We start from the raw sequence: 144,179 nt of genomic DNA, 5'->3' as shown, positions 1-144,179 counted from the left end.
CAGTATGTATGCGTATGCGTGCTTTTTAGGAAGGGAAAGGAACATAATATTATGTACTCATGAGTAGTGTGTTTTAAGTTACTCATTTGGGCTAGTTAAAACTTTAGCCCCCCCCCCCCTCCTCAATTGAAAACTGAAATTACGCCAATATTAACAAGGTAGTTCAGGACATGAAATATTCATGCTAAGGACATTCAATGGTACCTAAGACATGATGTGCAAAAGATAGGAAACAACATTGAATACCTTTTTTTAATTTGGAAGTACTGTGTGGAGGTCCCATAAAACTGATAAAAATTCAACAATTAAGTGCACCAAGGAATAATAAATATCTTTCAGAGGTGTTGTAAGATGAAACTCGGATGCATGGGCACAATTAGGGAATTTTTTCAAGGGGGTTAAAATTGTATTAGCAGCACAGATCCTGATAATTGATATTTTAAACTGAAATATTATCAATCCTTCCCCCCCTCCTAATAACGCATAGGCAGGGATATGACACATTTTAAAAAGATCAGAACTTTAAATGCTTAAAGGTACTTAAGTATAAAAGTGTAAAAACATTTATAATTTATGTTGAGAACCTGATATTTTTAAATTAATAAGTAAGATTGATGAATAATTAAACTTAAATATAGTGTTAAAACAGGGTTTACTTTTGATCTAAGTGTTTGGGTAGGCATCTAGGTTCTACGATACAATGTTTTACCATTAGAAACCATTAACTTTTAACACTTTTCTAAAATATATTTTAAAAATGAAAGTAATTTTAATTTGCCAAAAAAAAAAAAAATGATGATCGTAATTTTACTTTCACTACAACACAATTGAAGATAAACTCTACCTAAATCGTATTCTACAATTAATTTTGACTTACATTGGATGGTGGTATAACTTATTTACATGTATTGAAAGCTTAACATTCATTTAAATAATTGTAAATATATATGTTATGCTAAATATATTTGTACAATAAGCTAAAGTGGTTAATAAGATTAATAAGATAACAAATAGTCACTTTTGTTGTCTCCATCTTACAAGAGAGTAACATAGCCAATTTACATAAAGCAGTTGATATTTAGTTTCAAACATTTTAATAGTAGAATGAATTTAACCTTTATCAAACTTAAAGGTAGGTCATCATATTTTCTGAAGTTTATAAAAAAAATGTTTTCAATATTTTTATTTTAAAATTATATCAAGGAGTATGAAAAATATTACCACTTAAAGAAACATTTTTTCTCAAGTCTAACTTGAAAATTTAAATATTAATAAAAGTCTGAGTGATGCACTGGTCTAGATAATAATCTTACCTTTGAATATAAAGTCAATTCACTCTAATATTAAAACTAGCAAGACAAAATTGATTCTGCTGAACCAATTAGCTATAATGTAAGTGTGTTAGACAGAGAAGAGAAAACACATTCGAGTTTGGTGTCCTTTCAAGTGCCTGGAGTTTATTTGAATGTGCATTGTCTTGGGAACAAAGTAGTCGAGTAGCAAAACCATCAGAGTATTATGTATTAATGAAAATAATAATTAAAGCCACAATAATATTACCTAGACGACAACGAGACAGCAGAATTGTTATCTTTGAACAGGATTTACATAAGACGAATGCCGGTGAAATTGTAGTAGGTATACAAATCTATACAAGTTATGATAAAAGAAATTTGACTGACGTTAATTGACCATTGTTCTCTGCAGTTCAGTTTAAGTAACTGTAGACGAGTAGCAATTATGGTAAGTTAAAATAATAGGCTATTAACCTATAAACTAAAAGTTAAAACTGAAATACTGAACTGAATGCTGAGACAGCAATGCATCACAGACTAAAGAAATATTGATCATTATTCATTGTGCGCATGCTATATTGCTATGTGTGGCTAACAAATTGGCGCGAAATCACAATAATAACAATAAATAATGATAATATTATAATATAGAACAGATACTAGATAGACACAGTAAAACACCACCTTGGCACTTACCATATTTTAGACATGGCACGTCTTACGCAGTTACACTCACGGACTAAGATATATAATAATATATATCTTGGTCCGTCGTTACACTACAGTAACTGTTTACTCTTTTTAGTGTTTTCTGATTTCTAGTCTGGACGTCTGGTACTCATTTCGATTTCATGTTATAATAATGTTGGTAGCTTGACATTTTATCTATATATATATAGGATAGTAAATGATAGTAGGAACTACTACAGCAGTCATGCCCAACCCGCGGCCCGCGGGCCACATGTGGCCCGCCAAGGTATTCCATGTGGCCCGTTACAAATTATTAAAATAAAACAAAATATTCCAAAAAAAGTAAAATTATTACAAAATACGATTTTAATTAATTTATAAATAAAAAATACAAAAATAAAAATAAAAAGTATATAAAAATGTTTTTATATTGCAACCTACAACTATGTGTACCTAACTAAATTGATTGAGATTATGAGTACTTTTATATTTGGTGACCCGCTCGATTACAAATGTTTACCAAAGTGGCCCGCCGAGGAAAAAAGGTTGGGCATCACTGTACTACAGTATATTATAGGATAATATATACTATATAGATATAATATTATACTACTACTACTATAGTATAGGATTCATACTATACCTATTTCCTAATGGTTTTATACCTCGAAGCAGTGGAAGCCGATCGCTGAAGTGGGTTTTTAAGTTCATACAGTTTGAAGGTAATTTTATTTGTACCAAATGAAAATATACTGTGGCGTGCAAAAATTAAGTTAGATATTTGAAATGTTGAATGTGTAAACGATTATTTTATGTTTGTGCAAGTGTTCGGTAGTAGCTAGGTTGGGGTTTTGTACTTTGTACAGATAAAACTGAACGTGGAAACCCGCCTTAATTCAGCAATAATTGCTATATATATAATTTCCAGTTTGCACCGATCAATTATAATTTTTAATTTCCAGCCACAATAGTATTTTCTTTAATATCTATACATTCTATACTTCGGTACAGCACACTTCCACAATATATACAATTTAGCGCTGTCACTGTTCGTTCATATTTTACCAGTCATCACAGACAAATACAATAAATAATAATCTTATAGGTAGTTACAATAGTATAATATCTATGTTTAGTAAAAATAGTGCTGTTAACTGTCATTAACTGAGTTGGATTAGAATATTCTCATTATTCATTATTATCATTCAGTAGTTTGAGGTAGCACGGTTTAGCAAAAAAAAAAAATACCGTGCAAGTTGATATTTTGATAACGAAGTTTCGATGAGTCTTGTATCATCCGACAGCCTGCACAGCACAGGATACCATACAGTCCAGTATAATACCACTCACCAACATGGAATAGGAAATACGTACTATACGGTACTATAACAGATGGTACCAGCAGCAGCTGTTGTCGGGTACTCGAGTTTCTCTTTTAGCCTCGACTATCGGACAATAACATTACCATGAATTTCAAATAATATAGTATATTAGTATATAATATAGCAAAATATAGCAATAACATAACAAATAACAATACCAACGGATTAACTCTACGCACGCACACACCCACCCATCACCAGGACTGTAAAGTACACAAAGCACAATCACTTTGACTTTACAATCTTCATTATAATAATGTATAGTGACAAGTCATGGTTAATGCTTTGATGGTGGTGGTCCCGCACTACCGTTAAACAGCTGTCCTACGCCGTTGTTCCCGACGTTCCCGTTGTGTGTCGTGTGTGCACTGTGCGCCACAGCTCAAGTCTAGTAGTCTCTATTCTCTGTCGAACGTCGATGCTACTGCCGTGTTCGCTGGAAGTGTAATAATTTTAAACTTTAATAATAATAATAGTTTAGTCGCAGCAGTGGTCCGCGTTCGTCGTTGAGTGTAGACTACGATTCGCAGCACGTCACACTGTTCCATATCGTTAGTCGCACGAGTGACATAAACGTCCCAGTTTTGTCCGTCGGGCGTTGATCGCTACGTCGCCCGTGGCCGATTTTGTGCCCGCGAGTAAACTTTCGTCCAGCGACACGGGCCCCGTCGCTAGCGTTACCAGACATAGTGATATCCGTCATGTCTGATTGATACAGCTAGTGGTTTTTTCGTTTTATCGACGCCACTTTTATCGTCTCGTTGCAACATGGACGACAAAAACGGCATTGTAGCCGATTTTCAGGTAATGTATTCCCCGAACGTAGAGAACAAAGACACCCACCGACCTCCTGCTAATGTTGTTGTCTTGTTGTACTACAGGCCATCACTGGTATCGACAATGCAGCCGAAGCTTTGATGCACTTGTCGAATTTTAATTGGGACTTACTGGTAATTACTCGAGTTTTCCACTGAAACATGGTATTTGTAATGGCTTTGCCAAATCCACTCTATCTGTTATTTTTTAAGGCCGCTGTCCAGCATGTCACGCCACAACACACTCAACACTTGCCTTCTGAAGGACGCCGTATACGTCTAGGCGCACCATCTGTAATGATTGCAGACGATTTCAGTGGTATGACTGCGTCAACGTCAAATGAAACTCACCGTTTAATTACCATAGAGATTGAACAAAATGGCCATATTATTGCCACATTAAAAGTCAACGATGCTTCAACAATTGGTAATTACTAATCCTAATTTATTTTCAGTTTTAACTATTTATTTAATCTTATAAAATCAATTCATTCATAAATATTTTATTTGTATAGATATACTATTTTCATAAACAATAGGTATTCAAAAAAAGTTGTACTTCTACAATTGTTGCTAAAGTTCAAATGATTTATATCTAATTCAAATGTTTTAAATTTAGTGACTTCTATTTATACACACTACATACATAACCCAATTCCCCGATTCTTTGTTAAAGGACATAATTAACGAGACTACTTTCATTTAAAAATTGTAGGTAATCAGTTAACAGTTTTAATACTTTTATTAGTTCCCTTCTATAGAAAAATATAATACCTAATTCCCATGTTTTCTTAATTTTTCTTAGTATTTTTATTAATCAAGCTCTTTAATTTGTATAACTTATAATTTGTTAGTGTAATTACCTATGCAATGTTTTAAATATTATATATTAAACAATTTGATTGCTTACATCTAATTAATATCATATTTTTTTTTAGATGATTTAAAAACATTGGTCTACGCTGAAAGTAAGATTCCATGTTGCCTACAAAACTTTAATGGATGGCCAAATAATCAACTTCCTTCCAATAAAGATACACTTTCCAAATTGAACCTTCCAGATAGATTTAAGCTAAATCTTGTTAGTGGTGAAGATTTAAATCAAGAGCTTAATGGAAGGTATAATATTTATATCTATTAATTTCATATTTTGATTATATTATCTAGTTAATTTAATATTTCTTTTACTACTGTTTTAAGAGCTAACTTGCGAATGTTCACTCTAAACATAACAATGGAGGCTACAACTTCAAGTGAATATCAAGTTTATAAATTGTCATTCTCTTCTGATCAGACAGTTGCACAAGTGAAAGTAGTTGTTGCAAACTTGACTAAATTACCTATTAGTAATCAACAATGGTTAGGTTGGCCACATTTTGTTACTCCAGCTACAACTTTGGAAGAATCTCATATTAATTACCCAGTACATGATTTTAAATTGAAGCCTTCAAATTCAATACTTAAACATACCAGAAGAAGATACAACACTAGATTAAATGTAAGTATTTTTCGTATTATTATGACTATTATGTAACCTACAAACAATTATGGTACTTGTTAGTTGTCTATGATTGCCCTGCTAAAACCAATGAAAAATGTATCAATATAATATTATTTTATGTTGAATATTTATTCATTTTAAAATGTTGATTAACATGACTACCACACAACTGACAAAATAAATAACTTCTCTCAACAAAAAAACATCTGTTACAATGACTACTGACTCGGTTATATACAAATTGCTAGGTTAATTTATTTGAATTGTTTGATAAAAATTGCTTTCTGCCAAAATTGGCAATTGATTTTTGGTATCCTAAAAATTGTGCATTCTTAGATGTGTGAAAACATGCTGCGAAAGTTGTCATAAAATAACTTGGCTAACTATTTAAAACAATAGTTCTATTCTTTAGTGTTTATTGATTGGCTTAACACCGCCATTATACCAAGTTATTGAATGACTACTGTAATACTTTAATCATTAATTTTGACACTTACCCTTATACATTTTTTTTTATTCAAGCAGTCTGTTGTTGATATGGAAACAAGTGATTCTCCAATGCCTTCATCATCTACTTCATCTTCATCCACATCATCATCATCGTCTGAAGAAGATCCATTTGAAGATTCTGCAGAGTCATTAAGTGGTATTGATGATGATGATGTAGAAGCTATGTTCATGGACACAGAGGCACCTACTCGGATCAGACCATTAAGTAAGTTTGATTTAAAGGACCATAAAAGCTATGTATATTTTATATTATTATAATATTTATTACAAAGGAAAATTGAAAGAACCACAAAGTTTCCTACTGTATAATATATTTTAATATTTGATCTTTAGTAGTTAATTGGTTTATACATTATTTAGTTGCTGAAGATACTGAAGATGAACTTGCTGGTGTCATTCAATTCATTGATGAATTTCAAAATCGTTATGGTGATATGAGACCTCAGTTTTTTTTGGGAACACTTGATCAAGCTATCAAAATTGCATGTTTTAAACCTGCTAAAGATGTAGGTATCATTTTTAATTTGATATAGTCTTGCAATTTAGTACCTAACAAATTATATTATACTATATTGTAATTTCTTTATTACCATTAACTAATATATATATTTGTATTGTTCTTTATAATATTTAAAATACTTATGGATTCAACTTTAAATGATGCCTTTTATTGAAACTTGTCTTAAGTAGCTACAGAATATCTAATACCAATCATTTTAAATGTATTTATTTTAGAAACGTTTATTAGCTGTTTACTTACATCATGATCGCAGCGTGTTGTCAAATTTATTTTGTACACAACTTTTATGTTTTGAATCAGTCGTTCAGTATCTCAATACAAATTTTTTAGTATGGGTATGGGATATGACACACCCTTCTAACAGAAATAGGTAACTAGTTGTAAATTTAAAATTATTATGTAAATACAATTGTTGTTTATTTTTTTAGAATATTGCAATCTGCCTCGTTGTCACTGGGTACAATGGCTGAAATAACTTTAGGAGCTATTGACAGTAACAGACTACCAGCTTTAGTGTTATTTACACGTAATCGGTCAAATACAGAAATATTGTCAGTTATAAATGGTAATATTTCATCATCTAATATTTTTTCTATAATTTTTAATTTATTTACCAAAACACGTATTTTCAATTTTTCAGGAGATTGTAATATAAGTGAATTACTATCGAGCCTTATAAATGCCCAAGAAATGTTTGCTATACAACAGCAAGTTGAAATTAAAGAAGAAGGGGAACGTAATATGCGAGAAATGATTAAAGTGGAACAAGATGAAGCCTATCAACAATCATTGGCAATTGATCGGTAAACTGCCTAATTTTTTTTTTAATTGTCATTGTAACTTTTAATTTGGTTATTTATTGTTATATAACTTGATTTTAACTTTGAAGTGTGTAGATTTTTAGTCCTTTTTTAAAAGTTTTAAAATATCAGTTGATATAAAACCTGATTTAACAAACAAATTGATACAATTCTAGAGTTAAAGAAGAAACAAAAATATTGCAAGAAATGGAAGAAAAAGCAATTCGATCTCAAATAGAAAGTCAAGAAAGACAATTTGCTGCAGAAAAAGAGGTATTACACTAACATAAGATTTGTAAATTAATATTTTAATATTAATTGATTGTGTCTAGGCTATTCGACAACGTATTGTTGCATCCCTTCCAGATGAACCAGAACCTGGTGATCAAGTTGTAAAAATCAGATTCAGACTTCCTCTTGGAAAGTTTTTAGAACGGCGGTTTCTGGCATCAGATATTTTACAAGTAAACTATTCATCTTGAACTTTACTCATAATATTATTTTGAATTTTAAACATAGTTTATTTTGACCCTGGCATTAAAATTGAAATAGACTAAATAAGATTTAATTCAATTAAATATTTGTTATTAATAAAAATCAAACTATTTGTTACATCATTAGTTAAGGTGAATTCTTTCTCACCTGTACAATGTGAGCATCTCTAGATTAAAAGGATTCAACACCAACAAAAAAATTTACCCTTAAGTAGGATATAACTGTACAACTTAGATTTTATTTCTGAAAATAATTTAATAATTGTAAATGTGTTATTTAAATTTAATGTTTACTTATTAATCCATGAGAAAAATTCTTTGTAAGACTGTGATGGCTCAATTTAATTTGTGTTAGTATTAAATACATTGTATACTGACTGTGGGTCCTAATCCACACTGTGCATTTGTTATTCACTAAATTTTCTGTACAAGAAGTTCGAAAACTTTTAATAATCACTAATCATTCACTATGGTCTAACAATGTCGTGACGACACGTCACTGGTGCACTTGTTGTAATTGTCATGGATATGAATAATGATCAATGATAAGAATAAATTTGACCATCATGAATCAACTTGGTTTCACCGAAAACACTGTATCATATTTATTTAAATTTATACATATTACAATCTTAATCTTTTTTCTCTTTTTCATGTTTGGTACTGCTTTGTTATAACCCCGCCATCCATATAACAATAAATACATCATATAAATATAAAATAATGAGTTTATTTATTGATATTAATCCAATAATTCGATGGCAGGTATATTGATATAATATTTAAAAATTTAAATTTAAAAATGGAATAATACTATTAAAACAATGATAAAGTTAAAATGTTTAAAATGTTAAAAATTATTGTTTCTGTGATTCCCAAAATTCTGCTATATCTTTTAAGATAGTGTCAAACGGATCACTGTTGTTTAGTTTTGATTGCCATTTAAATTCCACCATGTAAAAGTAAACAATTTCTGTTAGTTCCTATAAAATTCATTTTAACGATACACAATATACAAATAATACATACTGTGATGTTTGATCAATATCAGGTTATTAGAGGTATAATTGATTATAAGGTAAGTACCTAAAAGTAATAGTACATATTTTCTTTCGAATTATAAACATAATATCATTATTTTAAATTTCTACGATGTATTTATTGTTATATGAATGGCGGGGCCATAACAAACCAGTATCATATATTCAAAAGTAGTCTAATATTTTAAATATGTAGTATATTTTATATTTTAAAAATATATAAATTTTCTAATACTTAATGTGATCCACCAAAAATATAATTGCAACCCAAAGTTTGGGAAGCTCTGCTGTATACATTTCCTTTGATTGTTTTTAATTTTAAAATCAGGCCCTGATAGACCTAAATAAGCTCAGGAAAACTACAGGCTTACTAAAACACTGAAATTTAACAGTCCCAATTTTAATATTTTAGGTGTTATTTGACTATTTATATATAAGTGGATTTAGCCAAAAAGAGTTCAAAGTAATTTCCAGTTGGCCTAGAAGAGATGTGAGTAAAAATAACTATATTTTGTTTTATTTAACACTGTTATTTAACAACTAATTTAATTGTTTTTATAGTTAACAACACTAGGTGTAACTCAAACTATGAAAGAACTAAATTTGTATCCACAAGAAACATTAACTTTGGAAGAACGATAAGTCTCTTAATGTAAATGCATGAATGTATAAATTTATTTATCACTAAGATTTTTTTTTTATCAAAAATAAATAGGATATTGTTTTTATTATTATTAAAAATTATGATTGTATGCTACCCAGCTTTTCATTTAATATTAAAAATTATCAAGTGTTCTATTTTATTTAAATTTGGTAACAGTAAAAAAAAAACCAAATGTTGATGTAATTCTTGTTTATTACAGAACTATAAATTAATATTTAAATCTTCATTTTCTTTCAATTATTATTTCAAAATTATATAAGTTTTTCTTCAAAACTAGTTTATACTACTGTCTCCAAGATGTTATGTTGCCATTGTCCTTTAATACTTGTTTCAATGTTAATTGTCCTTTAGATAGCTTTTTTTTTTTCTTATGAGCAAGGTTAATAGTTGAACTTGGTCTTTTTCTTAAATTATAATCTTCAAAATTATTCAAACGTAATTTTTTCTCTAAAACTTTAGCCACCAAAAATTCATTTTGTTGTTGAGTCCACAAATCATTCAACGCTGCTATTTGATCAATGCAAAATGTACAAGGACCATTTGTGGTTAAGTTATCTTGTAAACGTCCACAAGTACAAGTATCCAAATTTTCATCTTCATCTTCAAATATTTCAGATGAATCTATAGTTGAAGAACTTGTGCACGGGTCTGAAGGAAAACCTAAAATGAATTTATTAAATTAAAAAATTGAATTTCAATTTTTAAAATATTCTTACTTAACAATGATTTATTAGGAGATTGAATTTCACATTGTGTACTGGATGAAGATATAGTGCTAGATAAACTACAGTTTTGTGTATTATTCAATTGCACTTCGGAATTATTTTCAGTCGACTTAGCTAATCATACATAAATATATAATATTATAATTTATTAACATTACGCAGCCATTTAAAAACTTACAAAACATTTTATCGAGAGGTCCTTTTGTAATTTGTTTTTTCTGGAAAAGAAGTTATAAATATACTTATAGTCATTTTATTTTTTATATTATACATCTAAGATTTAACTCACTTCAGAAACTGATTTTCTCGTACAAAATGTTGTTTCAGTCGACATCTTGAACATAAAATCATTTGTTTTTTCAGAAAAAAAATATTATTTTAAAATTTATTTCCTCACCTGGTTTTGTAATTTCGTCGCCAAATCTAAATCTGATTGGATTAAAATTATTTCTTCTTGGTGAAGTTCTTTTCTCATCTATGAAAAATATTAATTTATAATATAAAATATAAGGTAAACAAAACAAAATGTGAATCCTCACGTTTTCTTGAATAGATGTTGCTATTATAGAATCTTCCCGTGTTATTTCTTCAATTAAAGCTGTTTGAGTTTGAATCTTAGCAACTTCTTCTTCCTTATAGAAGCAATAAAAATGCACTTAAGACGTGACAAGTATTAAAAGCAATGAATTCAATTAAATGTTTAATTTACTTGTAATTTTTTAGCAAGTTCCAAACTGCGCAACTCTCTTTGTTTCTCTTCTTCATTAATTTTCATTCGCATTTCATCAAATTCTTTTTTGATTTCTCCTTTTTTGATTTCAAATCTATTTGGTGGTTTGATAGTACCTAAACACAAATAAATGTGTCCAATGATGCAATATTGGTCGATTTTGAATACCTGACTTTCTTCCACATAAGTAACTCAGTATTTCAAAGTTAAAGAGAATTGAAAAAAAATTGAATTCCGAGTTTTAGCTGTTTATGTTGCGAGGCTCGAAGTATTTTATTTTATTTTATTAATACATACTAATGAATTTATGATGTATAATATTTAATGCTTTGTAAATACATATTACACGGAAAAAAGCAAAATAACAACTGTACATTGTCACATTATTGTGTATTTTATAGGTGTATATTAAATTAATATTAATAATAGTTACATTGTGCGAGTCCATGGTCTTCACCATTTAACTGTTTCTGTACTTCTACTGGATATTGCTGTTGTATAGCTTCCCAAAGATTCACATTAACCATGGCATTCCAATCATTTTTGAATTTACGAAGCCAATTACTTAATCGTCTACGGCACAAGTGACATTGGTATGACGTTAAATCAATCAACTTTTTAAAACATGATAGACAGAGTGTATGGCCACATGGCATTGTCACGGGTTGTATATAAATGAATCCGCAAATTGTACAAATAACTTCATCATGATCTAACTTTTTTTGAATTTTTTTCTGAAAAATGACAAAATAATATAATCTAACTTATTTTATTTTCTAATTGTATGTTTTCACAGAAAAAAAAATCATCTAGGTCAGCGATTCTCTACCTTTTTTTTTTGTACTCCTAAGTTTAATATTTGGCTAGATTGTACATAACATTATCTCAACTACTATTAATAACTATCTATTAAACATTTTAAAACAATGAAAATAGCGAGTTTTATAGTACAAATAAGAATCATTCGCACACTTGTTTATTAGTAAGTCTAAATACACGCTTAAAGGTCCCCACACACTGCAGCGGCGGCGAAGGTGTTAAAATGAGTACAGGCACAATTTACCGGCACCACCAAGACAAAAGAATATTACCACCGCCGCTGCAGTGTGTGGACCTAAAAACTGGACAAAGTTCAATACAGACCATCACCACAACCTACCACATTATTAAATTATTAAATACATATAGTACTCTATAATCATCTACATTTTATAAGATTAGTTGATGATAAGTTTTCATTTTTAATAACATACATTGCCTATTTCCGAAACAAATCGTCTTCAACAAAACAAATTCACTAATTTCGCGTACCCCAAGTAGGAAACCGCTGATCTAGGTAATTAAAAATATACTTTATTACTTACGGAATTCATTGTTTGATATTCTGTTTTCTTTTTATAATAAATTCAAAACTATTTATTAAGTGTTAGATTGTTAAGGTAACTTCTCAAAAAGAACGATGAAATTATCACAACGCAATAGTAAGTTAAAGGTTTTGGCTCACACCTAATATAATAATATATTAAATATATTACATTTTTCGTCATGGATTATGAGTATTCATGACGAATCATACAAAATAAAACTTGTCATATAACACACCAATACGTCAAGATAATTATAAATTTATAACTATCGTATTTTATAAAGCCGTTATTGTACTATTGCACACAAATACTATGGTTAATTGTTGATATCAAAGGCGATAAGTTCGTCCAGCAGTTGGAGTAAAGTTTGGCATAAGTAACAAATAGGCGAATGGAGGCCACACAAGCACTAGTCAACTACCTACTATACTGACTAGCCCACCCACTGCATCGGTACGCCACTAACAGTTAACACAGTCCGCAGGGCACAGGCACGCCGAATATAACCGCCAAAATTTAAGATAGTGTATTGTTGTAGTTTCGTATCGTAAATCGCACATGCGCCTTGAAGACGTGGTTGCCTAAGGAATGAAAAACAGTGTTGCCAAAATAAACACATGAAAAATAGTATATCTATGACTATGGACTTTTTTTTTTATTAATACATAAGAAGGTTTTTTTACAATCTGTATTTATAGTAGTAATACAATAAACAAATGAGATATAATGTAAACAAAAATAAATCCAAGGAAAGGAGCGGACAGGCTGAAGACGTCCATTGGCGGCACCCAGTATCGGCGTATCCAAACTCCAAAGAGTCCAAAGACCATGCGTGTAGAATACAGGATAGCTCAACGCTGCAAATCACGATTGACACGATTTAAAATAGTAGTACTGACACTCAACACTGTAGTAGTTGTAGTTGTACTATCCCAAGGTGGATATCCTCCTTATGGCTTTTACTATCTTAAATCGTGTTGCAGATAGTGCAAATCGAATTTATGCATCAATAATAAGACCACTATTTTAACTTACGCATGCCCTTGTATGGCTGTATGGGCTGCTGTAGAGAGCCTAGGTATTCTAATCTATCTAGGCTCTCTAGGTAGCCGTATCTCGAACAAAAATGAAAAAACTTCAGATAATACAGAAACACGGTTTTTTTTTTTGGCGGGCTGATAATGCGTTTACACAGAGTTGGATTAACCAATGGTCTTCCATAGGTTTAGCATATCGATGTCGAGGTTTTAATTTTAGGTTTTGGTTCCTACAAATTTGTATTAACAGGAACATTCATAAACCATATTATACTAGGTATATAGAAATCATTTTTTTATTTTCTTAAAATAATAACCTTTATAATTATGTGTATTACAACATATGTTATATACTTTTATATTCAAATGTTAAGAGGTTAAGTTCACTTGGTGGGTGATGGCTGATGAATACGGATAAAATAATTTGAAAATCATCGAATTTTTAATCTCAATGACGTCGACTATACTGATACAGCTATGCTACACACGGGTTACATTATACTTCTTACCATCGATTATTTACACTAGTATACATAATCAATATAATGATTATACATATCATACGCACGTAGGTACATCTACATTCTACGATTTATACGACTACTTTTATAACATTTGTGTAAAATAATTATTATTCTCCTTATTTCAAACCGAGAAACTTTTGACATCAACGGTGTCGATGATCACACGATAGTCGTTTATGTTCAATGGTGTACCTTCAACATAATGTACCTACTTACTTATCTACCTAATACATATATATTTGTATTATAAATGATTGAGTTGTGTGGATAATGTGTGACCATGGCCCTTGAAAAATAAACAATTGTTATTCGTCGTATTCATGTCGAAAGCAATATTTTACAGTTAAAAGTCATCGTTTTGATATATTCATATCATTGCGTTGAGCGAGTGCCGAGTAGGTGGGTACGGATTACGTTTCCTGCGAATTCGATATTGTTATTGCCAGTTCCAGAAATTCGACGACAATGGTCGTGACATTGCAGCCATCTCGTGCAAATGATTTCGTACAAGAATAAACATTAAAAGTCGAAGAATTTTATTAGGAGATGTCGCGTTACGTTCACGGCCAACTATGCTCTGTACAGGGCAACTGTTGATACTTGGTGTAGTAGCGATTAGCGAGTATAGTTGACATTATGTCGTCATGGACATCAGGACATGCAAGTGTAGGGCGTAGGCCCGTTTCACAGTCACTCACACGCACTCCCGCAGTCACGCGTATCATACCGCGAGGCCGTGAGGATAGTGCGTGTAACATATGGTGAATATACGATATTAATATATTAGATAATATAACACCACCAAGGTATCTCCACAATTTGTATCACTCTCCGACCTTAAAGCTCTCTCCTCTGATGTCTTCAAATCACAGTCTTTAATTGTATAGTCAAGATTAAATACCTCTTATATTCTTTAACAAAAATAGGCTTTTACGTTATATTTATATAGCCATAGGCCATAAACCTGCAGCCATACAAGAATAGCTAGTTAGCTAGTAACGAGCCAGTTCCACTGCATATCTCGGATGTCCTGATACCCGCTATAGTTTTAAAATCCCGGGGTCAGACTTCAGTCCTCTAATCGCAGGATTTGTGTAACGAAATTGTGGTTAAACCATTGAGAAACGCTATTGTACCTCATTTAACAACTGGAACTTTGAACTTCTCTAAAAATAGAACTATTTTCTCCAACATTCAACCCCGTGTATCAAAACATTGGTATCACAACTTTAATTTCCCTTAGAAATGCATAACCTCCAGGGCTCGAAAACGTTTACATAACGTTATACTAGTAAAAAAACGATTGAAATAGATAACAGAAAACAAAACGGAAATCGGTATTATTAAATTATCATTAAACAAAACTTAGCAATAAACGACCATTTTAGTAAAACAAAAAACAAAACAAAACGATAAACCAATAACTTAAAAAATCTTAAAACGAAACATAACAGAAAACACAAAAAATCGTAAATTGATAAACAATCATTAAACGTTATATTTTATTTTCATAATTTTTACGTATTACGTTTATAATATTAATTAATTAATATTTAATAATATTATATTATTATAATGAACATTGACGTTATGGGAAATGTCAATAAGATTGAATTCGACGAATAGCTTATGGCATTCTATGGTTTTTAATTTATTTTTAAATTTGTGCCCGGTTATATTGTGTAAATAATAAATATGCAGGTAAAATGTAATATGTTAATTTATTTTGTACTCGGAAATCAGTGGAATCGAAAGTCGCTAATTTAAAAATATAATGGAAAATAAATGTTAAAAATAACAGAAATAGTTACTTCACATTTCAGGAACCAATCGGAATAATAGATAGAATCATAATTCATAGCTATAAAAGTATTAACTATAAACAACTAAGTTTATGAGTAAGATATACCCATGCTATTCTACGTGGAGCAACATTATTTTTTTTTATTGATTATATTTTTTATATGATATCTAGCTTTTTTTATACATAGTTATTGATTAACATACAGTTTACAGGATTTTCAGTTTTCCTTTTTTTTTTAAAAAAAACGGTACTTAGACTATAATTACTTTGATACACAGTATTTTACCAAAACTGTATCAATTTTATCAAAGTTACACAGCTTAAGTTTTGTGTCATTTTTCCTGTTTGATATCAAAATAACTTTTAAGCCTAATGACTAAGTGATTTCTTATGTTATAATTTAAAACATAAAAATATGGGCATTTCTTTGTCAGTTTGTCTAAATAGAAAATTGAATAATTTTTGTCTTCCTTTTTTAGTTAAGTGCCCTACATGGCTATATCGCACATATATTGTTTCTGAAAATTACATAGTTAACAGAATTACACGCAGTACTTAAAAATGTGAATTTAGTGGATCAAACGGCTGTAATTTTTAGAGTTTGGTATATACTTCTGGTTTTATGTTTAAATTAAATTAATATTAAACATCTACAATAGACGTAATATTGAAAATTTATATTTATAATTATAAATTATCGTTTATAATATTATTTTAATTGTGAAAATGTAATAGGCACAGCATCGTGTTTTAATTTTTAATGGTGTTAAAAATTTGAATATAAAAATGAAAACGTTTAAATTTCCAATAACGATAAACGTAAAAATATAATAACGTTTATACTGCCAATAACAATAAACATAAAAAATGTATAACGTTTTAATTTTAAGTAACGTTTAACACAAAAATAGTTTAACGGTTTGATACTAAATAACGTAACACGAAATTTTTTCCAAATTCGAGCCCTGATAACCTCTTCCTTCAGTTCTCCAGTCTCCGATTTGGCTACACAAGTTACTTACTTACTTTTCCTACCCATACCTTTAAGCAGTGGCGTATCCAGGAATCATTTTACGGGGATGTTTTAAAATGTATTAGACTTATAGAAAGTGGGGGGGGATCCGGAATTCAAATATTATTAATGTTGTAATTTGTGTGTCTCGTATTAAACTAAAACATACATATATAAGAACTTAGTTGTGATTTGCATTATGCACCTTCCGACAATTTTTAGTGTAACAATATAAAAATATTTTTTTTTTTTTTTTAATTGATCCTGAGCCCGGCAACTGTGGCCATTAGCTATTAGTAGGTACTGTAGGTTTTTGTATTGATGGTTTGTATGTTTTTGGTACGGTAGGGGGGAACACGTGTGTGTTTGTTTTGGCAGAATTTCGAATGGGGCACCCGTAGGTTTCTGCCATGCCCCAGGGGTGGGGGATGGCAGCACTTGCTCTCCGGTCACCGCGACTTGTCCGGAGAAAAAATATAAAAATATGTTGTGCTAAAGTTCAGTATATTATTGTTGCTTTGTAGGGTGATAAAATTAAAATATATTGTGGAGAAGGAAGGCTGAAGCCCTAATATAATTTCCCAATAAATATTTATAAATGTCCTCTAGTCCCCCTCTTCTCACCAATCACCGATGCCATCCTGGTCTATAGGAACCACTGATTATATGATATACATTCAGTGTTTGGATAGTTCTTTTAAAAAAATGAATTAGTTCACGTTCACGTTAATTTTGCTAAAAAGAAACTAAATCGTTTCTCGTTTTTGGCTTGAAGAAAGAACTACTTCCTTACCTCGTACCTTGGTACTTAAATAAAAAACATTTTCCATTTCTACATAACTTTTAAATTGTATTAGTAACTAATATGATATTTGTAGTAGGTAATAATAGTTTAATTAGGCAGTTGTTTTGTTCTTAAAATGTTTAATTTGTTTATTTCACATAAGTTAAGACCGATGAGACCGTCGTGACTGTAGCCTCGAAATTCGTGTTAACATTGTCAGTATAATCATATACTGTTATATACTAAAGTCATTATAATACTGACTACATTTCTAAAAAAATAAAAATTATAAAAACTTTTGCCATACAGTTAATTCAAGTTCCCTATATTTATCTCAATTTAATTAACTTCACTTGAAAAATAAACTACGTTCCTGTTAAATTCCTGAAAATTGAACGAAATCATTGGAACAAATTCCTTTCTAAACACTGTTTATATTTATAGGTAAATTTATAAGTGTATTGTGTATCAGTCATTATATATATAGTATGCACAGTAAATCTCAGTAATTAGATACTTATAAAATATATTATTTGTGATAAATGTAATAAGACGCCGATGTGAGTGTTAGAAGAATTATTTTATTATAAAATATAAATTCAACATTGCATATATTGCATAATATATTATGTAGATTATAAGCTTATGTAATAATAATAACAATTAACAACGTAGTAATAACCTATATTTGTTATCCAGAGGTCGAGGTCAGCAGTACCTTACGTGAAATCGATCATTTATATTTAGTTACTACCAATTTAACATCTTAAACAGTTAAACTTAAAAGGTAAATATTCTTAGTACTAATATATTTATTTATTTCCCATTTTATATGCAAAAAACGATACTATTTTTTTTATACACCTTTTATTTCCTGTATACTTCAACTACATAATAGGACATACATAATATAATTAAAGGAAACATTCTACAGTTTTTATTCGTTTGTTATCGATAAAAAAATTTCTTAAAATCATAAAAAGCAGGTAAGTGGTTAACAGAGGCTATACATTAGGTGTCTGACTAGTGTAGCCACTGTAATTGATGTGTTAAATTTGATTTCAATGGTTTAAAATCATTGCATGCAAAATATAATTCTGATCGGTATGATCTATCAGCCTATTTATTACTATTATTACTAAGTATATTTTATAAAATTATTGTGATTAAAGTAATTTATTTTACTATAAGGGATGACCTAGTAGTTAGTACTACAGCAAGTAAGTTAATTTTTGCCGAGAAAATTGCAGCTGAAAATTGAAATGTGTGTGTAATAAATAATAATAAGCCTATGAATCTTTAATATTTCAAAACTGCTATTAGAAATACTTAACATGAATCTTGTTTTAAATTATCATGTAGTAGATGTATACCTAAATAGAAAATTGTTTATGAATTTCCAACTCAAAATAATTATGCATATATATTTTGTGATATTGATGAACTTTGTCAAAATTCTATCTTCCGAACCTCTTACAAAATTATTGTGAATTATACTCGACTAAAAAAACTTTTTATTGACAATAATTTTTGAAAAAACTAATAAAATCGATATTTTCTTATGACTTTAAAGTATAAATAGCTCAAAAGGAATGAAAATATTTTGAAAATTTAATAGTGCATGGAAAATTCTAATATTAACATTTAGTGAAAATTGCATTGTTAAAGCAAACAATTCTAAGTACTTTTCAAAATAGCTGTTAAAAATCAAAAAAATTACCATTTGCTAAAAGTACACATGATAAAATATTAAAGATACATTGGCACGATTTTTTCTCAACATTGAAATTACAAAATTCGTCAAAGTTACGAACATTTTCAAGTTTTTTCGTAGTTAGAAATGCTTAAATGTTCAATTTTTAAATCTAAGAATTGAACAATTGAATATTGATACCTATCAACGTTTACCATAAGTCATAAGTAATATTCATACTAAAAATAAAAATCAACAATAAAATCAATATTTGTATTTCAATTTTTTTTGATTTTAGTTATTTTGTTGTACCTAATTTAAAAATATTTTTCAAGGGGATTTGAAACTTTAAGGTAGGTCCCTTATTAAATTTTATATTAAACATAATGACGTTTTTAAAACATTTCGATTAATTTTTAGATAATGCCTCATTATTCCACAAGTACACAAATCACCATATTCTTTCTCTTGACTCAAAAGTTACCTAATAAATAAAAACAATAACATGTGATATAATATATACATATATTATATACTATTTTAATAATTAAATAAATGTATAAAATATATAATAAATATATAAATAAATACATATCATAGAGTAATATTTTCGGCAAAAATCAATTCAACTTACAGTATTACTATGATATAGTAAACATATTATTCAATATTAGTTAAGTTTTATACGTTTTTATACATTTTTTGTTTGTTATGAATTTATGAACAATTTTTTATCATTAAATTCGAATTTAACTCATAAATTACACTGAATAAAGGCGGGTGTAAACTAACACGTTTCTTTGCTGTGATTGGTTAGTTAGGTTAGATTACCACATGCTTAACTACTTTACAATGTTGTTGGGAATAGCTAAACATTTCTCTCGTGAACACAGAACAACAGAACACCTGAAACGGAAAGACTGAAACTCGCCTTTACTCAATGATGAGGCACACTTGACATTCGACACCTATAATACCGTACAGCCACAGAACAATACAGCAGAGAGATTTTTTTACTTTCCTCCTTTTTAAAAAATAATTTTCACCTTGTCATGTTTTCTTTTATCGGTAATAAGTTGAATTCAGTATTATTTTTATTAATATTAGTTTAAATTGTTAATAATTGTCATAATATAATTTAATTTTAAACACGGCATAAAAGAAATTGACCAACTCGTATAATCATTACGTTATTAAACCATTATATATTATACATAATGGTGCCATAATTATGTGGGTATGTAGCAAATGTAAAATATAGGTTACTCAAATTAAAAACTATACAATTAATTTCAACATTTCTTTGCTGAATTATTCTGTCTAGTCCATTGACATTATAGACTATAGACTAGTTCATATTTACTCTGTCGTCATTCAGAATAATATAAGGACAAAATAATTTCATTAGTTATTTAGCTATTAGCTTTTAGTCATTAGCTATTTTAATTCCAAATCGTTTATCAAACTCCAATAATAACATAGCAACTTATGTAATTTTGTAAATATTATAACTCCGAATAATTCCATGTCAGCTAAGATTTGAAAATGTAATAGAATGTTTCTCAAAAGTTGATCTTTACAGAAACCTAAAATATTAAAAATACAAATGAGCAGTTTATTTTTTGTAGGTATTTCAGTTCAAATTTCAGTGCAAATAGATGTTTAAATGAAAAATAATTATTTTAATTATAATTGTTTTAATTTTTTTTTTTTGTTATTCCAAAAATATTATTCTTAAAGGAACCAAAAGTATAATTTGTATTTTGTAGTTTTTTATATATTTTTCATAGTATAATTAATAATGTGCAATACCAACATACGATTACTATATTACTATATGAACATAGAGTTAATCATTATTTATCAGTAATATTTTAATTGTCAAGCTATTTTTTAGGTGAAATTGTTATTTGTGTAACTAAAGATAAAAAAGAGTATTTTTATTTTAGGGCCAAAATAGTAATTTCATGAAAATGTAATAAAAATAAATTATTTTTTTTATATAATTACATATACTAAAATATAGCACAAAAACAATTTATAATCATTTTATTACCATTCATTATATGGTTTATTTTAAAAGTTTTAGTTAAGTTAGTATTTTAGTTAATTACTTATGTTAGTGATGTTACTTTATACAGACGTCAGACATACAGTTAAACTTATGCGGTTATACAACTTATATATAAATATACACATAGTTACTACAGTAAGCAAGATAACGTATAAGTATAACCACTAATATAATAAGACATAAGTGGCAATACTCAAGTACATACTCATAATGACAACGTTAATGAATAGTATTGTTAAACTTTCTTTTGTCTGTCATCATCACATTTTAGAGCAGAAAATTATGAATGGTGAAAAATGTATATTATAGTTGTCTTCAAAAACAAAGGAAAACCCCGAATTTTTTGGCAAAACCCGTTTTTGACAATATTGATTTTGTTAATTGGTGTAATTTAAAATCCAATAACCATAGATATGTTCACCAAATGTTTTTTGTAACCATTTTCAATACATGAAAAATGTTCAAATATGTCGCCTCTTTTTAATCTATTTATAGGCATGAGAAATGTTCAATTTTTTTAAAGTTTTTTTTAAAACTATTGTCGATTAATCATCTTTTGCTAAGTCAAAAAATTAAAAATTTAATAAAAGATTCTACATAGATTTTTTCCATCCCGTATCAAAAAAAGAGTTTACCGGAAAGACACTTTAATTTTTGGTAATCGTTTACCGTTTGAAGTTCAAATTCTTACAACATTGGATATTTACCTACCCAATTCTTCACCGAACGTTGTATTATCTTATTTTGTTGTAATTGAAAAACGAAAAACCGTAGTTACTTGGAATTTTCACTATATATGTTGATTTTGTCATTAGAGAATGAATATATACATGATATAATTATTTTTTGGTTAAAATTATCAATTTTTATAATTAAGGAATGAACATTTTAAACAAGGTTTCTCAGATAATTATAGAAGTGATTCATATACTGTAACCAAAAAATCTAAATATGATTAAATTAAATTTATGTAATATAGATATTTGAGGTTCAAATTTGGACAAAATGAGATATTTAAACGAAAAATTACAATTTTAGTTATTTCGTTGTGATTTTAAAAATATAATTCATGGGTACTAGAAACTTTTAAAGTACCTACCTACCTATAGTATTCAATTTTATACACATTACACATAATGACATTTTCAAATGCAATTTTTTCGACAAAAATTAATTCAATCTACTCTATTTCTATAATGTTTTTGCTTCGTCAGAAAAAAATATTACCACATTTAATTCTAGTTTTTTCTCAATAAAGTGACTTATGCCACTGATAACTCGAGCTTCATTAAAAAAATTTCAAATTTTTATGTGTAGACTTTGAGTATTATATAATAGTGGCATACTGCCGGCATATTGAACCATCACACTTGGCATACCAATATATTAATAAGCAGAAGACTTTTTATAGTCTGGCCGAATATTTTTAAGATTTTTGTCCAAACAATTATTAAAAGAAAGGCAAATTCAAAGGATTTTATTTTATTGGTAATTGATTTTGCTTTGTGTGTAAATACCTTCTTATTTCCTTTGATTGGAATTTGGAATCAGTTGATAAATACTCTAAAAGTACTAAAGAACTCCAACCTATCTTATCTTAATTCTTAATTTTTTTGAATACTGAATTTTATGGTGTCCAACTTGTTGAACTTACCTTTTTTTGAAGTATACCTGGCGTTGGAGATTTTACTCAACTCTTTTGTCATGACTAATATTACTAATATGACTCATGAAATATTTAAGATAGATATAAAATATATTTTTTGAACAAAAATATTATGTTTGTATTTAATTTGGTTCCTATTAGTGAACTTTCGCCTCCTTAGCATATAACTCTGATAGGTACGAAAGTCTATAAGACACATTGATATTAGACATAATATGTACTTATACAGTTATCCCTTCCTATCATCTATATACAAAATGCAACGAAAAATTTAATCGAAATACAAGACTATAATGTTGTATAATTGCAAAATTATTAGTTACCTATTTTATATTTACCTATATAAATGGTAGGTCACGGCGTATACGAGAAATAAAAATTGATACTTTAGAAGCAATAGAGACTATTGCGAGCCAAAAATGACAAAGTTAATGAAACCAATAAGACTAAAAATAAATTACAGTACATGTGCCACTTATAATTGGCATTCAAAATGTAATTGTGTGGGCCTCGAAAAACAATACTTTAATAAGAGCCTTGAAGTACTGCAAATTCGCTGGGACCGGGGGCGGCTCCAGAGACATGGTCTGGGGAGGGGGGGGAGTCAGAATTTACAAAAAACTTTCGATATTATAATATGTTTTTTTTGTAATTTTGTTATTAATAATAAACAATTTTTTAGAAATACAGACTTGGGAGAGGCGGCCTCTAAAGTACTCCTATTGGAGCCGCCCATGGCTGGGACATTTGACAAACCCTGCATGTTGGTTTTATAGCTTGAGAATATTATATACAACCTTTATAAATAATTTAGAATATGAATATATGATATACCTAATATTAGTAATATTGTAGTGGTGTGTTAAATTATGTTGTATTTTATAGTTGTATTTCAGTATTTGTATAAACTATAAGTCTGTTTCACAAAATGAGCAATTTTTGAAAATTCAATAATCAGCTAAAATCAAAACAAAAATCAAAATTTATATTCAGTAATCAAAATAGTGAATAGTGAATACGTCATCGAGATTTAATGATGACAAATTATATTCAAGATACTATGTCCTCTTATATGGATCCTACAAACTATACAAGTAGTAGCTCATCATTCGATATTTTAAATCTACGATTATTCTATATCACAAACGTCTCTGTTGAATTGGTTCCTGAGAAAAATTCCGCATGCATGCAGACAATTGGTTCCCCTGTAAGGCTGTAACTTTATACCTACACGGACATTTATTGGTTTTTGTCCAATTTTTTTATTTTAACATTATAATTTTGGTATCCCAATTTAATTTTTCTATATGTAGCTAGTTTTGAAACACTCCATTATATTATTACCAACACGCACAAGTGACAGGACGGATATACTGCAATGAGAACTATTCGGCATCTACAGTATACAGTGAAAATAAACTAACAGGTTGAATAGCCGGAGTAATTAAGATAAGACATTATATTTATCAAGGAAAATATTGATTGAGATAATAAGATATGAATAATGAAGTGTAGTCATTATAGATTACTGTCGAATCTAACTCACTAAAGAATGTATATCATCTAGTCTAAGTTATAACAGATCAAAGTTGAACCTCAACTGCTTCAACATTGTTAGTGAAGTTAAGTGATGTTTTAATTTGAATTTTTTGAGTATATTATGCTACAAAAAAATCACATTTTCTAGAAGTTTATTTAAAAAACAGGCTTTTGGTGTATGTTCTCAAAATATAGGTCACAATAATTTACGACAATGATTGGTGTAGCAAAAAATGCAGAACTGATTTTTGTATCATTTGGTAGGAAAAGGGTTTCTATGCTTGTTATTGGGGGGAGGGAACTACATACAAATCCAAAAATTTTGATAAGGGGAGGGGGCTACAGTGTTTAAAAAAAAGATATATTCAAAAATATAAAAATAGTTTTAAATTATAAATTATAATGTACATTGTATATAATTTGAGTGAATATAATTTTATATAACTAAAATTTACTGCTGTAAATTTGCATATATTTGGCGGCTGCGGCTGCCCGAAAAAAGTTCAGCTGCAGCATAATGTGCTGCCTCCATGGTGGTGTGGTCAGGTTGGTGGGTAATCTGTTATGAATTTATGATGTTAATATTTTTTGGTTTTAATTACCAATTACCATGACTTAAAAAGTAAAAACCTATTCCCTCTAAACAACTACCAGTAGCATCTGGTAATTGGTCGTAAGTAGGTCGTAGGTATGTTACATTGATTTTGAACTAATATTAGGTTACCTACATAATTAATAGTATATCAACAATTTGTATAAAATTAAATTATGTAAAGTATAGGTAGTAGGCATGGGCGCCCATAGGTAACATTTTAGGGGGGGGGGGTCAAAATAAAAAATTTCGGTAATAAGGTAATATTGTGGTAATATTTATTGAGCTACAAGTTCATAATATTTTTTTCCAGGGGGAGGGGGGGTAAGTGCCCATGGTAGTAGGTTTCTAGACACCCAGGTATAGGAATAAACAGGAATATTTTAATTTTATGATTTTATTTATAAAGATATATAACATGAGCAGTTTGAAAATGTTGTATACTTGTATGAACAATATTGTAATGCTGCTATAGTTGATCCTGCACGGTGTTTCCCGAAATTCCAATGGATTCATCCCTTCTTAAACTCTTTACAGATTTTTAACATATATGTTATTTGGGTTGTTTTAATAAAATATAAAATACAGTTATAAAATGATATCCAATCATAATCTGTGTATGTATAAAAGAAGATGTCCTGACTGACTAATTCATAATCAACGCACAGCCTAAACCATGATCTAAACTCTAGAAGCTATAATGTTCAGGGTATGTTTGTATAGTCTAGACGTGCAATATGAATGGGCTATGAATAATTTTGTTTTTAGGGGACGCAACAGAAAAAAAAATAAGAATCCTAATCTCAGATGATTTAATTTATAATATTATTTTTTAAGTAAATTATGATCATTTTAAAATATACAGTTTCATAAAGGTCATAACTTGCTTGTATAATATAAAAAATACCAATAAAAGCCTTCGAGATTGGGATAATAATTATTATTTTTTAGAATTTACTAAGTAAAATGTATTGACAGTGTATTGTGACAACATTAGATACTGTACACAGTTTGTTTCATGTTTTTCATTAGGTATAATATATTACTAGCTTCCGAATAAAAGTAAAAAATAATATTAAATTGTTTATAATTAATAGTGCATCTTTATTGCACTATTTTATATACTGATAAATATACTTACAAGTTACTTTCATTGCTTTATTGTATATTTTATACTACAACAATAAGCCAAATGGGGATATAAATGTACGCCACCAACTAACTCCCTTGTGAACATGACCTTGAAGCCAACAACTTACCAACATATGTATAAAATAAAATAAAATTTCAAATATAAATATTATATTTACTATTTCAGTATTTCACTATAAATAGATCTAGATCACACGATAGAATAACTCCGCGTAAGATAATATAGAGATACTGAGATATTTCAATCTTTTAATAGTTATGGTTTTTGAATATTGGGTTTTGAAATATTCAATAGATAGCCATGTATGTGTATTTTAAATGTATTTGGTTGTGCTACAAAAGAATGTGTCATGTTTGGACCCTCCCCTTAGACAAATCCAGGTTGAACCACTGATGTGTATATGTGATGGGTATAGTAATAATCAGTATAATATGTACCTATGTGGCTATGTGGCTATGTATATTTTGTATTATTAACTATATTATAATCGTATTACCGAGTTGTATACCACTAAGCGGACGAGCGCACTACATCACGTCAAATCGTTTAAAAATCGTCAATCGTTATAATATCATATACATATAATTTTATACCGTGCACGTGGTTCCCCTGCGGATGCCCTAAGGGTTTAGCCGGACGCCCGAGCTATCGGGGCTCGCCGCTCGGCGCGTAGTACGGACGGTCGCCGCCACCGACGACAGCGACGATCTTTCGGTGGGGTACGTGCGGCAGGCAGCCGGTAGGCGGGCGTTCGCATAGTGCTACGATGATCGCCGTGGTAGTATGCCTTTGTTATCATCCGAACCTATTCGCGCCAGGTGTCTAGTAAAATCCAATTTGGTCTCGACCCGCTCGAACGTCGCCAACAACAGAATGCCAAACATCAAGGTGTTCAGCGGCACGTCGCACCCGGATTTGGCGCAGCGGATCGTCGACCGGTTGGGCATCGACGTTGGCAAAGTGGTCACCAAGAAGTTTAGCAATCTCGAAACATGGTAATTGAAAGCGCTCCGCTGACCGGTCTAACGGCTACCCCCCCGATGTGACGGTGTCTAATCCAATATTTCATTATTATCCTTCTTTGGCTTGTCATATTATAATAAGAAATAGCAGTTTGAATTTCCAGCCGAAAAACGACAACCACCGCCCACGCGTCGATAAGCAATACAATTTAGTAAATAGGTACCACGGAAACTGGTTTTATTTACATATTTGTCGATTTTTCCCGTCTGTAGCTTTTACGCCACCGAGAGCACTGCTCAGGCCGCACCGGCATCTATTGTCTAGGTCGTGTAGCTTACACAGGTCAGTTTTTGTGGATATATTTTGGCGCTACGACACTCCTCGCAGAAGTAGGGCTGTAGGAAGATGGAAATTCGCCATCAATTCCGTTTTCCGGATAGGTTTTTATAGGTTAGGAAAATGATGTTGTCCGTCGGAAACACGTGTTTGCTCCCGCGTTTCTCGATTCAAATGTTATCCATGCGTGAGCATCTCGGTTACGCGCTCAACTCCTGACAGGTATCAGATCGCTTCCGGTACACGTGAAAGAGATCCACCAACATAATTCGAGTCCACGTCTATTCCACCGACAAAGACGTGTCTTTTATAGGTACTATCTGTTACCGAGGCGAACTATTCTAGGATGTTTTTTAGCCTAACAATCAAATTCTGTGAACATAAATGAATAACGAAACTTTTCAATTTTAACTACCTGTTGATCATCTATTTGAGTGTGCTAACAATAATAATTAATGATCTTTCCTAATCACTACCTATTAAGAAATAGAACAGGTACCATTAAAGTCAATAATGTTATATAACCTATTGTTAGGTACTGTATTATGTTCTTTTGACTTTTAACTATTGCCATAAATTGCTATTATTGTTTTATCAATATTTCCTATGCTCTATTACCCTAGCAACAACATAATACATAATGTCACATAAACTTAATACTATGCTTTCATTAATTTAGAAAAAATATTGTTTCTTTTTGAATTAAGTACCTGCAGGGGTAGGGTTCTAAGGGTTCTGCCCCCCCGACATTTCTTCCTTCCACAAAAAAATCTCATTTTCTATCATAATCAATGGACAGAGTAGATGAATATTGTTAGTCTTTTGTATTAGGTAGATATAAAATAAATTGTATAATGGTAATAATATCGAAAATCATGGTTTCATTTTTTTTTTTTTCTGGTTAAGAACAGTTCTAAACGCCTGTAATTTTATCATCAATTATTACCTTGACTATTACGGCCTGAAGTGGCTCTATAGATGACCAAGTTAAATGCTCTAAATGTATACTTATGATTTAGACTAACCTTTATAATTTGTTTTAGCCAATTATATAAAAACTGTTAAGAAGAAAAATGTAAATGTGATAAATCCTCACTCGTCTGTGATTAATCATAGGTAAGACCCTAACTGAGCTCAAATTCTGTGTATGCTATTCAGTTCCTGGGCGCATTGGTTGATGTAAATATTTTTCAACTGAAAAGTCAATTGTATATGTACACGGTTTTTCAAACAAAATTCCACTTTTTCATTCTAAAATGATAAAATCTACAAAAAAAGTATGCAATCATTTGTCAACTTAAGTAATTAAAATAAAGACTGAAAAATGTACCCATTCCTTAAGTTTTCATTTTCATATATTTGATTCAAATACTTAGGTAAATTATAAATTTATAATGAAACTTATTTTTCATGCTTCTTATTTTAATAATTTCCTCGTATCAGTTCATAGTTCTTAATATTTTTTTAATAAATATTTTAGTGTTGAAATTGGAGAATCAGTCAGAGGAGAAGATGTCTATATCATACAAAGTGGTAGTGGCGAAGTTAATGATAACTTGATGGAGCTATTGATAATGATAAATGCTTGTAAAATAGCATCTGCTTCACGTGTAACTGCTGTCATACCATGTTTTCCATATGCTAGGCAAGATAAAAAGGATAAGGTAAGCTTTTAAATTAAATTAGTTCTAAACCATTACCATTTATCAATTGGAATATTGTAGTAACTATTACATTTTCATTTTACATTAGTACATATTTACTAAAAAAAAAATAACTATCCAAACCATGCAAATCTACATACATTTATTTTCTTTCTTTAAATTATTTTTATCTTAACTAACAAATATCACTTATATTTGGTAAAATGTAAAATGTAAAACATAAAATTATTATTTTTGTGTAAAGTAATTAAATAATAGATAATAATGATATGGTGAAATATGTAATCATGTTGAAAAAAGAATATACAATATTATAAATGGAAAAAATTATTCTCAGTAATTAAAGGCTTGAAATTGTGTGTGAAAGAAAATGTACATGCCATTTTTTTTTACAATGATAGGGTTATTTGAATTTCTCATAGATATTAGATAAAATGCTTCTAGTACTAAAGGTTTTACTTTTACTTTTATATTTTGTTTGACATTAAATTATACCTGCATCCTTATTAAAACAATATAATATTCCTTATAAACTAGGAAAAGTACCTTTTAGTTTTAAATTTGTTGTTTCTTTTCATAAGTACTTATAAAACAAATTGTTCAAAGTATTTAGGTAGTTCATTATTTGATTTTAAAATAAATTTGATTTTTATCTTATGTGCAGATATTAAAAAAAAAATATTTTTCAAAATGTTCACATGCCAATTAATTTGTTTTCCTTTTATTACTTGCATGATGGATATTACTCTAATCCGTACCTTACTTATTAATCATTTTTCGCTGTTCATGCTGTAAACAAAAGAATGGCGACATCCCCGAGAATGACAATAATAGATCAAGGGCAACCGTCAAGTGCAATGAATGGAAGTTTCGGGTATAGTTTTATTCAATGAAACATTATTAAATATACTTACCTGGGCATTTTAACTAAATTCATACATTATTTTATGGGATTTACAAAAATATGCGTCTTGTTGGGTATTGTGTGTTTTGAAATGTCAGTTTTCAATGTGTCTATCATTGATTCTTTATATCACTGAATTACTATTGTAGTTGTGCCATTAAAAGCCCCTATTCTGTTATGTTAAATATCACTTATTAATTTCACGCAGTTATAATTTGTTGTATGATTACAATGAAAAGTATTGGATGTCACGTAGTGTTGCAATTAATTTAATACAGGCTTATTATTTATATATAGGTAAGAAATATTAGGATAGTTGCCAAAAGTAACCATTATGTTGTTACTATTAATGCTTCACACTGAAATACTTTTTTTGATTTTAAACTTAAATAGGTTCCTACTATAAAGCTTATTGTTTCATATTATGCATAAATTATAAATAATACCTACATTTATGGGTATATCTTTTAAAGAAAAGTTAGTGATATTTGTAAAAGCTTATTTGCATGTGTGTATAATATAATATTTACATATTACTACCTACTAAATTTCCTTTTGAAATTATCGTAAAAAAGCTTTATTTTTAGTTAAGATAAACAGTACTTTATTTTCTTGGCATGAGTCCTTAGCACATATATTTTTTTATTTTAAGGTTTTATTTTGAATATGTTATTCAATTAATTACCTGTTTTTGTATCTTAACTTATATATTTTTACTACATTGCAGATACAAGTACTTATTGGTAATAACAATAATTGTACAAATTATATGTTAAGCATTTAACATAATATTTTACTTGGTAAAATAATTATTGTTAAATTTTCATTTAAAATAAGTGGTAGTGTAATTTGTACTATGTATTTTATAATGTCATTGAATTAAAATCTACGATGAATTAATTCGATTGCATGTAGTATAATTAATAATATCTTTTAAATACTTCAATTATTTAAACTATATTTTGATAACACATAAGCATATATAATAAATATATAAAAAAGCACTTAATAAAGTAATCAGCTTTACGAGTGTAAATGTAGAAAATGATTAAATAATATTTATAAAATAAATTGATATTTGTGTTAGTAATAAGTAATAACTGTTATGTGTTTCATTTATATTTTAAACCAATTATAAAATAATATTAGAGACCCTGTTGGACACATGATATTAAAGTCTAAATAACTAATTATCATATTGATAGAAAAGGTAGCTTAATTAACACAATTTATATGTTACCTATTTTAATTGCTATAATTTAACATTACAGTTGTTTGGTTTCAAGAAATGAATTAGCCATCCAATTCATATTTTTGTTTGCTTTATTTTTACAGGAATTATTTCGAGATTTTGTGATCGGCAATCAGGTGCTAAAAAAATGTTTTTTAGGAGTTATATTGAAACAAAAGTTTCTGTAACATTTCTTTTGTTTTGCATGTTTATTGTTTGAATGTCATTAATTATTTTTTACTTTAACATATATTTGTAATTTCATATTTTTTTATTGATGTATCTTGATTAAAATTGTTTTTATTTAATACTAGAATATCTTATACTTTTATTATGTTAGTGTGGTATCAATATCATCATTTCTAACTTATCTAGTAAATTGTTTCAAACTTAAATTGTAGAAAACAATGCATATAATATAATATATTGTGTTTATTTATGGTTGTAAAGAATTAAATGATAGAATCAATAATAGGTACATTATTGTTTTAATAGGTAGTTGCATTTAAAAGTTTATCCATGTACAATTTGATATTTAATTGTATGTCATTTTTGTTATTCTTCATAACCAATACAAATTATTGATACTAAAGACCAACATTTTATTTTCAAGTCTATTCTTAACACTTCCAATGAACAGGGAAACTTTGATGTTTTCTATTTTATTACTATTATTCAACTGTTACCATCCATTAAATATATTCATAAATAGAAAAAATAATGTTTAGAATTGTTAATACAAATTAATTACTGGTGCATGACTCTATTTAATCAATAATTATCAAGCTAGTAGCTATCTCAATTTTACATAGTGGTTGGTTTATCAGTGGAAAATATTATATTTTTATAATAAATATTGTTAAGGATTAAGTCGATAATATTATATTAATATGTAATAAATGACCTGAAACTTCCATAAATTCACTGATTTACCAAGCTACTAAACACTTAACATATGACTTGCTTATCGGTGAATGGGTGGCTTTTGGTATAGGCAAAAACAACATATATACCCATATAATACAATAATACTTTTAATCACTTAAATATTCATATAATATATTTATTGTACTATATTATGATTGTACTAATAGTAATTTTTTATGTGACATTATAGAGTAGAGCACCAATATCAGCTAAATTAGTGGCCAACATGCTGTCAGTAGCTGGTGCTGATCATATAATAACTATGGACCTCCATGCTTCTCAAATACAAGGTTTCTTCGACATCCCTGTTGATAATTTATTTGCTGAACCAGCGGTACTAAAATGGATAAAAGAAAACATACCCGAGTGGAGAAACAGCATTATAGTGTCACCAGATGCTGGTGGTGCTAAAAGGTACAGTAATAATTCAAATTGGTAAATAACTATTTAACACTTATAATATTTGTTTAGGGTCACATCAATTGCCGATCGTCTAAATGTTGAGTTTGCTCTTATTCATAAAGAGAGAAAGAAAGCTAATGAGGTGGCATCAATGGTTCTAGTAGGAGATGTTAAAGAACGCATTGCCATTCTGGTTGATGATATGGCAGACACTTGCGGCACAATATGTCATGCTGCAGAAAAGTAAAAACTTTTAATTTAATATAATTATCTATTTTACAAGTTGCTAATCCTTTTTTTTTAGGTTAACTGAAGCAGGTGCTACTAAAGTGTATGCAATTTTAACTCATGGTATATTCTCTGGACCTGCTATATCCCGTATTAATAATGCATGCTTTGAAGCTGTTGTAGTTACCAATACCATTCCACAAGATGGCCATATGAAAGAATGTCCTAAAATTCGTGTAAGCATATTTTAACTTGTTTGGATTTTAGTGCTTTATTTATAACAATGCAACATAAAATATTTTTGGACATAAATATTATAGTGAAAGTTACACTGACACAGTACCACGTGTAGAGTGTTTACAGATAAGGCTGTTTCTGGGGGAGATTATTTGGTGCTCGCACTTGTATAAATAATATTTTCTATAGGCTCAGCCAATTAATGTTCTTCTCAGGAAACAGAAATTATTGGGATGCCCCTGTACGCAGATTTTTATTTTTTTCATGCCCAATTACTTTTTAGTTTTATTTTACAATGATACAGTTTTTTACTTTATGACATCATAACTTATTTTTTCCTATTCTGATTGTTTTAATCTTAACTACAAGCTTATAAATTAATAGAATTTAGAATTTAAACCTTGACTAAAGACTGACTTTTAATATAATTTATGTTTATTTTATAGTGTATAGACGTATCAATGATGTTTGCTGAGGCTGTTCGGCGGACACACAATGGGGAATCAGTTTCTTATTTGTTCTCAAATGTGCCTTATTGAAATGTGTAATCATGTTTTTATCATCTTTGCTATGTACCTTCATGTTTATTTATATATTCATACATTCATACAATAATCTAATATGCTCAATAAAATATTGTAAAATTATACAGTTTATGACATATTAATGTTACATTTTGAAATAGGTAATATCTGTTATAAATGTAGTACTTAAACATTTTTTTTTTTATGTCAAGCATTTTAAACAAATCACAATTTTAAATCCGTCAGTTATATACAACTCCACATATAACTCTTTATGTACATAATATTATATACATTTTCATATTTGGTTAATTTGTTTGTTCTCAACAATGTTTATTGTGAGCATTCTGAATTTAACCAATGTTAAAGTTTATTTAAAATTAAGAAAATTTATAATTTGGTATAATCAGTATTAATTTATTATTATAATTAACTTGATGGTACCATTTATCGTAGAATGATCAGCAGTAATTACATAATTTGAAAATTATCTGATCTGAATCATAGTTGTTTATGAATAAAACATAAAACTGTTGACAGTTATTTTATTTGTGTCTAGTTTACTGTTGAAAATTGGTGATAAACTGAATAATCATAGATAAACTCATAGTTGTTGTAGTGGTCTTTCAAAAATAACGTTACATTTGATCAAAGTAGAAAATGCAAATGCACCAATTTCAAATTCTACGATGAAAACTTATAGTTTCATATTATGTTTCATTCGTTATCATCAAACTTATTTGTTTTCCTATTTAATCGACAGCAGAGGAGGTTTTGTTTGAACAAAATTATCATTAAACTTCCCAGCATTTGTTCACTTAAATTGAATTAATGGATATAAAATAAAGACTGAAATTGTTGGGGTTTTAATGACTAAGTGGGTGACGTCTATGATTTACAAATATATTTAATTGTATACTGTAGATATGTTTAACAATTGATTTGTACCTGGGTATAATTTTAAATTTGAACCTCTTTTTGTATCATTATCTAGAATTCATTACACTCAGTAGTTCTGTGTATGACTAATAGAATTTATTTTGTTACATTGTGACCATAACTATTTTATATGAAGTATAAGTTTATGCTATGTGTGTAGTTATTTCATTTTTTACTTGACTTCAGTGAAGCAATTTCCTAGACTTATTGTATAATATGGATTAGCCAAAAATCTTAACATGAGTAATGAGTTTACACTACACGGAAATGTTAAGAACATTGAAACTAACAAAGGTATAAAATTATCCGTGAATAAATTAATTTAGATAAAATAATAGGTAGGTAGTAGATATCAATAATATAATAGTTATTTTATGATTTGTGACTTAACGCATTGTATACATACTACAAATAATAAATAAATTAGTATATTAGCTATAAAGTCGATTGTAAATTGAAAGTAGGTATTAAAGAAAATGATTTTTTACTGTCTATTTACTTGTAACTTGTCTTAGTTCATTGAGTGTATAATATATGATTTAGGATTCTTTAGACCAAAGCAGCACATCATAATTATGTTAATATTATACTATAGGTATTAGGTAGGTATATACCTACCCCAAGGGATATTGTGTGATACTGTGATGAGAAAATAACAATGTATCTACCTAAAGTCGATGCAAAGCATAATGAGTTCATACGACTTGTGTACGATGACCTTGAGATGAGATAATCTCGTGTATCAATATTAATTTAATATTATTAACTATTTAAATAGAATAATATTTAGGCAGTTTTCTCGAGGAACTACTAGTTAACAATTGACTGAATTAACAAATATTATCTACATGAACCTAAAGGCGGGGAGAAGAAGAGTTCTTTTTTAAAATGAAATTAGTTGATTATTCATATAATGCTGCAGTACCTAAATACGACAATTCCAAGAAATATATCATATTATTATTTTTTATTTAATTTGTATAAGGTACCCACACACTAGTACCTAGTGGATAGTTTATATGAAGGAATCGCAAGTATTAACCGCCTATTAAGTAAGTAATATTTTTTATACCTACCTATTGAATTTGTCTAGTACCCGTGGGGCCGGCAGGTAGGTAGGTACTTGAATATTGTAGCATTTCCGTATTTATTATTATTTACATGATGTCATTCGGCATATTATATGTACTGTGGACGACGGCGGTTGAATATATTATTATATTTATATTTTATGTGCATAATATATGAATACAAGTAGGTAGGTACCTAGGTAATACCTACTTGCATCTTAATAATACATGTATGGCCATAGTACAAATATATACATAATAACCTACCTATCTGGACAGTCGGGATTAAATTTAGATGAGTTATAGTTTCATGTGTTTAGTAGGTTAGGTATATCTTTTATATCACAATACTCAAATCGTTTCATCTATTAATTACAAGACCAGTAATTCCATGGTGATTGGCACTAATTTTTCAGCCGAAAAACACTCAAAAGTTCAAAAACTTGACGTTGTAGAATACATTTTTTGACATAGTTTAGTACCTACCTACATTTTTCACTATTTTCTATTGTTATAGTAATTATTAGGTACCTACTTAAATCTTATATCTTTTGAAAGACAACCTGTACTTTTAGTTTCATATTCCGAAGAAAAATATTATTTGGAGTATTTAAACGTATCTAAACAAATGTAATTTTGAACGACGGTAGTTAGTTGGTATGATGAGCGAAATAGTTGGAGCAATCATCAACATTTTTAGGGGTGCTATACTGCATTTCGCTCTTATAAACTTTAATACCTATCAAGGTACTTATAATTTATAAGCTACTCGTTCAAAATTCAATTTGTATGCATCTAGATAGGAGTAAGCCTCCTCCCCCCGAAACATTATTTCTCCAATTTTTTTACAACCTTAGATCCTAATATTATTGGATATTACTTTAGATTTTGTTATTTTTGTTATTTACATGATCTATGATTAATTTATCAAATTACGATTATTGTATTATACTAATATTGGGAAAACAAAAATAATTAAGAATAAAGTGTATATAGGGTACCTATATTGCAATATTTTTTGTGTTGTAGAAAAATTGTTCCCCCCATCCCCTCCTCCAAAGATTTGAATATTGCTCCGTATCCGTGCCTGAGTTTTTGAAATAATAAGTGTTTTTTGATAAAAGAACCACAGATAGGTACAAAAGAAATGTTTCCACTGACTATCGTAAACTTATGTAATGAATCGTCGTAGGTAAAAAAAAAAAAATGGTCACTAAAACTATAGTAGATTAGTAGCGCAATATAAAAAAACGCTGTCTATTATCATAACATACGTAGATATATTAAATTGTACGTAGGTAGGTATTCATAATATATAATATGTGTAATGTATATTATGTACTATTTCACATATTATAATTATAATAATAATATTACATACGTACAAACTACAAATGATAGGTATAATATATGTAAGTACCTAGATGTTTTCGTATAATTAATGTTTTTTTTTGTTTTGTTAAATATATTTTATATTTTAGTTAACTTTCAATTGTGTTTTTCAATTGGTTTCGGGGCATGTAAAACGCGCTAACTGCGTGTTTTATATTATAATGTATCATTATTTCCAAGGTTGAAATAGAATAAAATTATGGTTCATGATTTTAATATTTAAGTTAACAAATTGTACACAGACGCGTTTACCTATACCAATACGTGCAACGTACTATTATTTGTTTTATGTTAGTGTAGGTACCTATGTAGATACCTACTGCAGAGCTGTGTGTACTCTGTATTTACCTAAACGTACACCTACATATTTATTTTATATTATATAAAATTGAAAATGACCGTGCTCATATTATTATCCATATTAACATTAATATACTGTTTGTAAAATTGTTACGCAATGGGAATTTAATACAGGCAAGTATATGTCTCCATCCTAATGCTGTACATGATACATCTGCATATTGTACACCTATTAACGATTTATATGTATATATTAATATGGTACCTAATATGCCTACATTATTTCATTCACGAGTAGGTATTATTATTATTATTATTACTATTAGTTATGTATTAAATTAAAAATGTACCTAACATTCGTACAGTTTGAGTAGTATTTTGTTCGTGTTGGACCTCTTGAATTTGAACTAAAAACCAGTTTATAAATATTATAAAGTATGAATATGGATAGGAGTAAATCCAAGTATTTGGATTTAAACACACTTAGGCGTAAGTTTCATAGATCCGTCATCGTGCAGTATAGATTATATTATAATACCTACCTAAAGCAATATAGATATACTAATGTAGGAGAAAGACCGACCATCGGCTGTATAGACGAATGCAAAACGCATGCCGGCTGTCGATAATAATGGTATACGGATAGTCGTTATTGCAATAATATTACATTCCGACTTGGGTTAAGTCTCTTATACTTCTGAATTCGTATACCTCGAGTGCGGTAGCGTCCCCCTTGGTTTGTGCAGATGACCTTTTTGTTCGGTATAAGAAATCGTACTATACTTGTTATGGGTATACCATGTTTGTGTCTTATAAATGTGTAAAATAATAATAGTCGTAGGCTCGTTGCTCGTTTAGCATTTAAAAGAATCGCAGATCCGCACCTTTATAAACATGTGCGCGTGTGTGATGACGGGGGACATCGTTATTCGGTAATATATTACGTAGGTACAACTATTATTATAAAACTGCTGTACGAGGAGTGTTAGGTACCAGGGCTTGTTTTAAGGATTTGTATTTATAGTGAGCGGCGAATGATCGATTTGATGCACTCCTCGCCCTCGCGGCTATACTCCACCAAGCGAGGAAATCGGCATCTACCCACCCCACGTTTTTCATTTAGCTCGAGGCAAAATATGTCCAAATAGGCACGTTAAAATATGCCCTGCTAGGACTGCTGTACCTGCGTAGCAAGCCGTAAGAGTTATTCATAGCTTACAAGCTATATAACGCCCTATGCATAATATATAGGTAGGTACCTCTACATTGCGTTCGTATGTATACCTAGGTACATACTAAGGGAGGTAAAGTAATGTGGCAGTGGCTCAGGCAGAATTTTGATTTGGAAGATGGCAAGATAAAGAGGCTGCCAATATGTCGTGTAAGGGATGAGAATCTCTCACACGTTTGGTAGGTATATGATGATTATGTAGATATGATGCTATGCCAATAATAACGTCTTATAGACTTTCGCTGCGACCTTCACACAATTCACACAATACACATTTTTAATCACACGTCTTTCTCTTTTCACTGAATGCGTTTTTAAATTTTCTCAAGACTTCAGGGATGGCTGTGCATAGGCTGCAGTGCACTGCTGTCAAATGGACATCTTTGGACATTATATTACGGTGCCTAGGCTTAGGTACTAATTATTCTGTTAAAGATATTATTGTGAGCATAAAGCTCAATTGAATAAATATTACGATCGGATAGACGATAGCACGAACATGACAACACCAATACAACATACCATTATTATTAAGTCCATTGTTTTTTAAAAATAAACCGATCATCGGTGCCTATATCTAGGTAGGTACTCGCAATTTAAAATTGAAATAAACAGGTACACGAGTTTCAGCAGCCCGACGAGCACAATTATTTATCATTGCAATTCTCATTATCAAATATTGAAATCATGGACAAAAGTATTATCATTACAGTTTAGTCCTTGATAGACAACGATCGGAATGAAATGTGCAGAGACGATAACTTTAATAACGAATTGATCAATCCCCATAAACTACGGTATTATTATATTATAATATTATGTACGTTTACGCTTTACAGTACCTATGTACCTATTTATATCTAATATTTAATGTGCTGTTGTTAAGCTATTTATTTTGGAGGTCACGTTGACAATTTCATAATAATATTACAGTATTCATAGCGTTAGTTTATTCATAATGATATTAATTTACATTACAATAAACATTTTGTTTAAACAAGCTCGGGATTAAAAGTAACATATAGGCAGATTAAATAATATTTTATCTACAAGACTACAAAGTATACATAATATATTATGTATAATATTAATGTGTTAAAGATTAATATTATGTATTTTACCTAAAGTAATATTTATAAGATAACACTTAGCTTTTGGCCGTAGCCTCAGGTTAATTATTTATATTAGTAACATTTAAAATTAATATTATTAAATAACAATAAATAAAATATAGTAGATACGTTTCGAAAATTTAGTCAGAAATCAGAATACCTATATAATATACAGCTAAAAGACGTGGGTACCTGTTTTGTAGATATATTTGATTTATTTTCCTAATAAATAATGATTATTATTGGATAAGTCATTTGAAAAACGAATTAGATAACTTTACAATAAATGTATCGTGTAGAAATATTATATAATATGAATTAATTGTATAATATATTATATTAGTAGTTATAATTGCGATCCAAAGTTGAATTTATTAATGTCAAATTAATTCAAAAGGCATATTCGGATATTCCAATGTATAATATAATGTCTATGCATTAAGTCAGATTTTGAACTATTTTGATGTATTAAACAAAATTAAATCAAGAATACAAAATGTAAAATATTTGTGAAAGAAATAACAGCTATACAAACGTTTAATTTTAGTCAAATTAATTATTATCAAGGGTGAATACTGAACGTAATAGTGTCATACACATTTATATAAAATTTATATGATTAGAATGGCATAGAAACGTATTAAACCTTATGTTATATTTGTATGTTCTTTGCCGTTCTATTTATATAACATATAAATCAATGTCTAATTTTATCATTATTATTAACTTAATATTTTAATAATAATTTGTGTGGTATCAACAACATTTTTTATCTGTTTATTATTATATTAATGCTGAAAGTATTTGTTTAAAATTACTGTAACACGGTTAATATCAAAAATTGTTTTATACACATTACATAATATTATATGATAATAATTAATGGAGGTCTATTATTTTAATTTGTCTATGTAATAAAAATATTTGTTTTAAAAATGGTATATTATGTATATTAATTAGATAATATTTTTTTTACACTATTTTTTTTGTTTGATGCCAAGACATAATAAAATAATAAAATAGTTTCTATAAATAAATAATGAGAATAACACATCGAGTATGTAATGTAGCAAGGTTTATTTTTTTAAAAAATATACAACAAAAGAAAAAGTATTACCTTTTTTCTATTAATAATATACACATCGGATTATTACAATATTATTTATTTGTGTAGTCTAAAACAAGTACAATTTTTTAAGTCCATATATAATATTATAATAATAATAATAATAATAATAATATTTTAATGAATACAATTATAAACAATACATAATTAATCAAAATGTATAATATGAGAGTTATGCATACAACAAGCTTATGCTAACAAAAGTGTGTGTAAATAAATTAATCTAAAACTAAAAAAAAAAAAAATAATAATAATAATAATAATAAGGAAATAAGAACATGAAATACATTTTACTGGCCTAGTCCGTTGAGAATGTTTGTCTTTCAATAAATGATTTACAATAGATATTTACGTGCTAGGAACAGGTAACCAATACAATCTTGCCTTAAAAGTATGTATTAAATTGTTTTTTTTCGATACTCCAAAAACTACTCTTACATAATATTAATAATTATCATGGCAACCGCACGTCATATTTTACAAGCATTACTGTTTATGAGTTTTTTTTAAATATTTTTTTTAATTTTTTTTTTTACAACCTACTGTTAATTAATAATAACACATTTTATTGTCCGTCAGACATAGTATTGACACATATCAAACAATATATACACACTTATTAGTTATTATATATATAATATACATTATACGTAATTTATTTTATACATTGGCGCTCATTGCCCACGTATAATGTCATAAGTAATAGTATACGAATAAATATTATATTATATTATATAATATAATATATAAATATGTAATAAAAAAACTACTTGTTGATTCAAGTGATACGCAATTAATGGCTTATAGTCATAGTTATTTTGACTATTATATTTTTTTAAATCATTTAAAAAAACGTATATTACAATAATATAATATTATCTTCAATAAATATTTGTGAATTTTGTTTTCAAACCGCTGACATTTCAAAATAAAATATATATATATATTATACTTTTTTATTGTATATACAGAAATCGAATGACGTAATTGCGAATATTTTAACGATTACATAGTGCGATATTTAAAATAATAAATATAATATCTATTAAAAATAAATGCTAGGACTGCCAATCGATAGTATAAGTCTATGCTTTAAATTTACAATAGTTTTTTTTTTTGTTTTATTTAAAATTTTTTTGTTTAGTTTTGTTGTTTTTTAATCAACGACCAACTCACATGCCCACAAAGTCTTTAATACGCCGGTATTATTGGATTTGTTCACTATAGTTTATCTCAGTCTGTGTGTAGGTGTATTTTTATTCGGTCCGTTGCTCGATGACTAACGGCAACGGCTGCTGATCGATGGTGTTGCCCATTGACGAACCTCCGGTACAATGGCTGTTCTTCACGAGCTCATCAATGTCTTCGACGAACACGTTGTCTTGATTGGAGTGGTCGATGGATCGCTTGTAACCGCTTAGGCTCACCTGTTTGCGAAAAACAAAAATAAACGTGACGCATTATTTATTTATTGCATAATTAACTACGTCTAACGGCGGTTACAACTCGTGGTATAAGGAAATATAATAAAGTTAAAACTCAAGAAAACAGATGTAAAATAATAGATGCCTATGAGGACACATAATAATATAATACAAAGATAAATACTGAAATAAGATTGTTCAGGCCGTTCAGCAATTCAGGGAGTGTATAGGGTTTCGAGGAGGCGGTGAAGGGGGTGGTTACGGTCTTACGAAGTGGCGTGACTTGCGACCGAGGAAGGAAGCTGAATGCGGGTAGAATAAGAGAGAATTCTAAATTATTATTATTATTATTATTATTATTATTATTATTATTATCATCATCATCATCACTACTATGACGCCAAAATACACCTCCCGGAAACTCCGTACTGGTATAACATAATAATAATTGTTATTGTTATTATTATTGTTATTGTTGTTGTTGGTATTGTTGTTCTTACCTCGACGTTGTTGTTGGAAACTAACGGTGAATCGGGTGGAGACGAATTGGGTGACATGTCAGCCGGACTGGGTAGGTGCGAAGAGGCGAGTAGGGCGAACGCGTCGACACCCGACGAAGGAGAGATGTTATGTCCGGCGGCGGCCATCATTTGCTGCCGTATACCCTGCGCAACGGCGGCCACGGCGGCCGCGGCAGAGTTTGGCGACACGGGACCATCAACCGACTGAACCGCGTTGTTACCATAGTGACCACCAGACATTGGGTCGGATAAACACTATATAAACATAAAATATCGGTATTGTTATTATAAGTTTCACGAGGGAAAATATAAATCTTTTATAAAATATTATTTTAAATTAAAAACGTTTTTGTTTTTATTTATTTTTTAATTTGCATAAATTTAAATTAATTTACTCCAGCCATATATTTTTAAAAGACAAATTGGATTGTATAATAAATCATTATTGGCCTTACTATTATTAAGACATTACTTTAATGGAAAATAAGTATAATAATTAATAAGTAATAATAATACTAACAAAAAAATGTATTAATCTCGGTCTAAATTTTAAATGTTAAATAGGCGAGTTTAAATTAATACAGGTATTTACGTAAAAATTCAGCTGTCTATTAACTATTTTTTTTGTTTCATTTTTTATAAAATTCTTTGTTAAAAGAGTTTTATTTGTCAGCAGTCAGCTTAAATTTGTTGTTTTATTTTTTTTAATCTAAACATAATTATTAAATACTATCATGTCTAATACAGTTCCTACCTAATAAGTTACCGTGATAGCTAATGTCCAATGCGTTTAATACTTTAATGTCATTAAACAATCATTTATATTCCAGTTTTGTTGTCAGACATTACCCATTAATCGGTAATTATGAAACCCATAAAACAGTAAACTAGAACAACATTTCACTGCAATAGGCATTAAGAATAGATGAAATTTAAAAAAAATGTACAGACGGTATTTAGAACAACTGTATTATTTCAGTAAAACAAAATTATTAAAAAATAAAACATATTACCCAATTGAGTAACTGTTATATTAGGTAAGCGAAAATGTTATTTTTGTGTACATCGTTAAAATCACAATATTATAAATAATCATTATTTGGAGTACCTACTGTAGGTAAATTATTTTTTATTTTTCAAGTTGAATATTATTTAGAATTTTATATTGTTTCTTGTAATAGAAATTGATTATTAGGAAAATAAAGAAGAAGTCATTTTGGGATTTAGTAAATGAAAATGTTAATTTATAACTTTTAAGTTATACGACTTAAATAGTTGATTCTAGTTATAAAATACATACCTACCTACACATTATAACTACTGTTAAAAATAATATAAAACATTTGTTGGAGATAAGCTACTCTTATAACTTTTAACTCTGATAACATAATTTACGAGTGATGACTTAATACTTATTATTTTATAATGTGACGACGTCTAATCTTTCGTGATGTTGAAACGTTTCATTTGTTAAAAAAAAAATAAATATATACAGTATACTCATAAGCGTGCGTTGACATTCGCGGTAGAATGCCTACAACACCGAATAGTATCAACCCCCACCCCTTTACCATCACCCCCCTAAGCAACTACAACCTTGCACATATTAAAAAAATACTTGTGTTACTATGTTTATATCTGTAAGTGTAGGTATCTATTGTTGTGGAATCAAATTAATAATCATTCCGATAATTATCATTGTAGATTTAAAAGGAAACAACACGATATAGTTTGTTATTTTGACGTCCTGATCAAGTTGATATAATATATATATATTTATATATTATATACAGTATACACATGTACTTACTTGATATAGGTAATAAATAACAATATAGAGTTCGGATGGTTGCACTGACTACTCGTCGTTACTGCACGTTCGTTGAGAACTGTTTTGCTAGTAACCATCAAAATTCGAATGCATTATTAATTTGAAAAAGTTTTTCCACAAACCACAGGAGGGACCACGGCCCACTAAACGACTTTCCCCCCTCTTGGACTCACATATTGTGTAACTATTTGTACATAATTTATTTAATTCCGTATATTTTTAATTATATTTAAATTAGGCTTTACTCCATACATATATATATATATAAATATTATACAATTATACAAAATAAAATACATAAATATAAAAAACCGACTCAATGGAATACTATTTCAAACACGCAACTGATGAAATTTACTTTTGATTACAAATAATGGCAAAATAAATAAGTAATATAACAATTATGTTTTTCACTGTTTTTTTTTTGTGACGTATTGTGCAGTACATTTATTATATGCCATTATCGTTGAATCATAAATTATAAGCTTTGCGAAACGTCCTTGATTAAAATTTAATAATGGTAATTTGTCAATATTTATTAAATTAAAGAATACGCACAAATTGTACACATAATTTATATTTTATCATGCTTAAAAATATTTAAATTTGAAGAATATTATAATTATGTGTGAATATTTATTTTAATTCTAAGAAGTAAAATTATTTGTTTTGAATAGTTGACTTATGAATGTATATTATATAGTACAGCAGAAAGATATTTTTTCTCGTTTAAATAACCCCCTTTAGAGGTACCTGACAACTATGATTAAATATTACGGTTTTAATTAAATTAAAGAAATATATACATTTTTATTTTCTTACCGGTATTCTTGGGTAAAGGTGTAATGCTTCTTCTTTGATGTTTTGTGCGTCTCTGAACACAACAGTCCTGATTACATTTTGAATGTGATCTTCTGGCCAAAATCCTAACAATATCCTTTGAGGACGTCCTCTGCCTTTAGGCCTTAAGTCTGTAAACAAAAAAATATATATAAGAATTTTTACCTATAATCTACTTCTGATAAATATTTATATTTATAAAAATATAGAAATTATTAATTAGGACATATTATTTAGGTAAACTTATAAGTAAGTTATGTTCTGTGTTCAATACCTGTAATTATTGAAAATATTTTAGGTTAGCTTTATGATTTATTAATCAAGAATGGTTCGTTGAATAAATGAATAGTTAATAACCATATGTATGTAACTAGTTATTAATTTGTATTCTATCGAATAATTAAGTTCTAAGTTTTATAATTATTATTTATAAAATTATAGAATTAAAAATAAATAATAATAATTTAAATTTATCTCAAGGAAAAATATTTTGAAGTATTTATTCGTAGGTAGCACAAAGTAAAATGACTATAGTTTTTCAAAAAAAACATAATTATTAATTTTTTTTGACTGTTTATTTTTGAACTAAGTCATGCAGTATCCATATTGACAACAGTGAATTTTGCAAAAATGCAAATAGCATTCTGCTATATTTAACATAAGTAGATACTTAAAGCTAGGTGATGTAATTTATAAATTTGTTCAATAGTTTCTTTAAGCGCAAAGGAGAATTAATGACATGACTGTCGACAAAATGTGAAACAATCAGGATTGCTTTAAAATGTAATATCACAACACACCACTATCCTGCTCCGATGTAAGCAGCGAAGCGAGTCGAGTGCCCAACACCCGGTGTCTGTATCCTATCCGGCCTTTTCATATTATACATATAAAAAAATAATGTATAGTAATATAATGATTAGGTAATGAATTCTAATTGCAATAAATTATAATTGTTATGTGAATTGGTGTTGTACATTGAAATATAATAAAAACACATATCTAGACAATATTTAATTACAACTTATTGGAAAAGTTTTTCAAACTATCCTTAAAAATTGCATACCGATATATTTCATAGATAAATTAATATATTAAAATATATCAAAATAACAAATAAAACATACACCTATTTAAAATTATTTTTTCACTTTGAACATTTTTGTTCTTGATTTTAGACATATTCTTAGAAGGTTTTTGATTTTTTTTATTTCCTTTGAATATAATTGTTATACTAAGTCATTTTTATATACAAATTATCATTTAGTATGCATGTTTAGTAAGTAGTAATTTTAATTGGAAGTATAAATGTTTTTTTCTGTGTAAAAAGATAAAATATAATTTAAGGATAATGACATTTAATTTTTTTCGATTTGTGTAAACCACAGGTATAATTTTATTTTAAAATAAAATCAATTAGGTTCTTCACTTTATTCAAGTGTATATTTTTTCTGTACGTCTAATTATTTATTTAAAATAGGTATTAATCAATTATTAAAGTTATATTTGTTATACCAACACAGATTGGCGGCTTTTCGAATTTTGATGAATTTCCGGGGAACCGAACAGCCAAGAAAAACATTAGTTGTTAGGGAAAACTTTTAATTAGAACATTTTGTGTTTTTAATTTTCTTTGCGAACACGGTCGGTAAAAAATGAATAAATCTTAAAATGTTTAAAATGAAAAAAAAAATTATAACGGCGGTGAAGTGTGACAATATTTGGGGTTTATTTTGTGTCAACAACCGAGAACCACGGCTTTGGGCGATAGTCTGGTGGAGATTATATTTTGAATTTTTGTCCCTTGTATAGTTTCGAAACAAGTTGTGTGCAGCCGAAAAGAATGTCACAAAAAATAAAAATATGGGCAGAATATTTCTGATATATTTTAGATAAAAATGTTATATATTTTAAAACTAATCTTATGTTAATTCAAAACTCCAAATGTTGAAAGTTAAAAATCCAAAAATAAATATTTTATCAAATGAAATACAGTTATAACTTATAAGCCTTGCAGGATATTACGTAGTATATAATATTGTACACAGGGTGTCAGACACTTGTCTCACTCCGGAGCTCATCTATGCGTAGGACAGTAGTTTGTTGTGATATTCAATTTATAAGTTAACAATTTGTAAGTCTTATGAAGTAACAAAAACAATAATATGTATGCTTGTAAGTAGAAAGTCTAAAAAATAATAAATTCTAATACTGTAATAAGTCTAAGGGCTAAGAGCGTATACCTAACATATATTTAAGGTTTAGGTACAAGTAAATTAATAATCGAGGAAAAATCCAGTTTTTATTATTATAATTTTAAGAGTAACTATAAAACCCAACCAAAAAATATAAAGTTATGTATGTGAAACTTTTAGCACACCCCTTCGCGAAAAAAATACTAAAAGGGAACAAAACCCAGTCAAAATATAAAAAAAAATCTCCAAGGTAGGTACTAAAACGGGAAAGTAATATTAACGCACCAGCTATGTATAAAAACAGTCGACACGGAATACGAAAATCGCGGTATAGGTAGGTAGTTATTCTTTTTTATAATATATCAACATACACAATATATAGTAGACAGAGCAGATGCACTCGTACATGCACAGCAAGTTCATATATATACAAAAAATAATAATATAATAATACTCGGCCAAACTGCCACGACCACAGCAACGGGGACGCCGTGGGGTTAGAGTGGGACGGCGGCAAAACCACGAGGCGAGCTAATATGGTTAAAAATCGTACCGCCCCTATTTTCTATATATCATAACACACGCGACGGTGCCGGAGGGGATTGGGAATGATCGGCGGAGGGTGCAGTAACTATACTCATTACACGTGTTCGTATTATACGTGTATGACGACCGACGACGACGACAACGACAACGATCCAGAGCATAATATATAATATTCTGCACCCCTCGCACATCATAATAGTGTATATAAATACACATAGGTAATATATATATATATATATATACATATAAATTATATGTGTGTAAGGGGGTATCGAGTACGAGTATAGGACGCGTGCGCACTGCTCGCATATATATATATTTATGTATACCGCTATACGCCCTGGGGATTTTCGTAATACATATATGTATATTGTGTATATATAATATATATGTTATAATATATATGTTATAATATATAATGTGGTGACGTGGAAAAGTCTGGAAACTCGGGTCGTACCTACATACCATGTACACAACTATACACGTCCTTATTATTTGTCGAATCGAAGGGTATCGAAGATAAAAAAAATTCGATAAGCTGTCCGCAGTATTTGGGTAAGTATTTATTATGACGTTACCAAAATTTGTTATATAGCAATAAAATATTAAATTATATATTATATATATATGTGTGTGAGAGATCGTCCCGTTCTTAATAACAGCGTCTCGCTGACCCCCCCTCTCATGCTTCCATACTCATCGACGAAGACGCATTATTTATATGAAATTCTATGATGCTCTTTGGAGTTTTACTCACAATAAACGACGACGATAATAATACATATAAGTACTTAATAATAATAATAAAAAAGGATGAGTTAACGATCTGAAGAGACGGAAAATATTAGTGTGGTTGAAGATGTCTGTAAAGTCTAAACGAATTAAATTAGATAATATAATATAATGGTTATGACGACCACGACGTTGTGAAGCTAATATTTTAATATCTAATGGATAAAAATGAATAATAGGTACCTACCTAGCCTATCTGCCTACATCATTCTGGCCCGAACAAAAAAACAAAAACGTACAAATCGTTAGGAAGATTCAAAAATATAATTATAATTATATTATCACCGTTATTATATAAGGTGAATGAGAGTTCAACAAACATGTTTACCCTCATTATTTCCTTTAATAATAATGGATTTTTTCAAACTTTTTGATTTTTGCAATATTTAAGTATATTTAGGTATTTTTAATTTTTAAATTTTTATTCTATTTAAGAAGTGTCTTGAAGCAATTTAAAAAAAAATAAATAAAAACCAACCTTTTTGCTGTAAATTACTTAACAGATGATTTTTGCAAAATGCAAAATATTGATGTATCTTAATTAAAACGAGTAGTTTCTGAATTATTACAATCTATATTATACTAGGGACAATAGTCCTGAAATGTGGTTTTACTATATGAAAATATAAAATAGATTTCATATTGCATTTAGTATTTGTTAGTTATAACTTATAAGTACTCTAACAATTTTTAAAAGTTATAAAATATTGATGTATTGCTATATTAATATAAATAACTATAATTTTTGAATTGAAAAAAAAGGGAGAAAGTAGGTACCGTTCCAGTGTACCTCGTCATTGGGTAGGTAATTGATATAGATGTTTTAAATTTGAATTCAATGATAAATCGTAGCAAACGAAAAATGATTCTGGACAGAGACGGTCAATCAGCCTATTATCATATAAATATATTGCTATTAATTATAATTTATTACAGTAATTTATTTTACTATTTATAGTAATACAGTATAAACTATAAATAGGCAATTGCATACAATGAATCTAAATGTTTTCAAAACGTAATTGTATAAATAAAATATAATAATATTCGTTTAAGTATCAAATCCCCACTTAAAATATGATTAAATTACGATGAAATAACTAAAAGCGTTATTTTTCGATTAAATATCAAATTTTAACTTAAATGTCTGTTAAACAATTGATTATATATATTTTTTTGGTATGAACTTCTTATGTGGGACTAATATTATACATTTTTAAGCCTTAGTTTTAAAAATTATTGTGATTTGGCGAAATTTGTCAACATTTGAACTTCAAATGCTTATAAAAAAAAATCTTGACTATTTATCTTTAATATTAATAATTCAAAAAGAGTCCAAAAATTTTTGAAATTGTATCATGTAAAGAAAATAATAAAATAAGCAATTGGTGAATATTTAAAGTATCTACGGTTATTCGTTTTTGAATTAAAACAAAATATCAAAAATCAATTGAGGAAATATAGTTTGTTTGTTATAACTTCATTACATAAATATTATACTTGTGGTTTAATATTGGTCTAGAATTATTCTTTTAAATAATACACTTATAAATACATCTGTTAAGTATTAAATCACAACAAAACAATACTATAAAACATTATTTTATACATAGAATTTAAGCTTTACGGATTGGTTAGTTTTCTAACAATTCGTTTAATTTGTTATTATTTTTTTTAATGTAGCAGAAATAATTATTTCTTTTAATTCAGCTAGAAGTTATTTTGTAAAAAAAATATTAAAATATAGTATTCAAAATAATTTAAATACAATCGAATTATTAATTAAGCAACTCAAGGAAAAAAATGTATAAATAACATGACTAGAATTATATAACTTTAAAGATCTTTGTTTGGAAATTCAACAAGAACATTTTTACTATATTTTATTATTATTTTGATTATAAGAAAATACGTTGACATTTACATATTATAAAAAATATATATTTTTTTAATAACTGTCAGCGTACATAATATTAGTGTTACGTACACATTGCACAATATAAATTATTTATATTAAATCTTTCGAGTACAGAGTTCAAACGATATACTCGGAATTTTTTGTATATTTTTTTGTGAATATTATAATAATAATATATTGTTATTGGTATTCATTTAAATAATAAAAAGAAATACGAATAATAGGCCGATAGACGATAAGCAATGTCGTCATAAAATTAATAACATAAAAAAATTACATTAAACAAATTATATAGAGTTCAGCGGTTATTATAAATAATATAATATAAATATACAGAGTGTCTTATCGTGTATGTCTTCGTCAATTTGTTTTCAATATATTTATATATTTTTAAAATATAATTTGGGAAATTAATGCTGTGTACCTAACCACCAATACTTGAAATTAATAAATGTACAATTTCTTGTTCGAGTTCTTGGGCAATTCGAAATGGCCTAATATATACCGCTAATTTAGGCAGATATTTTAAAAAGTCAAATTATTTATACTTCCGTCGGGTAGGTCTTCGAATGTATAAGTTATTGGCAGGAGAGTACCTAACTAAATAAAATAATATATTATATTTAATGGCGTATAGGCCAGTATGTACAGTGATTTATACAATTTATACGGTTATACACTATGTAATACACATTATACGAGGACACACACCCTGTATACATTCTATTTAAATATACATGTGTCATGTTTATAATATATGCAATAATGATGTACAATATAACAAATTATATTATTGTGCAATTCGATCTGGAAACGTTTAATTGTTCACATTATAATAATACGGTGTATATATAATATAAACGTTATGAAATCGAAATATTATATTATATTATAATATACGAATCGCCGATATAATGATATACACTGCGCGGCGGCACTTTGATTGCGAGAAGAGAAATTATAATATACAATAATAAATAGTAATATTTTATATGTACATGTACATATATATATTTAACGTGGCACGCATAATATACTCACACGTATATCGCATAAACACGTACACAATAATATATACAATTATAATAATTATTATCGTGTGGCCCGTGTAGATAGGTATAGGTATATAATATTATAATATTATAATGCCCGGTCTATTACACGAGGCTAGTATTTCAAGCTAGGATATAGTACGGTAGTACCTATTTCCGGTGACTCTTTTGGCTTGGCACTGGCTAGAGTGGCTTACAATGTTCACACTATTCACCTGATACTATAGAAATTTCAAACCAGTTCGGTGGTGGGTACGGTGCTACTAACTTGGAAAATTGAACCCCGCCCTATTAAACTACCTAGGTATATCCTGACGACCCGGCTTGAGACGCTTGCTTAAAAAACGAAGCCAGTTCTGTTCAGCACTAACTTGCTACTAGTATATTATCCTAATCCCTAGCTTGAAATTCTAACCTCGTGTAGACCGAGGATAATGGATGATGGTATTATTATTAATAGTATGTGAAAAGCGTCTGCAGCGCTGTTTATTACCTGCGCCACCGTCTGCGGAGGGACCGAGCAAGTTGTGCACCCGGTTAGCGTACAGCACGAACGTCGGATACGGTATGTCGTACTTGCGGGCAGCCTGTGATAACGACAGACCCTCCTTGAGCACGGACAGTATGGCCTCAGCCATCGTTTCTGGTCTCCACGACTTGAGCGGACCGCGCTCTCTGAACCGCAGGTTGTGCACGAGGCTCTGGTTGGTGTTCCAGCACTTTTGCCACATGGACTGCAGCTGGTACTGGTAACTGTCAGCTGTAAAAACAACGGTAATACATACCGGTTAGTAATGCGCATAGGTATATAGATATTGTTCAAATCGAGAGGGTATAGGCATTATATTATATTAAATCATGACTTATATAACATATAATACCATGTACGATGTAATATGCTAAATGAAAATGAATCATACGAATGATACATAAGATGAATGTTATTTAACGTATACAAATAGGATGAGAGTAAAAAAGAATTAATCGACAGCTGCAATCTACGTCATGCGTCGTACGCACTGGCGGTAATATTGCGGGAAAGTGGGAAATGTGGATTTTCGAGATTCCGACACAGAGCCTAAATGTAGGAAAATTATCTTACCAATCATTCATAGAAATTCAAATGATTAACATAGACAAATTACTATTTGAAAAATTATTGGTCTTATAATACATTTTAAAGTGTAATTTGACTAGAATTTAGAAAACGATGAAGTATACTGTAGATAAAAATGTAATATAGGTTTTACGAGAAATGTGTTGTTAACAAATTCTCAATCGTATACATATTTTTTAAATTCTTAACCAACATATAATTATATCCGGACGAAACAATAATATCTATATCAACATGTGAATTTAAAAACTAATGCTCCAACAGACTTTCGAGAAGGAGCTGTATGGGGTGGGAACGGAGTCCTACAATATAAACGCGTTTAGGTACGATAATAACGCACATATAACAATATTGTGTGCACAAGCCACGGTGGCGGCACTACCCAAATAATATCATTAAAATGCCTATACATACGCAATTTATATCTAAGCCCGGCTGTTGCGTACCTATACGTGTGTGCGAGTGTAATATAATATACGGAGATTTAAATTTTTTTTTCTCCAATATAAATATAATATAATGTACGCGTCGATGACGTGCGAGTTTTGCGCACGTGCATGGCGGACGAGACTTTTTAAAATATATAATATAATCGAGACGGCCTAACCCCGACCAAATTTAAAACGTTGTACACTACTACACTATATACTAACGTAAGCAAATAAACGGCAAAAAACAAATATATATATACCATATTATCATCTATAAACATTATTTCGACTGTGGCGTGTTAATTTTAACAATGCAAGCTGCTCGTTTATTGTCTATGTATATATACGTGACTGTGAGACTACGCACACACACACACACACACACATACACACACACGTCACACACACACATTTATGTTTATATTAACGGTGGTGGTGGATGAATGGGGGAGGTGTGGAGGTAACAGGAGGCGGTTGTAGAATATTGTCAATATACCGGTGCACCACCACCGGGTTACACTATATAGGCTTTTATAATAAAATATATTATGCATAATAAAATGTATAGTAGTATAATACATGGGTTCTAATACATATAAGTGTATAAAAATATGTATAGGTACTCTAACTATTATTTACAAGCATCGAGTAAACCCATAACTATACTATGCTACGATTCGAACACCGCGCATGTATATAGGTTCATTGCACAGTGTATACACACACACTTTGAGACGACAACCGGCAACATAATTTGACTTTCGCCTACCTGCAAACGCGGCGATTGTTGTTCGTGAAAAAAAAAAACGTACGTAAAAATCGAAAAAACATATATAATTTAAATTTATTACAAATTATTAATATATACAGTGTGGCAAATAAGGGGTGCAAAAAAACTAAAAAAAAAAAATAATAAAAAACGGGATACAATATAATATACATATTATAATACATACGAGCATCTATAACATACATATAGATATTATGCATTATATGTACACACGCAATTTTTTTCCATCGAATATACCGATATTATTTATAGCGCAACGAAGGGAAAAAAAAGGGTCAGGATGGCTGTATTAAAAAATAATTGGTAATAAATATCTTATTAGAAATTTTGTGTCAATCCATATAACCAAGCTGCAGTTTATTGACACTGGAAAATAAAAAAAGGGGTGAGTTTTGTAGAATTTACATACAAATAAAGTCTAATGTTGTATGGAATGTAAACAATGTGAACCGACCGAACCAAGTAGTAGTAATCAATATTTATTTTTTATTGCCTATTATTATCAAGCAAACACTCGAATGTATAGAATTTCTAGGAGAGCTCGGATGGCATTTACTGAAAAGCTCAAGACAATAAAGTAAAAAAATAATACACTAATACATTTTCCACGGAAATCGATGATATAAAAATGTATTATAATTTATTATGTTTTTATTTTTTGTGGAAACGATATCAACGAATTGTGTAACATGAATAATAATAATAATAAAAAATAATCGACATCAGAAATAATAATAATCAAAATAATGTACGTAAAGACCGGGGTGGTTTTGCAGCTTGAAATGTATATTTTGTTTTTACGGATATCGAGTATAGCCCAGTATATAGGTAGATAAATAATAATATGTGCAGGTATAATAGATATAATGGCAGATGGATAGCTGATATATTATACTTAATATCATATTATATTGTATGAACGTAGGTATAGGTGCCTACGAATAAACGGCGTACCTATAGCAATATGTATATTTTATGCAATTGGAAAATAAATCGATCGAGTTTATATTATACATACCTACTACATGTATAGGTGCCCATATAATACGCGCATGAGAGTGGGGGTGGGGGGTGGGGGGGTGCTCGGAATACTAAATTTTGATAATTTATTTACGACTCACGGTGAACGATTATACGTATATAAATATATTATATATTATATCTCATGTACGTACAAGAATATTTTATTTTATGCGTACGCATATTATTATATGTAGGTACCTGCGATGTATGTATCAATATTTTTCTTTGAACGTCGTAGTATAATAATAACGATTTCGTCGGGAAATAATATATTTCAACGTATAAAGAAGAAAAAAAAATGGGAAATAATAATAACAACGGCAATAATATAATGCAAGCAACAGTATAATATATATAAAATATAATATGTTACCGGCGTCTGCGCGCGTGTGTCGTAATGGCCGTGTCCATTCATTAGCATTTCGTATAATAAAACAGGGCATTTAACTATTGTACAGTAAAATTATGTACTATGTAAATTGTTTTATGTAAATCCATCACAAGTCGCCGCACTATAATATTATAATATATATATATATGTAGCGCGTTCGCTATTATAATATATATATATATGATTGCTGGTCTACGCCGAGCGACAAACACATTGTGTACGTATAATATGCCTTGTATATTTATTGGACGCACAATATACATACCGCCGATTTCTCCCGTCCGTTTACTATAGGTAGGTACTACACCACTTCACTTCGCCACAGCATGAATGTATAATATATTATTATAAGGTATATATAACACCCCACACCGCGACCACCACCATCACCGCCACCACCGCGACCGCGGTATAAGGCAAATAATAATAATATTGTCTCCCGACACACACTGCACGTACTTATTATTATAATAATATTCGGTTTCCTTTTCCTATATATCGTTACACGCGTTATAATATCGTATCTTTATAATGGGTACATGTTTGTAGGTACGTAGTTAAGTATAATATTGTATAGGTACGCGTTCCTATGTATAATAATATTAAATATACAATAATATTATATATTATGTGTGCATAAACTCATTAACCTTTCGACCTCGTTGCAGCGCTGCAATGATAATGGGTGTATACGGACGAGGAACAAAAAAAAAAAAAAAATATAGGAGAAGAGGGCGAGAGAGAAAAAAGATGAGAGGGGACGGTATATAACACTGCGGCGGGATGGGGCTAAGCCCGTTTGTTGTGTATCCCCTGGGCCCTGGGTGGTGAATAATGTACGATAGTATAGGTACCACCACTATATTACGCGCGTTTGACCGCTCTACTCTATATTATATATTATATAGTTACATTTTTAATAAGTTCCCGTGTTATACGGAATTACAATTTATTCCCATTATCATCCGGCGGGGTATATATAGGTGCCGCCTACAATATTATATTATACATGCAACAATACCATACGATAATAACATTATAAACGATGATCATATTATATTATACCACGTGCAGTGGAGTAGCCAGGATTTCGCTTTAGGAGGGGCTGATAATTTGTTACACGGGGAAGGCTTAACTAGAATCCCTCAAAAATTTGATATTTTAAATACCGATTCCTTGGGTTTATAACATTTTAGAATTTTGTATACCTTCATACAAATTACAAATTTAATATATGGTCACGTCACTCAAGTCTTACGTAATACGGTCACCAGACATTGAAAGCGTTTTAAAATTTTTATGAAATTTCGAGGAGGGCTGCAGCACTATCAGCCAATCCTGGCTACGCATCTGATAACGTGCATGCAGTATCTCTCATACGATTTAATATTGTAAAAATAAAAACTGAATAAATTGGCTGTTTCCCACAACCTACAAAAATCTACTCGTCGGATCTGCGTAAATTCCTCAAGACCGCCATGCGGCAGATAATATGCACACGGTGCACACGGTGTATTATTATTATGTAGGTAAAATCATCATATTGTCGTTAACGTGCGAGTCGCTCAGATTACAACCGTCGAGCTGTCGTGGTAGCCGCGGTAGGTAGGTAGGTATTAATATTACTGTAATATTAGTATTATAATAATATCAATCGTTAAATCAGCCATCGTCACGCGTGATGTGATACTGATATATTATTATATTATTATATAGGCGTGCGACACCGTCATCGGTCTTTTAATTTAAGGCCTAATCGATTAATTTTCCATAATGTGTATGATTACGTTTTAATAATTTCTCAACGGTGAACGGGATGTCGGTATATACCTAATATGATGTTGTATCGTAACGATATAGGTAGGGAATGAAATGCTTCAGGTATCTGCAGGTATATACGAAATACTGCACATACGAGTAAGTCATCATCGGGCAGCGGAGTTGGGCGCAGCAGGTTGCGGTGCGAAATTGCAAAATATAATAACAATATAATAATATATATTTTATGTAGATATTTTATAGATGGCTCGTGTGGCATTTGCTTTGAACTAGACCGCCGCCAGCTGTAATACACCACAACTTTATCTGTATAAATAAAATATCGGGGGAGGGGAAGAGCGGTGTTGCGACTGCAGGATTTTGTTCATAAAACCATTGATCGACGAAATAGATTTCATTACCAAAGTTGGAAAATAATTTGTTCGCTATTATAATATTATGTGGGTGATATGTCCTATTATATAAAGGTGTAGATATATAGGCACCTGTAAATTAAGCCAAAAAAAGAGAAATACAGATATGGCACGTATTTTTTTTTTAAAGGCACGAAAACGATCTAAAAAAATATTTTAATATTATACAAATAAAATAGATAAAAACATTTTAAAACATTTTAAAAGTACGTGACAATTAAAAAGTACAAAAGATCGAATTACGATAGGAATATTTAGGATTAATGTTACATATTACGTACGTCGCACTATGAGAAGTTATCGCTCTCATAAATTCATTATAATGGCAACTCAGTATATAGGTACATACAATTATCTATAGGTACATGTATTTCTTCATTAGGATTAATTACTCGATGTATACAAACGATATATAATGTACATAATACATATACTAATATACTATGTACATTGTGTTCATCATGTATTCATTGTAGATGTTTATATAATAAAATATTTGCAATATAAGCGAGTATATTATTATTATTTATTCGATATCACGATGTTATTGATCGGACGGAGCTCTTCCTCGGATATGGAATTAATTATTTTCAATTACTACAAACTTAAAAGGGTAGGTGCGCATATGAAAACAAGACGACTCTATTATAGAACTTCTCTCCGTTCCTATTATATAATAATAACATTATTGTAACAATATTATTCAAAAACACTAAAACAATTATCATCTAAGTTGGCAGTTTCGAGTTGAGTTGCTAAATGTAATTATTATATGCGTCCCATAATAATTTCACGATCACCGCTATATAATACAGAATCCATCTTTTCCCTCACTGCAGCAGGGTGCGAAATGTACGGAGGGACAACCTGCCGGCGGAGTCTTTTTTTCTTGGTGAAAAGTTTCGGGCGAATAAGAAAATAACCAGGATGTAGGTGAAGAAAAAAACAGTAAACTGAGCGGCGTGTAAGATCGAAGGGCAGAAAGAACGACACCCGATTCGCCTTCTCAGACGGGTGCACTACGGATACCACGCGAAACGCATTTCCGACGACACGTCCACGTGGGTTTTTTCCCCCCTCCCACCCACTACCGAACGGTTGTTTACAGTCACTAATCACACTACCGTTGACCGGCGGCGCGGCGCCGCTTGCACGTGGTGAGCGGTGCCGTCAACAGATACGACGGCGGTGGCGGCGGTGGTAACTGTAAAGTGTAAACGGTGGCGGCGGCGGCGGCGGCGGCGGCAGCAAACGGTTGTTTTTGTTGTTGTATCTGTGGTGGTGGTCTATGCGGACGGCGGCGGCTGTGTAGCGATTATCTTCCGCCGCCGCCGCCGCCGCTGTAGCAGAACGAGAACACCACTGCGTCGCCACAAGCAACGGGCGTCGAATGCACTTTTCTCGTATTGCACACAATCAATTATACCATCGTGTCATGTGTCACGACCCGCTGACATAGACAAGGAAAACAGATTGTCCTTTAAAATAGACATATTACATATTTTTAATTTTTTTTTACTCCGCCAGTTGTAATGAACACGAGCCCAATTCAACCCTTGTAAAAAATGTATATGTTATGAGTGTAGTTGATTCAATTTGATACCATAATATTACATAAGTAGTAAATACACTCTAAATATTGTATTGTTCTTTATTTTCTTTTACATAACCAGGTAGCTGCACTTAGACTTAAAAAACCTCAGAAGCAGCGTATGGACATAATTTGCTACCCATTATGCACTGCACGTCTATTGTATACTACATTCATAGTTTAAAAAAATATTTGACGTAATGCAAAATTAAATATTCTTTGAATTAAATGTGAGTTAAGTCTTACATAATTATAAATAGAACAAGTAAAATTGTTTTACGTTAGATAATCAAATAATTCTAGGAATAAACAGTATTATAACAACGATCTATTTTCCAATGTGTGACACATAATAGAAAAAGTTTGAATTCGCGTAAAAAAAGAGTTTAGTCTTATGAAATATATTAAATATCTATATAGCAGAGTAGAGTAGAAATACCTAAGATTTGGTTTTTTATAAACTATATTATCATATAATCATATTAATCAGGCACATCGAATTAAATATATTGATATATTAATATGAAATATGAGAATTATTCATTAATAGGTATAAACTTAATACAATTGTTGAATTATGTATGGGTACTGGGTAGTATATAGAATATAGATACTTAGTCAATCGAGATATTTTGAATAAATGTATGTATATACAATACAAAAAGAACAATGAATATTGTTGAATATTGGGTAAAACACGACTCTACATCGAATATATTTTTTTACAATATATAAGCATGCCTTATAAATAAATAATGTTATTGAAGCCAAAATTGCAATAACAACAAAACGGCTTCCAAGATTAATACAATATATTGTATAAGTAATGTATGTAATAGGTTTTTTTTTAAAGTAGGTAAATTGTATAGTCATTATTCATTATACTATTATGAACCTATATGATAAAAATATTAAACTTACATGTCATTGGCGAGGACGTGGATGCGAGCCAGGCCTGAGAACTTTCAAACATTTTGGCCTAGAATCACAAAATAAAAATTTAATTATAAAAATGTGTATACATTTATTGTATAACATTAACACATTCGTTATAATATTATATTTTGTAATACAAAGAGTAAGACATAGGTTTGTCTAAATTATTAACTAACTGCATTTTAAATAGCTTATATTATAGATTTATAGATATCCAACCGTTTTTTTCACCCTGACAGCTTCCTACTTACTCTATATGGACTTATACTAAAATTTTTAAAAGGGTTAGTTAAAAACAAAAAGTTCATGGTAAACCTCCTAACATATCAAAAATAGCTAACAATCTTTGGGGAACTGTGGCACTATCTCCCCAAGGGGAGTGGCTGAAAACCTCATAAGACATTTTTCACTCACCCTGTAAGTATAATACTGGTGAGCACGAGTCAGGAACTCTATTTTGTGTTAACTTAGCTCTTGTATCAGATCCTATTTACCGTGTTTTAAAAAAAATAAGCAAACATAGAATGTATAGAACCAATTTATGTCTTATACCGCACCATTATAGGCATCGCATTATACTTTAATATTTCATGTAGTCCTAGGAATATGTCTATTAAACAAAATAGGTATGGAAATTAAATTTTTTATTATCCCGAAGTTTTGAGTTGGTACTGACTGTTGACGGGTGTAAAGTCCCACATTTACAATTGTAAATACGTATAAACTAGTATTCGAGAACAATAAAGATATTTACATTAAGTATAACATATTACACAATTTTTTTATAAATTCAACTATCACAGATTATATTATATTTATCTCGGCCCAGAATCTGGAATGATGTATATGGCCACAGCCAATGACCCGGAGTTGTGTAAGTATATATTCATCAACTGTCGGTCTATGAACTTTTAAATTATTCTGAATATATTTTTACGAATTTGTTAACAATTCATAATAATATTCGAAACATGGGTACAACTACTACACTTGGAAATATTAATGCAGCGGAATATTCATATAATCGATATTTATAATATATTATATAATATATATGAAAAGGTCATTTGTATACAATAAGGGTAAATGTCAAATGACCTCTTTATATAATGTCATACCTAACCTTCGAATACGAGTAACGGCAATACAATGGTTTATTGAAACAATTATTTGTTTAGTAAAAATCCGTTTGAATTGCAGTGACAAATACTGGTGAAAAATTGTGATACTTATATTAACACGAAAACAACAGTTTTCAGTGTGTGAACAGCGAGTTACACCGAATAATACCAAAGGGATATCCGATTAGGACTAGAAAACAATTTATGGAAAAGGGTAGGTTAAGTTTGTATCAAGCTTACGAGGGTCAATGACGTGGTTGGGATGCACAGGTCGGAACTTTACGCGACAAAGGGTGTTTCATCGTGAACATACTTTTATTTTTATTTTTTCCGTATGTCTGGAGGCGTCGCCCGTCTCGACGTCGTTCAATTTTTCAACAAAACCATGAGGATGAAAATTGACGCGAGACACACGTCAATAAATATTTAAGTGCATTATTTCGAACGCGACAAATAGTAGCTGGATGAAGTCATGATGGTCCTACTAAATGAATTATATATAGAACTAAGCAATCCAGGAACAGTATGTGTAGAATACCTATAACTTGTCTATTATTCAACGTTTGGTTATATATTTAGATTGTTGTTCATAATATGGAGGTTAAACGAGAAATTACTGGATTCATGATATTACAACAATACTAAGGTTAGAATACACATAAATAATAAAGTTGCAAATATTTTACTATTATCATTATACAAGTCAAAAAATGTTAAATGTACAGCTTGAAAAGTTTGTAATTGATAACCAGTATTCGCCGATACCTACTGTAGACATTTATAAAACCTAAATTTAAATTGCAAATTAACTAATCACATATTTTAAGTAAGCAATGATAATATTGTATAATGTAATTAATATACGTAGTATAGTAGTACTGCAGTGTACACAATTAAATACAATATGCATAATATGAATGCATGCAAAAACACTTATACAAACATGGTGTTATAACAGCCGCTAATATAGATTTCTTATAAAATAATAAATGGTACAATAGCTGATATACTTAACAAATTATAAAACAAGTATGCCCATATAGTCAATCAATATTTTAATTTATTGTATTGTAGTGTTAGTATTTTAATATTTTATTCTACAAGTATATTTAAAAATAAATAAAATAAAACAAGGAAGTTCTTTTATTAATTTTCAGTATTTGTGATAAAAGATCCAATCTTTCTTAATATGAAAATATTGTTATATATGTTATATCAATGTAACTTGTTAAGTTTTAAAAAAAATTGTATTTTTGTGTAGCCAAAGAAACGGTTGCTATGAAAAAATCAATAGTCGAAATTTATCATCCGTAGGTACCTACCGCAGTAAAATGATCCCTCCCTTTAGTTTCAGAACGAAATTACATTTATTTTTCCACTGCACGGGACAGCATTTACCATTTTTCCCCATTACAAGATAGTCATCGATTTATTTCCCTGACAAACGAGACTCGGAGAGAGTACAGGAGAGACAGAAAAAAGAGAGGGGGAAATACATATACACACAACCGGATACTATTGTAATAATAATAATAACAATAATAATAATAATAATAATCGTAAAATATAATATTAAAAATAATGATAATAGCATATACGATATACACGACGCAGTTGAATGTTATTTAAAAATATAAAATACAATATTTTGCCACACGAAAAAAAAGGATCGATGGAACAGAACGTGCATGCACACACACATTTTGTTTCACACAACCACAATAAATATTAAAGACTATGGTGTGCACACATACACACACACACACACACACACACACACATACATATATATTATATATTTATATATATATTATACACATACGCCGAACACAATAGTATGGTATTGGTTTATATTGTATAAATATAATAATATAGTGTTATGCTGAATAATACATTTTTATTATTATTGCACACATACACTAAGGCATTCTCGTTATTATCATTGTGCTGTTACGATTCTACCAAGACCCCCTAGCAGCTATTATTATTATTATTATAGTTATGGGTTATTATTATTATCATTATTATTATTATTATTATTATTATTACTATTATTATTATTATTCCGACTGTACCCCAAAGCAACTGCTACATTAATAAAATAAGTCTGATGTCGGAATAAAAATATATATTTGGTAACCCTCTTCCCCTTCTATCCGTTCATACTGTATTTATATATATAGAAAGACGGAAAGATATGAACAGAACCGAGGGGGGCTATAATAATAATAATATTTAACTATACAGTCACGTAGCTCCGCATTAAAGTAATTATTATATAGGAATATTATGTGTCTTTTTGTTCTATTCTCGTCTCTAAACAGAGACGGAAGACTGGTGTGTGTATTGAGAGAAAGAGAGAGAGAGAGAGCACGAGAGAGACAGTGCTATACGAGAGAAGGGAAGAGAAAATGTATAATATCTGATGGCGTATATTATGTGTACACATTATAATAATATACCAAACGATTATTATTTTATGCCTGTGTATGTGTATGTGTCGGTTTTTGGGGCCCACCTGGGAACTGGTTAGCGTTGACGGTCTAATGGATATATTTACTGTATATGTGTGTGTTGTATGCACAACCGGAATAAAATAAATATTAATATTTAAACATGGGCGCACTTCGCGAGATAATACTTATCTATTAAATAAAGGGTGGTGGAAAACACGTAACTAGGTAGGCAGGTAGTTTTACAGTGTATTAAATGGAAACCGTCGTTCGTATCTAACTTTGCCGAGAAATTCGCCAAATCAAAATAAGTGAATTACTAAAATTTGTTTAATGTATATGAAATTAAAGTGATTTGTAGTTATAAAAGAAATATGAAAATATTTCTAATATTAATATCGGAGGTTTATTAATCTTTCATAAACAACAACTTTTACTGGCCTACTTAATTTTATGTTAACAATACCGTATAAAATGCAAAATATGCATAAATAAATTGCAATACAAACAATAATAATACTTCGTGCAAAATAAAATACATTTTCTTAGAACAAAATATACGCCGCTTAATTTAAGGTAACGTAATTTAAAAATTGCATAATATTATATGTACGATACATACCTACCTAAATGCGACAATCAAAGCTGATCAATAACTTCTCCCTTACATAAAATTATGGACAACGATTGCGTACAATGTGTAATAGACACGTATGTAATATTATATATATGTAATTATATATATATAATTGGAAAAAATATATTTCCCTCGTGAGATTTTATTGTGTAGATATACATAACCTTAACTTTATATAACTCTATGCTGCGTTACAATAAATAATTATAGCGTACCTACATTGGAAGATAGGCGTATAAAAAACGAAATAAAAAAACTCTATCCTATTATCATAGGTAATAATATAATTCTTTATAACCTATAATCTATGTATTCTAGAAATGAATGAGAAAAAATAGTTCGGTCGAATTGAAATGAGTAATTAGTATACAACGCGTAGTTCCATTAGTGAGTTTCCAATTTTATTCGTCTCTAAAAATACCAATGAACATCTGTTGTTTTTGATATTTTCTCATTTGTCAATTTTTATTATAAATAAAAACATCTGTTTCAATCAAATAATATAGGGGCCATATAATATCAATTAAATTTTATATAATAAAACACATAATGCACGCTACTATAAAATAATAATATTAAATAATAATATACGCATATTTATTTTAGCCAATAGTTAAAAATTTAACCCCTATATGTGGTCATATCACACCCGGTACTAGTACAGGTCACGAACCGGAGAAACAAATGAACTAAGAGGGGAAATAATGGGTTCTGAGCGAATGCGATAGAGATTAACTGGTAGATCTCACCGTAGAATAACATACTCAACTTGAATACAATGAATAATTTCAAACGTTGATCCCCGTATATGTTCCATATCTATGTAATATTTGTGATGACGTAATAGTATAATAATAATAATACATACTTGTGTATAAATTTAATACAATAATATATAAATCCAATAAATCAACACAAGTTTCCTATCATGACAATTATAGTAATAACTTATAATAATACACGCATCCGTAATAGTTACGAATATATTAAAATATAATATGATGTTATTATGTAGGTATTTAAATTTGAAATCATGGGCCACATAGAAATATATGTAAATATGTAATATAGTAATAATATAATGTATTGACTATTGATAGGTAAGGCCTATTGAAAAATATTATTTTTATTAGGAATACCTAAATATTCATAGTTTATATACAGACTTATAAAGGATCGAAGAGTAAAATTGTATAATAGGATAAAAAAAAAAATTAAATTAAAAACGATTGTAAAAATAATATACAAATACATCAGAATTGATAATGCTTTCATCTATAGTTTTTAGTATAGATATCAAAATAATTGTAGGTATGATAATTAAACAAATATATTTCAACTATCTATAGTATCTATACATGTATCAAAATGATTTAAAACAATACAAATAAAAATTTCAAAAGCTTCACTTTATTTTTTTTATTTTAAAATCTATGCAATGGTAATTATTTACAGATAAAAACATAAAACTTTGGTGTTAAAAACATTGTTTATTAACTTTAAGAAAATATATATTATTCTTTGTTGTCCTATAGTAAAGTTGTCCTCTTTTCATTATGTAAAAATGTTTTACCTACGTTGTGAAAAAATATAAAGCTCTTAAATATAAACGTTTTTTTTTGCAGTTTTAATGGGATATGACATTTTAGTATTAATAATAAATTATATTATATATATATATATTACAGACTACAGTATATATTTATGGTAATGCATATAATAATTTATTTACGTCACAAAAATTTAACAGCTTCAACCAATATCATTAAATAATTGTATTTCCATAAAAATGAAAATGTATCCAATTAATAACAGACAAAAATTAAATTATAATTTACAGTAGTTATTATTTCAAATGAGATAAAATCATACACAAAGAAATATTTCATTAAACAAAATAAAATGGAAATGGACAGCAGATAGTTAATAAAAATCATATCTAAACCACAGCATTTAGAGCTTATGATAGTGTTAATAGAAAAAGAAAAAAAGATTTTATAAAAAATACCAATAAACAAATTCACGGCCGTTTGGCTGTTCTAGTTGAGTCCGAAGACTGAGGAAGGAGTCGTCAATGTCAATTATAGTCCAAAAATTCATATTACGTCATATTTGTAATTGCTGCAACTTTGAAAGGGTTGTACTGGTATAATAGTTAAAAATCAATCATCGTTTTGTGGCGCCCAATAAAACTCGAATAATCAGGCAGACAATAAAATATATTATTGGTGTTATACGAAAGAGCTATACTGCCATAGGGTAGGACACCATGGTTTCAAGAGCGTGGCAAATAATAATACGTGAAGTCTTTTCGACGAAAAAAAGTCCACTGCAAAAAAGCTATTTAATAAAATATGCTTTTAGGTAAGCAAAAACACAAGCGGAACAAAAAAATTAAAATGTTGGATAAAAAAAATTAGAGAATTATTGGAGTCTACACACGGCGTATATACAAGGGGTCCACGAAAGCATCGAACACAAACCCATTTTGTAACCTTCGGCGGCGGTAGCTAATATGATATATTCCAAATTCATAGCTAGACGGTTGTGGTGCTTAATTAATGTACAGAGAGAGCTTTCAGTATTCTAATCGATATTTACAGAGGGTTCCCTATGCCCCGTGTCCCTGCGCTGCATTGTGCGTAATATTATTATTATTATTATTATTATTATTATTATTATTATTATTATTATTATATTGTGTTCAGAAATGAATAATGGAAACTATTACTGAAACACCATTCGGCCCCACGTAGAGACATTAAAACTATTTTATGTGCACATTTTATGCACAATGAGTAATCGTGATGTTTCCAGTTTTGGATTATTTTATATAGATAATAATATGTGCTGTATCCATATGCAACATACATCTCGAAATAATAATTGTTCGGAAAACAAACGGACACTCTGATTGTACGCACTCGCAGTCACCCAAAGACTAAAGAGTTGTAACTAGGAAAAAATGAATTGAGAAAGGATTATTATAATATCGTTTTTATACAAACGAATCATATATTATTATATTACTTTTAATTATTCATAGCCGTGTTTTTCTCGGTCTAGCTGCAGAGAACCATTATAATTTATAACGCTACTTTCACCGATATTTTCCCATTATTTCTATATTCTATATATGTACTCTAATATTAATAATTATTTTAATAACTTAGACTCGCGATATTATAAATAATATTATGTACTATAGGTAGGTACATAAATGATAATTTTATAGCACTTGCAATCGTTGGCACAAAGGAAAATCAAACATAAAAATAATAATACATGAAGTATTTAAAACAACCTATAATGTATACTTAAATACTTTAACATTATTACACGTTACAACGACTCGACGTCGTACATAATATATAAAATAATATATAATATTATTATACACATTATCATACACGCACTCACAGGCACATGGCACAACATTATGGTATACACATGACACATCAATTTGTATGCTGCAGGGTGGTTGTGATTCACCAATCATAGTCACCCGCATCTTTTTTTTAAATTACGATTTACTCAAATTCTGGTTTTTGACATTTTTTAATATGTACCAATACCCTAAAACTATTTTTTAAATATTTGGATTTATTTCCATATATCATTTAAAGAATGTCTTGTGTCGATACCAACTTATTATTTACAAAAGAGAACCAACTACCTTTATTATTGTAAATTATTGTTAAACAGATGATTTTGTAGGCCCATCAGTCAGGTTCTCCAAATTAAAAATGTTGAATTCAAACTATTTTGGAAAATTAGTTTTCAATTAGTATCTTTTTGTAACTGATTCGAAATTAGAAATTTGTAACCCAAATCTTACCCTAGAAATTAATGTACCTACATAAGATGTTTTTTAATTATTAAAATAAAAAATAATATATATATGTGATTAATATATACATAATATTAAACTTGTTATACACAGACAGTCCTTACAAATGAAAAACGTTAATACATTCTAAAATAAGAATTTGAATGAATTGACTAAAAAATGGTGTTGAGCATGTTTAGTGAACCCTGTATTTATATAGGTATATATATTAATATTACTATTGAATGTATAAATAAAAATGCGTTTAATTAATGTTCCTACTAGAAACGATTGTCAACAAATATAATTATTATTTATGTGTTTTATGGATATGGAAAAAAAACATAAATTTATATAAATATATTATTATACAATACAATATAATGACAGGAACGAAGGTTACGTACACGACGATGACGATGATAATGATGATAATAGTAATAATAATCATAATAATATATTATATATTATGTAGAGTATCTTCTCTGCGTGTGTGTTTCGTGTCTGTGAATGTGCGCTCGCGCGTGGTGTGTGTGTGCGTGTGTGTGTGTGTTTGTGTGTAAAACCACTTGGGCACAATAATATATAATATGGATAGGTAGGTATATATTATAATGTATAATACGTTTATACGTACATACATAAATACGTATAACGTATAAATATATACATGTACGCGCTTAGCACAGGCCATTTAAATCCCGTTTATTCATGTACAAACACACGTGTTCCATTACATCCGCATGTACGCAATGTATAAATAAGGCCGTTATTTACGATATTATAATATTGTGGCCGACAACAAGTCCGGCCATTTGGTCTCTATTGTTGCGCAAAATTCAAACTTGGTGCGTATATTATATTATTATTATTATCATTATTATTATTATTATTATATTATAATATATTATATGAGTAGTAGGTATAACTATAATAATATCGACCTCTTTAAAACACGCGCGGTACAACACCGCCGCCTCCGCTAGTACCACACTTCCTTCACCTTCATATCCACCTCCACCATAGACGCCGCCACCACCACGACTACCTCCACTTCCGCCGCCGCCACCGCCTCCACCGCACGGCGGCGGCGTAGCTTAAGTCCGCCGAATCGAATGAAGATTGTCTCCCTGGGCTTACCGATTGTGTACAATATGTGTGTGCACGTATATAAACTCCACGGTACACACATGGTTATATTATATTGTATATTATTAGATGTGCGTGTATGCGTATATGTATTATTATTGTGTATATACGTATATAATATGGCAAACACTTCCACCTACGAATTATTATTTTTCTTTTATTTCATAAATTATATAATCATAAAAATAAAAAATAAAAATAAATAAACCTACAAGGCGGAATTGTTATTTTTATAATTAATGCATTTTTTTTACATTCGACCATATGTGTGCTTGTATTTTTCTCTTTTTATTATTATTGCGAATAATACTAAAAAATATACATTTCGTTCGTGTTCGTGTTTATAAATAATATGTTTTATTGCCTCGCACGGTGTTATTATAAACTTTGTTTATTTCACCGTTTCCTGTTGGTAATGGTATAAAAATGGTATTTAGACGTGCAGGAGTCTTCCTCCTTTTAAATATATTTATATATTTATTTATATATGTATAATGTACATATAAAATATATAATCGAAAAACATCTTTATGGTATGGGGTAAAAATAAACGGTAAAACTTTAATAAAAAAGGGTAGCTAGGTAGGGAAATGCTCTAGAATTAATTATAACATAAATATTTCACAATTTGTTTTCGTATATATATATACAAATTATACATATATATAAATATATGATTTTAATATTATAATATTATATAAGCTTGACGAAAATAAAACGTCCTGTAGGCGAAAAAACTTCTGTAATATTTTCGGAGGCGTGCCGGTGGAAACTTTCATTTCTCGCCATTTTATGCAAATAAATAATTTCGAAAAAACACTCAGACGTGAAACAAGTACGTGACGGGTTCTTTTCTGGGAAACAAAAAAAGGGTTCCAAACAAATAACTCCGGGACACGACATAGAGATTGAATGACCCAACGTGTGTTATTCATATTATAACATTATAACGTACATCGATCCGCTGGAAATTAAATAACGAAAAAATATATATTGTCAGAGCAATTTTTAGCCCCCTGATACATACGCGAGCGCGATGGTAACACACACGCGCACACACACACATTGGGCAATGTGAGAGTTCGAAAATTCAATTTGCGGCCCTCCATTTTCTTTTATTATTTTATTATAAGGACCGCCTGTGCGCTGTTGCAATTTCAATTAAATTTATCCCCAACGTATACAGTCTACTTATTATTTTTTTTAATCATACATTTATTATACTAGCGTATACATATATATGTTTTTTATTTAATAATAATAATAATAATAGTAATAATAATAATAATATAATAATAATATAATATGGGCCCCGCATATGGGGGCCTTAATTATACGGACTCCTTTCCTTTATGTTCATTCCCAATCTCCCTCCCTCACCCAATAGTCTATCATTCGAAATCCGTTACAAATACACTGAGATCTAATAATCTATGAGCAAAGGTACTTGCGGAGACTCGAGAAGACCGCAACGGCTGGCCTGGTGTCATCCGAGAAACAATTATCTACAATAATATAAAACCGGTCTGGGGGAAAAATTATAGTTCATAAATTAATGCTATATTTATGATTTATCTCTCGAGCTACACGTGTAGTACTAATTCGTACGTACACGCAATAGTGCATATTTTGGGAGATTATATATATGATTGTATTATTATCGTCATGATAACAAAAGATTATTATAAATATATATTCGCAAGTACATTATGCACTTATGCCAAGACTTTGCGTCTCAACTAATACAATTTACACAATTACGACTTGTATAGTTCCTATATTTAGCAAATATTTTTGTACAATTAATGGAAATCCGTACCTTGGGGAATATATGATAACCAAACTTTAGCATCATGATTTCAACCGATAACTATAGAATAAAGTAGTTGAAAGAAAAATGAAATGTTTCTAATTGAGAAAATATTTTAATTTAAGAACAGATAAGAAGAAAAAAACATAACTCCAACGATTTTGATATAATGTAGCTCACAAGTCACAAATATAATATATTTTGAAACATTAAATTAATATAAATGGATTTAGAAAAAAAGGTTACATACAATACATTATGTATAAAAAAAATAACATATAATAACATAGGTGATACACCTCTTGTACGCCAGCTGTAGTTAATGTACCGGTGACCGAGTATAAATAAATGAGACGGTACGATCGGCTCTAAACGTCTATTATAATAATATATTACGTGCTTTTTTTTTATTATTATTATTATAATTCCAACTGTTACCACTACGTTCCACCTGTCCATGTTATTCAATCAGACGAGTGCATGGAGAAAAATATTTTTTAACGTACAATTTTATAATACCTACATGATATTATTATAGAAAGTTCATACGATTACCATGCATAACCCAAAGACAATAATTATCTGGGTGGACTTAGTGACGACGTCGGGTCGTATGTTGTACAATATTAAAATAACGATAACAATCGCAACGTTATACTGTACTGTAGTTCTTTTGTATTAACCTAATATTTTTTTTCCTATTACCGTATTTATTGTGAAATCAAGTCACAACGGTTATATGGTATTATTTTTCTGGTCATTTTCTTGGCGTAAATTAAATTTACTGTGATTTCAATAACTATAATTAAAGTTATACTCAAATTATTACCATAACTAATACTAAATACAACAGTTTTGATATTTTTCAACAAAAGATATTGTGTAAAATCACGAAACAAATAATTATTAAGAGTAGTGAAGCAACTATATGGATGACTTATTAATACATTTTCACTTTGTTGTTAACTTAAAAAAATATATCTTATAAATTGTTATCCTTTTTGGACGATTGTGTGGCGTAATTTGTTTTTTAGGACTGTGTGAATTTCAAACAACACGTGAAGGTATAACGAAAAAGTTATGATAAAGATTTGATTTTCCTCGTGAAGGGGAATGGCCAATGCGGTATGATAATAAGTTCTTATTTTGGTGTAAGTTCCAATTTGATATTGTTAATTTAAAGACTTGGTTTAAGTAATTACCTAATCATTCTGCAAGTCGTAATTTTCAATAGAATTTAATGTTATAACTAATATTATATCAACAAAATGTATAAGTATATATATATTATATTTTTCTCAATCTTACTTTAAATACTACGAAGTTGAAAATTGTAAGTTACAAAACTTATATTATAATTATTATATAATATGTACATAAGGTATACCTTCCTTCAAATACCAATAGTTTTTTATTTTTTTTTTTAATATTGACGTTTAAGGGAACGCATAACATAATTAAACTCTTACTAAATTAATGTCCCTACACGTAAATTTAAAGATCCTAAGTCCACACAATAAAGTATATGAACGGTTAGCGTGTTTGGCGTAAAATATCGACGATGAATAATTACGGTGTTTGGCCAGTTTTTTTTATTATTATTATTATTTTCGAAGTGAGGGGTGCGCGCTTATATCCAACAACACACAAGCCTTTTTTTTTGACAATAAATAATAACCAAGGGACTTCCTCCAATTATACAAAGAGTGCAGCCGTCGCTTCTGCGTTCGCAATTTCCTTTATTAAATGTAAATCGATCGTTAATTGTTTATTCGGTCGACGCTCATAGCTCGTTTTCCGCCCCGAAAACTTGTATATAACTGAAGAGAATTATTTATTGGTTTTACCAGTCGTAAATTTTAAAAAGAAAAGTTTTGGCTGCCGCCGGCATTCGCGAAGTCCGCTAAGCCAACGGTGGCCGGATAGGGTGAGTGGTGTAGAGAACAGAAAATGGTTTAACTTAATTCGATTAATTAGTATTGGTAAATAATAAATTTAGAACAAAACTCGCCACCTTCCGGCATATCTACTGATGGCGGTGAACTTACTAAAAGTTAGGTTGGGTCGACTAGAAATGTAGCTTGAATGGTTGTTATTATTATTTTTCATTTCACCTTTATAAGATTGTTTTTTCTTTTTCTATCTAGGAAATCATTATCCTAGACATATTATAAGAAGAGTTTTTAGAGACATAACAGTCGACGACAGCGGTAATTAAAATAATCCAAACAGCCGGAAGAACGAGGGAGAGCATTGTTTCGCATATATAATTGTAATAAACCCACATTTCCCCTTTTCCTATAGTTACAACGCCATAATACGTATATAACCAAGATCAACCGTTGTTATATCTAAGCATTGAATTTTTTTTTAAATCATACCGAATGAGAGTGAACATATGAGAACATCAATACTAGAGTTCCTAATTATAATTTAAAATATTAAACTCCTCATAACTGATGAGTATACTAATTTAAGTTCAGTTTTCAATATTAACAAATATTACTTCTATATATATATATATATATCCTAGGTTAACATTAAACAAGATCTGCATGAACTCAAAATTTAAATTAATGAGGAAATTTAAACGACCGTAGGGGTTTTATTAGATGAGGTATTTAATACAGTTTACTCTTCGTGGATCGCAGCAATTCAAAATTCTAGAGGGTATTATGTAATTAATAACTTGGTAATATTTACTAAAAGTATAAGAGCAATATAAAAATATTACACAAGAATAATATTACTGAATAATCGGAAAATGTTTATTTTAAAATGTGAACATGCTTTAAACCCATTTAAGTTTTTAGGTACCTACAAAGTTTTTTTTGTATTAGAAAAAATAAGTATTGATAAAATAATTTTTGTATATAGGTAATATTTATTTATTGATTTAGAAACTTGAAGTAGGTATTGTACAAATTTATGTATACATTTTTTAAAGAATATTGTTTGCATTGTGTAATAAAAATAAGAAACTCTAAAAGAGAATTGCTATCCGCAGTGTGACATAAATGTATAGTAATTAAAATTAATGCTGGACGTTTTTTTAAATTTTTTTATTATTATTCTTTTATTGGAAGTAATTAACTTTAACGAGTTTAATTGTTGGCACAAATGTCACATCCCCGTTTCGCCATCCGCTTATTATTATTAGTTGTTTTCTTTTAATTGCTAAGTATAAATTAATTCCAATTAATATAATAAGAGATCATAAGGAGAGCGCGATATAAATCCACACAAAAGCCTATTTCTTTATTTTGCTAGGATGTAAGATTTTTTATAGATTCATGTGCGGTACGCTTATTTTTTGGCAAGTTCATTATTTGAAAATTTAAAGATTATTTTCAGTTACATCGTGGAATTTGTTATATTTAATTATTTTGTATTACTCATAAGGTATTATGTGTAAAACACATTATCGTGTGCATCATGTATATACAATTATAAATATGATTAGTTAAAATGGAATAATATATTATAACGAACAATAAAAAAGAAATTTTTTTAATATAAATAAATCATTTATAAGAAGATATAATATAAAACAACATACAAGGAAATAAAAGATAAACGTACATCGTTTTATTAGGTACTTATTAGATATTAGTTATTATTCCTAGTATTAACAATAATCCTTATAGTAAAATAAATGTATATAAATAAAAAATAAATTATATCTTTCAATAATTATTTTTATATTATTTTACATTATGACATAGGTATTTGTCATTAAATAGTTTTCCAGGTACCGTATGAACGACAGCATTAGTGGCAACGAGAAAAATGATGATTTATAAATGTGCGTATATTTTCATTGACAAGCATTTAATTTTTTGACACGTGTCAAACAATTGACAGCAGTATAGATAATTCTAAATGTATTAGAACATATGCGTACCAACCATGAGTTCAATTAACATTTTAAAGGCATTTTAACATTTCATATTATATGAAATGAAATAGGACGTGTTTGCAACTCACATCTTAAAACAATTCTTAAATTTAATTAACATAATATTTTAATTTTTTTTTATATTTGAATAATATTACAATGACACTAAAATAATACAATCTAAATTATTTTATGATTCCTTATCTGTTCTACTTTATATACATGCAACCGCCTGGGGCTTTAGGGATTTATCATTTGATATGAATTTTAACCAAGTCTAAAGTTAAGACTGATATTCACAGAACACGCCTTCATTCTCTTTTTCTCTCTGATTATTGTTATAATAATAATAATAATAATAATAATAATAATAATAATTATTATTATTATTATTATTTTAATGAAAACATTCAAAATCCACATTTATAGTGACAACAATAATGGTGATCAATGAATATTTCGGACAAAAGTAATTTAACGGCAACAATGTCCTCGGAAAACAAGAGCTGCATTCTAAATTAATCGAGGCTAATTTTTGAACAGAATATAAATAATGGAAAAACTTGTCATCCACTAATGTCCTCTTATAGTAATAATAATAATAATAATAATAATAATAATAATAATAATAATGATAAATTATTAATTAAAAATCACAATCATAAAGGCTAATCGGTCTCCACGTAACAACAGTTATATTTTATGGTTTTATATGAATTCCCTACACAAACTGCGCCGTTCACAGCCATTGTCGTAAAAATATTTATCAATGTCTGCCATGAGGTTAGTAAAAGAAAGTATTTACTATTTATAATATGAATATTTCGAAATTAGTCTTTATACAATTAGCATAATTTAAATGTATTATTGTTAATCTATGTAAATGGTTATAGTTATTAAACCCGTTGGGTACCTATTTCGTTCAGAATAAAAACGTATGTTTTGATATTTTATGTCTAAGGTATAACGACAACAGTGAGTCCTTTTATAACTGCAGACGACGAATATATTATTAAACTGACTATTGTCACGCCAAAGTTAGATGAAAAAGTTGAAATTCTAATCAAAATGTGACAAAAATATAGCTAGTCAACATATCATACCGTTGGTCATTAATCTACACAGCTAATTGTTTAAAAAATGATGGAATAACAATAAAACTAAAAAATTTTCCATATATATCTCAGAAGATGAATTCAAAAAAACAAAAGCAACCTAAAAGGTATATAATCTCTACCGGGTTCGTTTCTAATTTTTTTTTTGGTTTATTTTGTAAATTTAACCTGTCCTGTAATCAATATATTTTCCATAGCATATGCCTACATTATAATGCATATAATATACATTAATATATTATATACGTTTTCTGCCCTGGACAACGTGATAATAAATATTTATAATATTCATCACACTGCAGCATGGATTTGTGTATAAATCTGAATAAAATATTCCACGAAAAAAAAAAACAATGTTTTAATTAAAACTATAGTTGGTACCAGCCTTTAGGGGTTTTAATCTCTATCACTGTGCCGGGAAACAGCATAGCCGAAGGTTTGTTTTTTTAGTTTAAAGTTTTACAAATTCCAGAAATTAAGTTTAATTTGTTTAAATAAATAAGCCCCCCAATCAGCTTTTACGAGAAAAGGGAACTGGTCGAAGAGATAATTGTATTACAAAAGAAAACTCTTCGTTTTTATTCTGTTAAAATTATAATAAAATTTCCAGATACACAACCAACCCTCCGTCCAGCGATTCCAGGAAGAGGATATACTACAGACATGGGATAGGTATAAATTAAATTTATTGATCTTTGCATATTATAATAATATTATATTATGTATTATAATTTATAATAAAAATATAAAAACAAAATAAATGGAATGCATGGAATTCATCATGATGGTTCAAATAACATTATAATGTTCCTTACTATCATCATATACATAATAATATATAGGTACATATAATTTAATAACTCGTGTTTCATACTTAATCAAAATGAGGTTTTAGAAATTGAAAAAAATTAAAAATTATTGGGTATTAACGTTTGAAATTGACCAGCCGAGTCCAATATACGTAGGTTGTAATCTACGTTCTAACAATTATTTTTTTCATCAGGACTTAGGAGACCAGCTTCGTGATTCATACTCTATAATAGGCATTATATTTTACAATTACGATTATTATTTTTTATGTCTGCATAATATAAGACAATAAGAAAGAATTCAATTTGAATCTGAAACGTTATAGCATGTAAAAATAACTATATTTTTTATGTAAACGGCAGAAAAATTAAATATATAAGTATTAAGTACCTACTGAGACAACTTATTTTGTATCCACCATAAAAATATATAAGCATCATAAGTGCCTATGTACAATATTTATTTTATAATATAAAACATTAGTTTTCGGCAAAATATATGAAAATTAATGTCGGCAGATAACAATATTAAAATGAATGTAAACGCCATTTGTATTTTGTTGGCAGCATAATTTGTCAAATATACATACCTTTAGGTCATAACAGCCTAGTAATAAATGTTCTGTTTCCCACGAACATAAATATAAAACAATAGGCTATGTATTATTATTATTGGATTGGCCTACATTGTGGTATTGCAAAATACTTAACATAATAACAATGATAAAAAAATACTTGGGCTACCGGAGATTTATAAAATAAATTATTTATGAATTTTGCTGATGGTTGTGTTTATAATAAATTTAGGCGTTATTTGCAATCCGAACGGAAGTTTACTTATTCTTAGGCATTAATTATTTACGAAAAACACAAAACCGATTCGTTTAGGTCAGTACAAAACAGCTCGATATACAGACGTCTGTCGTATTCCGTTTACAACATAAGGCACATATTATATATTTCCTCTTTTTCATTCACTCTCTTTCTCTCACACACACACACTTCTCTCTTATTTTTCTTTCGTCGTAAAAATAAATGAAACGACTCAACTCGGTGATTGATTTTCATAAAGAATGGATTGTTATCAAAAAATGCATTACATATTATGAAGTATGAAAACAAATAATTGCATAAAATATTAAAACGATTATCAAATAATTGTCACCACCGGAATTCAAATGAAAATCCGATAATTACATAGTACTAGGCTTATAACATTTTTGTTTATAGTTTTTTTTATCTCGGGAAAGATGTTACAGAGGCTCAAAAATTACATATTCATAACCGGCTATGAATATTCATTCTTTCGTAAAGTTCGGATAATGTCGACTTTCGCCAAATGATAATAAAAATTATAATAAAAATGGAGTAATGCTTTGTGTTGTGATTCCGAGCATTAAATATATATATAATATGATGAGAATTATAAAAATATAATCGTTGTCGTCCTCGAAGTGATTTCTGAAAAATATAGCTACTGTTCCTATTTTGTATTCATCTCTTTCCATAGCAGTTTTACAATTTTTATTTTGTATGTTAAAACAGATCTAAAAATACGAGATCAAAGTTTTGTATGGAATTTGAGAACAAAAAAATTATTGATTATTAAAAAAACATCTCTTTTGATCTATCCAAAAATTATAAACTGAATTAGAATATGTATATTATTGTATATAGCATCCATTATATAATACACGTGTATTATATTATATATCCATACACACTTTACGGACGATTAAAGTCAAGTACGTACATTCATTCAGAGTTATATACATTACACGATGAAAAAAAACGTGGAATCAAAAACACGAAGTTTACAGCCACAACTTGTAGGTCAGGGGTAAACACGACGGGAAAGGGGATGCTATTTCCAAACTTCTAAGGATCCTTATAGCTTTTTCTACGCAATTCATTTTATCTCGCCTTGTAAAGGTGTTTTTACAGCCGGCAGCTTTTTAAAATTAATTTCAATTTGACGCTTAAGACTAAAATCACAATTATTTTATATAACAATAAAAAAATAAATAGTTTACAAGGCTGCATTTGATTTATTTTTTTGTTATAGTAAATATGTCTGACAGAATTTCGTTTAATATAATAAACATAAATATGGTTCAAAAACAAGTCATTAAGATTTAAAATTCACTCAGAAAGAGAATTTTTTACCTTTAGCACATTATCTCTTAGGTCGGTTTAAATTACCATCCAGTGAACATATATCTATATACCTACTAAATAATTCAACGTAACACACCACACACGACAAGTGTATTGTTCAACGAAAAGTTTAAACGCTTCATGAACACATTCCCGAACCACTTAAAGCAAAAAGAATAGCAACGATTTTTCGAAAAACTGACTTTTATTACATTTTAATCTTTAATTGTTTCATTATATTATACAGTGTAATGTAGTATACATATACATTCATTCTTTTCACTGTACGAATACAGGTTACAAAATATTCTGAAATCAAATAATTGTAGAAAAGATTATATAAAATTATATATTTTTCAGAATTATTATAAAATTTTCTAGCAAGTATAGGTATTTTAGTACCTAATGTTCAAATAAATATTTTGAAATCTACTAGATGAACCCTCAACAAGTTACTCAGTTAGAAAAAACGCAACTCTTATGAATAATAGAATACATAAAAAAAACTGAACAATTTGACAATTAGTGTGAACTGAATTTTCCTCCTACCTACCGTCTGTAAAAAAAAAACACATTGCACGGATACTTAAGAAATAAAAATAGAAATTTTTAAAATCGGCTGCGAGTGTTTAAGCCCGAAGATCGTTAATAGATATTAATAACGTCATAGACTTACTGGTTGCATACAATACAGTTAGAAAGAAAAATGATGACATTTTTATTTGTATTATTGCAAGCTTAAGAAGCAGAAGTATCGAAAACGACAAAAGAAAACCACCAATGCAATACATATGATAATGAGCAATTTGCATAGTATCTATGTAAATATGTAATATATATGGATAAATATCTATTATATAATATTATACGTTCGAGAACCTGGGATATCACTAATAAGTAATAACATAATAATTCAATGAATTTGTTATTTTATCGATATAATTTAGCCAATAATTTAATTGATAAAAAAATTAAAATAAATACTATTGATAAATTATAAATAATTACTGAATTTTATCTTGTACAGGTTATATACCTTTATCGTCTGACATTTTTATATTCAACTATTATTTTTATTTTGTACATTAATTTTAAAATAAATATTTTCTATATTATTATTTATAGTGATAAAAGGAAGAAAATGCGGAAGAACACGCGCACGCATACAATTTAAATATAAAAAGAAGGCGGAGAGAAAAAATTAACATTGCGGGGTGGAATGGGGGCTCGGGTGAAAGCTTCGAAAAGTTGTGTGAACGAAATTACGGTGTCGGGGGAGGCGTCGGTGGTGGCGAGCGGTGACGTCACTATATACACGGAGGCGCATTCTGCCATTGTTATTGTTATATTAATAATAATAATAAATAGGGTTAACGGGCGGGCGTGCGGGCGGGCGGGTGGTTCAGGCAATAAATTCAACTTGCCTCATTTAACTACGACTAGCGAGTGAGGGGGAGTGTGAGAGGCAGGCGGCGTGGAAGGGAGGGAAGGAGGAAGAGGAGAGAAAGAGAGAGAGAGAGATGAAAATATATATATAATATACATATTTTATTTATATATATAAACAGTGAGAATGAGGGGAAGAGGAGAGTATGCTCTTCAATCAATAACTCCTTTTAAACGTGTTATTACATATTACACACACACACACACACACACACACATACACTCACACTGTGTGGTCCGTTATTTATACCATAAAATATAATATACATTATACATAATATATATAAAGATAAATATATATATATATATGACTTAAAATAGATGTTGTCCCGGACGGGAGAGAAATGGGTAAAAAAAACCTTCGGAATAAAATATTAATAAATAATAATAAATGGTAAAATACAATGCTAAACGAGACGATTGTATTATTTAGAAGAAGATAATATTAAATATAAATATGAAGAAAAATAACTCACTCTTTCTTCCTCGCGTATCATCTCGGCGATGCCCGGCTTTATCTCCATATCGTCAGCCACGCTGCTCGGCGGTGGTATCGATGACGATGATGACGACGACGACGAAGCGGACGAGGCGGACGGCGGCATGGCTTGCGGTGCCGGTGGCTGTTGTGACGACTGCTGTTGCTGTTGTTGTTGATGTTGTTGCTGCTGCTGTTGCTGCTGCTGATGTTGTTGTTGTTGTTGTTGCTGTTGTTGTTGTTGTTGTTGTTGTTGCTGCTGCTGCTGTTGTTGCTGCTGCTGCTGCTGCTGCTGGTGGTGGTGCTGGTGCACGTGCGACTGCACCTGCTGCTGATGATGGGGGGCCGGGGGAGGCGGCATGTGGTGCAGATTGAGCGGCGTGTCCGTGGCCGACGATCCCATGTCGGACATGACCGACTCTGGGCTGGCCGCCGGTGGAGACAGTCTGTGGCGCTTGCGGGCTGGCTGTTTGGGAGATTCGGGAGCTACAGTCGTGGGCGTCACCACGGTGGCCGCGGCCTGTGGTTCACATCCACCGCCGCCGGTGAGTTGTTCGTTGCTGACGTCGGCCAGACCGCGGACTTTCAGAGTCTCGGCCACGCGTAACAGAGGGCCAATCTGTTCCTGGTAAACGTTTATTTCACCCTTGTACATAAAATCGACGACGGCCCTTAACTCAGGCCACTGGACGTCTTTCAGTATGACGATTGGGTGCTTACACTTGTTCTCGGCCAGCATGCTCTGGAAATACGGGCTACACGCGGACAGCACGATCTTGTGCGCTTTGAGCGTGTGACCGTCGCAGGCGATCGTCACATCCACGAACGTGCCGTTCTGCAGCAGTTGGTCGAACACGTTGGTCAGATTACTCTGGTAGTTGTTCCACCGCAAGCAGAACTGCTGGTTGCCGGAACTGCCGGTCGCGCCGCAAGTCTTCTCGGCTGCCGCCGACGACAAGTCTTTGGAGCCGTTACTTGGTTGCATGGTGGCGGAGGCGGAGAGATGCTGCTGCTTCGGTACGCGACTATTCGGACGGACTGTCGAGAAAAAAATTTCGGCGCGAAATTGAAAAAAATCAGGAGCTTATAAATAACGACAGTTGCGGATGGGGAAAAAAAAAATTTTAAATAACAAAGTTCGCACCTCTGAGCACACGTTTTTTTATCAACTCGAAAACGGTAGACAAAAGCGCGCGCGCGTGACGGACGAGAGCACCGGTCGCGGCGGAACTGACTGTAGTCGCGTCGGGTGCCGCGTTTGGCAGGCTGGTAGGCGGGCGGCTGGCTGTTTGGCGGCGGCGGTGGCGCGCGCTGACGAAAACGCCGGTCGCGGCGGGTGCCCGTGCCACGGCCGCAGTGTGACCAGAGGCCACCGAACGAAATTACAGTACTTGTGTGTGCTGTCTTCTCTACACGCCGTACGGCATAAAAATAAATTAAAAAAGTCCGCGTTCTGCAACTCTGTTATTAATATTTATTTTTATTTTATCGTAACACGCCTTGCCTTGTTTATAAAATTACCCTCCACCGGGTTGGTTTTACGATAAAATCGTTAATTGTTATACGAATCAAATAATAAGAGCATATAAATAACACACTACAGGTGTTGTTATATACCTACAAGGACCAAAATGTATTACTATATTATTTAAATTAAAAAAAATCTTTTCCTGTGTAGATATTGTCTCTATAACTGTAGGTATACTTTTTTTTTAAATACAAGATTCATGTAAGTACTTACACGTCATATAAATATTTCATAACAAATAATTTTTTCAATACCTAGATAACATTTGTAACTTGCGACATCGTAAACGATCATTTTTGTTCTATTTAGTTATGTACCTTCTAGGTATCAATTTCTTAATTTATTTGTTTAAAAAAGTATATCTGTTATTTAAATACCACAAATTCAAATACTCGATATAACATATAACATTGCATGCATCGTTATAAGTAGGTACATTAAACATAATTTTCATACTTAAAAAAATGATTAAAATAATCACATTTATACTTATTTTTTTAATTCATAATGATAAACTATAACGAACAAAAATTCTGTTTTTTTATGAAAACAAAATATTCCTATTATATAATTGTATTCTATTGTGCATTGGTAACGTATATTCATACATTATTGATTTATTATTTTAAATTAAACACATTTAAAATTAAAATGTTATAAACGAATACTCAATGTTTTTTTTTTTTTAATGGGTTCTATTGAAATATTATTAAAGAGTAAAAGAGTTCCAGGAATTTTGTCAGAATTGTATTTTAATCGGATTTATTTGGAGTGAAAATTATAATAATTGTGAAATATAATATTAATTATTAATATATTATACAATAGTTCTTAACTTATTCAAATGTAAAATCGTATTTCCTAATTTAAATTACAAATATCTACATAAAATATACATTTTAAGATAATTAACTTTTGAAGAAAATGAATATAAATAATTTAAAGATCAAATATGTAAACATTTCATTAAAATATGTTTTATTGAGTAAAGGAAAATATTTGTTTGGAGCTAATCAAAATTTTAATATTGAATAAAATAAGTAAACCATAGACATCGTATTTTCACTATATATTTTTACGGAAATACATAGTTAGGTATACCTAAATATTATGTCGGTAGGTACTATGCAAGGTATTATGCTATAGAATATACTATTAATTAAAAATATTTAACTAAAATTTAAGATGTTTAAGATTGAAGTTTTTTTTTGTTTTTGAATAATTATTTATCAGATAAAATTAATTTTTTGGTTAGTATTTTAAATTGTCTAATGTTATTTATCTATAGGTAATAATATATACACAATACATAAATTATTACACATTATTATATACTCAAGCTAAACATTTTTTTTATTAATTTTATAAATTAAAAAATATCTATATTATACTTATAGGTGTTAGGTATATCACTATGTATAGTTATATAATATTAAATAAATAATACAATTTACAAAAAGTAATACAAGAAATTGTAGATGTAACTATATATTTTTAACAACTATGTATACATTTATTAAAAAAGTAGTTTGAAATTTGAAAAATTAATTTTTCTACAAGAAGTTTTTTTTTTAATATTGTTATTTATTTATTTTTACATTGTACCTATTACAAAATGCCATTGTTGAGATTAGCAATGGGTGTGCATACTCAGCATGAATAAGCTAACCCAAACAAAACAAAAAATTAAAATTATTAATGATGTTGTCATTTACAAAATTTGTTTGGTTTTATTCTTGTAGATAAAAAATTATTTATATTTTAAATATAAATATTGCAATTTAAAATAAATACAATTTTGGAAGAGGTAATTAATGTTTCTAGTATTATTTACAGCTGCTGTAAAATAATGTATACTTACATATACAACTTATAAATCAAATATATTTGCAATAAAAAATTGCATACCTACACAATATATACATAGCTGATTTCATCGAGATTTAATTGTATTTAAAAATTGTAATATTTATTTTTGTTCACCAAATTTGAAAATGTATTTTAAAAGCTTTTATATAATATATAATAATATATCTATCTACAGTAAAAATGTATTATTTTACAACACAAAATAACATGATTCATATAATATAGTATATTTTTTAATTGATATGTTTAATATATTGTGTTCAATAGAGATTGCTTAATTGTAATAATTATTAAATTAAATTGTTTTTTCAGTCCAGTATTATTGAGGAAGGAAATTAAGTTTTTCGAGATATCTGAGGCTATGATGGCTTCTTAATATCGATTATATTTAAATTTTAAATAACGGTAAAAAAGATTGTTTTATTTCTTTATGTTAACTTACAATATTACACAAAATAAAACTATCGTAAATAAATATGTATCATGTCTATAATATTATACTCATTATATACATATAAGTGATAAGAAATTATTAATAAAGATACAAATCTATATTAATCTTTCATTTAAAGAAAATAATAATTAGTATTTTTCACATTTTAGATTCAGAGTGGAGTCATGTATTGATTTTATAATGATGAATGCATTTTTCTTATATTTGAGTCTGTAAACACGATAAGTATCGAAGTATGCTTTGATTTTCCACTTTGAGGGTGGCTGATAACAAATATAAAGTAGTTGGTACTATTGAGAGGACAGATTTGAAAATTCTCCGTACTTAAACGAGAAATGCTCAAATGCATAAAAATACTCAAAATCAGTTTTTTACAAAATAGATTTTGTTTTTTTGGTGTAACTCAAAAACAAATAATTACAAAAGATAATTGACATTTTTACCAAATGTTTTATTAGCATTTCCTGTATAAACTAACATTATTAAAATATTTTGACTTTTTTAAACTTATTTAAAGATATTTTTAATCTTCAATTTTTTTTCTATAAATAAATGTCGATAACATAATTTTGATTGGATCAAAATGTTTGAAAATTCAATGAGAGGCTACTCCTTATAAGTTGTTATAATAGCAGTTTTAAAACGTCAATCATACATATTGTTATTATGTTTAATTTTTTTTATAAGCATTTAAAGTTTATATTGTTACAAAGATTCGTCAAAATCAGGAAAATTGAATCTATGCTACCTTTGCAAAAAAATTGAATTATGGTCGAAACCCTTCAAACAAACACAGATATAATGTTTTTACCTTCAAGTTTCATAATGGGTTGATTCACTCTAATCTTTAAGCCAACAAAGCTAAACGTGATCTGCTGAGCATAAATTTGCTATGTTACTCACTTGCAAGACGGAGACAACAATAATGTCTGCGCAGCGTCTTCTTAATAATATTGGCTGACCAGTGACAGACAATCTTCACTCAGAATAATTTTTCATATACAATGGTATATCATTAATTTCAAATTGAAGTAATTGAACACATCCACTAAAGTTCCCCATGCTAAAGTGGTACCCACTTGCCGCTTTTTTAAATTCGAAATTTCTGAAATTTAAAATTTGGTTACCTATAATGGCAGTCATTTTGGCTATCGACTAAATATCAAAAATTGATTGCATTTTATTGTATTCTTTACATTCTAAGTAAGCGAGTAAGCTTAGGTTGTATGACAAATAAAAATGTTTAAAGATATACCTACCTGCCCAATATAAATTATTTATTTGTGGTTATTTGTGAGACGGTATATTATACACTACATTATGTACTATATAGGTATTATAATTATATGTATTATTCTACCTATTGCATTGGTATCCAATGACCTTTTAATTTTCAATAATTACTAGCTACTAGGTAGGTACTAATATATAATATAATCAATACTATTTTCTCATTTACTCAGTATTTAGTTGTCATGGTTTTATTATTTTAAATATTCTGTGTCCTCTGATATTAAGCAAACGAGTATACCTAAACAACAATTAAACTGTAAAGATACATATCAATAAATATTTGAGCTAACATATTAAATGCGGTATAGTATTACTTATTGTTACGTATACCTACTACGTATACTGCATATATTTATATAAGATGTAACTTTCAACAATATACGAAACAATTATATACAAGTACTTGATACCTACATAAATATTGAAGTGTTTTCAAGCTTCGGCAAAAAAAAAATGTATAATAATGTCAGACAATATTGAAGAATGTGTAAAAATTTTCCATCTTGAGATATTATCATAGTATACTTAATAAAATATTACGGTATTAAGTATTAACTATATTTTCAGCTCATTATCGAGATTATTAAAAAAAAAGACGATTATTGAACTAGTAATAATAATATTATAATATTTTATTTAATACCTACCTATCTCTTTAGGCCTATATTTATACAGGCGTAGGCTACGTATAAGAAAACCAGTTATAGGTGCTTACTGCATGCATAATATTTTATTTAGAAACACATTTTGTGGTTGTGAATGTATTTTAAAAGTTATTTTAAATAAAATATATTCAATTGGAACTTGGAAGTTCAACATATATATGGCCCTTCACAGTTCTTATACTATCTAAAAACATGAACATTCTAAACAATTTTCAAGAAAATATTGGATAGATTTCAAATCTACGATAGGTCTAAAATGTGTAAATTATATTTACTGTAACTCCATGGATGGAATTATAATCGTTTTTTGAATACAATAGTTGCCCATTTTCTGAATATTGAAACTTAATTAAATCAAGAACATTCAATACGAGATCGGTACACCAGTTTTCCATTTAGAAATGAGCTATATACGAGACAATAGTATATCCTTTAGTACCTATATGTCCTATAAGTCATATTGAACTTGCTGACGGTTGACCAGACATTTGACAAATACTATAGTCTTCTAAGCTAAAGTATTAGTATTATTGCTATTAGTAATTTATATTTGGCAGTGGCTTTTTTTTCTTTGGGCATTATTTATATTTTACAAAAATATTGACTATAGTTTTATTTATGCATTTTATTAATTAAAATTTAAAGATATCAAATATTTGATCAAATTAAAACTTCTTTTATTTTTACAAAGTTAATTCGAAACCGAATTTTACTAATTTTCACATATACATTATAGGTATCTGTACGTAGACTATTCTAAATTATTTCAATTAAAATAATACAATTATAGTGAACTTTACCAATAATATACTTTAATTATTAATGCGCCGAAACACAATAAGTATTATATTGTTTTATATTTTTAATCATTTTTAACCATAATCCACCTGATAAAATAGTATGAAAATATAAAATATAATAAAATAATATTTTATAATCAATAAAATTATTGAATGAAAGTCATTACATTGGCCTTTAATCTATATAAACTATGCGTTTCGTCATCTACTATTCATAAAACAATAATTATAAATTAATTCATAATGATACCATCAGAGGATATTAAAAGTTAATACTATACCGCTGGTATCGATCGATAAGTCTCCCAAAGAAGTGAGAGATTATAGAAATAATAATATTATTTTACAATAATTATGGTTTAATTACCCATCAATTCAAACTTTCTAGAAATACTGTTCAGTAGGTATGGTGAACACTTGAGATTTTTTTATATATATTTAATAACTGTTACTCTTAATCAAGGACAATATTTTACCACTGTTGCAACTATAATAATTTGCTTCGAGTCCACTTAAATATGTATGCACTATACATTACACAATGTAAGTATAAATTGTGAACAATCTTATTAATGTTAAATAACAAATTATTTAAGCGGTTTTTATTTTTAATATACATTTTTGTGATAGCAGTGTAAGTATATTGTACTTTTGTAACTATGTGTAACATATATGTATGCAAATCATTAAATAAATATCCACTATACGCCTATACTTGTAAAATATACTTATGTCTTATGAGTTATAATTCATAATACAAAACTCAGTTAAATCAGCAAATAAGAATATGATAATATATTTTAATATTAAGTGTTTTAATTTCAACAAACAGCTACAAAACCGATTTAATTCAATACTTGTGATGAACAAAATATGTAGGTTTAAATAAATGTATCCAAGACTAAACCTTGTTGGAATATATTATCAATAAATGTTGTACCTATACTGTAGTTTGCCAGTATGAGTACCTATTTAGTTGATATAACTCTAAACATATAGATTTAATCTGTACGAAATTATTATATCATGGTAATCTTTTAAATAATTATCTTTTATAGGTAAATTATTATTTATAAATAATATCTATATTTAAATATTTCTAAGTCTTTTTCACAACATTTCTTTCCTTCTTTCACTCTGGACAATCAATCTCGTATTTTCGTTAGCTTATGCGTAAACAGTCCAGATATCTTATATAATTAAATAATTTCTAGAAAATAATGTCAATGACCATCTTTCACTCAAGCGTCAAGCCCTCCTGTCTTTGATAATAGTATATTTTTTATAAACAGTAGAGAATATTTGTTGCGTGATAAAAAAAAAACAAGATAGATTCTGATCAAATTTATTTATTATGTAAATATTAAAGTATTTATACAAATTATTACTAACATTATCTACATCTACAATATTTTAATTTTTAAGCGAGTTATGAACAAGCTTTACATAATCATAATTCCCTTAAACATTTAAATATTGTGTAAAAACCAACTATGTCTTTCCACTAATTTAAATAATTATTTTAACATATAGGTATTCTATTAAATTACGATTGACGAATCTTAAGGAAGTGGATAGGTCAAATTCATAATTGTTCTGAAAAGTAATATCAAGTTACCAATTACTAACAGCAATACAATTATCTTATTGTTTTCAACGTATGTTTAATGTATTTTACTTATTAATTATAAAATATAGTCAATTACTACTGTTATTACCCATACCTTTATCTTAATATAATAATATGTTATTGATATTATTATTTATTAAATAAAATACAATTCAATGAAATACGAATATAAAAATCAAATAAAAACCCGGATATTTTTGGTGACGTCTATTACATGAACATTTTTAAACCCTTCTTATTTTTTGTTTATCTTATTTGGTTAGTTATTGGCAAGCTTACAAGATGAACTCCTTTAAAATTTCTGTTTATTTATTAAAATCAGTTAGAAATTACAAAACTGTTCAACTGTCAAGAGTACAACATATTCATTTGAAGATTAATATTATGTAAAATTGAAATTAAACATTTGTAGTTTTTTAATAGATTTCTGTTATTTTTAGATTTGTTTTTGTTATGACTATCCCAAAATCTGAAAACCACTAATTATTATAAACTATTGTCTTTATACACAATATACAAATATATATTTAAATATCACATAAGAAAATATTATGATAAGCTTACATTTTCAATGAACCCTAGTTTACTATTTAGAGGAGGGATGTTTTTTGTGTAGAGCTTTTACGTTTCACGTTCTGGAACATGTATTACAAACTTACCACTTTTAAACATATTAGATAAACATTAATTCAGTGAATCTATGACAACTGGTGATAATGTGTAAAAAATATTATTTAATTCTAGCCCAAGGTCTATTACTATATAATGTATGTAGTAATGCGTGTAAATTAAAAAATAAAAATACACATATTATGTTATCTCACTAACCGCTATCTCATTGTCATACAACAATGTCTTAAATTAGTCAATATTTAATACGTTTAATTACTATATTGAATGATTTTAAACTTTTTTTTTGATAAAATAGATGAAAACAGTAACGAGGAGTTAGATTAATTACTATTTAATAAAAAGTTTGATAAAAAAAACTATTAAAATATTTACAGTATTTTAATAGCTCCTAATTTTAAAACATACGATATTATGTATCATGAATAATGATAATATTATGTATTATATTGAAATTAAATTACCTACACAAGCAGCTGTTTTACTTTGTAATTTAACTGATTTGGGTTGTTTTTTATTAGTTTTATAATTTATACAAACATATTAAAACACATTCAACAAAATCTATAGTTTTAACGTTTTACGTTTTTTTATATCAATACATGAAAAATACATATTGGTACTATATTTTTTTATTTATTACCATGTCATGTATAAACTTAAGAGATATAATATATTATGATGCATTAAAATGAATTATATTATAATTTCATTTATCTACAACCATTTGTTTAACAATAGTAATAAATTAATGTCCTCGAGGACATTTTATTGAACAAATAATATAAAATAATATCTTCTATTTATTATATTTATATATTATATATAATTCCAAGCTATATACCTACTTACGTCCTATATAAGAACATTAAAACTAAAGATCGATGTTGTCTAAATGATTCGTAGGATAGATACTATAGTTGTTGTATTAGTAAGAAAATGATTAGGTCCAATAATTTTAATATTTTCCATAATTTCACTGGAAACTTTATTTCAAACCCTTGCTTATAAGTACTCTCACTTTTGCAATTTTATCAAAAACTACTGATGAATAATAACATTGTTTTCTACAAATGATTAGTCATATATTAATTGTTAAATTTCCAATATCCAAAAACGTTTTAAATGAAAAATAATAAGAACACACATAATTACACAAAAAATATAAATAATCTGAATCAAATAAAATTTTAAGTATTGAATTTTATTTATTGAATTTTAAATGTATTATAGTTTGCTTTAATTGTATAGTTGATAAGTTTAAACTGAATTTATATTTCAACTATTTTACTATCAAGGTTATTTTAGTTTTTTTTAGAAGCATATTTACAATTATTTGCAATGATCAAATTTATGATTTTATAAATATTATAATATTTATTGACACATATTTTCAATATAACTTTGAGAATATATTATATAGAAATATGGTATTATATTAAAAAAAACCAATGGCGTTTTTGGGTGGGGAGGAGGTTGGTACATCTTCAGAGAATTAATAACCCTGAGGTATTTTTAATACAATATAAATTTAATATCGTTTTATTTTGGTAATTTTCAGTTTATAATAATTAGATCTCTAAAAAAAATAGTAAGTTTATGTTTAATATTATATTTTAAACTACAATTATACTATAAATTGTAGACTTAAGTATGTATAATTAATACTATTATAGCGTAGTATATAAAAGTTTTAATACCAATAACAATTTTAAATTCAATATTTTTCACAATTTTTTGTTACAGCACAATATTAAAATAAAAAATTCCACATTTAATTCGAGGAGATCTTAACGACAAACGCAATAGGTATTTCAATTTTAAATGAATTATTATATTATCACCGTTCAACATATTATCATGCACATTAATTATATTTTGTTTTCAGCATACCATAACAAAATACGATTCACTGTTAACTGTTAAACTACCTACTATAAGTTGTCTTAATTAATATATATTTTTGTGTCTTACTTTTTTCTATAATGTATTATATATTTATTCTTCGAATGTCAATTGAAAATAGTAGACTAGGATACAGACGAGCAGACTGAAAGGCGGTCGTAATAATAATAAAAAAAAAACATATAGCCACAACATTTTAACCAACATTTATTTTACTTTTTCATTGTCTAGGGTCTGAACGAGTCAGACTCGTTGATAGGTATATAGTCTATGCCATATAAATGCGCAGCCACAAGAAAGATGCACAGTTCAAAATTCGAAAAAACATAAAAGTGCTGTATTTTTAGATAGAAATATATTTTATTTTTTGCATATTTTATTTTTATGGAAATAGTTGTAACGGTATTATCCATAAATCATTGTTATTAATATACAAATATGAAATAATAAAATTATTGCTTCATTAAAAATACGCCTACACCTTCATTTACTGTTTTTATTTATCTGACATTCCAACGCATAATAAATGAAAAAATATACGTTCATAATGTTCATATATACATCCTTGACACCTTTGTTGTAGAGCGTTCGTAAAAATTATTGTCAAATTAACTAGGTAATTCGAAAATCAAAAAGAACAACTACCTGTACTACCTATCCTGAGTGGATTTTGAAATAATATTGATAAGCTTATATAGTTTTCGTAACTGTCGTTTAAGTTGTAAGTGTAATATCACAACATTAAGAACCTGATCGGAATTAATAAAACAAGACAGTAAGACACACAATATCTAGCCATATATTATGGTGTATATTTTATTTATTTTCTTTTATCTTTCAAGACTTAGCAACACTTAACTATTGAGTAATTTCTTCCATAATTTGTTGAAAATGTAATAAATGGGTAGTAAGTATAGTAGGTAGGCGCCTATAAATTAGAATACAAGTAAGTACATATGGTATATTGGAGTATACTTACAATTGTCAGAAACTCAGTTTCTATTTGTACAGTATATATGGGCATTATGAATTATATTAGTAGTTTTTTGCAGATGTAATGTTATTTTTTGCTTTTGGGTTAGGGCGTTTCGGATGTTAATATTTGTTCCTATAGGTAAAACAAATATATAAATATATACTATAGCCAATAGTCGGACGTTCTTCGTTCATATAATATCTATTTTCGTACGATCGAAATATTGACCTCCCGGTCCTCTCACCACTAAATTTTTCATCGGCAATGAAAGTTTGTTGTATGCACGATCGGCCCGTGTTCACTGAAACATGATTCTATACTTTGTCGGTGCTTCGAATAAATGTCCGATTTGTCTGTAATTATGATAGCACGATGACGTACATACCTACACAACATCACAAAACTGCGTGAAATATATATTAGTTGGTTTTATAATTATAGAACAGATTCGGATATCGTTCACTTCGAGCGCTGCTGGTGTCCTGCCATGCAGTCGCCAATAATTCGTTTGCCAATATCGCAAGGCGCAAGGAGAGTTTGCAAGTGGGTGTGGGTAGGTACACGAAGCAGACGTCATTTTAATAATATTATGATGATGATATTAAACAGACGTTCTATAGATCGTCGGATAGTCGTCACCCGATCGCCCTCGACACACTCTTCGTTCGTCTGGATTCGAACTCGCGTTGGGAGTGTATTATTGTACAGTCGTAATGCTATAGGCATTAAACATTATATTTTATATAATATAATATTGTATAACATCATAAACTAATATAATATTAATTCGATAACGAAAAAAATGAAATAAAAAGCCGATAGTGGAATACAGATTACCGGTGAAACAATACTGTTTTCCTACTTGCACGGGTACCGGGGTGGTATATAGACATAATATATTATTACACGAATATATATTACTATAATTTCATGATATTATATATTGTTTTCGAATCACCCGGCTTAACACACCGCCGCCGCCGCCGCCGCCGCCGTCTGCAGCGACCGACGACGACGACGACGACAACGACATACAGCCGTGTACAGGTCCGGGGTACATGATAATAATAATAAAAATAATAATAATAATATTATTATTATAATATACACATATATTACGAGTCATATTATAATGTATACCTATATGGGAGAAGGGGACGGATGGATTCCACCGGTATTAAACCGTATATATAATAACATATATGCGCACAGAAACAAAGATAGAAAACATGCATTAGTAATTACTATATAGCCTATACGGAAAGCTATTATATTATATATTATATACACATGTATATATATGCATTTAATGTAGAATAGTATGGCGTCGTGGCCGTTGTGTGCGTACGAAGAGCAAGCGCGCCGGTGTATAATATTATATATTGTGTGTGTGTGTGTGCGTCTGTGCGTCTGTGTGTCTGTGTGTGTGTGTGTGTGTGTGTGTGTGTGCGAGCGCTGTATTATATAAATAATAATATGTGCATGTATATAATAATAATAATAATAATAATAATAATAATAATATATAATAATGGATGGAGCCGTTTCTGTTGTCAAGGCCGGACCCCGCGCGTCTCGACCCGCTTGTACGTGTGTAGTACGTGCATGTGTATGTGCGCGCGTGTGTGTGTGTGTGTGTGTGTGTGTGAGCAATGCGTTTGAAATTATCCCCCGCCCGCCGTAGACGAAGGCGGCGGCGGCCGCCGCCACCGACGCCACGATGGAGCCCCTTGGGAAATTCTACCGTGCTTTGAAAATCGTTAGTCACATTTGCTTATATTATTATTATTATTATTATTATTATTATTATCGTTATTATTATTATTTATCATTATTATTATTATTACTATTACTATTATTATTATTATTATTATTATTATTATTATTATTATTATTTATTATTACTATTATTATTATCATCTGTCCTGTCGTCTCTGCCGCCACGGATACGGCGAGACTACTATAGAGTAGCTTTTTATTCACATTAGACGACAACGGATTTTTTTCAATCATAATAATATTTAAATAAATTTAATATTACTTTAAGAAAATATTCATAGAAATCTCTAACACAATAAAATATTATTATTATTATTAATTATTATTATTGTTATTAAAAAATTTGAATTAATTATTTAAAATGTACAATGTACATTATATCAAATTCTCAGAACATCGCAACTCTTCAAACATTTACACTTATTTACTTATTTTTCATAAATAAACTGAATAAAATTAAAATAGTTTTAATAAAATCATTTCTATATGATCTTGTAGTAGCTACCTACCTACTACCTACATTATATGCATAAGTACCTATCAAACATTCGCACTTATCCATTAATTGCTCTATCTTAACCTTTAATTTCGAATTTAAAAATCAATGATATAATGTAAGTATAATTAAAATAAGATAAAATATTTTTTTTGTCTATTATACCTACACTTAATTCATAAAAAACAAAAATAATAATATTAATTGATAACTAATGAGTGATAATGTTTTAGACTTTAATTTTTTTTAAATTATTTCGTGGACTTTTATGCTTTATAGCTAAATTAAAGTTCTGGTACAACTAGAATGATTATGTGATAAATAACTTTAATTATTAAGATATTGGAGACGGGCGTAGAGTATAAATTATAATATAAAATAATAAATGGAATGTCTCCGTGTAAAAAGAAATGGGAAATAAGTAAGAAAAAATAAAAAGAAACTAAAACGTGTTCAAAATATATGTAAAGAAAATTGTTTTTATTTTTTGTTTTGTATAAATATAATAAAAGGTTGAACAACGTGGCCATTGGCGTTTGTTAGATACAAGATTACATCAAAGAAAATAATATATAATTTATATAATATAAAGTATAGGTATACACCTATTTACGCATGTAAAATTGGTGGTTTTATGTCTATAAAAATATTTCTAAAGGTTAATAAAAATAATATAATTTATTATATCTTAATGTATATATTGGTCCTTGACACGTAGGTATAAAATTGATAAGAGAGCTATGCAAGAGAATACATTAATTTTACAATATGACCCTAATTAGGAAAACTTAAATATTAATTTATATATTTAGATACTATAGTATTCAAATACAATTTAGGTAACACATATTTAAAAATATTATTTTCATATATTATTGTATAGCTATACAGATATTTGGACTTTTAGATTCTGAACGAATAAAACTATTTAGTTTTCCATTTGTACAATGATGTATGCTTTTTAAATTCGTATTTATTATAAAACATTTTCAGGCCAATCTAAAAACTTAATATTTCATGTAACGTGTACATACATTGAAAATTGAAAAAATGTATTTACTTTGGATACAAAATATACAGCCATTTACAACAAAAAAAGATATTATAATAATGGTGAACAGGATAACACAGATACCTGTAAGTATTATTATTATTCATATTTTAAAGCAATGGTTTAAACCAGCGGTTCCCAACCGGGGAGAATTTTTAGTCTGCTTTGGGGGGGGGGGGATATAGTGATGATGGAATTACGAAAATAATTATGTTATTTTACAATGTGTAAAATTAAAAACACTATATTAGTTTTTAGATTATAGGACATCGATAACAATATTATATATTAAGTATAACGATAGAGATATAGTTATACTTTATGTTAATATTTTTGTTTTTATATTCAATATTTATTTCTTATACTTAATATTATTACTCCGTCAGTTGATTTATAATACATTTTTAAAATGATGAAAATAATAAAAGTAAATAGTTGTATATTATATATAATATATAGGTATTTTGTATGTTATATTTGTACGGCTCACAGAAAAAAAATACGCCTAAACTGTAATTTAAGGGGGGGGGGTGAGATATTAGTAAATTTACAATGGGGGCATAGAATGGAAAAGGTTGGGAACCGCTGGTTTAAACCATCCATTCGAAAAATGGCTTATTAGAATAATAAAATAGTATAATATATTAATATGTAATTTAAAAATACGATAAAAAATAATTCAAAACCATAATTCATTACCTATATCTAATAAGTTATATAAATATTGTACAAATAATTTTCCTTTCCTATGGAGAATATAGGTATATTAAATTAATAATTTGTAATCGAAGTCAATTTCTTTTTTAGTATAGCATTATAATATTGTTTTAATATTTGCTGAAATCTAAAATAAACACCAGGATCAGAAATTCAGAATACCAAAAATGATATTAAATTTAATATTGGATCTTTTGTAAAGGTTTATAGAAATAAATTGGTAATAAATCAGCAAAATTAGTGTTATTTAGGTTTGATGTTAGGTTTAATTAAAAACATTAATATTTATGATCACATATACAACACTATAACATCTAAAATATTTTGAATACTAATTACTCTTTGTTATTAGTGTTATTAATACATCAATAAATAATACATTTAATAGAATAATAGGTTCATTAGGTATATTATTGTAATAATGTCATACATTCTGGACCACGTGTTTCGTATAGTTATATAACATATAAATGTCCACATAAAACGTACATACGTATTAAATAAATTCGATTGAAGAGAAATAACCACTATAGTACACTTTGGTTTTGACAACATTATAAATCAATTTATGTAGCTATACGAGTACACTTTATACTTTTGAGTTTTGATTGTATTGGGAAAGTATTCCTAATTAATTTTTATTATAATATATTTAGATAACAATAATATTTTTAAATTAAAATCCTTTCCACATATAGAAAAATTCCGAAGATTTTCTTTTAGTTAATCAGAACATTATTTCATACACACGTTTTATATAGGTAAATGTTTTGTATTTTGTGAACTGCCCACGCGAACCTCGACTTTACGACGTAATCACGTATAGAAGATGTAGCGGTGGCTTCATTCATGATTACTATGGTATGTCTGAAGTACTCGTCACTCGTGTTAACAACATTTGGTTATTTTTCCTCCTTTTCGACAAATTAAACATTCAATTATAGTTAGTAATTATTATCGTGTGTAGGACAAGTGGGTACTCTATAGTCCTTGTCTGGTTTATTTGTGTAGGAACATTAGGAAATACGCTTTTTTTGTGCGTGTATGTGTGAATAAAGTAAAGAAATTAAATTGAAATGTATACATATATAGGTTACTATCTTTGAAGTTGAATCCTTATTTTTGTTTCTCACATATAGCTGTGTTCAATCAATAATAAAGAACAATACTATCAAATAACTGTTCCGACGCATGAATTTTACAATCAAAAATTTCCTTCATTTAAAAACACAAAGTTTTATTTTTTTAGACACACAATAGGTTTAATAATTATGGTGTATAATATACCTACATGTTGTATGCTACTATCATCATCAGAGCGACACGAATAACAGCATTTATTTGTATAGGTAATATAAAATACAATACACGGTAAATTGTAAATTAATTGCATGTGTCATAGGACAAACATTTAATAATAATGTACATTATCCGTCAAAGCATAAACTGGGACTGACCCTTTATAATAATTATTCCTTCTGACATATTTGGGAGAAAGAAGGACTTTCTATATAGTACATAAAATATCGGTGCGCCATGTGAACGGTTGTGTTATATTGCAAAACTCGCTGGTTATATATTATAATGTCTCCGTTCATTAGGCGTTATTTACCATTATGCGGTAAATTAGGCCATTAGGGAACTGACTTTATGAGTCATGTTTAGATATAAAATCTACACCAAACATTTATTATTTTATAATTAATGTGGTTTTTCTTCTAAGTAACAGCCTCGGTTATCAGTACTAGTAGACACTTTTTTAGAGTTATTTTAAAAAAATAAATTATTTTGATTAATAATGTACGTATATAAAGTAAAAAATAGGTTTTTATTAATTAATGAAGAGCAGTTTATGTTTTAAACTTCAATACATTATTATATTTTTGTTTATGTACGGTATGTATGATGTATATTATACTTATTAATTTTGCAATGTATTTATTGTCTTTTGTAGGATAGTAAAATTATAATGGTATTTCGTAATATTAATTAACTTTAAAATTGATAGTAGATACATAGAATGCAACGCAGTTACATAATTTAGTTTTATATTAGAAAATTATTACAAGTTTGTAGAATACTGTTATATTAAAATATATATCATGTATAAGCAAGGGTAATATGATGTTATTATATAAAGTAGGTATGATGTATAAAATGGCTAGGCATATTAAGAGCCACAAAAAATATTTTATAGTTTCAGATTTACTCGAACGAAAAAGAAAAACTATTTATTTTTAGAAACATTTATACAGCTTGAGAAGGATTTAGTTCATCTCTTAAATATATTTATATAAAAAATAAATGTAATATGGAATCTCCATTACAAATTTAGTTCTTATACTTTATATTATGAGTACCCATTACTTCATGACACATTTAATTAAATTTAAAATTTAAAATATTTTTTAAGAATGATATAAATAGGTAATAGTTAGTGTTACGGAAAAATTATAAATTACCTTTAAAAATATTAATACCATAATATATTCTAGAAAGTGATAATCTAATACAACTTTTTCTTTAATTTTAACATTTTTATCCTCGACTAAAGAATGGAATTATTTTGTATACATTGAATACAAACACGCATTATAAATACGTTGAATAAAACGAGAATTAACAATGTTATTGGTGATAAATAGACGCAGCACTCATCGATTTTCTTCACTGTATAAAATAACGGATATAATACTATTAAGGTAGGTGTAGGCTTTATATTTATTCTGTCTGGGACGTAAGATTTAATTAGTTTTTGCCTTAATGGCTTTTCTTAATCATCGTTCTTAGTTTAATATTGTTATAATCATACCCAGTTTTTCGAATGAAAGAAATGTGAATTACAAAAAAATATATATTTATATTACCTAAAATTTAATAAAAAGTAATTAAAATTTACTTCTCAATGCTTTACAGAAAAAATTATATAATGTTAAAAACATATTATAGTTTTATAAATATGATTATTTTTGAATGATTTAATATGTATGAAAATTCAGAGTTTGAAGTGTTTACAATTTGTGCTAAATATGATATAATTTATTCTTTAAGACGACAATTAAAGCATATAAATTATAAATAAATTGTTAAGTCGAGTTTAGTGTTATATGGTTAGCTATAATCTTGACTTAAGAGTATTTAGTAAATGTTATTATAAAATCCATAAATTATGACCAAGCATAAAAACTAGAAGTAATCACAGATACCAAATAGTGTGTAAAAAATCGGAAAGAACTACTAGTACTGTACTTAAATTAAAGTTTAACAAGATTGAAAGTATTATTATTGGGTATTTTATTACACTAACAATTTTAAATGTTTAAAATATTGTGGAAACTGGAAAATTTAGATGATACAAAACATTTTAAGTGCCATCCTATCAATATACCTATATATTTTTAATTTAATTTGACTACAAGAAACTATAGGAGTATTCATCTAGTGTCTACTCAGTATCTATAAGATACAGTGTTGAAATCCCATCAAATAATAATTTTGGTATAACTGATAAAGTTTGAATTGAAACTTATAATATGAAACCATGGTACTGGTTTCGGCTGTATCGTAGGATTCAAGGTACCTCGTCATTGAATAGGTCACTGAAATGGACGAGTAAAGTATTTTAATTCTATGATAAATCATTGAATACGAAAAACGATACTAAACGAAGGATATATTGAATACATGAGTGGATTAGGATCAATTAGAAATATTTAAGTATAGTTTACCTTATATTATATGTATATTATAATTATTAGTGATGTCTTAATTTGGTAGGTTGAACTAGTTTTTGACAAAAATCTAATTAAATTAAATTTATGATCAATATTTTGTGCCAACGCACGGTAAAATGGTCTAAATAGTTTTGCGTCATGAATAGCTTAAAATTAATATGAATATTATGAAAATGTAATTTAAATTATCAATTTCTAACGACAACGTTAAATAATGTGTCTATGCCCTATGGTCATTGTTTCTGAATTGAAAAAAAAAATTCGATTTTGTCAAAAAATAACTATCGCTAAAATCGTTATTCTTCATTATAATATTTAATTTTGTCCAAATTTGAACTTTTTATACCTATAATAAAAGATTGTGCTATGTATTCGTAGTTTTTTTTCATTATAAGGACATTTATGTGGGATCTTGTATTACATTTTCAAGCTTTTTTATTCAAACACAAAAATGTTATCATTCATTAATCGAAAATTTCTGCTCTCTTAACTATTTATATTTATAATTTCTTTACTCCCTGAAAGTACCAACTAACAACTAGATTCAATTTACTGCTAGAACCTACCCTCAATGTTGAAAATTAAATTAGTAGTAATAGTTGCTTGGCGATTAATAGTAATATTTATATTTATTTTTAAAAATTACTTAGTTACTCATGTCACCATATGTCATTTATCTAAAATGTTATGTGCATTTAAGTCTTGAATTCAGTAATACCTTATTAATTATGTTTTGTGTGTACAACTTCAATTTGATTAAATATTTGTTATTTGTTATTTTTTATTTTTTAAACGCACTATGATTAATATAGGCATACGATGTTAATATTATTAAATAATAATTATGTTTTTTTATTTAAAATGTACAAAAATATTAATATAATCGAATCATAAACATTTATCTTATACAGTAGCATATAAAACAATGAATTTAATTTTAAATACATTTCCTGTAGAATATTTCATCATTATAAATGTATTGTTCTAACTGTGATGTACATTTTATTTATCTTTTATCAATTTGAATATCAACAGATATTAAAAACACATGACCTTGTATTAAGTTTAGTATTATAATCATAAAAATAATTATAACGTTAATATATTGTTTTTTACTATATATTTTTATACAATTCAACTATAGGTAAATAATAATGATTATGGTTAAATATCGTATGCTGAACTGGTTGGGAGACTTTGTTTTTATAATATTAGATTTAAATCAGAATATCGTGAAATCATTATTTTACTATATAGTGCAACACCACCAACACATTGAATTTATAAATGTATGAAAAGTTCTTTTCCAGATTAAATCAAAACAGGCGGATCGGATGGCGGACAAATACAGGGTAATGAGCTCTCGTCTTAATTACCCCGTACCATTGAATACGGAATTTTGGTTTGTTGACATATGTTGTCATAAAAATGATGTAAAAGCAATAAATTCAAAAAACTGGTTTGAGTGGATTTGTTTGACGTTCTTTAAAAATCGATCTACAATTACTGATATTTTTTTCTTTGACAGTTAAAAAAATTATTAAAATTATCTTTTCAAATTATAGCTGTATAGGTATACCCACTATCTACCAATGTTCCATTATCTAAACTTAGTATAATTTTTCATTATTGAATAAACATCGTGGGAAATGCTTTCGCAATATTTCCGCAGCGCAAACTATAATTCCTATATGTATTATAAAAAAGTCGGTATTTTTATAATTATTGTATTATAACTTAAATTTTTGAATAGTGAAGCACTAAGACCTACATTTCGGAAATATGGTTAAAATCTATAAATAAAGTGCTCTAACCTAACTTTATAACTGATCAAAAATTAAAAATTAATTTTATTCAGAATTAACACATCCATAAAATTCAGTGAAAATTAATTTTGATTGATATTTGTGTACAAATACATCGAATAATTGAAAAGTCATGGATATTTTAACCAAAAATATTAACTAAGCTAAATTCATATAAAGTTATTTTAAAACAGTTTCCTAAGACAACGCAGAATCTTAAACATTTTAAAGTAATCTGAAATCAAATTAAAATTATTTTCTGAATAACATTTAACATCCATTTGTATTAAAATTTGATGTACAATTTAATATTATTATGTCTTTATAGATAAAATAATTAGACAAAGATCTACCTGACCAAGCTTTCATCTGCCTACTTTATAATAACAATTTATGTATTAATTATAATTGTGATGGTAATTTTATCATTATATTACTATCGTATGATATAGCTATTTTGATATCAAACATAAATATTTTAATATTATAAAGAAAATAAAATAACTCAAAACGTTACGAGATGGAACAGGAATTAAGTCATTTACATGAGTTGAACAATTTTTCCATTCAAAACAATCAAAACTGTTTACAAAACTTATAATTCTTAAAAATTACCATACTGAACCTTTTCATTTGCAGGAGAAAAATTTCGTAAGTCATAACAATATAACAATGCAAGTAAGACAAAAACTTAAAATTATTATAATATTCAATTGAATAACTCAACTCGTTACAATTATTATAAACAATAAAATGAGTTAATATTTTCAATGTTTTTATTTATAAAAGAATAAATCATAGGATGTTTTACCTTTCAATAAAATAGGTACATGGTAAAAATGTAGGTACTGTAGGTATACAATTATTAAAAAGTAATTAATTAAATGTATAAGAGATAATAGTTAATAATGTTATAAATTGTATTATAAATTATGAGACAGGTTTCTTTGTAATAATTACTAAAACATACAAACAATTTTAAACATTTAAAGTATTTCAGGAACTGCGGATAACACAAAACTTAAGTTTTCAAAACACACCTACACATACAAATATACAATACATAAGTACATGATACTAGATACTTACACAATACCAAATACCACAGTATTAGATCCTTCAAATATATTAAACTACAGTAGTTATGTCGGCTACTCAATTTTGAGTAAATTACATTTATTATTTTTAAAATCTGTGACCAATCGTGTATTCCACACGTGGATGTATTTTTATAAATATTTCATCCCAACTGTCAAGAATGAAGTCGATACTTTTATTATATTTATTGACCATGCATATTTTTATATTGAGATGGTACATCCGAAGTGAAGTCATAAGCAGTATTATTATTGATTAATGATTATCTAAAAATAATATCTAATTTTTACAAAACTATATTATATTATTTACTAGTGATAATAGAGTATCTATTAAATAATACATATTATTATACACACATGTTTTTATTTGTAACTCAATGTTAAATGTAAATGTATTAAATTTTTAATCCTCCCTAACAAAATGTTGACCACAGTTCTGTATGTTGTGATTCACGCGGCATTCAATCTTCTTTTCATCCTTGTATAATACATGTATATTCAAATTCAAATTGTTGAAATCTATAGGTATGTACCTTATGATAATACACATGGTCTAAAGTTTAGAAATAATTAAAATACTTAAATTTTTTTATTTCATTTAAAGAGTATCTTACAGAGATACTAACATATATTTTCAAACGCGAAACTCCATTAAAATTACTGTTTATTGTCAAATACATGATATTTTTGAATACTTTGATTCATTAAAATTGAAATTTGAACGATAGAATTTATTAACTTAGGATAGTTGTCTATAATAATTGGTTTGGAAAATAAAAGGGCTAAGGTGATTTCAAAATTTAAGTAAATAGTAATTGATATTAATTTATCAGAACATTTTATAGTTTGTAAAAACTGTCAGAGTACATAATAAGTATTTTAGACTAAATATTTCATATATTTTAAGTAAAACCATTACAAGGTCTATAAATTATAATACTTAATAGGTACATAAAGCTAAACAACTCAGAAACTACTGAATACTACAATACATTATACAATATAAATAGACAAACATTTTTTTTTAAATCACCTGCATAACACTTGACAGCAAAAAATGGCTATGAGTTTCATTTAAAAAAATATGTACCGCACTCCTTAAATAATATATAACATCCAAATATTAGAAAACATGATCTTTTATTTCAGAAATCATAATTCTAATAACTAATTTTCAAATAAAGAAAAGGGTTGATGAATCACCCAGTATAATATGTAATAATTACAATTTACAATAACGTGTATTTATCATTTGGCAACATTTTTACAAGTGATTTACATTTATCTATCTGCTCAGTTTTAATTATCTATTTATTTTATTGTTAATTCATTTTTATGATGTAGGTATTTGACAATATTTGCCCAATTGTAAATTAATATAAAATACGTTCAATTTTATTACCAATCAATCCATCAAAAGAATTAACTATATTCATACAGACATAAATTCATTTAGGTACAAATATTATACTTATGATTATTTAATTAATTTTTAAAATATTATCTACAAACTTATTTATCTATTCTAAATTATTTCTTACTAAATATATCATAGTCATGAAGTTTTTTTCCATTGATCAGGAATCTATTTAATTAAATTGACAAACGCATCATAGTTTAGTAATTATAATGACGTAGGTATCTATTCAAATTTCAAATATCAAAACTTTTTTTAAAATGTATAACTTCTGTCGTTCTATGCTTTAACTTTTATGTTAATTTTATTTATTTTAATCAATTATTATCTATCTAAGGGCGTAGTCAAGAGGGAAGCAGGTGTCGATTTCTTCCACCCCCGTTCATAGCTAACAAATATACCTAACGTTTAGCAACATTTTTAATTGGGGTAAACATTTCAAACCCAGTTTTAAATAGTTGTAAAAACTAAAATCTAATGATGTTATATTAGTTCCTAGGGCAATTTTACGGATTTTAATTACAAATATAAAATGGTCGGTTGTAGAAATATATGCAATGTCCACCAACAAAATAAATATTAACATGCATACGAAACGAATGCGGAATAATGGTGAAAAAATAAAATCCATCATTGATTTTCTTAATTCCAAAGAATATAGCCTAAATAGCAAAGCATATCATATAGCTTTTTCTGAAACTAAAAAATAAAAATAAATAAAGTACCTATGCCAGCTAGATAATTCATACAGTGCATGAAACATACAAATATACAGTAGGTAATGTAAAAATATTACTTATATTATCTTTAGTGAATTATGTTCACATAAATATCCGTACCCACTTACTTGCTTTTAAAAATACAATTTCAGAAATATTGAGGAATTTTAATGGGTATTTTTTAAAACTATAACCGTAAGGCCTAAAAACTTATAAACTTATAAGTTATAACTATTATTAGTTGTAATTGGTTTATAGTTTTATTATAGTTTTAGATATGTCATATGTGTAAAAGTATTTGATATACCAATAAGCTGTTTGAGATTAAGACTTATTGTATCCGTGGTAAATATTTAGATCTTGGTTATAAGTAAATTACATTTTTCTTAATTTTCTGAAAATCATTGCTGCAATTAAAAAAAAATAAAAGGAAATTGGTATGTAAAAATAATTAAGAATAATCAATTTGGACAACAACTAACACATTTTATGATGTTATTTTAACTTATAAAACTATTCATTTATTTTATAGTAAGTAAAATGTAAGTAAATTTATTGCGAATATTTTTTCATGGTTTTCTTATCTTAAAAAACATCATTTTTAAACGGTTCTTATTGCCTTATATATAATAATATTCTCTTACTCGTTTACCTTATTCCGCGGGTATACATGACTTGAGGAAAAGAAAAAAAGCTAGACAGGAAACAGAAACAGGGTGTTGGGCACTCGTCCCACGTTTCGCTTATCCCACCATACAATAATGTAGGTATGTTTAGATATTTAATTTGGAAACTAAATTATAAGCCATTGCAGTCTAAAAACAATGCTATAAGAAGTTCAAGTAAAATTACGCTTGTGAAATTTTTTTTTTTTAAATTGTTGGATATTTTGAATAGTTTATCGCTTACAACTATTCAGGAAAGGTAAAAAATTAACTATTTAAAGTACCTACTTCCTTGACACAAATTTTAAGGTGCTTTTTTATAAGTTTAAAAGAATATATTTTAATGAAATATTTTTCTTTTGATATTCATACAGTATTAAAATAATTGTAAGTTTAATAATTCCAAAATGTTTTGAAATAATTTGGATATACTTTCACTAACATTTTCATCATATTTTTATGTGCCCGCAAAGGCATGTAGGCATAGGCATTTAATAAATAATAAAATACATTTATAACAATTTATCTAAATATTAAATAAAAGATACATTAATAATAAATTTGAAAAACTTAACATGTATTTTCTTAATGTATTATGCATTATCATTAAAACAAATTGTTCTAACTTTTCACTCAAAAATTAAAAATACTAGAACCTACCTATACCTACATATTGAATTTTGTGTAACCTAACATACCTCTATAGTATTTATTAATTGCACGTGATGTAGAAAAATGCAATTAACTTCAAGATAAAAATTATTTAGAGGCAATGTGTACATGTAATTAAAAAAAACAAATTTTATTATATTTTTATATGTGTTTTACAAAATAAATTATGTATATAGGATATGTATACCTATATATACTAGGTAAAACCTAGTTGATGATTTATATTATCCTATGAAAAAAACTGTGTAACTGAATTATTTCATCACTATTGCAAGATCGTGTTATAGTTGATATGTTAATTACTTTTGCTGGAAAATTTGTATTTTATAAATTATTTTATTATAGACGATTACATATATAAAATAATAAACATATTTGTTATTATAACTGTACAAAACAGAATACATACAACTATTTATAAATACTTTCCAACATTTTAAATAGCTTCCACTACTTAATTGTTAGTGTCTACATTTAATCTGACAAAACCGTCTTATATACTTTTAAAGTTGGGGAAAAAGTACCCAAGTTGCGATTGTTCAAAACTTTTTCTACCTAAATTGTATCGCTTATACCTTAAAAGTCGATCATTTCATCCTTTTGTTCTATACTTTCGTAATTTTACATATTATCTTCTTATTAAGAAAAAAAAATTCAAATTGAGGATGGAGATGTAAAGGATGAGGTTATGAGGCAGTTTTACGGGGGTGACGGGAAAAGAGTATAGTGTAAGGGGTGCGCGGAAGCGTCAATCGGCGCGCATGCACACTCTCAAAACAACTCCGCCATGTTGCCAAACTAACTATTAATATAATATAATTAATAGTAAAGACCGGGTGGGACGAACACCGGGTAGAGGAATGGGTGGTGGGGAAGAGCGCCACGGTCGGGAGGGGGTGGTATGTACACCGATAGGCGAGTGAGAGAGGGCGCGTGAGAGGAATGGGTGCAGTGAGAGAGGGAGGGTGAGAGAGAGCGAAACTCTTGTTAACATTGTGTCCAATTATTGATCTGCGTAAGTATGTAGGAAGCGTTCACACTGCCTTTAAGTAGGACATGTGGGATAAGGAAATATCCGTGCGATCGCGGATTGGTGCCATTTTTAAACGACAGTCGACTCAATGAAGATGATGGTACTTAAACAGAAAATTGTCATTTTGTTATATTTTACACAATAAAACTGCATTTTTTTTCAAAAAATATACTTCCGGATGAATGAGTGTATAAGATTCAGTGAGATATCGAATACTTCCAATGATTAAAGGTTACAACATTTAAAATTAAAATCATTCACACAATAAAGGTGTGCTATTTTACAGTAGGTGCCTAAATATTATGATTATATACTTACATAAAAGAAAATGTGACGTCTATTGATTTGTTTATTTAATTTTTTTACAGCAACATTTTTTTTTCAATAATTCTTTAATTGTTAAAATGTTATCAAAAATTAAACAAGTTTTTTTATGATGGAGACTTCATTATGTTTAACTATTTTCTTCACTATTTAAATGAGTTATGTTGAAGGTAAATATATTTATTTTTAATATTAGATTGCAGATTTAACCAAGTATAATTTTAGTATCGCTAGCATAAATGTAATAAAATAATCTAAAAAAATAAACCTAATATGTTATACTGGTATGCAAAAAACTAATTTTTGTCAAAAGAAAGTTAATTCATCCGTGCTTGTTTACAATAGTTCTCAGTTGTAAATTCTTTATACAAGAGGGAACTCGAGAATTAATTCATTGAAAAAAGAGCACATGAAAATAAGAAGTATTGTTTGTTGATGATTTTTCATGGTCATGAGAATATAGGAATTATTTTCTTATAACACTAAATATTAAATAATATCTTAACAAATTGAAAATGTAAGGAGACGATAGTGAAATTGTTTTTAAATAAACTATACATTGTATACAATTTAAAATAAGCAATAAACTTTACTTAAATCTAATAACTTTGTTTTTATACATTTTTTAAGTAGATATGTTGTATAGGTATATTTAAAAAATGAACAGAGAGTATAAAAGTCATATAATAATAGATACCTAATATCGTAATAATTTTTTTTTAAATAATATGTTCTTATGTTTATAATGTATATAAAATAATATTGTTTATCAAATCAATAATTGTAGGTTATATACAAGAACATTGAAAAATTATACATGTACTCTAAACAAAGTAGATATAGGTTTAAATAAACTATTAAGTGTAAAATATTTTGTTTACTCGAGTGAAAACAATGTATATAGGTAGTCTTAAGAGGACACCACAACAACATGTGTTATCTTTTTTTCTTATACACATAATACCTACACCAGACCATTTTGTAATTTCATAAAAGTAGGATTTAGATTATTATATTATTAGCGATTAACCTATTATAAAATATACTAAAGGAGAACTAATTATCTATGATAACTTAAATATATAATTCATTTATTATTTAATCATATTTAAATTTAAAAAAATATTTAAAAATGTTTTAAATTGAATTACTTAAAAAGCGGGAAGTTGCTCTACTATTTAATAGGTATCGAATGTGCCTACCTCGTATGGTCAATGCAATGCCTTAAATTTGTATCAAACGAATAACAATAAATCATTGCATATTATAAAAAACGGTCCGAGTTAGAATTATATGTCAAGGAATCTTGTGTTAAATTTGAAAGCCGATTATTAGCTATTAAAATTGGAAATTTGACGACTTCTTAACAACAAGAAACTTGCATGAAATTCAAACAATTATAAAAAAAAATGTAGTATATGTATTTTCAAATTGCTATAAAACCAATTTATAAGAAACGTCTTATCTATTAAAAGGTTTAAACGTTTTGACCAGCAAAAAAAATATTTATTAACATAAATATGAAAAACTTGAGAAGTCGAAATTTTAAAATGTCTGAAAATTGCTCAAATATAGCCAAAATATTTTGAAAACTATATTCATGCTATTATAGATATTTTGTGAAACTTTAAATATCTGCATGAATATTATAATATTAAGGTTCTTCATTTTAAAATTACGACAAAATAACAAAATCACAACTAACAAAAGATTAGAATTTAGATAATCATTAATATATTTATACTAAGACGGATAAAGTGAGTAATTTTATCAATACAATTCATAATATCGATATCGATAGATTCAGTTTGTTGTTATAAAGGCACACTAACTGTTAGATCCAGGAGCACTATAAGAAGTCTAGAATAAAGAGACAATCTCCACCCCTAAAAATTCATGAAAAATGTTCAGAACTTTATAATTATGTTAATCAACAATAACCTTCACATATTTTTTGTCATAAATAAAAATAGAAATGTTGGTTTTAAATAGCTTTTGAAATCAGTTATTTGTTGATTTATACGCTTTTTAAAGCTTTTCTGCATTTCGTTTCTGCATCAAATTCTTGTACAATTAAATGAAAGAATATTTTAACACGTTAACGGTATAGACAAACTCATGTCACAGCGTTACCATTGTGGATTCAGTCGGTATTTTGCCTCTCTCAGAAAGATTAAATATCGAAAATTGTAATTTGTATATATTTTTTATAGGTTGATTTACGAGTGTTTACCACTAGAAATTCGACCGTGGCAGTCAACGTATTACATTTAAAATGCTTATGCTCCGCGGTTTCTATTGGTTGTTGAAACGTGTTGGATTCATTTAAAATTTGTAATACAATTTGATACGATTCGATATAATCATTAAAAAATAATCAAATACACGACTGAAAAACCGAACTAAATATGATGCTATAATAGAATACATTTTTATACTATATAATGTACCATGACTTGAAATTTGAATATTAAAATACTCGTACTCACTACTCTTATTAAATGTATCAGGCATTTCTATATTTAAAAAAAAGTTTAAAATCTGATAAATGAATTCATCAAATACTTAAATAATGACAAAATTCAAGACTTGATTACATTCGTTTTACGTATTATAACTCAGCGGTGCGTAGAACATATTTATTTATAGCGTATATCAACAACCTACCCCCCATTTATGATGAAATCAGTATACCTACTTGTTTTAGTTTTTTACGTCTTATTCCAACTGAAATTATTACCATTCAATTGCGTACAAATAACTGAATATTTTTGAATACCTACCTAGTCTAAACAGGTCCTTCTTAAAGTAGAGTAATGATACAATTATTATTCTTCGTAAATTGTTTCCATATACGTATACGCCATACACGATGCACTCAATCTTTGTCATTGATCTCAGACTATCAATCAATTGAATTAACAAGTGATTTGTCAATAAGTATATTTTTATTTTTGAATAACAATGTACAATATTGTACATGGAACAAAATTAGTTTGCACTTAATAGCCAATAGGTAACATATCTTGTAAATATTTATAGCACTTCAGGGTAACTACCTTGATCAATGACACAGGATAAACACAGATTTTCCATTTGCCAAATCGTTTTTATAGTCGTCATCTCATATAGTCAGCTGCTATTTCATATCATTGCCGTACCGATGATGGTACTCTGTACTACCAGCACTACACCCTACAGAATTTGAGTAGTCGTTTCCCCCCCCCCCACCCATCTTCAATATCGGCTAATTAGTCGGATACTCCAGTATCCCAATTTTTCCAGAAGACTTTTCTTCGATAACATTAATATTGATTCCCCGTGGAAAAATTACTGGCAGGACAGGTTTAATTTTCGGCGTTACAATCTCAATCTGCATAGCCGTAGACGACTGTTGTACGTCTGGTTATTATCAACGCTCAATAGCCGGAAATTTGTTCTATTATCCTCCAGTAAAATAATTTTTCCAGTATACTATTCTTCAATTATACCAACGTTGATAAGCCGTTGAAAAATCACTGGCACGTGATATTTTCTATATATAATCATTAAGGCTCAGAAGTTGGTGCATTTTTTTTTAACATTTCAGAGAATGCTTTCTCATCTGAAAATGTGTTTCGTAGCATGCGAATCTTTAAACTAATTTTTATTTTGCATTTTCTGATTTTTATGTTATAGGTCATTTTTTTTTACATTTTTAGGTATTTATATGTCAAAACATTATGAACTGTCTACAGTTATTGTATATTGAGCATATTTACATGGAATTGACTTGATGTTTTGAAAACACCTATAAACGGTAATCTACAGCCGGGACAGCGCCCCCCCCCCCTGCTCAATGGTTCAAAAATGAAAATAGTTGGCCAAGTTTATAATTTTTCAAAACACTTTTTTTTTAAATAATCTATCTAACATTATTTTCATGTCCAATTTAATTATTTACTTATCATATTATTCGCTGATTACAGAAATTGAGTATAAAACCTAAAATATTATATACATTATACATTTAATCATTATCGAATAATTCCAAACAAGCAATAATGTGGACTAAAATACAATAGGTTATATTATATTATTATGTAATCGATGGCCTGTTCGTAATTTTATGTAGACTGTTCAAAGGTAGACATTTCACTATTGTACTTGTACTATACAATTTTTGTTAAAATGTAATTGTAAAATTTACAATATACTTTTTATTTTTGACTGACCCGAGTAGGTTATAGATATATATATTAATATATTATATAGCAAATCGATTATTTGATTCATTACCACGATAACGGACAAACTGTGTTTAAATATCCACGGAAATAGCTTAATACTGTACGTCGTAATGGCGTAGTCAATGTAGAGAGATGTTTTGACTAAATAAATTCTTTGACATCTAAATTCCTCTCAGGCAACTAGTAGCAAGAGTGATAAGTGTCTCCGGAGAGTTAAATTAGAATCTTGTATCTATTTTTCACATTTTGTACTTTTTAAAATAAATGATGACTACTTATTTAATTCGTTGTATTTTTCGTTACATACATGTACATATGTTATCGTATACATATGTATATTAAATTATTGATTTGTATCCATATAATAGCTTACATTAATGTACTACATAGGTGAACCTATCTTTATGGATATCCTGGAAAATATTTGAAAAGTGGGTACTGTGAATTTTTAATTTTGGCCTTCCAAAAGTATGAACTAAATACCAAATTTCTTACCTAAAACCATCATCGGAGTTGATGCTCTGACATTTTTTCTACTAGGAAAAGTCTTTTCAGACACAAAAATAAAATTGTTAAAAAAGAAAACGCACCCATCATTGTTATATCAATACATTTATCTCTCTACTCAGAATCTAAAATTAGTTAAAAAATTCAAAAAATGTCAAGTGTCAAAATAAGCAAAAACAATGCGAAATAAACTCAAATTCAAAATTAAATTCATTGTATTGAATTCAAATTTGTTGTTAAGAAAGTATGCTGAGTATTTTCTCTTACATTAGCTAGTATAGATACTAAATACAAATATACAATGACCTGTAAGTACGTACATACTAGAACTTAGAAGTATAATACACACTCATTGTTATTATTAGTTATATCATATATAGACAATTAGTAAGTAGTACACTATATATTATATAATATACACATTTATAGATTGTACAGCGGTAAGTTAAATGTACCTAAAACATTTTTTATTGGTTAAAAGTTTATTACTTCAAATTCACTACCTAATGTCTAGTCTACATACAGTCTTCTGCATCCGACCACCCTGGACACCTACCCACCGATTTTGATTGATGTACCGGTCTCAAAAAACAGCATTCGCCACGCCACTAATATAAATAATACTTGTTCAGAAACTCAAGACATCGTCAGATAGATACGATATTGATAACGTTCAAGTAATTTTTTATGTTCAATATGCTATTTTTTTCATCTGCAGTTTCAAATTTTGTCTCGATAATTATTGTTAAATACAACTCAATTATGGGTTTTAGGTTAAACTATGTGCTGTATCTCTTTAATTATAGAGTGGTTACTCATCCGAGAACAAACAAATAAAGGTGCAGACTAACAGTACCAGATGGGGCTCCTGAAGTATCCACTCTGCCACATCATATTAAAGTAACTGCAGTTCCTTACTCAAATATTCATTTCAATACGCAACTACTGCTATTTTATGGTAACACTCTACACCATATTTTTCATCTTAAAACCTAAGAACATACCGATTTGACATCATCACATCGATCATATTATACAAATTTATTTTAAATCTCCCAAAAATATTCGAAAAACTCTTATTTAAACGTATAGAGGTATCTTATACCTACATTCGACAATTCAAATATCTTACTGAACTCCCGCCATTTCAAATGCATCAATGATTACCTAAACTTTTATTTAAACAAACTGTTAATATCACTATCTTAACTTTGTGATTTTTTTAATAGTATACATTATATTATAAACCTACAACATATCATAAAATAATTATAATTGTTATTATATTATTAATAGTCAAAAACTGATAACCAAATCAGAATAGAAGTATTTAAAAAGAAACTATCTCCAAAGCTAAGAACGATCTATGTAAAGATCTGTAGAAGGGTACACAGAACAAAAAAATATGCTGCAAGATCTATCATCTTATAACACAGAAGAGTTCATTTATAAAAGAAATATAGCCAGTAAAATAATAAAACAAGAAAAAAGAGCAGCGAAAAATAACTGATCCAAAATATAGAACACATTTTAAATCCAAGATTATTTTTCAAAATATGCAACATAAATTATAAAAGAATGTAAAGCTCTAGCTCTCGTGACTATAAGGATCTCAATAGAAACCTGATAACAGGTGAAGAGGGCATAATCAAATAATGACCACGAGAATGATGAAACCTAGATATGCCATATCTAGAGTGCAGTGAACCGATGCCGGGCTCCAGGGTATGCTCTAACGCTTTTACTGTCTCCTTCTCACTCCGAAATGGAAGTATTGATATACTTTATCAAAATATCCCGATTGGAATAAAATGCGTGAGTAACTGTGTAGCTGATCTACGGTTTTGTCCGTCTACGATTGGCTTTTTTTTATGATAAATCATATGCGAATTTATACAACTCTTTCAACTCATGTCACCTGTTTTCTATTATAAATGTTTGACACACGCCAAATTGAACCATACAAACTAGTTCACAAGTTAATGATTTTGTGAAGTACCTCCTGAAGTAGCAAGATATCCAATATTTCATCCAAATATAGATGCGAGTACCTATAGCATATAAGTACGATATCTAAATTAATATGAACTTCAATTAAAAAAATTATCGTTGAACACGTCACATGGTAACATCGTTATGTTTCAACATTATTATTCACTTGTAGTTTTGTAGTTCAATGAACTCGTATGCGATAGGCTTCACTCACAACATAAATCCGTACTTTGGGTGGGTTTTAGGGAAAGGAAAGTTTGAAGCTTTCGGTTTCGAATAAAATGAATAGGTACATAAAATGGGTAAAAATAAAAATAATACGTGTTAAATTGCACTTTGCTTAAAGGTATTTAATATGTGTGTATAACAATAACACTATTTAGTATTTATAATATAATAATATAATAATAATTATTGCCCTTTGAAGGGAGAGTGGAAAAAACACGTAAAAGGAAACGATTGCGATCACGACGACGCTTTCAGCTTGTACCGGGATCACGTATTTTATGCATTGCGCGTTTGGGAATAAAATACACGTCTACGTCGCTTGTCTGCAGCAATAAATATATATTTCAGATCACCCACCCAAAAAAGTAGGAAAAAAACGTACGTAAATATTGACTCTCCAGGTGAAACCTGTGCCATATATTATAGAGTGCGGTGCTTCGGTAGACCGTGGGAACACTATAGCACATCTTCGTCACTGCTCTGGATTGGATGTACTGATTTTATGAAAATACCCCGAATGGAAAGAAATTTTCGAGTACCCACATGTTATAATATACTTGAATATTGTCTTACGACTTGGGTATCCATCTATAGTTTTCTCAATTACCATGATTCAAATATCATAATCAAAGGTAGTATATACCTTATTAAATCACATGGATTGACGATTTTTTTTAATAAGTATGGTGGATAGGTACTAAAACCGCGTTTGTTCCAAAATAAATATTGATGTAACAGTCTCTAAGGCAACTTTGTCTAAATAACCCTAGTTTTAACATTAATGTACACATTATGAATGTTAATAGGTAGTTAAAAGCTATTAAAATATCTATTATTTTAATTTATTTGTTGATAATGAGTAATGGCTGATACTTTAGAAATATCAGTGATTATATAATTATGAAAAATATTTTTATTGAAGTGTAATAACTAATAAGAATTTTTAGTAGAATAAATTTACCATGAACTCACGTTATGTTGTCCCCTCACCCACGGTAACGATAGTGAATAAATTATGTGAGTGGTGTAACTGAAATTATCTCGTCTCACTAGCAAAAAAGTTTGGGCCACCTCTTGGTATTTGAACTATACATAATTTAAATTAATTGTAATTGTAGTTAATTTTAATTTTAATAATCACATACTGGCACAGATACCTTATAAAGAATCATTTAGTCAAAATGCATTTTAACATTCAAGATGCTGGTTAGATATATTATTTGAACCAAAATGTATTTTTCAAACATTAGGCATTTATTAGTTATTTATCTCGGTCTTTTTCAAAATAATTTTTATGTATTTTAAAGACATGACATTTATGAGCGATTTTACGGAACAATTTTCAAAATAAAATAAAATTTGCTACATACATTTAACAAAATATATCTATGTATATCATAGACCCTTCACCTAATCATACATAATATTATCATTGAAGCCATCGATTACATTGCAGATTGTAATAATATAATATAATACAAATTCCATCGATCCCTTAATTCGATGATTAATTAACACTCACAGATCAACAAAAACCACCATGATGAATATAATTTATTTTATACACTAATTGAGTTGATAAAAGCAAAATTAAAATTATCAAAACTTAATTTCATGTATAATTGGAATGTAAGCTTCAAAATTCATACACTTACTTAATGAATTTAATTTATATTTATATTGTACATGTGTAACTACATAAAACTATATAGGTATACCTACTAATGCATTATCGTATATCGTCATCGATAATGAAATAGTTATTCAAACTGAAGCCAATGGCGGCCAAAGAGTTAAGCTATCAAGGCTAAAATAAAAAAAATAAAAAATGCAATTAAAATATGCACACATTATATTTTATAATATTAAACTGTTAAAGCTTATTAAATTGTAAGACTATTAAATGTAAAATATCATTATAGAATAGGTACATTTTGCATAAGCTCTTAAATGTACCTATGTGTCTTTATATATACAAGTGTATAAAATAGCGAATTATTGTATTTATTTTATAACGCTATTAAGCGTGTGGACATTTCATACAACTAGTATTTTAGATTCTAAGCAAAACTCAGAGTGTATATATGTTTCAGAATGAAGTCTTATACTTTTTTGTGATTATCTTTTAACATTTTCGAACAAATTGCATTCTCGGGAAGAGTACTCAAAAAGTTTCATGTTAAAAAAAAGTGGGTAAGTGGATGTCGCTCTGCTGTACATTAGGTGTCTAGAAGGTTACTGTAATGGATGGTATTAAATTTGAATTTAATGATATCAAATCATTGTATACGAAAAACGATTTTGAGCGGAGACGGTATGTCAGCTTAGGATATTTTATATTGTTACTACTTATTATTAATATGGTAGCCGGTAAGTTGAATTAATATTATTCTTAAATTATCAATGATGTTGGAAAAATATTTAATATAATTATGTAAAATTGGGCTGTTTTGGAACCGAATTACAACAAAATGATAAAACTTATTCCTTGTGTTAATATGCAATCTTATCTAAATTTTAACCTAAAATGTCGGTAAAAAATAACTGTATTCACATGTTTTTTAGAATTATTAGTTAGGGAAAAAACTGCTTAAGTGGAACCTTGTTTTAAATTTTCAATTCTTAGTTATAAAAATTGAAAATCGTATACATTTTGAACTACGAAATCATTTTGAATTTGATAAATATTGTCAAAATTTGAACTTTAAAAAATTAAAATTAAAAATGTCCGTCAAGAGCTTAAACCGTGGTAAAATATTTTGAACATTTCATCAAGTATATGAATTGATGAAATATACATTTGTTGTGCATTTCAAGTGTCTACAGTATTTCGTTTTAAAATGAGTACAATGAAAAGGTAAAATGTTGATTTTCTCAATGGTTACACGGGTATCTCCAAATTGCGCACCCAAAAATATAATAAATATAATATATAAGGTATATGCCACAACAACTGTATGCATTTGTCAGCTATAGGTCAGAGTTTCATCCGAAATAATAGTTTTTCAAGATAAATAATTAGGAATAAATTATGTTATTTAACTGCAGGGATGCCTTTTTGATACTTTATCTGAAAATATAACCGAAGTATATATTCCTATACAGCTTAAGATTAATTTTGCACTTATATTTTAACAATCTATAGTGACAATGTGACAGCGACGTTTCAAACTTTTTAAATTAAAATTTATTAATTTATAACGCAGTTGATAAAATGTTTAGTGAAAGAAATAAAAAAATTATACAAGATTATTGATGGCTATAGATTTGCTTTTCAAAAGTTTTAAAACAATAATATTAATAAATGCTTGTGTTCAAAACGTGCATGTAAATCATATTTATATAAAATATAGATGATAATCTTCAGTCTGTAATGAAAATATAACATTTTTAACTACATGTCACAACTCAGACCATTGGTTCCGGACACAGTACTCGGATTTACCGTGGGAAAATCAAGAATGTAATTTAACCGAAGTATGCATACCTTACATTTTCATACTTAACTCGGATGCGCCAAGTTCATCTCTAAGCATAAGGAAAACCGACTGCCCATTCAATTTTACGAGATGTGCTAAGGAGATGTGGGAGGAGTTTTTACTTAGAATTATTTTCATTCATAAATAATCATTAAACATTGCTTTCAAATTGTATATTCTATTGTATTGGCTATTACCACTGTCTTGCAGCATATATGCGTGCAAATAGAGATGCATATCCAATACCTGGTGTTTGTAATCTAAACCTTCTGGCTTTTGTATTCTCATATCACATATTTTATATTTAGTAAAGGATGTTTTATGTTAAGTACCTACTATTTCTTCATTGATTCAAGGAGAAATTATCAATTTAATTATTTTGAACTCAGTAGCAAATAGCAGGTTAAATATATTATGTAATCAAAAATAACTCAAAAATTGTAGTGATAGACTTAAACCCAGTTTAATATACTATCTACTTTATTTTATTTATTATCGCCCAGTGAGTGTTTATAAATAAATAACATTGTTACATAATATAATTTAAGTAATGTAACAGAATTTATTAAACAATAACAAATAACCGACAATGTACGCAATTGAATGCAATAATAATATCATAAAAATAATGAATTTACATAATATAACTAAATTTTTATAAAGTTAAAACAGACAATGAGGTTTCTTTATTAATGGAACGAAAAATACTGTGTACATATGACCATACGAAATGGAATGAGAAGGAATATTGAAAACATTATGGTTTCTCACATTTTAAGAAGAGACTCGAAATTTAATATTTGATTGAATATCAGGTACATCCAAGGAGCCATTGAGAATGGAAGGAATGAATTTGAAGTCGGCGTCAGAACGACGAGATGATAATAGAGGTGTGACCGAATGATTGAGTAATCGTGAAGCGGGTGGACAAGTATATATGCGGCACAGAGAGGAATCTCTTTTGTACACGTTTTAATCTTAAATAATCTCTACCTAGATAAGGATTCCAAATAACTGAACCGTATTCCAAATATTCCAATGTCCACCGAATTATAGTAAAGTAAAATGTATGAAGGCAATTAATAGAAATAAACATAGTATACACTAGTATATACAATATAATACGGTGTCGAAAATGTTTGTTTGCTTGTTTAGTTTTATTTAATTAATAATTATACTATAGTTGAATTATGGAAGTAATGTATATTTTTTCAAGTGAATATTAATGTATAACATGTTGAATAAACAGAAATGTATGCCTGATTAATAGGCAAAATTATTGATAAAAATACTACATAAATTAAAGTATAAAAGTATTCCGTTGCTCATGGAAACGATGTACATACAATATGTTCATATGTTTTAAGTACAAGACAAAAAAATTCATTGTTTGTTAAAAATATAGCCATTAATAAAAAATGTACGAATTATTAAAATAAACAAAGTAATGCCCATCACGTCACTATAATATTATCAATGTCATGGGTAAGTACTTACACCATAACAAAAACCATATTACACAAAACATAATAATTGTACATTGTAGGTACATATACAATAAGGTAACTGTAATTTTAAATATTCATCTTTTTAGATAAATTCTAATAAATAATAATAATTCTTGTTTTCTACATTTTATCTAAAATATAAAGTGAAATTGTTAGCTTAATTTAAATGTCGCATAACAGTAATTATAATATTTGTAAACATTTTTATACACCTATTAATTTTTATTCAAAACTTAAATTGTAAAAATAAAGAGCCATCGTGGAATAATGTTTTGCATCAATTGTGTTAATATCGTTAGCTCTAAAAGTCGTCTCATGTAATAACTAAATTAATTTTAGTGTGCCAGTGAATATGAGAGTTATAATTATCAACAATTGTTGACGGTTAGAATAGATCAACACTAACCTGTATTTCAAAACCAACATTTTAAAAATAGTTTCAAAAGCAATTAATAGACTAGATACAAATAAATCAATTTTAAACATTAAAAATTGCATTATAGGTCATAATATAGGGTCCTTTAAATCCTTGAACCTAAATATATTCAATTTAAATTTTAAATTTTCAGTGATTACACTAATTATATATTGGTATTAAAGCTTTTTTTATTGTATCTTTAAATATTGTTTATAATGAAGAATGATGTTTTCTAATAAAATTATATGCGATTATAATTTTTTTCAATTAATACTTAAGTATAGTAAATATAATGGGTTCACAATTTTGTTTGTTTTAACGATTTTCTCAAAATATAATTTTAAAATTTTCAATTTTATTATAATACTTATCTACGTTTAATTTCCGAGAAAATGGAAAATCCCGGCAAATTATTAATTATTACTTTAAAAAATGTATTCAGATAAAATAAATATAAAACCTACAGCTGAGTACAGCAAATTATATGGAACAATAGTTTTATATTTTGACTTAAATATTAATTTAGCTAGCTTAATAAATTATATTAATTGCATAACGCGTTGTGATTATTAGCAGGCACCTTCTACTTTCTTACCTTCTTCTTCACAATTTCATCATCACTCTTTGGTTCACATCCACGACAGCATGTATGGATGTTATTACCTATAACCTGGGCATTGCTCGTGTAGGTACTCCTGACCACTATTGATTCGTCAGCTATTCAATGGATTCGCCAAAACAAAAAAACAGCATCTTTATAATATATTCTAGTCTCGAGAAAACAAAAAAACCTGAACTCTGGAGTAACTACTCTGTCTCAAATAAGAGTAATTTCAGATGGCGACTAATTTTCGTTCTGTCCTCGCGGTCAAACCATAACATGAACTTATATACTACTAGACAAGCAATGAGTGTATGGAAAGCGTAACAACATAAAGAGGGCGCTTTTTGATTACTCGTTCACTCGTACTATCGGTAGTGTAGGGTAAGTAGGGTGAGATGTCTAGATATATAGATTATTGTATTTTTTCATAAACACAGCCTACATCACTGCGAGATGTTGATAAGCTACTCGTAACGCTGTTGTTATACACAGTTCTTGTCTGGTAGTATAGCTGTTTATTAATAGGTCTATGGTTATAACATATTTACACATGTCACACTAACTTGAGAACGATTATCCGATCATGTCTCAGAATTCGAGCTGGAGCTATTCAAGGACTTCAAGTCTGACAGTAAAACAATTGGTGATAATTAAAGATATCTGCAGACTACAGACTAGTACCCGAGTACCACAAGGATTCGTCATAGGACCTTGCTGTCCTTACTTTGGAACATTGCCCATGTGTTATGCACAGTGTTCGTATTAACTCTGCCTAGGGAAAGAGTTAACATTGGCTACACTGACAGATATCAGTAGAGGTAGTCATAAATTAACGAATCTTGCATAGACTACAGGTACAGACTAATACAGAACAAATTCAGGATTTAGAAGTGCAGTTAGCTCAAGACAAACCGATACATAATCCCATCGGCCATCAGCTCAATTTAGGATAGAATTTTGAGGTATCTAAATTTTTAAAATGATAATTATTAATCAAAGAAAAATACGGTGAAAACCCCTGTGTTAAATACTTACAAATATATATAATGTATAATGCATATTTTCTGAATATTGAAGTTTTCATTATAATTATTATAAATAGATATTACAGAAACTATAGTGCGGATAATTGTTTATAGATTTCCGAATGAAGAATCCTTCTAATGAGGACACATAATTTTAATTTTTAGTAAACATTATCTAGATAATTATATTTTTATGTTAACTATTATATTAGAGGGGGATGAGGTGACCGAGTGGTCTGACGCGTCCGCTGCGACGCAGCCGGTCGCGGTTCGATCCTCGGCTACCGGGCGGCATTTTTCTCCGGACAAGTCGCGGTGACCGGAGAACAAGTGCTGCCATCCCCCACCCCCGGGGCATGGCAGAAACCTACGGGTGCCCCATTCGAAATTCTGCCAAAAACAAACACACACGTGTTCCCCCCTACCGTCCCAAAATATACAATACAAACAAACCTACAATACAAATCCTACTACAGCTAATGGCCTCAGTTGCCGAAGCTTAAGATCAATAAAAAAAAAAAAAAAAAATATTATATTAGAAATTACTATAATATTAGTAAAGCATTGAAAAATTAATTTTTGAAATATTGTTTTAATCTTCTATTCTGCTGCATCATTTATTTAACTATACACTCTTAATCTACATAATTATTAGGTACATAAAATAAAATACCTAATAATTACCTACAGTTTGATTTAACTATTTAACATGTTTTGTTTAAAACACAGTATATTGAAATAATTTGCCAGCTAACCAAAAATAATGCTATTCTCGTTAAGTTTATAAAAAATCATTGCTTTTGAAAAAATATTCACTTACCAAAAAACTCCAAGTATTACAAACACGATTTTCAACGATCACCGAATGATAGACAGTTAATAAACATAAATTCAGTGTAAGGGGAATCACTCATTTTAAAACTTTTAGTAGAGTACAAGTATAATATACGTTATATATTTAAATAATTTTATCAGTAATTTAAAATTTATCAATTTAAAAACATCGATGACCTAAATATAAATACACAAAAAAAAATAATTATCATAATTTAAGGGTGAAAACGAAAATCTGATTAAGATAATTATAACAAATATAATATAATTCACCACAAGGCAATATTTTTTTTGTTTATAAAAAATGGTCACTATTGTCACTTGTCAGTGTTAAACTCCATTATCTCACCTATACGGCTAATACTAACCTAATATTAAAGTAGGTACCTATACAATTCCCTCAAATTCGTTTATTATTTTTTTTTTTCATACCAACATATTGGCAGTGGGTTAGATATACCTATTATTATTATTCTGATAATTATTTTTATTTTTTTATAATTGGATTGACATCGGTAAAAATTACAGTTTACCAATTGTTCTACACGTATTCGACGATTGAAAATTTGTTTTAATGCAATTATAAAAGGGTGGAAAAGTGAGAAGAAGAGGAGAAATTACATACAAGACCCATAGACGGAAGCTGATTTAATTGGTAAAAAATTATAAACGAATTGAATAATCGCCAATACATGAAAGTTATTACTTTTTTTTATAACCTTTACCATTTTTTATAGGTAAATCTGAATAACATAGAATAGCAATATTTATAAATGTTTAAATAAAATATATATTATTATTAATATAATCACAAGCAATAGTATATTGGAAGTTAAGAAATATTGTAAGTACTGCCGCTTTTTGAACAATTATGATTTGTTTTTTTTCTATAATGTTTAAAATTAATATCCATGTGAAATTAAATAATAGAATATATTGTTGGACTATATTATGTCATTGTGTTAAACTGAATATTTTTCAATAACAATTACTTTTAGTACATATACAGATAAAAATTTAAATTTAAAGTAGGTTTAGGCATCTATAGTATGTTTTTATGGTGCATAAATTAAAATATAAATTATTCATATTCTAAATTGGGTTAAATGATGTATAAAGTTATAGCATATAATGAGTTATATTTTAAATAAAACAAATATATTGCTTTTTAAAGAAATGATGTCATCAATTCAGTATTAACAAATATAACATATTAAAACTATACACTTAATATATTTTATATGAATAGTGTCAATAACGTAATCAAAAACCAAATATTAAAACTTTTATAAATCAAATTGACATACAATTTAAAAATTAAACGAATTATTTTAAATATGAAATTATTGTTTTTATTTTGTATAAATGGTATACTTCTATCACGTTAAAAATATAAAAAATAATTTTACTTTAAAATTTGTGCCTAAATTTTCAAACTACTATTGTAACAATATATGAAGAGCCTTGCATTATATTTTCAAGTTTTTTGACAAAACGAATAAGATCTTATTAACATTTATAAAAAAAAAAAACTAAAACAATTGAAAATTAAAATGTCTGTAAACAGTTTAAAACGTGTCAATATATTTTGAAAATTTATCAAACATAGAAAATGATAAAAGAAGATTAAAAAAAATAATAATAATATAAAATAAACCATAATACATTATAAAATAACATTTAGTGTAAATTTCAAGTATTTAATATTATTTGTTTTGAATTACAACAAAATAAGATAATCGTTTCATATAAAAATTAAATGAATATCCAATGTCCTAAAAATTTAAACTTCAAACACTCCTTCAAAATAACTTACAAATTTTAGTGATTTGAACGAACTTTTTCGAAATTCTAAATTAATAAAAAACTATTGTGTATTTACGCTCTACTTTTTTATAAATTTCCATTAAAACAACTTATAAGGAACCTGGTATTGAATTTTTAAGATTTTTAATGATCGAGGTTATTTTTATTTTAAAGGGTTTTAAGAGGTTATTTAGTTTTAAAAAACTAATATGAACATTTCTATGGTGTATGGAAAATGTATCTACAATAATTGTTTAGAGTGATCACCAAAAACCAAAATAGATTTAAAGATTTGGTCACAAACAAATTTTGAGAAAAAATTCTCTTTGTCCCTTAGTTATTTTTTCGTTTTTTCTACGCCAACTTTCTGTTCTCAACCTCCTGGATATACCAACTAGATTCACATTCACACCAGAAAAAATACTTAAAAATGGATTGTTGAAAATCAAAGACACACAAAAAATAAATTTTAAAAAAAAATTTTAAAAAATAACATCATTGTAAAATAAATACATTTATCGCTCGGCACAAAATCTATAATATTTAAAATTATATTATTACATTTATAAAACCAAATTAAATTGAAGTAAAATATTAAAAACAGAAAATTGATTTTTCTCTATTTTGCATAAAAATTCCATCAATCAAACATTATTATTATTATTATTTATTAAGGTATTATTGATTCATGTGGTTTTTATACTTGTAGTCTCTTAAAGCATTACATTTTTACAACTGTAATTATCAACATATATTACTTTAATTAATAAAACTTTTTTGAGATATGTTTTAGAGTAATTTAAAACTATTCTTTATTTTAAATAGTTTAATTTTTGATCAAATTACAGTTTCAAAAAACTTTTATTTTTGCAATCTCAAAACAATAAAAAAAATACCTATTTTTTATGAAAATATATGAAATATGTGATTGAATATTACATTCAATCGATGTTTACTAATATTAAATAATTTGTTTAATATTGAATGAAAAGCTTAAGTATAATTTATTTACGTGCAAAAGTAACTAAAAAATATTATAATAATAGTTTCAAAATAGTTTTAAAACATTAATCACACTTATCTGTAGATTTAATACAACAGAAATATAGACTAAAAAATATAAAGGCATATTAATATTATAAATAGGTATATTAAATATATTTTATTATATTTTATAATTGAATCTAGAAACAGATTTTATTAATATGGACATGTATGGAACTATCTGTATAAAATATTGTTAAAATCATAATTCATAATGCATGCCAAAATAATTTTTTATGGTAGGTATAATATGCAGTAAAGTTTCAAAAGTTATTTAAATAATAAAACCCAACGTAGCAGAATTTAAATAGTAAGAGAAGAAAAAAAAAGGAGTGACACACATCCTTATATTGAGACGATCGAACTTTATAAAATAAAAATATTATATGGAATTACACACATGTCGTGTTACGTGATGTGCTTCTATATGTAGCTATTGTAGGTACTATACTGTATAGTTATATATAGTAAACTATTATGTTATATTAAATTATTACTGTATATTCTTAGTTCTTACTCATTTAAATTTCAAGGGAAATATCAAAGTTTTATGGTCTATCAAGGTCTTAATTAAAATAACTATAGGTCTTCATTTTTATAATATATATATATACATTACATACGTAAAATATATCTATATATATGTATTTAAAATAATTAATTTTTTTAAATTATTATGTGCAATTAGTTATAATTTAAAATTAGTAGGTACTTACTATAATGTTACTATTTAAGTAGTGGGTTATAAGTTGATATTTAAATAATATTTTATTTGCGTCTATTTTTATTTGTTTCGTTCTTCGGAACTAATTATAAATACCTATATTATTATGAAAGCTAAAAAAACTCATTTATTCAATAAATATAGAATTTATATAGTTATCCGTTGGGATAAATTGTACTTTTTTTAATGGCGATGTTCAGATTAATGTAATAATACAATTTTGTACTATCGTAATTAACCAAGCACTTAGTAGTATTGAGTAAAATACAATAATTCAACTTATTGTACCATTTTTGTATAATAATGTTCTACAAGATAAATGCATTTATCTTTTATATAATATGTTCTAGTTTCACAGAAAAATATTTAGTTATAGGTACTTATAATATTATGTATACTGTCATTATCAAAACTTAAAATACCTGCAAGAATTTTAATATTTTAAATTATATTGGGCGTACAAATATTTTTTATGCAAATTATATGTATTAAACACAGTTTGCTCAGAGATAAAGAGAACGGTTACTAATATCAGTAATTATACACTACATATTAATATGTACCTATAATATTGACATTGTTTATACTAAAGGTACACACGACCAAATTAGGTTTTCGGTGTATTGAAAAAAGCTCTCAAAATGAGTGTAATAATGATTAATTGTTGTGATTTTATATACCTTTATCTCTTCTGTACTTAACATATGTGCAATAATTATGTAATATAATTATTTTCTTCGAATAAAAAACAACAGTTTTTGACCTTGTATATTTTATATTATTTAAAACATCTTATGTCTCATGCTTGAATCACCTCTACGTGCAAATCTTGCTAAATTCGAATTATTTAAAGTCTTTTCATGAAAATGTGGGTTTTTCTGTTTTCACATAAGTTACGGTATTTTAAATAAGTGGTATGCCATCGATTTTAATACAATTGTGCAACGATTATGACACTAGACAAAAATTATTAGAAAAATATAATATGAAAAATATTTGATAGGTACCTACATTTTTTTTTAAATGTAAAATACTAGATACATGTTAAAAACGCATAACTTTTATTAATAAAATATTAAATATAATGGAAAGTATATAAAATTAAAATGTATTATTATAACATGCACCTATTTTATTATGCACTGTATAACATTATTTTACAATCAATCTATATTCTTTATTATTCCGACATGTTAGTCATAAAAAAAAATAATTACGTTAATATGTATTGTCTTGAATATTTAATTTATTATAGACTATAGTATAGGGAGCATTGTTATGGTAATGTGTTAGGAACGCTAGTAACGGATTAGAATATATTAATATGAAGGTGTTTGGTATATATTATAAACACACACAAACATAATATATTATATGTATATAGCATTATAGCTATATAGGTTGTAGGTATACGAACATCAGAATAATATACAGAGTGTGTCTCGTGTTCAATACCTTTTTTTCTGAGTTGTATTTTGAAACATTTTTTTGAATAACTCATATTGTAGTGGAAACACAATTATTGTAGTTAATACAATAGTTGTTTAGTTTACATAAACTGAAAAAATGTTTAAATATTTGATTTTGTGTTTTTATAAATTGCGATTTTACCGATTTCTAGACAAAATTCATATTAATATTTACAAAAAAAAATTTAAGTACTGATTTCTCGAAGTATTCATAAGTATTCAAATAGTTGAGTTGTTTTTAATTTAAAGTTTAAGAGTAAGAAGTATTAGAAGAGTAAATAATGTCAGGACAAACTCAGCGAGACACTCTGTATGTAAAATACTATTTTTTATCTTCAAAAATAATAAATTATTATTCATAGATGACTTATTCAATAAATGCGTGTATCTACATAGGTGCATGCATTGACTTATATTATTGTATGTAGTTTATTCGTAACTGTGTTCAATGTTAGCTGTATACATATAAATAGATTTTATACAATTATTATAATTTCTATTATATTATATTTAAAAAATAGTATTAAAATAACCTTAAAACATTTTCAAATCAGTACTCAGTAGTCTATATATGAGTACCTATACAGACATCACTGTTAAAAAAAAATATAACAACTATTTAAAAAAAAAACTTCACCGAAATACATTGTTTATGTTATTTATTGTTATTTATGTAAACTCATGAGTAGGTATAAATACAGCATTTTATCATTTTTTTTTTTCGAAATTCAGAACTCTGCGATGAATATTGTAATAATAACAATATCGACAACGAGGTGGTCACGTGTCTTTCGAGCCGCCGCTGTCGTCCCAGAATAATATTATGTGTATACACCGTTACTGCTCTGTATATAGTATTATAGTAGTTCAGTGGTATAATATTATACACAACGCACACACGCACACGTCACACACACATATATATATATATATATATATAAACAATATAAAATATGATATTATATGTATGTATACATATTATATATAAATGTGCACGTATATATGTACGGCCAGGGAGGAGGGATCGAGCAGTAGAGAGGTGATGGGGTGAAAGGGGGGGGAGGAGGTGAGAGACAGACTGAGAGAGCAGATGGGAGAGAGAAAAAGCGAGTGAGAGAGAAAACTTCAAGTGAGCGCACAACCGACGACGTCGACGGGACTGTGTGGCCGGAGGGGGCTTGGACCCCTTATTTATTTAAGTTCGGCGTATACATAATAGATGTGCGCGTTCGCTGGATATAGAATTTTCAATAATAAACGAGATATCTTTTAATTTATTAAATAACCCCCTCTTGTTTCGGCTCGGTTTCCTTTTATAGGACACGGGCGAGGCGCTAACAGCGAAACTCCCAGAAAAGAAGCCCATCGCGATCTCCGTCCAGACCCCGCGCGTCCCGGTGAGGTCTCATAATTTGTTTTGGTTGTTTATTTTTTATTAAAAAAAAAAAAAAAGGGAAAAGGAAAAAAAGAAAGGAAAAAAAGAGAATAAAAAAAGAAATCCAGAGGCGACTACTACGATATTCAGACTTTTATAAGTAATTCATCGAGTTGGACGAGTGTTGCCCGTTTGCAATATTAGTGTTAAAATATTAATACACATTTATCCCCTAACAGCTGCACGGGGTGTGGGGTAGGGGGCAGTGGATATAATATGTATACGCCGATGCATACGCATATAATATATTTATATATGTATGTGTATGTATAGCGTATACGTTACATTCGCCATGTACTTAGGAGGATATTGTGTGAGAACGTTAAACATACACGCGCGTGCATGTACGATATTATTATTACTCGAGGTTCGTTTAAATTATAATGTGCGCGCCGGAGGATTAAATACGCCATAGGCCATTTCGATATATATAATAATAACAATAATAATAATGATAATAATAATAATATTGTTATTTCCCGGAAATCCAGTTTTAATTAAGTCGGCCGCTGCCGCGTGATGGCGAGGGGGCCCGTACCTATATATATACGGATTCCTATGTACACACGCGGTACATATAGAACCCATGTGTCGAAAAAACAACACCACTTATTATTGTAAAACATATTATATTGACCACCGTTCTGGAGCAAAACGTTTCATTGGGTATTAAAATAATATATGTAATCGATTTCATCGAGTTAATAATAATAATAATAATAATAATAATATCACCAACGATAATGTTAATCTAAAAAGCTCGAATCGTTTCGTACACACAAATACACAATAATAATATTATAATGGCGTTGATGACTAATGGATTATTGTTCGAGCCGGAATCGAAATTAGTGTCAAAAATACCAAATTTGTAATATTTTTATTCAATAAATAATTGGCTTTTTAAACAGTGTACAATATATTTTATTAAAACTTGACAAACATTAATTAATAAACATCACTGTAGTAGTGTAGCCTGTAAAACATGATTCATGGTTAAATTATTACCTACTTTATATGTAAACGCAAATATTACAATATAATTAATTCTGAACAATTGATATGTAATATTATCAAACATATCGTACCTATACTATAACTTAGGTACTGTGTATAAGCTGCAGGTAAAATAAATAATATTTGTAGGTACCATGCATACTTAAATTAAATTTTAAGTCATTCACTTATTTTTAATTTATTCATTAGATTGTTCTAGTATATCAAGAGCGTTGGTTAGGTAATTATAATAATAAATGTATACAATCGACTAAGTATACATCCAGGTATATTATTCTATAATATCACATGATGTTAAATAAGAAAATAATTTTAAAGTAAAACTAGTGTTATGCTCTAAAAAAATATAAATCACTGCGAGTATAATTGTTTGTTAATTGTATAGATTGTGAACTGAGCAATGAATGTATTGGTTTTAAAATGATACATAGGCTTTTTTTTTAAACAGTTTTGGTGTCTGTCATTATATAAATAGAGCAGTAAAAATGATTCAATTTGGAAATTTGAGGGTTGTTTATTATTGAAAAATTGGATCTAATTAGACAGTATTAGTCAAACTAATCAAAAAAACAACAACAAAAATCACAAAACGCTGGAATGTTCACAAAAAAATAGTTTAACAGGCATTGTTTTGTTAGATTGCTGTAATTCAAGAACGAATAACATTTTTCACAAATATCTACTTATATTACTTAACGGTTTCTATGAATGGTATCATTTTTTTAATATTTCTACTCTTTTTTTTATGTAATATTTATATAGACATTTGAAATTTTTAACTGCAAAATATTTAGACTAATTTCAAGCTTTATCCACATCGCTTTACGTTACTTAAAATGATTTCATACATTTGCTATGTTTTTGGTAAAAATTAGTTCAATCTAGAGTCCTAGATCTTACTAAAAGTAATATAAATAAAATATAAAATAACCTTAGAAGTAGAGGCTGACCTACACCCTTTAGAATTAGTTTATGCATTGATTTATTTAACATATCCATTACATCCATTATTCTAGGTTACTCAATGACGATGATGTGCACTCAAAACCTATACATCGACTTTTCCGATCTTATCATATATATTATCTTCTACAGATAGCAGTTTTTGACACTGTTAAAATACTCCTAAATGTTAATATTATACCTGTAGTTACTTGTATAACAAAAAGAAATAATGTATTGTGATGGTAGCAACTTTAGATTCCTAAGTAATTTTTACAAGTTCGTTAATATTCTGAATTATAAACCACTTTTATGTTGAAACTTGAAAGGGCAAACAGCTAAAATATATATTATGACACTGATTGAAAATTCGCATTTATATATGTATGAAGATTACTAAAATATAGCAACATTATTATAATTTTAGGGAAATTTTCGAGATAGATTATGAATTAAATTATTCATATTGAAATGTATTAATTTTACAACGGTATAATTGTTATATATTTATACATTTAACTCATCAGTTATATTATACAATAAACAGAGAGCCGATAATGAAGTATACATTTAGTATAATATCATAACTTTTATTATACAAATATTTACATATATATATACTATACCAATAAGTATAATAACTAATCATAGATACATATAGAAAAAACTCATACACTATTCGTTAATATTTTCAAAAGATAAAAAGTATTTAAATTTTAAAGATTATAACACGACATAATCGAATTAATAAACTGAATTTCGCTCATAATTGTCTTTCAAATGCGATAGTAGTTGCTTTTAATTTTAATATGATGAACACGGCAGCTCATTTTACTCATTCACACCATACAGCCTTCTCGACAAGCGAAGGATGTCCCCTTTTTCATAAACTTAATCTTTCGTCTGTTAGTTTTTTCTAAACTTTTGTTCTGCCAATATTTAAATTTAAAATGTACTTGTTTGTTATCTTGTATTCTGAAAAATATAAATATAAATACATATCATTATGTAATATTATAGTTATATAACATGTAGATGTTATGTTTATATAAACAACTAAATATTGATAATAGTATTAATATTAAAAAAATATCGGTTACAAGCATACTATTATAGTGGTGAAATATGTAAATTTTATGCCGAAGAAAAAACCTTCAATATATATTTAAATATTGGTTTTTCTTATGATCAAGTCTCTCGTGATTTAGTTAGAACGGTCGGTATTATTGATTCTTCAATTTTTGGCGGTAGAATCGCTAAAATATTTAAAAAAAACTACAATTCTAAGGTACCAACTATCAACTGGATCAAATTTTTAGTATACATATTGTATATAGGGTGCTATAATATTTTTAACTTAACATTTTTGCAGCACTTCTCAGTTCTCTTTCCCGAATATATAGGTATGTTTAAACAATACTTATTTACATAAATCCAAATCATCGTAACGCTCCTCTAAGAAATAAGAATATAAAAGTTGTATTTGGTACATCTTAAACAACAAACTCTAAACAAATGAAGTTTCATTATTGCATCTTGCATCTTAATGTCATTATTAATAGCAGATTTTTAATCATACTGATTATTATGATTTTTTTTTTTATCGATCTAAGCCCGGCAACTTAAACCTTTAGCTGTTTGTAAGAGGAGAGCGGTTAGTTTGTACAAGTGATTGTGATTGTGTATGTGTGGCAAGGATTTGTTGCTAAAAATCACGGATGGTCACCTATCCGGAAGTTGGAGACACCGGCCAGTACGTACCCTCAGAGCGCGTGTACAACTGAGTGTGGACACCACGTTACTCTAAGCCGCAGTATTATAATTAATATTTTAAAGTAATACCTACATCTATAATTTGTATTCAACGTGTGTATATTAGTGTGTTCTAAAAAGTTGCATTACCCCAATAATAGTAATTATTGTTTATTTATAAATCTCAAATAAAATAAATGTATATAAATACACGTCAAAACATAGGTACTTATCTTCTCAGTTACACCCTTGCAAGAACTATTATTTTTATTAATAATTGGGTTATTCGTAAGAACTCTGTTTTGAACCAAAGGGCAAAAACTATGCTATATGAATTGTGTAAACTTTAACTGTGTAAAATTGATGGAAAATAATTTTCTTCTAGTTGTACGTCTTAACTTTTAACACTTAAATCTAGCAAAATAATCAACGGGCGTTCGAAATTAGACTTCAATGTGTTTATATTTTCAGACAAAAATGTATTTAATACTGTAGTCTACGTAATAATTTTAAATTTAAAGTATTCAAACATTCCAATTTTAGTAAATATTGTGAAAATGTAGTGTTTCGTGAAAGAATACGTAGGCACTTACAACATAAATGTATAAAAACAAATTTCTGTAAATATAATTAATATTCTATAACATTTACTTTAACTTTACTAAATCTTAATTAAATTCATAATTAGTTAGGAAAATAATTAATTAAAATTATACTATCATAAACAAGATTGTTTTAAAAATATTTTAGGCGAACGAAGTGGTTTAAAGATAAATAACAAAAATACTTTTAAAATATGATTATGCGTAAGCTGTAAGGTACAGGTTTATTAAACGATTCTTGATTTTTAAGGATTTATTCATAAAATGAATTATAAAATAATGTTATTACTTATCAGTTATCATATATATATATATATTAAATATACATGTACGAATGTTAAAATTATACTAATTATAAGCCATATGTTTAGATTTAGATTTCTTATATTATAATTTATTTCTTATTTTAAATTTATAATCAGAATAATTTAAAATGTCTTGTGGTACACTAAACTATCTAGTGTCTATATGGTTATATATAAAAAATGTTCATTTTCTATATTTTATAAAGCGGTTATTGATAGAAAAACTAATATTAACATAATGCTATACAAGGACAATATATATATTATATTATATATATATCATATTATACATATTATAAATAGTATATTGGAGTAAGTCGTAAGTGTTATGTAATATAAATCCTTGACATTCAAATGATAAATTGTAGAAAAAAGTTATTACCACTTACATAATAAAATATATAAGTAATCATATAATAATTTTTATAATTTTTATTAAATATGATGATCGCTTGCAATTTTGTATAGGTACCTATTTGTATATATATATTTTTTATTTTCAACCTTAATAGTTGTTGCGTAGGTACTTACCTATATAATTTTTATTAGTTGATCAAACTAAGTCAGTATATATTCAGTACCCACTAACCAGTTCAATTCGGTTCTTCAAAGTATCAATGCGATTAATCCATGAGATACTATTAAGATAATACAAATTGTAGGTACCTAAACGTCATTAAAATATGGAAAGTTATAAATACCTATTAGATCCATTAGAATGTATGCAACATATTCCACCTTTAAACTATATAGTATTAAGATAAATAAATCTCAAAGACAGTTTGTAAAATAATTTAAAAATGTAGGTAGGTATATCATATTATTTAACTAAAAACAACAAATAGATAGGTGCCTATGTAATATAAAACAATTTGATTTTTATTGTATTTCAATTTGTGAAACAACAATATAAAGGTAAAAATTAAAATACCATTCCACGTTCATAGAAGCCCCTCGGTTTAAATAAATAAATACATAAATAAATAAAAGAAGATTTGTAATAACTTAAGTACTTAGATAGATACAGCGATGACGCACACAAATCAACTTTAGATATTATAAGCAAATGCTTAAGATTCAGAAAATTATTAATTAATTTAAAACAAGGCTTATTCTAACCACAAAAAATAAATATATTTTAAAAGCCTCAAACATGAGTTTAATTTAATGGAATTAAGTTTTGCAAAGTATGTAGGTATTCAAGTTAAGACGCTGTAAACAATATAGTATAAAGTCTGTTGTGAAAAATGTGTGAAAACGGTTTTTATTTATACTATTATAGCGAAATAAACCGTAGCTAATCCGAAGTAATTATTCACCGTCAATACGTGTATAAATAAAATATACCAATTGTTAAAATTATTTTTTATAAAAATCATTTCAACCATTCTACGTTTGTTCGCAGCATAGTTATATTTTACATTGTTTTTCTTTCATATCAACTTATAAATATTAAATAATAAAAAAATATATTCGAAAAATGTAAAACCTACAAAAATGTTTCATCGATTTGGTCATGATCTAGAATAAAAAAAAAAAAATGAAATACGCCCCATACGCAGGAATCACGTAGGTATGTATTTTTATATTCCATGTCTACAATAATATTCCGTAATAAAAATAATAATATAACACATTATTATTATGAGTAATAATATAGTGGGCCTTACAAGTTACAATGGTATATTACGAGGAGGTAGGGAAATAGAAACGTGGCCGCCAGAAACGATTTCTTTATGTCTCTGTGCCCCGTGTTATTATATTTTGATTACAGTTGGCTTGTATTCTTGTACCCTTGTCATTACACAGCAGTTACTAACCACACGGGTCATACATTTTACAAACGATTTCCTATAAAAGGTACCAATCGAATGTTATATTATGTTGTAGGTATGCTTGTATGGTTTAAATATAATTTAAATATACTTGTGCATCTTATACGAAATAACAACTTATTTATTCATATCTCATATGTGAGAACTTAAGTAGGTATACGATTATACGAATAATAATATACATTTATATACCAGCACAAATGTAACAACAAATTACTTATATATGTATTTGATATGAAAAAATAATACTGAAAAATTGAAAATGTTTCGAAATACTCGAGAACACATTTTTTATATTAAATATATTAAATGTACATAGGTAAATATATAATGTGCCTATATACTTTTCTGTAGTATAATTATTGACGGGTTTATAGGTACAAGGACAAGACTCACCAATAGTGTTTTGTCATGTTGAATTACCGAAATGAGAGAATAATTTCCGTTATTTAAATACTTTTGAATTTCTCATTAGTAAAAAAAAGTACAATAGAAACTATTAATGGTAACGTTGAGAAATTTAAACATTTTAAATTTCATATTCTTAAGCGGAATATTTTTCTGACCATTTAAATAAATACAAATTGAATTTTAAACGTGTAAGAAGTTAATTAGTTATAGCTTACAACTTACAATTATTTTAAGTAATAGTGCGGTATAGTGGACATTAATTATGCCAGATATCTCTGCGTTAGTCAACCCGTTCATGGATCATAAAAACTTTTAATAAATATAACTTATATGTATTTAAAGTTTTTTTATTTTTGCACAAAAACCCGGTGTTTACATATTAGTGTGTAACCAATTAATTACTAGATCAAAATTCAATTTTTATGTATTTCTATTCGAACAAAAATATTCTGTTTAACTCTATGATATTTAAATGTATGCCGTCAGTAAAAATTTAAAATATTAAAAAATTACAATGAAAAATAAATAGTAAAAAATAAGTTATAATTTGTATAGTTACTTTTTAGAAACGTTAATACATTTGGCAATAATGAACGATTACTAATAAAAAATATTAGTAGAAGTATATTTCTCATATTTACTTGGCTTGATTTTAAAACCTTGTACAATAGTAGTACCTTATTTTTAAATGATTATAAACTGTAGAGTATGGCTGTCATGTACTTGCACCTATGAACTCTAGGTAATATATGAATCAACCAATCGCAAAAATGTCTAGACGAGAAAAAACGTGGCAAGGCAGCCAATTTCTAGAATTTTCTGCTCTTGACCCTATACGTAAAGTAGAAACTAGTTCCAATTTACTACCAAAAACCATTCTCAATATCGAAGATGAAGCATTTTTTTCTTTTAAAAAAAAGTGATACAAAGCAACACAATACAAGTACATTGTTAAACCAATACATTCATAGCTCTACTCAAACCCTGAAATGTTGTTTTTTAATGATTTCAACAACCTGTCTAGGAAAAATATTTTCAAATACGTTAGGTTTTCCTAGAAAATATTTACCTAAAAATGGACTGCCCTATATATTGTGTGATGTATAATCTATATAATCTGTATTATATCCGTATAACATCTTCCCGTGGACCGCTACTCGCTAGTGTGTAAACTCATCATCAAATATCAAATATCATCATCAATATATTATAATGTGGTCATATGAGCATAAAATCGTATATTATTATAAGTAATTAATAATTACCTCTATAACATATCTATTATAATTTATGGAATGCCTGCACTGAGTAAGTCTCACTGCAGCAGATATGTTTTATTAACAAAATATTAGCTTAAAAAAAGTGTTAAGTATTGTGATTTAAATATTAATAAAATCGTGTATGTACAATATACTGAGTGATTCATCAAGAATGCCACCCCATTTTTCCTTTAACAATGAATCAATTCAAATTATGATTTTTAAAATTTTTTAATATACTTAACGACCATATTTTCAAATGCTTGCGATTTGAATCTAATAAAAAATTTAACTAGTAGCTTCTCAGTTATTACACTATTTATAAATTAGACTATGTGTATACTAGTATATTAGTTCATAAAATGGATTTAATAACATATAATTGATTTAGTGATGATATTCCCTATATTATTATTGAAGCTAGAATTTATTGAACTAGAACATTTTTTACTAACTTTAAATGCTTATACATTCATACATAATGGGTTACTAACATTTTCAAATTACTTTACTTCCAAATCCATTATCGTGGACAAATATCATCAGTACACTATGTTAAATATACAACTATTAAACTACTCGTTCGAGTTTTGATTTTGATACATCAACATTTTTAGAAAAAATACCTTATAAACAATTTACAGTAGAAAAGGGGGGCTGTCATTTGAAAAACATAAGTTTATATCTCCTCAGGACATTCCTTAAGTTGCACAAAAAATATCAAAAATTTTTTATTTTTTATTTTACAAGTGCACATACACAATCTATATATTTTGTACAATAAGCGTATAAGATAAGTGTTATAACATGGATTGCTTGAATAAGAAGCCACCCATTAGTGGCACTTATTTGACGTGATGTTTAGGGTAATTAAGGAGGGATATTTAATTTAAATGGTCATTTCCTTTTTAGTCTACGTTGTGGATTTCCAGGGAATGAGAAGGTATGTAGCTCTTTTATTATAGTGGGGTAGGGTGATTTTCAAGTCTGTCAAAAAAACGTTTGTAAAAAAGTTTCACTTCAGTTACAACAGGTAGAATATCTAGATCTTGGGGGGAGAGTTAAACTAGAGACAAAAAATGGAGCGTTAGTGATTTTTCTAAGATTAATATTCTGAAAGACTTGAATTTTGTTTAAATTTGATTTTTTGGCCGATCCCCAGAGTTGTAATCCATATGTCCATATTTAGGAGGGTTTTGTGTGCAAGTAGTTTGGTTTTTAAGCTGGTCAATATATTTTTTGATAATAGTGTTTTTAGCGATCTTGATCGAGCATTAAGGATCAATCTTTTAGTTTTTATATATTTGTTCCAAGTTAATTTTTGGTCAAGGATTAATCCTAAATATTTAACAGCATTTTGGGGTGGGATAGGTATGTTATTAATTGAAACATTTGGACATTGAGTCTAAGCAGGGTAAAAGTTGTATGAACCGATTTGCTGTGTTTTACTTTTACACGCCATCAAGAATTTAAAACGCATGGTCTTTTAGTATACTTGAAAATTCTAAAATTCAGATTTTCAACAATTGTATTATTAAAAAAAAAAAATAAGGGGGAGAGCAATGAGCATAATTGGTGAATCACTCTGTATGTATATAGCTATTGAAATAATACATTTTAAACGTATTTTGTCAATTATTATTATTACTAAGGTTATTTTCGCATTATTATTGTAATATTGAGTATCTTTGTACTTTTTAAAATAGGTATTTTTTGAGTATCATATTGTAAAAATAACCCTATTTACCAGTTGCAAGTAATTTACTGTTTCTTTAGATCATATTATTAAATCACTAACCTATTGAAATGAAAAGGTAGGTAATGAAGTACCTGCCTATCTAAAAAATTGATATTACCAAATGTCTAAGTCAAAAGCCAACACCAATAGCGGCTCTGTGGTTTAATAAATACCAACAACTTAAAAAACTGAGCATATAATAAAACATATTGATTTTACTTTTTACAACAATGCGAGCTTTAAATTTTCCATTGAACCCCTTCCCGGTCATTTGATTTTACAAAGTCTTGTATACCACCTGGGGAACATAACATTGAGAATACAGTTATTATAGGTAATTATATAGATACTGCTGAAGTGTCGTTTTCTGTTGGTTTTCAGGAAAATCATTTAAACATAAAAAAACAAAAGTGTGAATCAACTGAAGCTATATAGTGGCCGTTTTTAATATGTATAATAATAATCTAACTATAATTTTAATCTATTTTCGCTGAGAACCATTAATATAATAGTAAATGATAAAATATGGAATATTATGGAATTAATAATTTAATATATTTGTAGGTTGTAGGCTTAACTTACTATGCAATGTTAATATGCTCAGTACCTACTTATTTATGAAATGTGTCCGGTGTCGAATATGTAGGTATATTATGAGTGTTTATTGTTTAGTACCTCTAAAACAATTACTTTTGTATACACTATAAACACGGGTAAACCTACCTATGTATAATTTTTCTGAATATCCAAGGACCAAGACACGTTATAGCACATCGTAGGAAATCGATGACTTTTAATCAAAATATAAAATGGAAACAAACAGTTTTTAAATTTCAACGAGACTATTAATCTAGTATCACATTATATCTAATCTATTTACTATTGTAATATAGTAAACTGAAAGAATAACGTCTGAAACTCTGGACAAGAATTATACGTCAACTTAATTTTTAGTAATTAAAAAATGTTTTTCTTCTTTTTTTTGTATTATATATGGAAAATATATAATCACTGCAGGCTTACGACGGTATCACTGCCGTACGTCTAACTGTAAGTATATATTTCTGTGAACGAAAACAATAATAACTTACGGTTCATAAATTCAACTCGTGATATAATATTATTATAAATATTATAATAAAACTCTTGTAGTGTAATTAAAATTCGAAATGTTCCGTACTGTAATAAAACCCAAAAACCCGTTTTACGGGGCTCTTAAAAACAATGCGCTACCCTCCCTCGAGCACCCCCTCCAAAAAGCGCAGTGTAAGTAATGCGGCTTTTAAAAATTATTTTCAAAACAGTCTGCCTAGCCAACGTTTTATATTATTAATATTTTAAACACCATTTTACTGCTTTCATTCTCGTTTTCGCCGTTGTTATTTGGAGGTTTAACCATTATGACACGAACGTTCCGTTACAAAATTACATTTGTTCGGGAAATCTAATATTAGGTCTGTGTAATTAAATTTTACAAGTTTTGTTTTCGGCTCTTATATAACTCCCTGAGGACATTGATTAAGATTATTTATACCCCTGCCGAAAACAATAAAATATATTTATACTACAGGGTTGAAAATATTTACAAACATGCGAACAAATTATTATTATTATCGGTAACCAGTAATACGTGTTACAATTTTAATGTAAACAAAAAATTATTTTTCAATAGACAAGTAAATATTAGTTATTACACACTATACATGCAATTCAAATACGCATTTGACCATACAAATTTGTTTATTTAAACGTTGAAAGGAAGACTAATTTTTAATAACGTTTAAAAAGTTCTAGTTGAGATTAATGACGTTTGTAAAAATAGACAATGCAATAAAAAAATATCTTGCTCTATTCGTTAGAAACTGCTATTAGCATCTCTTTAATGAACTACATTTCTAAGCCACACTCTGATAAACAATGGTTGCAGACTAATTTAAATTTCAATAAAATGTTTTTCGTTATAAGAAATTTAGTAAAATGGATTATTCATTTTTTTATAGAACATTATACATACCTACTTTTTAGTTTTTTAAATTAATTTAATATAAATCTATTGAACATTATTGTAATTCATAACAAAACCAAAAATATAGAATATAGAATTTGATTACCTAAGCATGGTAGTCAAACTTTTTTCCTTTAATTATGAATTTATTGAAATTCTGATTTCTGAAATTTTTAAGTATATAGGTACGTTTTAAGTTCCAAATTTTCAACTCTTTGGATTTGTATGCGTCTTGTAAGGAGTATCTTTTGAAAATAAAATGTTGGTATCACTACATGGCACTTCTTATATGATATACAAACTTAAATATTACCTAATATTTACCTTAAGTATATTTCAAAATTCCAATAACCGGAATTTCAATAAATGTATTAGTTTCCGAAAAACAGGGTGAGCACTGAGAATGCTTAGTGAATCACCCTGTATACTTCTATTCAAGAAATTTCAAAGTTGTTTATTATTTGTTCAATTCGCTGTACAATTTATAAATACAAATAAGTATGATCAAACAAACTAGGAAGCCGGAAATGAGTATGAAATATGAATGCTAGTTAATCGATTTCTACAATTATGACTCGCGCACTCACACTATTACATGGTCACATAAATACATACTATAAATTCATATAATAATATATATAAATATGATGTGTGTTAAAACTAATAACAAATGGAAAATGCAATTATTCGAAACATTTAAATTAGTATTTATTAGATACAATTTTCTAATAACCGAATGAAATCAAATAATAGATCAACCTGATTATTTATGTATTATGTATAGATTTGTAATAAAAATGTATTAATTTGTCCTAGTTTTTTTACTTATTTATTTAGGTGTAGATTCATCAATAATCAGAATAACGAATCTCTGGTATTGTATTTTAAACGTATCCATTTTGTCGTATTATGTGCATACTACTCTACTGACTACCAAATTAATTATTTTATAACTGATTTAAAAGCGATAGAGGTGTGCTCAAAAAGCATTAAATTTGATTTTCAATATTAATAATTTATATTCTGGTGTAATAATCTAAATAAAAAGTTTGACCAAATTTGACTGCCACACAAATAAATAAATTGTGCATAAACATTAAATAAACCATAGGCCATAGTCACTGTTAAAATAAAATAAAAAGTCATACTCCAGTGGAATAAATACAATGCTCAATAATAATTATCCTCACTCTATTTTTTTTTTTTTTTTTGACAACAATTAATCTAATTCATGAATATAAAACTAATTGTCACGTAAAAAATAACTTGATGAATATGGATAGTTTAAGGATAATATTATGTAGATCCCGTAGCAATGTCAAATATATGCAATATGCATAAACAATAAACATGCATTAATTTATTTTATTTTTGTTTAGTAAGAAATCAATTACCTACATTGAATAATATTATCATACCTATACCAGCTATACCCAAAGTATCATTAAACAAATTCCATGTAAAGTTCATTATTTTTTAACTTTTAAAGGACTAACCAATCGTTATTCCTGGTAATAATTATTATATATATTTTAACTTATTATTTCATTGAAGATTGCTTGCATATATTTATGTAAGTATTTCTGTATATTTTGTTATTAACTGTGAAAGAGAATACAACAAAATTGATTTTGTTAGAACAATTATAAATAATATTACAATGTTTCTAACGTAAGGAAAGTTGGGATGATATATTTATGACTTGTATAACCTTTTATTAGACAATATATATATATACCAGCCATAAGTTAAATTATAGAAAATTAGTTTTAACTATATATTATTATTAAAGAAATAATCATATTTTAAGTTAAGAAATTGTAAACAACTTTTGTTAAAAATGAAAGTAAAAATATGTATTGTGAGATTTAATTGTGTAACTAAATTAATAATTCACAATTAAACCAAGCAAATTAAATATTTAATATTTCAAGACTTTAAATTTTAATTTCAATCAAGCTTTAATTGTTAATTTATTTTTGATAATTAAAAACAGAAATAAACAATTGTACATTTATTTTTTCAGTAAAACTGTATCGTGTTATATGAGTAGGTAACGTTATAATGACATTCAAAGGAGTTGGGTCCATACACATATTTGGGTACATTAAATGGTATGCCTGCATTTTAACCATTACATAGCATATATAATATCACGGGAAAAACTAAATTGGTCACTTAATTCAACATTTCACTATAGGTATTTGATTTATAGTTGATATTTCGTATTATATGATCAATTCCGATATTTTTTTCAATT

At 28.1% G+C, this 144,179-nt stretch overlaps 5 protein-coding genes across 12 annotated transcripts in view; 2 read left to right on the top strand and 3 right to left on the bottom strand.

Annotated features, from left to right (window-relative positions):
* The window catches only part of LOC111036423 (thymidylate kinase), a 4,935-nt gene extending 1,590 nt beyond the window's left edge, over positions 1-3,345 (bottom strand). The window contains exon 1 of one of the 4 annotated variants that reach the window (XM_022318453.1): positions 3,234-3,345. The gene's annotated coding sequence lies outside the window, so the exon portion shown is untranslated. Of the gene's footprint in view, positions 1-1,313; positions 1,532-1,560; positions 1,942-1,991; positions 2,151-3,233 lie in introns of those variants that run through there. The other 3 variants (XM_022318444.1, XM_022318436.1, XM_022318462.1) reach the window with 3 other exon arrangements.
* A 360-nt stretch (positions 3,346-3,705) lies between these two features.
* Positions 3,706-9,933, top strand: LOC111036373 (FAS-associated factor 1-like). Of its 2 annotated transcripts, none has more exons than XM_022318392.1 (14): positions 3,706-4,171; positions 4,249-4,317; positions 4,396-4,609; positions 5,121-5,301; positions 5,383-5,680; positions 6,209-6,398; positions 6,554-6,699; positions 6,929-7,083; positions 7,142-7,278; positions 7,354-7,516; positions 7,690-7,786; positions 7,846-7,977; positions 9,460-9,537; positions 9,609-9,933. In XM_022318392.1, exons 1-14 carry the CDS (start codon positions 4,136-4,138, stop codon positions 9,687-9,689), a joined length of 1,977 nt encoding a protein of 658 aa, XP_022174084.1. In that variant the 5' UTR covers positions 3,706-4,135; the 3' UTR covers positions 9,690-9,933. The 2 variants fall into 2 exon arrangements, with proteins under 2 accessions (XP_022174084.1, XP_022174075.1); XM_022318383.1 differs by having other exon boundaries at positions 6,206-6,398.
* LOC111036405 (E3 ubiquitin-protein ligase rnf168-like) lies at positions 9,884-13,039 on the bottom strand. 2 transcript variants are annotated; one of them, XM_022318424.1, is made up of 9 exons: positions 12,531-13,039; positions 11,600-11,900; positions 11,146-11,282; positions 10,976-11,068; positions 10,834-10,911; positions 10,726-10,770; positions 10,615-10,654; positions 10,428-10,550; positions 9,884-10,371 (listed from the first exon to the last, which is right to left on the bottom strand). In XM_022318424.1, exons 1-9 carry the CDS (start codon positions 12,537-12,539, stop codon positions 9,995-9,997), a joined length of 1,203 nt encoding a protein of 400 aa, XP_022174116.1. In that variant the 5' UTR covers positions 12,540-13,039; the 3' UTR covers positions 9,884-9,994. The 2 variants fall into 2 exon arrangements, with proteins under 2 accessions (XP_022174116.1, XP_022174120.1); XM_022318428.1 differs by lacking the exon at positions 12,531-13,039 and adding an exon at positions 11,996-12,299.
* Positions 13,040-27,147: 14,108 nt separating this feature from the next.
* LOC111036198 (ribose-phosphate pyrophosphokinase 2) lies at positions 27,148-34,375 on the top strand. Of its 3 annotated transcripts, none has more exons than XM_022318145.1 (7): positions 27,148-27,406; positions 29,191-29,374; positions 31,614-31,646; positions 32,627-32,850; positions 32,908-33,081; positions 33,143-33,302; positions 33,750-34,375. In XM_022318145.1, exons 1-7 carry the CDS (start codon positions 27,195-27,197, stop codon positions 33,840-33,842), a joined length of 1,080 nt encoding a protein of 359 aa, XP_022173837.1. In that variant the 5' UTR covers positions 27,148-27,194; the 3' UTR covers positions 33,843-34,375. The 3 variants fall into 3 exon arrangements, with proteins under 3 accessions (XP_022173837.1, XP_022173829.1, XP_022173847.1); XM_022318137.1 differs by lacking the exon at positions 31,614-31,646 and adding an exon at positions 30,177-30,248 and having other exon boundaries at positions 27,150-27,406; XM_022318155.1 differs by lacking the exon at positions 31,614-31,646 and having other exon boundaries at positions 27,150-27,406.
* A 7,094-nt stretch (positions 34,376-41,469) lies between these two features.
* LOC111036147 (protein bric-a-brac 1-like) lies at positions 41,470-82,753 on the bottom strand. The gene is made up of 6 exons (XM_022318066.1): positions 81,488-82,753; positions 60,573-60,630; positions 52,610-52,876; positions 45,596-45,744; positions 42,922-43,197; positions 41,470-42,424 (listed from the first exon to the last, which is right to left on the bottom strand). Exons 1-6 carry the CDS (start codon positions 82,472-82,474, stop codon positions 42,254-42,256), a joined length of 1,908 nt encoding a protein of 635 aa, XP_022173758.1. The 5' UTR covers positions 82,475-82,753; the 3' UTR covers positions 41,470-42,253.
* Positions 82,754-144,179: the final 61,426 nt, after the last annotated feature.

Source organism: Myzus persicae, unplaced genomic scaffold, assembly GCF_001856785.1.
Source record: "Myzus persicae strain clone G006 unplaced genomic scaffold, MPER_G0061.0, whole genome shotgun sequence".
Classification (NCBI taxonomy): Eukaryota; Metazoa; Arthropoda; class Insecta; order Hemiptera; family Aphididae; genus Myzus; species Myzus persicae.
Note: the sequence above shows the minus strand (reverse complement) of the source record. Positions and strands in the feature narration are given on the sequence as shown.

Excerpts from the sequence above, each read along its gene's own strand:
- LOC111036405 (XM_022318424.1), bottom strand. Across the intron at positions 11,069-11,145 it reads AACTTGCTAAAAAATTACAA|GAAGAAGAAGTTGCTAAGAT; the intron begins GTAAATTAAACA and ends TGCTTCTATAAG. Across the intron at positions 10,771-10,833 it reads CGACGAAATTACAAAACCAG|ATGTCGACTGAAACAACATT; the intron begins GTGAGGAAATAA and ends TTTATGTTCAAG.
- LOC111036147 (XM_022318066.1), bottom strand. The coding sequence starts at position 82,474 with ATGCAACCAAGTAACGGCTCCAAAGACTTGTCGTCGGCGGCAGCCGAG. Across the intron at positions 60,631-81,487 it reads TGATACGCGAGGAAGAAAGA|GCCAAAATGTTTGAAAGTTC; the intron begins GTGAGTTATTTT and ends TTGTGATTCTAG. Across the intron at positions 45,745-52,609 it reads CTCCGCAGACGGTGGCGCAG|ACTTAAGGCCTAAAGGCAGA; the intron begins GTAATAAACAGC and ends TTTTGTTTACAG.
- LOC111036373 (XM_022318383.1), top strand. The coding sequence starts at position 4,136 with ATGGACGACAAAAACGGCATTGTAGCCGATTTTCAG. Across the intron at positions 5,302-5,382 it reads AATCAAGAGCTTAATGGAAG|AGCTAACTTGCGAATGTTCA; the intron begins GTATAATATTTA and ends TACTGTTTTAAG. Across the intron at positions 7,279-7,353 it reads AATATTGTCAGTTATAAATG|GAGATTGTAATATAAGTGAA; the intron begins GTAATATTTCAT and ends TCAATTTTTCAG.
- LOC111036198 (XM_022318137.1), top strand. The coding sequence starts at position 27,195 with ATGCCTTTGTTATCATCCGAACCTATTCGCGCCAGGTGTCTAGTAAAA. Across the intron at positions 27,407-29,190 it reads TTTAGCAATCTCGAAACATG|TGTTGAAATTGGAGAATCAG; the intron begins GTAATTGAAAGC and ends TAAATATTTTAG. Across the intron at positions 30,249-32,626 it reads GCAATGAATGGAAGTTTCGG|AGTAGAGCACCAATATCAGC; the intron begins GTATAGTTTTAT and ends GTGACATTATAG.